We start from the raw sequence: 144179 nt of genomic DNA, 5'->3' as shown, positions 1-144179 counted from the left end.
AACGCTACAGCAGAGAAGCAGGCCCTTAAACACATCTAGTCTATACTACCTAGGCCCCCATCACCCTGCACACTGCACACTGACCGTAACCCCCCCCCCCCCATACCCATCCCATCCACCTACCTGTCCAATTCTCTCTTAAATGTTGAAAATGAACCCGTATCCACCATTTTCACTAGCAGCTCATTTCTCCCTCTGAGTGAAAAGTTCCACTTCATGTTCCCCTTAAACATTTCACCTTTCACCCTTAATCTAAGACCTCTGGTTCTAGTCTCAGCCAACCTTGGTGGAAAAACCTGTTTATATTTACCCTGTCTATACCCTTCATGATTTGTATACCTCCATCAATTTTCTCCTCACTTTCTGACACTCTAAAGGATAAAGTCCTAACCTATTCAACCTTTCCCTGTAACTCCAGTCCTCAAGTTCCAGCAACATCTTTGTAAATGACTAGAACTGCACACAATACTCCCTGTGGTAAGTGATAGGCAGGTGGAAAAGAGGTAAAAGCCATGAATACCAATTTCTCCTCCAGTAAAAAAAAATCCCACCCCTCCCCTCTTTTTCTATTCCCCACTCTGTCCTTTTACCTTTTCTCATCTGCCTATCACTTCTCCCAGTTCCCCTCCTCCTTCCCATTCTCTTATGGTGCACACTCTCTCCTATCAGATTCCTTCTTCTCCAGCTCTTTATCTTTCCCACTCACCTGGCTTCACCCATCATGTTCTAGCTAGCCTCCTTCCCCTCCCCCCACCTTTTTATTCCGTTGTCTTTCCCCTTCCTTCTCAATTCTGACGAAGGGTCTCAGCCAGAAATGTTTACTGCTTATTCATTTCTACAGATGCTGCCTGAGTTCCTCCAGCATCTTGTGTATGTTACTTTGGACTCCCAGCATCTGCAGACTTTCTCATGTTTATGATTTACTGTGTTCGAGTGATCTGGATAGAAGGGTAGATACGATACTGGGAAGAATTCCACTAATTTCTCTTTGAAATGGTGCCCTGGAGTATGTTAAATTCAGCAGACCGAAGGGAAGAATCACTGCAATGCTTCATGTTTAAGAAAGCGCTCAGGTGAGGATACGAACCATTCTCTTTTTGAGGATGAAGAAATGCCTTAGCTAGCACGGGTGCATTCAAGCTGAGCTGTTTGGTCATTGGGAGGAGGGACCAGGCAAAGAGCAGGTCCTTTGTCCAGAAATGGAGCAGCAAATCACAGACCTTACCCACCTCCCAAGGTGAAGAAATACAAGATTCACAATGCTGACCACTTCCGGAATTAAAATGAAATTAACTTTTTTTTTACCTTTTTGCTTGCAGCTGTTCAAGAGGATGATCTAATAAGTAGTTTGACAGATTGCAAAATACTCAAACAGAACCAGAAGAACTACGATCAGGTACAGCCACACGATAGTTATTCAATTTGCTCTTCTTTGTGCCCGGTCAGCAGTTACTGCAGGAAATGATCCAAATCCCTGTTTCCCTGTAGGATTTGGGGAAAATGCTGTCCCATGAATTTCAAATTATGGTATTGATTTTTCTCCATCACAAACCATACATTGGTCATGTGACTATCCTGCACCCACATCCAAGGAGAATGCTGGTAGTTTCCCCAATGAGCCTCACTGGAGCTAATCTCATGAAGGACCGTTGTTCTCAATCCCAGGCTGACGATTCGTTGCTACAGGAATTAAATGATTGTGACTAATACTGTTAGAGTGAAAATCAATTTCTCCAAATCTTTCACCTTGTCCCATCAGCAAATCTTCCTTGAGTGAACAGCGCAGTTTGTGAGGGACCAACTGAGTTTGAGTGTCTCATCAGGCTCTAATATAAACCAAGGGTGTTAACTGATGGGAATCTAACACGACTGATGTACATTGGAGTCCAGTTAATTGAGACCCAACAGGACCAGCACATTTTGGCCCGATTACACAGCTGTCCCAAATAGTCAAAGTTTCATGGAAATAGTTACAAAGGGATAAAAAAGACAAATTACTGAATAACTGAGTAACAAATTATGTATTAAAATGAAATACACAATAATTTAGAACACTATCAATACTACAACAATAACTATAAAATGGTGTGTTAGTTCACTATAGTTATCACTGGAAGAATTAAGCTGCCACGTTCTTTTGATTAACCAGAAGTGAAAAATTCGGCACAAACACTTAGTTCAGATAATGGACTGCCTTCAAGCAATGCTTTCGACAATTGCATCCTCTATATCTTCATTTTCATCATATCTTTTAAGATTATTGTTGATACCTTCAAATTCTTCATAGTTCCCAACTTGTTGAAATTATTTGATTTTCACTCCTGGCTGTTTCTGGCACATCCAAGCCTGAATGTTGAAACTGAAGTGAGCAAAACAGTTCTGAATTGTTTCTCATCAACTATCAGTGACAAAAATCACTGCATTTTGAACACAAACACAACTGTTCATTCTAAACTTGGTATAGTGTCTGACAGCCACACAAGTGCATGCATTTGACACTAGTTAGAGAGTGTTTAAGAGGCATTGTGTCCCAAGTAAACAAGGGGAATCCTGGCTATTTTCTCTTATAGCTTTTGTTCTTTAATAGTTGTCCCAGATAAGCAGCTGTCCTGGTTAACCAATGGCCTATCAACCAAAATCCACTGTACCACCGTCCCTCTGAACATCAACCTCGGGTATTTCACCTTGAGGTACCAAAGCCGCTGAGAAGGAAAGCACTACTATTGCTTGAAGCATCAGCTCCAGTGAAGAGTACTAGACCTTTGGATCTACGCAGTGTTTCTCCATTGGCAGAGCAGGACATTCCTACAGCAACAGTTAATAAGCAAACGTATCAGCTATTTGCTTAAATAATCCATTTTTCCTCCTTCAGTGCAGCAGATTTAAAAACATTTCCTTTTTTCCTCACATCAGATTGTAATTCTGCAAGAGCCATTAAATCCTCCACTGTTGTCCTGAACCTAAGTACAAAAAAGAAATATAAACTAAATAATAATAATAAATATTGAGAACCTGACTTGTGGAGTCCTCAAAAGTGAGCCCATAGGTTGAGGATCAGCTCTTTGTTGGGGTGAGTGAAGTTATCCACTCTTGTTCAGGAGCCTGATGCTTGAGGGCAATAACTATTCCTGCACCTGATGGTGTGGGATCTAAGGCTCCTGTACCACCTTCCTTCCCGATGTTAGTAGCGAGAAGAGAGCGTGGCCTGAATGGTGGAGGTCCTTGATGATGGACGCTGCTTTCTTGTGACAGCACTCATAGTAGATGCGCTCAGTGATGGGGAGGGCTTTACCTGTGACGGACTGGACTGTATCAACTACTTTTTGTAGGCTTTTCTTTTCAAGGTTATTAGTTTTGCTATACCAGGCTGTAATGCAACCAATCAATATACTCTCCACTGTTCATCTGTAGAAGTTTGTTAAAGTTTTAAGTGACATGCTGAATCTCAACAAAAGCACGCATCGAATGGGATGGACTGTTTGGTACGGTTCATGGTGTTATGACTGGCATTAAACTATTAAAATAACATCTTGTAATCTTTACCTCCATCCAGATTCTAGAAAGGCTGATACAAAGATGCAGTCAACTACAGCCACCGGATACTGAACAGGAGATACGAGACATTAAGTACGTGGCAGAGCAGCAATAAAAGTGAGAGGGGCACAGTGGGAAAGGGGTAGGAAAACGTTCAAGTTCCGATTTATCCACAATCCTAATGACTGCACTGATACTGGTCAGTACAGAAAAACCAGGTTTAGAAGGAAGAATAACTGCTAGGATCCTGATGAAGGGTCTGAGCCCAAAACCTCTCCAGAGATGCAGCCTGAGCTGCTGAGCTCCTCCAGCATTTTGAGTGCTACTCTGGATTTCCAGCGTCTGCACAATCTCCAGTGTTTGTGTTGTGTTGCTCAGATCCTTCCCCCCTATTGACCATTTCTAGACTGTGAGGGAAGAGTTGAACTTGGCAGAGAAATTAAATGCCCAACTCACCGTCATGTATTTAGTGAGGACCAGTAACAGTCAGCACATTCAGGAGAAGGAGCAGAGAGAAACGGAACCACCAAAGGGTGGGGTGGGCAATATTGAGCAGGAGAGGCATGGAGCGTCCTCACACGGGTCAGTAACCAATGGTCCCCATTTGTGTTTCTACATAGACAAGCTATAGTTGAGATGCAGGAACAGATTCGGAATCCGTGTTCCTGCAGCAGCAGAAGCGAAACCATTGACAAGAGAGGTCAGTCTGAACAACAATGAATTTATTACCTCGTATTGAACATTTCAGAATGATTCCTCTCATTTGAAAGGGGAGCAGGAGCCAGCACACATTAGCAATGTATTTATGGTCTGGTTTTGAATGTGTGCCCACTAATCCTTTTCTCTATCCTGAGAGCATTCCCTGCTATGTAGGCATTGTGAGGCTTAATATTTTATTTACATTATTATTCCATTTTGGTAGAAGATAAAGACCACTCTAAAACACCAAAAGGCTGGTGTTTCCGATGACGAAAGTGGCCAGTAATTGTGTCAGTACACCTGCAGTCACATAGTACTGCATTAGTCTACTGCTGGCCATTGAGGGAACTGGAAGAAATTACATTGCTGTCTCCCCTCTCTATTACCTTTAGGAACTGTAACTAACTCCCTGCTCATTGCAATTTACAGAATGAGTGACAGATTCCCTCTAACGGCTCAGTAGGTGAAGACACTGTCCCATGTGGTAGTGCTGAATGTCAGACCAGCAGGCCAATTATAACAAAGATCATCAGAGCTGTCAGGGCAATGATCATTTAACTGAAAGAGGCTCACATGTGAGGTACTATCACAGTGTCATATTGCACCATGATGTTAATGACATTTGGTTCCAGTCAGCTAATCAGCCCCTTGCCAAGCACAACAATTAAACCAAGATGGAGGTTACTAATAAAGCATTGTTTCTCTTTAACAGGTAGCAATACTGTGTTAAAACAACTGATGGAGGAAAACTGCAGTGCTTCAGATTCAGATGTGAGTTGAACTTTCAGCATCATGAATTCACTAGTGTCTTCTCTCATACAGTCTCCCCTTTTATCAGCTTCATTGCTGACAAAACAGATGCTCAGTGCCCACTTTATTTGGTAATTCAGATGCCTAAAAAAGTGGCCACTGAATGTGTTTGTGGTCTTCTGCTTCTGTCGCCTGTCCACTTCAAGGTTTGACCTGTTGTGCATTCAGAGATGCTCCCGCACACCTGCTCTTGTAACGTGTCAGCTTGAACCAGTCTCACCATCTGCCCCTGACATCCCTCATTAACAAGGCATTTTTGCCCACACAACTACTGCTCACTGAATGTTTTCTTTTGTTTTTCAACCATTCTCTGGAAATTCTAGAGATTGTTGTGCGTGAAAATCTCAGGAGATGAGCAAATTCTGAGATACTCAAACTACCTCGTCCGGCACCAGCAATCACTTCATGGACAAATTAACAGATCACATTTCTTCCCCGTTCTGATGGTTGGTCTGAATAACAGCTGAACCTCTTGACCATGTCTGCATGCTTTTATGCTTTGTGTTGCTGCCACATAACTGGTTTATTTGATATTTGTGTTAACAATCTAGTGTACAGTTTTGTCAAATAAAGTGGCCACTGAGCGTAGATGATGCTCACCAGGAAACCTAGAGAGATCTTGACATGGGTAGATTCCGAACATGCCAACTTTATTTGCTGTTGCAAAGTATTCCATGATATGAAAAGCAAATCGGAAATGACAAAGTGCTGGAAACATTCAATGAGTCAGGCAGCATCTGTGGAAAGAAATACAGAATTAACATTTGAGGTTGAAAACTATAAGACATAGGTGTAGAATTAGGCCATTTGGTCTATTGCATCTGCTCCACATTTCCATCACAGCTGTATTATCATCCTTCTCAACCCCATTCTCTTGCCTTCACTCTATAACCTTTGACACCCTTATATTACTAATTAAGAATCTCCGCTTTAAATACACCCAATAATTTGGCCTCCATAGCCATCTGTAACAGTGAATTCTACAGATTCACCATCCTCTGGCTAAAGAAATTCCTCCTCATTTCTTTTCTAAAGGGACATCCTTCTATTCTGAGGCCATGCCCTCTGTTCCTAAAACCCTCCATAAGATTTGAGATAAGATGTTAGTTGTAATTAACATCCTTTCTCACATTCCCAGTTCTGATGAAGGGCCTTTGACTGAAACATTAACTCTTTCTCTTTTCACAGATAGTCAGCATGTTCTGTATTTCAGTCAGTAAAATGAACTCATTTTCCTGAGCTGGCCTGCTGCTACACATCTCCTACGCTCCCCAATTCCTCCTTATTCAAAACCTTTAGTTCCAGTCCCTAGGAAAGAGCACAAAAACCAGGAACCTGGCTACATCTTGGGCTGTGTAACCTCATATTACACAGCTTGTGTATTTGGGTTAATAACTCTAATTCAGTTCTTTACCTGGGAATTATTATGTTCCTGCAATTTCATATAGCAGGATAAAATATCATACCCTACCACACCAGGATTTAACAAGTCTATAAATTTTAAACTTTATATTTTAATGACTGAGGATATGAGGTTTCCTGGTGCCCAATCCCAGCCTGTTTAGGAAACAGAAAAGTTTTAGTAAAGGGTAATAACTAAGAGATAATCATCTATCTGCTGTTCTATGGCTGGGGAAATGGGTGACATGCTTGTCTATTGAACAATATATCTGTGGTGCTAAATGTGGCCAATGGAATTGGGAGATTCCTCCTGCAGTGTGAAATTTATCCAGATGAGAAACCAAAGGTAGTTTGTGATCTCCTGCTTTACAGTTTAAATAATGGCCGATTCTAGTTCTTAACCATTTGTGCTCATGTGATTTTTCTACCTTCACATGGAACCACGGCATGAAGCTGTGGATGGACAACAAACTTGTCTTGCATAGCACCTGTACGGGAGATAAGACCTTTCAAATCTTCTCCCAACCCATATGACATCAAGGTGAAGTGTGAGGAAAGAGGAGAGAGATTTGTAGTGTCAGCTGTCTTTTTTCTGATGGGAACAGGAACTGGGTGAAATGCAACATTTAGCATGCCGTGAGTTGGTCAAGTGCCACCTTCATAAAACACTGTGGTAATACAAAAATGTCCATTTTGGGTCAAAAAAGCAAGCTATGTTCTAGTAAAAGGACTAGTTGCATTTAAGAGGTGAATATTGCAAGCAGAATACTTTATGAATACATATCACTCTCTAATTTTCTTTCTCCCCCTCCCTAAAACCAAAAAGATTGAACCATTCCATTGAACAGAAATGAGGAGGGATTTCTTTAGCCAGAGGGTGGTGAATCAGTGGAATTTGTTACCACAGATGGTGGTAGAGGCCAAGTCATGAGTACATTTAAAGTTCAGGTTGATAGATTCTTCATTAGTAAGGGTGTCAAAGGTTATAGGGTTGAGAGAGAAAATAAATCAACCATGTGCAATGGAAATCAGACTCAATAGGCCAAATGGCCTAAATCTAAGTCTATGGTCTTCCATTAATATATTTCAAATAGAGCCAACATTTGAATAATTCAACGTGAAAGAGAAAAGGATAAAACAATTAGTTCCTTTAACAGGGAGGTCAATAAAAATGGGCAATCAATTTAATTGGCAGAAAGATTAGAGGGGAATTCAGTAAAACTTTAAAGCCAGAATATGGTTGAGAGGACGTCAGATCTCGTTGCCTGAAAACCAAAGATGGAAGCAAAATCCTTCATCACACTCATGAAGTATCTGCATGATGTGCCACAGATGTGTGAGAGATAAAGACGAAAAAGTGAGATGAACAGCAGGAGTTCTCATGAAGTATGGCTGCACATATTGAATTGAGTGTCTTCCTTTAGTGATGTAAATTTCAATCGCGACGGTCTGCTTGGCACTGTCATAAGCATATACAGTCAAAATGGATTTAGAATCATTTCTATGCTGTACCATTTTTTATCCATTTGCAGCTTACACCCATCCAACAGGTAATAGAGGAAAACACACTTCCTTTGATACATTGCATTATTTTATCATGTGACTGACTACATGATTTTCCTTTCTATTTAGAGTGATACATGGTAAAAGAGTCCAAGTGTGGGTGTTCGATACCTGCTGCCCTTAATACCATCACCTTGAACCAACTGTCTACAACAGCACAGTCGGATACAAGATAGAAGTATAAGATAAAAGAAGGATGCAAGACTGAAAACATAGTGGATACGGCCCAGTCCATCACGGGTAAAGCCCTCCCTGTCTGAGCCCATCTAGATGGAGCGCTGTCACAGGAAAGCAGCATCCATCATCAAGGACTTCCAGCAAGGTTACAGGGTGGCAAATCTGGAATGGAAGCCAGTTGCTTTCTTCCCTTGCAAAGGTTCCAAAGCTTTCAGCAACCCCACTCGATATCAGCAACACTTGGTGCAGAGCAAGTTTGGTTCCTGGGAGCTTCCTGGTAGTTTATGGATCGGTGCTGTTAAGGCAGCCAGGAAGTCGTTTGAACACTAATCAAGTGATACACAGGCCTTCCTAAAATGGCACAGCTGGAGAAACTTTCAGTAGTACGTTCACAATAGCTTCAAGAACGAACAGTGAGAATACAAAATTTCATTTGAACACCAGTAATAAAATCAATATCACTGGACAATAACAAATTTGATTCCTGAATACTTTTGAGTGTATCTTATAGATTTTGGGCTGCAGATCATGATAATCACCATGACATTTCCCTATCATGCACCATTTTGTTTGTAATCTCCCAGCTGTTATTTCAATTCATAATTCACAATTAAAATGTTGCCCACAATGTAAACAGAGTTTTCTGCCTTGTCCAGGCATACCTGGGCATGCTTAGGCAGAGTGGATGGTGCACAATAGGACAGGTTTTAGAAAGGCTATAAAAGCAACTTGCACACATCGTTCTATGCATTGCGTTTACACATATATTGGTTTGGATCACATTGATGTGCATACTCTACGAGCATAGCATGTTGTGTGTACTCATTATATTGAAGTAATTGTATTTCCAGGAGTATTTGTGATAGCAAAATGTCTCACCAATGCTGCAACAGCCATGATACTTTCTGTTATATTCTCAAATCTCAAAGATGGAGCATGACTCCCCTTATTAAGAAAACCATTGAGCTCCACTTTGGGTTTAAAATTGGCGAGCAAGGCAAAGCCTGGGCTCCTCACACTTGTTGCATTCCCATTTAGGTTTCTTCCCTGCAACACTTTAGAAAAAAATAGTTGTTCAGTGTATTCGCTCAGACAAGACAAATGCTGTTTTGCCGATTCAAGCAGATGGATTGTAATTTCCAACCAATTTTACTGTTTGTAAATAGAGCAAGAAATTATGCCCATGATTTTTCCAAAATCTAGCAGCGTTATACTTAAGTAAAATGTGGAAGGGTGTAACTAGAAGGAGGCACCACACTATGTTCAGCCAACCTTAGATACCTGAACTCAATCACAGTCATAAGAGGGTTAAACAAAATGGTTTAATACAGGCTGAGCTAGCAAACTAGTTGTTCAATATCTGGGCTGGTCTCTACTGAGTTGCTGAGGGCAGTTTCAGGGGGTGGTGTGGTGGTGGGGGGATGGAGGTGGAATGATTGGGTCCACATTACTGTTGCTACTCATGAACAGCTCACAGTTAAACACAGATTGTTTAATCTTACAGCATTCACTGATTACAATTCACACCTTCGAGGGAAAGGATTCCAAAAGGTATAAGGAGTCAGTCTTCAAGGTGGAGGTTTGGAGAGAGGATGGCAAGAAGTGTAAACAATAAATGCTGGGAGGGGCAGTCATGGGAAGAACTTCCAACACAATTTAGACAATAGACAATAGACAGTAGGTGCAGGAGTAGGTCATTCGGCCCTTCTAGCCAGCACCGCCATTCACTGTGATCATGGCTGATCATACACAATCCGTTCCTGCCCTCTCCCCATATCCCTTGACCCCGCTATCTATAAGAGCACTATCTAACTCTCTCTTGAATGCATCCAGACTTGGCCTCCACTGCCTTCTGGGGCAGAGCATTCCACATATCCACCACTCTGGGTGAAAAAGTTTTTCCGCATCTCTGTTCTAAATGGCCTACCCCTGATTCTTAAACTGTGGCCTCTAGTTCTGGACTCACCCATCAGCGGGAACATGCTTCCTGCCTCCAGCGTGTCCAATCCCTTAATAATCTTATAAGTTTCAATCAGATCCCCTCTCATCCTTCTAATTTAGACTAATTTAGGTAGGACCAAAGAAACAATACAAGAATCTCACTGCGTGTTGAGCATATGCACATCTCATGAGCTAACAGTGAAACAAACCCCCATGTCCCTATGTAGGTAATGTAATCATGCATAATAATAGTCACTCATTGACAAGATGGTCAATATCTCTGTCGTTGAGTTTGTTAGCAAGAGAGATGGCCATTTGTTTAAACAGAGTTAATTGAGAACCTTTAATGCTCTCGACAGCTCTGCAATTTGATTAACGTTGTACACTCCCTGAAGTGCAGAAAACCTGTCGGGTGAACCACAGTGATCCTAGCTGTGAACGCTCATGGCTCCACCACACTGAAAGGTGACAACAGAAAGGCTGTGACAATATTGATTCATATTCCACCTTCCCTCCCCTAATCTACAATCTTTTTGTTGTTTCAAATTAAGTTTCTAGGCAAAATGGTTCCACAAAAAGTACCATGCATATTAAAAATACTGTGCAGCTACCTTCACTATCCTTAAAACAATTATTTGTTAACATGATACAAAGGCTCCCTATGCAGAACCTACTCTCTCCTTGGCATTATGGGGGCAGCAAAGTGCAGAAATGTCAGGACCGCCACAGAGGCTGCTGAACACGCTGCCAGATTGCCTTGGATCAAGAGGTGTGACCCGTGCACTAATGCTTGGGGCACAAACCAGGGCCTGATCAGCCCTGGCTGGGTCGCCTGGACGAGAATGTCTGATGTTGAAGTGCCCGAAACAACTGATGGCCCCAGATTGCATCACTGATGATGTGTCCCAGCATCATTAAACACTCTTCGACTAATGACCATTAATAAAGCCTGGCTGTTCATAAGGTGTGGCGGTGGGAAAAGTACTCTGAGTCAAAGCAAGATTCTGAATATCCCAATGCCAGCCAATGTCTCCAGTGCAGGAATCATGAATTGATTTTCATAAAAACACAAAATGCTGGCAGAACTCAGCAGGCCAGACAGCATCTATGGGAGGAGGTAGTGACGACGTTTCAGGCTGAAACCCTTCATCAGGAGTCTTTGGGAGGAGGTAGATTTTGTGTTTTTATTTATTTCCAGCATCTGCAGATTCACTCGTGTTGCCTATGAATTGATTTTCACCTGCTTGCACCCCAGTCCTGGTAAACTGATCCTCAGGACGTTTTCCTAAACACTACAGATATTATAACTCTGGGGGTGCGGGGTTGTGGGTGGAAGGCATGGGTGGTGAGGAGGGAAGGAGCCACGGGGAAATGCACATAGCTATGCTTCAGATCAAAGGTTCAGTCCAGAAATAAAAACTATGTCAAAAATAGGAACTGGAACAGACAGAATAAATAATACAAACTAATTAGATATGTAGGTAGACTGTTCTTATTTGTCAGTTTTATTAATAATTAAGTACAACACCTTGTGAGTCATTAGTGTCTTTTATGAGTTTGTATTTTAAAGCAAGATATTGGTGAATGGTGTTTTAGACACTTGATTGTGCCTGTGTAAGTTATCAGATTGAGTTAAACTGCTGCAGGATCCTGCGATGTTTCTGGGTTTTCTTGGCATTTTCTACACTTATCGTTTCAAATTTTTTGGACTTTTATTATGTATTTTTGATTTTTTTCTGTGTGCTAACCACTTGGTCTTGTAATGCCACAAGGAACCCTTCTGTTTCTGGGAAGAGTTCTGCAACTCTGAGACAGGTGTTCAACACTTCCTTGTCAACATCTAGTCTGTTCAGATCCTGGGGATGTCTTCCATGGAGGGTCATGCTCTTCCATTGATTAACTTCTTCTTCAATTGCGATAATTACTTCAATTTTCTGGGTTGTGCTCTCCTTTAAGTTTAGTGTTGTGTACTTCTTATTAGAATTGCATACGCCTGTGTGGAGTGCTGATTCCTGTATTTTGTTGATGAAAGTATATCCTTAGAAGTTTTATCGGACTGTTGTGTAGATTTTCCATGCCTGTATTCCTTTTCCCCTTTCTATCCTAGGTAGTGCTAATCTAAGTGCATTCAAATGTGCATAATGTTTTCTGAAATTTGTCATTTCAGTTCTTATTTTTCTTTGTAAATTTTCCAGATCAGTTTCAGACCAAGATATTATGCCAAAAGGATGCGTTAATATGGGTATAGCGAAACTTATTTTGTTTTGGTAGGTCGGGTCTTTTTGTTGGGTCAATGCCCATATATTCTGTTAGTGTGGTGATAAATATTAGGATAATTTTGTCTGTAAGCTCAGCTTCATCATCAGCGTTCTACAGAGTCCCTGGAACAGTGTTGTTGCTGTTAATGTCCAGCTGTGAAGCAACTGAAATAATTGTATTTTCATCAGTGCTTTGGTGGGTTGCATCTTCATTATTTTCTTGCGCAGTACTGTCGTGGTCGTCAGACTGGATTCTTTCTAGCTCTTGTGCATCTTCATGTTTTATTTGGTTTAGCATGTCTAAAAGGATTACATTATTTTTTTAATGATCACTCTACATTGATCTGCTATTTGTTGTGCATTTACTTGCATGGAGGACTATTGTGCTATAAACCGCTGATGAAGTTTAACCCGGTGTTGGTATTATTGTTATTTGTGACTGTCTGAGCTATCTTAGTTGTAGGTGCTATGTGTGACCGTATTGCACCTTGGCCCGGGAAGAACATGGTTTCCTTTAGCTGTTACTTGTGTATGGTTGAATGACAATTAAACTTGAACTCGAGTGTCCAACCAAAGTATTCTTGTCAAAAATGGTGTTGATCAATTTACATGTACTGTACTGATTTTAGGAACCAAGTAATCCGGTTATTGAACATTGACTTCTCTAACTTCCGTTAATGCCCCTCCTCCCCTTCTTACCCCATCTCTGACATACTTAGTTGTTTGCCTGTTCTCCATCTCCCTCTGGTGCCCCCCCCCCTCCTTTCTTTCTCCTGAGGCCTCCCGTCCCATGATCCTTTCCCTTCTCCAGCTCTGTATCACTTTCGCCAATCACCTTTCCAGCTCTTAGCTTCATCCCACCCCCTCCGGTCTTCTCCTATCATTTCGCATTTCCCCCTCCCCCCCACTTTCCTTTCGGTTAGTCCTGACGAAGGGTCTCGGCCCAAAACGTCGACAGCGCTTCTCCCTATTGATGCTGCCTGGCCTGCTGTGTTCCACCAGCATTTTGTGTGTGTTGTTGTTTGAATTTCCAGCATCTGCAGATTTCCTCGTGTTTAGTCTGGTTATTGCTTCTTTTGCTTGACTTAAAACATTCCAAATTGTGCGAGCAGTCTACTTTTACATTCCTCTAACAATGTTACTGACAGAGAGTAAAAGGGAAGTCCACACTATGTAACAGGCAAACAGAAAGCGAGTAGTCATCCATCAGTCTAGGCAAGTCTTTGACATTTAAACACAAGAAAGCATAAGCACCGGAGCTGAAATGGTTCCTACAGCCCCCAGAGCTTCTTCCATCATTCAATAAATCTATTCTAATTTCATCTTTGACTCCATTTGCCTTACTTGAACCCAAAAACCTTAACCCCATTGTAGAACCAAAATCTATATCCACATTGACATTCTATACACAGACAGTATCCCCAACTCTGAAAAAGCTCTCAACTCCCAGAAGAAACCGAGATGATACACCCTATTAACAAGAGATATATCCTCACAATATCCGTATGTCAAACAACTACAGAATTGTGTGTTCTCAGAGATGGTCAGAGCCCGGGAACCCGCAGAAAGTAAATAAATTCCCAACGCTAGATATGTGAAAAGCTGAAAATGCTGTAAATACTCTGCCAATCAAATATCATTTGTGGAGAGAAAAATATAACATTTCATGTTGATGGCTTATATCAGAAAACTTAATATCTGATATCTTCTCTATCTACACCATCTCTTCGTCATTGTTGATGAGGCCAACCACTGTGTGTCTTCTGCAAACTTGATGATTTGGTTGGAATTGAACCTAGTCATACAGCCATGCATCAGCAGCATTAACAGAGATGAGCTGAGCATGTGGCCCTGGGGAGTACCGGTGCTCAGCATGATGGAGCTAGAGATGTTTCTATCAACACGGACTAACTGTGGTCCTTCTGTCAAGACATCTAAGATCTAGTTACAGAGAGAGGTGTTGAGCCCCACCAGCTCCTCGGGGATGATTGTGCTGAACGCCGAGGTGATGTCTGAGGCAGCATTTTCCTGTTGGGAACAGGACAGAGTGGAGGGCAGGGGCTATGGCATCATTGATTTGAATGATAAGCCAAATGGAAAGGGTCCAATGTAGCAGGAAGATGGAATTTAATGTGATCCATAACCAGTTGATCAAAACACGTCATTATTGTTACGGTTAGTGCCACTGAACAGTAGTCATTGAGGCAGGTTACTGTCATCCTCTCTGGCGCCAGGATGACGGTGGCTGCCTTGAAACCTGAGTGGACAGTGGACAGTTCCAGAGAGACGTTGTTACAACCTCTGTTAACTGTGCTTTGCAGTCCCTCAGCATGGTGTGACCAGACCCCGCAGCTTTATGTGGGTTATCCCTGGCCATGGTCCTGCTTGATGGGGCAATAATATCAGCGCCGGACTCCAGAGCGAAGGTTCCCGAGTTCGAATCCAAGTCGGGTTGAGCGTCCAGCTAGCAACTCGGCCTCGTAAAAACAAGAATAGCTTGCTACGGAAACACCGTCATGACGGTGCCCTGATAACTCCACTGCTAAGTTAAGGGCTATTCTTCTTATATAACCATATAACAATCACAGTTGTTGTTCTTCTTCTTCCTCTTCCCTGGCCATGGTCTTCCTCACATCAGCTGCAGCCAGAGTACTCCACGGAAGAAGGGGGGCCTTCCTCACCGGCACATCATTCCCTGCATCAAACCGTGCATAAAAGACATTCAGGCTATCAGGAAGAGAGGCTCACTATTCATCCAATATTCAAGATTGTTTAATGCCTTTTCCTATACACACGTATAAAGGAGAATGAAGTAATTGTCACTCTAAATCTAAAGCAGCTCTTAAAAGACAATAAGACAAGGAACATGATAATAATGAAAAAGAAACACAACACATATAAATGCGCAAGATAGCTTCTATACATAGATTGATTGTATGATTGTAAAGTGACTCCAGGAGTGTCTGTACACAAGGTAACTGACAGGAAATTATAAAGTAGCGGTGGTTGGGAGTATGGAGTGATGTGTTAGTGGGTGGAGGTGTTAATCAGCCTTACAGCTTGAGAAAAGTACTGTAACTGCTTTTGAGTCTGGTGGTCCTGGTGTTATGAAATCAGAAGTTGAAGCAGCAGTGGGGAAAATGAAAAAGAGTAAGGCATTAGGACCCTGCTGCATTGCTATAGAAATGATTCATCACTGGGAGACTTTGCGATTGGAAGGTTGACAGGTTTGCTGAATTAACTTCCTGATAGCAGGGAAATGCAGTACCTGAGTATTTATTGCACTGCCGAAAAGCCCAGAGCAATTGAATGTGAGTTACACCGCACAATTAATTCGATAGTCATGTTGTGAAAGTCCTGGTATGAATCATCATGATGAAAGCAAGAAAAAGCATGAAACAAGAGATTGTGCAAGAATAGTGCAGCTTCATTGAAGACAGTGGAATGCAAAATGCAATCTTAATCCTTAGAATGATTTGTGAGCTTGCCATAGAGGTCCAGAAAGACCAATACCAATGTTTCATTGATTATACCAAAGCTTTTGGTAAGGTGAGACATGAAGACCTTACAAAAACTTCAGCACTTGGAAATCGATGGGAAGGATATCAGAATCATCAGAAATTCATATTGGCAACAAAGAGCAGGAATGAGAATGAAAATGAGACAAGTGATTTTGTCCAGATTAAAAGGGAACCATATAGGGTAGTGTGCTCTTGCCTAACCTATTCAAACTTTATAGCAAGAAGTTTCTAAGAGAAATTAACAATTTTCCGGGCACAATAACTGATGGGTACAATTTGAACAACGTACAGTATACAGGCGACACAATGCTGATAATTATTTCTGAAGAGGAGCTCCAAGAAATACTAGATAAAGTCAACAAAGAAAGTGCAAAGACCTTAAGGCTAAAAGATATAGGAACAGAATTAGGCCATTTGGCCCATCGAGTCTGCTCTACTATTTCATCATGGCTGATCCATTTTCTCTATCAGCCCCTCTCCCCATATCCCTTCATGCCTGACTAATCAAGAATATATCAACTTTTCCTTTAAATATACCCAAAGATTTGGCCTCCACAGCTGCCTGTGGCAATGAATTCCACAGATTTACCACTCATTAGCTAAAGAAATTCCTCCTCATCTCCATTCGAAATGGGCATCCCTCTATTCTGAGGCTGTGTCTTCTGGTCTCAGACTCCCAAGACATCCTCTCCACATCCACGTTCTCAAGGCCATTCAACATTCAATCAGTTTCAATGAGATCCCCTGCCCCTCATTCTTCTGAATTCCAGTAAGTACAGACCCAGATCAATTGGTCCTCATATGGTAACCCTTTCATCCCCAGAATCATCTTTGTGAATCCCCTTTGAACCCTTTACAGTGCCAGCACATCCTTTTTTAGACAAGGGGCCCAAAACTGCTCACAATACTCCAGGTGCAGCCTCACCAGTGCCTTACAAAGCCTCAACATTACATTTGTAACCCTCAGGCTCGCTCAGCTCACATTCATCTTGGGGAATCAGCCTTCGGCCCCACCAAACGAGGTAATCACGTTTGTGTGGATGCTGTGTAATGAACCCCCAGTTACAAACCCACAACGCAAAATATCAGACAGTACACCATATGCAATTAAATGGTAGACTTTATGAATCTTAATCTGAAAATAGGGTTAGTAATGAAAATAAACAAAACAAAAAAAGGGCCCAAGTCAAAGTCAAAGTTCCAGTTCGAGCTCACTCAGTAGTCATCCTTTCACCATCAACCTCCTCCAAACATCGCTGACCTTCGGACCCTCAGGTCCCAGTCCACTCCATCCGGCGTTCTACCAGCTTCCTCCAGCCGCGTCTTCCCTCTCCATCTCTCCTCGACAAAAGACCGCAAAAACAACATCTTTCCAGATACACAAGATACACAACAATCCCCAATTGGCTAACTGTCCTGTTACAGAGAAACCGTTACCTCAGCAGTGAACATTACAGAGAAGTCATTACACATTCTAGTCCTCCGGAAATGAATGCTAACACTGACCACTGACTCAAGCCGCGAATTAACCTTTAGGGAGTCCTGCAAGAGGACTCCCAAGTCCCTTTGCATCTCTAATTTTTAAATTTTTCTCTCCATCTAGAAAATTATCTAGACTTTTATTTCATCTACTAAAGTGCATGACCATACACTTCCCAACACCATATTCCTTCTGCCACTTCTCTGCCCATTTTGCTAATCTGTCAAAGTCCTTCTGTAGCCCCTCTGATTCCTCAAAACTACCTGTCCCTCCACCTATCTTCATATCAACCGTAGACTTGGTCACAAAGCCATCAATTCCATCATCCAAATCATACAAAGGTCTGGTCATTGACAATCAACTCCATGAAGACACATAAAAGAAATAAATATAGAAATAGATTTTTGAGCAGTGGCCAATTGGGACATCGGAGGTTTGGAGAGGAGAGGGCTTCAATCAGGTCCACTGTCCAGGATAAAAGAGGCAACAGCAGACTGCAGCAGGGTAATGGAGCTTTGACCAACACCCAGTCTGTGCCTGGGATTGATTAGTAAGAGCAAATTAAAGGAAGCCAGGGGCAAGTGCAGTGGCCGTCGTCAGAGTGGACAAAGTCTGAGTGGACACAGTCAGAGTGGACAAAGTCAGAGTGGACATAGTCAGAGTGCACAAAGTCAGAGTGGACATAGTCAGAGTGGACATAGTCAGAGTGGACAAAGTCTGAGTGGACACAGTCAGAGTGGACATAGTCAGAGTGGCCGTCATCTGAGTGGACATAGTCAGAGTGGACATAGTCAGAGTGGACAAAGTCAGAGTGGACATAGTCAGAGTGGACATAGTCAGAGTGGCCGTCATCTGAGTGGACGTAGTCAGAGTGGACGTAGTCAGAGTGGACATAGTCAGAGTGGACAAAGTCAGAGTGGACAAAGTCAGAGTGGCCGTCGTCTGAGTGGACATAGTCAGAGTGGACATAGTCAGAGTGGACAAAGTCTGAGTGGAGATAGTCAGAGTGGACAAAGTCAGAGTGGACATAGTCAGAGTGGACATAGTCAGAGTGGACAAAGTCAGAGTGGCCGTCGTCTGAGTGGACATAGTCAGAGTGGACATAGTCAGAGTGGACATAGTCAGAGTGGACAAAGTCAGAGTGGACATAGTCAGAGTGGCCGTCATCTGAGTGGACATAGTCAGAGTGGACATAGTCAGAGTGGACGTAGTCAGAGTGGACGTAGTCAGAGTGGACAAAGTCAGAGTGGACAAAGTCAGAGTGGACATAGTCAGAGTGGACATAGTCAGAGTGGTGATAGTCAGAGTGGACAAAGTCAGAGTGGACATAGTCAGAGTGGACATAGTCAGAGTGGAGATAGTCAGAGTGGACATAGTCAGAGTGGACAAAGTCAGAGTGGACATAGTCAGAGTGGACATAGTCAGAGTGGCCGTCGTCTGAGTGGACATAGTCAGAGTGGACATAGTCAGAGTGGACAAAGTCAGAGTGGACAAAGTCAGAGTGGACATAGTCAGAGTGGACAAAGTCAGAGTGGACAAAGTCAGAGTGGACGTAGTCAGAGTGGACATAGTCTGAGTGGACAAAGTCAGAGTGGACAAAGTCAGAGTGGACATAGTCAGAGTGGACGTAGTCAGAGTGGACATAGTCTGAGTGGACGTAGTCAGAGTGGACGTAGTCAGAGTGGACGTAGTCTGAGTGGACAAAGTCAGAGTGGACATAGTCAGAGTGGACGTAGTCAGAGTGGACGTAGTCAGAGTGGACAAAGTCAGAGTGGACAAAGTCAGAGTGGACATAGTCAGAGTGGACATAGTCATAGTGGTGATAGTCAGAGTGGACAAAGTCAGAGTGGACAAAGTCAGAGTGGACATAGTCAGAGTGGACACAGTCAGAGTGGACAAAGTCAGAGTGGACATAGTCAGAGTGGACATAGTCAGAGTGGACATAGTCAGAGTGGACAAAGTCAGAGTGGACAAAGTCTGAGTGGACATAGTCAGAGTGGACACAGTCAGAGTGGACAAAGTCAGAGTGGACATAGTCAGAGTGGACGTAGTCAGAGTGGACATAGTCAGAGTGGACACAGTCAGAGTGGACAAAGTCAGAGTGGACATAGTCAGAGTGGACGTAGTCAGAGTGGACAAAGTCAGAGTGGACATAGTCAGAGTGGACATAGTCTGAGTGGCCGTCGTCTGAGTGGACATAGTCAGAGTGGACATAGTCAGAGTGGACATAGTCAGAGTGGACAAAGTCAGAGTGGAGATAGTCAGAGTGGACATAGTCAGAGTGGAGATAGTCAGAGTGGACATAGTCAGAGTGGACATAGTCAGAGTGGACAAAGTCAGAGTGGACAAAGTCAGAGTGGACATAGTCAGAGTGGACATAGTCAGAGTGGACATAGTCTGAGTGGACAAAGTCAGAGTGGACAAAGTCAGAGTGGACATAGTCAGAGTGGACAAAGTCAGAGTGGAGATAGTCAGAGTGGACATAGTCAGAGTGGACAAAGTCAGAGTGGACAAAGTCAGAGTGGACATAGTCAGAGTGGACAAAGTCAGAGTGGACGTAGTCAGAGTGGTGATAGTCAGAGTGGACAAAGTCAGAGTGGACAAAGTCAGAGTGGACATTGTCAGAGTGGACACAGTCAGAGTGGACAAAGTCAGAGTGGACATAGTCAGAGTGGACATAGTCAGAGTGGACATAGTCAGAGTGGACAAAGTCAGAGTGGACATAGTCAGAGTGGACACAGTCAGAGTGGACAAAGTCAGAGTGGACATAGTCAGAGTGGACGTAGTCAGAGTGGACATAGTCAGAGTGGACACAGTCAGAGTGGACAAAGTCAGAGTGGACATAGTCAGAGTGGACGTAGTCAGAGTGGACAAAGTCAGAGTGGACATAGTCAGAGTGGACATAGTCTGAGTGGCCGTCGTCTGAGTGGACATAGTCAGAGTGGACATAGTCAGAGTGGACATAGTCAGAGTGGACAAAGTCAGAGTGGAGATAGTCAGAGTGGACATAGTCAGAGTGGAGATAGTCAGAGTGGACATAGTCAGAGTGGACATAGTCAGAGTGGACAAAGTCAGAGTGGACAAAGTCAGAGTGGACATAGTCAGAGTGGACAAAGTCAGAGTGGAGATAGTCAGAGTGGACATAGTCTGAGTGGACAAAGTCAGAGTGGAGATAGTCAGAGTGGACATAGTCAGAGTGGACATAGTCTGAGTGGACAAAGTCAGAGTGGAGATAGTCAGAGTGGACATAGTCAGAGTGGCCGTCGTCTGAGTGGACATAGTCAGAGTGGACATAGTCTGAGTGGACAAAGTCAGAGTGGAGATAGTCAGAGTGGACAAAGTCAGAGTGGACAAAGTCAGAGTGGACATAGTCAGAGTGGACATAGTCAGAGTGGACGTAGTCAGAGTGGACATAGTCTGAGTGGACAAAGTCAGAGTGGACAAAGTCAGAGTGGACATAGTCAGAGTGGACATAGTCAGAGTGGACAAAGTCAGAGTGGACAAAGTCAGAGTGGACATAGTCAGAGTGGACATAGTCTGAGTGGACAAAGTCAGAGTGGACATAGTCAGAGTGGACATAGTCAGAGTGGACAAAGTCAGAGTGGACATAGTCAGAGTGGACATAGTCAGAGTGGACATAGTCAGAGTGGACATAGTCAGAGTGGACGTAGTCAGAGTGGACATAGTCTGAGTGGACATAGTCAGAGTGGACAAAGTCAGAGTGGACATAGTCAGAGTGGACGTAGTCAGAGTGGACGTAGTCAGAGTTGACATAGTCAGAGTGGACGTAGTCAGAGTGGACGTAGTCAGAGTGGACAAAGTCAGAGTGGACAAAGTCAGAGTGGACATAGTCAGAGTGGTGATAGTCAGAGTGGACAAAGTCAGAGTGGACATAGTCAGAGTGGACATAGTCAGAGTGGACGTAGTCAGAGTGGACGTAGTCAGAGTGGACAAAGTCAGAGTGGACAAAGTCAGAGTGGACAAAGTCAGAGTGGACGTAGTCAGAGTGGTGATAGTCAGAGTGGACAAAGTCAGAGTGGACATAGTCAGAGTGGACATAGTCAGAGTGGACACAGTCAGAGTGGACAAAGTCAGAGTGGACATAGTCAGAGTGGACATAGTCAGAGTGGACAAAGTCAGAGTGGACATAGTCAGAGTGGAGATAGTCAGAGTGGAGATAGTCAGAGTGGACATAGTCAGAGTGGAGATAGTCAGAGTGGACATAGTCAGAGTGGACATAGTCAGAGTGGAGATAGTCAGAGTGGAGATAGTCAGAGTGGACATAGTCAGAGTGGAGATAGTCAGAGTGGACGTAGTCAGAGTGGACGTAGTCAGAGTTGACATAGTCAGAGTGGACGTAGTCTGAGTGGACAAAGTCAGAGTGGACATAGTCAGAGTGGACGTAGTCAGAGTGGACGTAGTCAGAGTGGACAAAGTCAGAGTGGACAAAGTCAGAGTGGACATAGTCAGAGTGGTGATAGTCAGAGTGGACAAAGTCAGAGTGGACATAGTCAGAGTGGACATAGTCAGAGTGGACACAGTCAGAGTGGACAAAGTCAGAGTGGACATAGTCAGAGTGGACATAGTCAGAGTGGACAAAGTCAGAGTGGACATAGTCAGAGTGGACATAGTCAGAGTGGAGATAGTCAGAGTGGAGATAGTCAGAGTGGACATAGTCAGAGTGGAGATAGTCAGAGTGGACATAGTCAGAGTGGACATAGTCAGAGTGGAGATAGTCAGAGTGGAGATAGTCAGAGTGGACATAGTCAGAGTGGAGATAGTCAGAGTGGACATAGAGTGGACATAGTCAGAGTGGACAAAGTCAGAGTGGACATAGTCAGAGTGGTGGCCTTAAGGCTTTAGCTCTTTGAGGCTTCAGCAGCTTTACTCAGAGAAAATAAAGGAAAGAAAAGTTCAAGATTTTTTCCTTCTCTTCTTTATATCTGCTCAGATAGGACAGTAGGGATGACAGGCAGGATAGTGAAATGCTCCTTTGGCGGGATGTGGGAAGTTAGAGAGATCTCCGGTGTCCCTGACGATTACGACTGCGAGAAGTGCATCCAGCTGCAGTTTCTAACAGTCTGCGTTAAGGAGTTGGAGTTGGAACCGGCTGAACTCCAGATCATTCGGAAGGCTGAAGGGATGACATATAGAGAGGTAGTTACACCCGAGGTGGAGGCCGCAGGAAACTGGGTGACAGTCAGGATGGGGAAAAGGGCTAAGGAGCCAGTAGAGAGTATCCCTGTGACCAGCCCCTTTAACAACAGGTGTACCACTTCAGATACTGTCGGGGGTAGGGGGGAATGACCTAACAGGGGAGAGTCTCTGGCACTGAGTCTGCCTCTGTGATTCGGAAGGAAAGGGGGGAGAAGAGGCAGGCTGTGGTGATAGGGGATTCATTAATTACGGTAACGAACAAGAAGTTCAGTGGGTGAGAATGAGATTCCTGGATGGTATGTTGCCTCCCGAGCGCCAGGGTCCGCGATATCTCGGGACCTACTCTTCAGCATTCTTAAGTGGGAAGGTGAACAGCCAGAAGTCGTGGTCCATGTAGGTACCAATGAGATGGGTAGGAAGAGTGACGAGGTTCTGCATAGGGAGTTCAGGGAGTTAGATGCTAAGATAAAAGGCAGGACCTCCAGGGTTGTGATCTCAGGATTGCTGCCCATGCCACGTGCTAGTGAGGCCAGAATTAGGAAGATTATACAGTTTAATATGTGGCTAAGGAGTCGGTGTAGGAGGGAGGGCGTAAAAGTTTGGATCATCGGGCACTCTTCCAAGGAAAGTGGAACCTGTACAGAAAGGACAGCTTGCACCTGAACTGGAGAGGGACTATCATCCTAGCAGGAAGGTTTGTTAATGCTGCACAGTGGGGTTTAAACTAGACTTGTAGGGGGGTGGGAACCAGAGGGCCAGAAAAGTTAGTGGAGAGGTTGTGGAGGCAGTTGTTGGTAAGTCAGAAATGGAAAGGTTGAGCACGGTGTCACTAGTGTCCTGAACTGCATACATTTCAATGCAAGAAGTCTCGTAGGAAAGGTGGGTATAGTGCTGAGGATGATGTAGCTGGTTTACAGAGGCAAGGTGTAGTGAGGAGAGGCTGTTGTTCAGGAAAAATTGCAGTCCACAGGATGAATTGCAACATAAAAGGTGGACAAAATCAAAAAGGGTGAACACAGGACTGAAGGTGTTGTATTTTTGAATGCGTGCAGTATACGGAATGAGGTTGATGAACTTGCAGCACAGTTGAAGATTGGCAGGTATGATTTTGTGGGCATCACCGAGTCATGGCTGAAAGAAGATTACAGCTGGGAGTTTAATGTCCAAGGATACACATTGTATTGTAAGATCAGGCAGAGAAGGCAGCGTTGCTCTGTTGGTACAAAATGAAATCAAATCATTCGAAAGAGGTGACATAGGGTGGGAAGATGTTGTATCATGGATAGAGCTAAGGAACTGCAAAGGTAAAAAGACCCTGATGGGAGTTGTATACAGACCCCCAAACAGTAATGAGGACGTGGTTTACAAATTACAATGGGAGATTGGAAATGCATGGCAAAAGGGCAATGTTACAATAGTCATGGGGATTTCAATATGCAGGTAGATTGGGAAAATCAGGCTGGTGCTGGATTCCAAGAGGGGGAATTTGTAGAATGCCTACACGCTGGGTTTTTAGAGCAGCTAGTGTTTGAGCCTACTAGAGGATGAGCTTTTCTGGATTGGGTATTGTGCAATGAACCAGAATTGATTAGAGAGCTTAAGGTAATGGACCCTTATGGGAAGGTGATTGCAATATGATCAAATTCACCCTAAAATTTGAGAAAGAGAAGCTAAAGTCAGATGTAACAGTATTACAGAGGCATGAGAGAAGAGTTGGCCAGAATTGACTGGGAAAAAAAACACTAGCAGGGATGATGGCAGAGCAGCAATGGCTGGAATTTCTGGAAGCAATTCGGAAGGCACAGGATATATACATCCCAAAGAGGAAGAAGTATTCTAAAGGAAAGATGACACAACCATGGCTAACAAAAGAAGTCAAAGCCAGCATACAGTGCTTTTGAAAGGCACCAAAAAGCCAAAGAGAGGGCCAATAGAGCAAAGATTAGTGGGTCGTTAGAGGATTGGGAAGCTTTTAAATACCAACAGAAGGCAACTTAAAAAGTTGATCAGAACCTGATAAGAAAGTAAAGACAGAGTATGAAAGTAAGCTAGCCAATAACATTAAAGAGGATACTAAAAGTTTCTTCAGATACACAAAGTGTAAAAGAGAGGCGGGAGTGGATAGACTGCTGGAAAGTGATGCTGGAGAGGTAAAAATGAGGGACAATGAAATGGTGGACAATTTGAATAAGTATTTCGTATCAGTCTTCACTATGGAGGACACTAGCAATATGGTGGAAGTTCCAGGTGTCAGGGGGCATGAGGGTGTGAAGTAACATAACTAGAGAGAAGTTCCTTGCGAAACCGAAAGGTCTGAAGGTAGATAGGTCACCTGGACCAGATGGTGTACACACCCGAGTTCTGAAAGAGGTGGCTGAGGAGATAATGGAGGATCTTTCAAGACCTTTCTGAATGGTTCTGGAAGACTGGAAAATTGCAAATGTCACTCCACTCTTCAAGGAGAGACGGAGGCAGAAGAAAGGAAACTATAGGCCAGTTAGTCTGACCTCAGAGATTGGCAAGATGTTGGAATTGATTATCAAGAATTGGGTCTCAGGGTACTTGGAGGCACATGATAAAATAGGCCATAGTCAGCAAAGTTTCCTCAAGGAAAAGTCTTGCCTGACAAATCTGTTGGAATTCTTTGAAGAAATAACAAGCAGGATAGACAAAGGAGATTTGGTGTATGTTGTATATTTGGATTTTCAGAAGGCCTACACATGAGGCTGCTTAACAAGCTACAAGCCCATAGGTTACAGGAAAGATTCTAGCATGGATAAAGCAGTGACTGATTGGCAGGAGGCAAAGAGTGGGAATAAAGGGAGCCTTTTCTGGCTGGCTGCCAGTGACTAGTGGTGCTCCACAAGGGATCTGTGCTGATATTGATTTTTTTATGTTGAATGACAATGATTCAGATGATGGAATTGATGGCTTTGTTGCAAAGTTCGCAGACAAAATGTAGATAGGTGGTGGGGAAGGTAGTTTTGAGGAAGTAGAGAGGCTACAGAAGGACAGACAGATCAGGAGAATGGGCAAAGAAATGGCAGATGGAAGTGTGTGGTCATGCACTTTTGTAGAAGAAATGAAAGGGTTGACTGCTTTCTAAATGGAGAGAAAATACAAAACACTGAGGTGCAAAGTGAGTTGAAAGTCCTTGGGCAGGATTCCTTAAAGGCTAATTTGCAGGTTGAAACTGTGGTGAGGAAGGCAAATGCAGTGTTGGAATTCATTTCAAGAGGACTAGAATATAAAAGCAAAGATGTAATGTAGAAACAATATAAAGCACTGGTGAGGCCTCACTTGGAGTGTTGTGAGCAGTTTTGGGCCTCTTATCTTAGGTAGGATGTGCTGATACTGGAGAGGGTTCAAAGGAGGTTCATGAAAATGATTCCATGATTGAATGGCTTGTCATAAGAAAAGTGCTTGATAACTCTGAGCCTCTAGTCACTGGAATTCAGAAGAATGAGGGGTGACCTCATTGAATCTATCAAATGGTGAAAGACCTAGATAGAGTGGATGTGGAAATGATGTTTCCAATGGTGGGAGAGTCTAAGACCAGAGGACACAGCCTCAGAATAGAGGGGCGTCCTTGAAGAAGAGAGATGAGGAGGAATTTCTTTAGCCATTGACTGGTGAATCTCCGGAATTCTTTGCCACAGGCTGCCATAGAGGCCAAGTCTTTATGTATATTTAAGGTAGAAGTTGATAGATTCATGATTGGCCAGGGCATTAAGGGATACAGGGAGAAGGCAGGAAATTGGATCAGCCATGATGAAATGGCAGAGCAGACTCGATAGGTCACAGGGTCTAATTCTGCTCCTGTACCTTCTGGTCTTATGCAAACGGAAGGTGGGCATTGAAACATTTAAACCAACATGGAAGTTCAATTACTTAGGGAGCACAATAACTTCTGATGTGAGGGTTAATGTTGAAATTAGTAGGGGAGATTCAAACAAGAGGACATGTTTTGAGAGTTGGGAGCGAAAGTTTAGGGGTAACACGAGGGGGAATTTCTTTACTCAGAGAGTAGTAGCTGTGTGGAATGAGCTTCCAGTAGAAGTGGTAGAGGCAGGTTCAGTATTGTCATTTAAAGTAAAATTGGATAGGTATATGGACAGGAAAGGAATGGAGGGTTATGGGCTGAGTGCGGGCCAGTGGGACTAGATGAGAGTAAGTGTTGGCACGGATCATAAGGGCCGAGATGGCCTGTTTCCGTACTGTAACTGTTGTATAGTTATATGGTTTGTTATATGGTTATAGAAGGTTTGGCATTACTAAATGCACGTTCAAGCATTTGAGCAAGATTCTAGAGAATAACATAATTTCATGGGTATGAAACTTAGAGTGATGTGGTGCTATATTCATTCCACTAATGGTGTGCAATGAAACTGGGTAAGAAGAGATACTTTTAGAGTACAGACCCCAGTACAGTCTTATTAGGCTGAGGACCTGTTTGTGTGCTTGATCTGTCCAATGCACGTAGTTGCAGTTACTAGACCCACTGACTTCCACAGTACCAGAGATAACGTCAACCCTGACTTCTGGTGCTCTCCTTGTAGAGTTTGTACATTCTCCCCATGACTGCATGGGTTTCTTCTGACAACTCAGGTTTCCTCCCACGTCCCAGAACGTATGGGCTGTTAGGTTAAATGGCCACTGTAAGCACTCCCTATTGGGTGGGTGAGTCGGGGAGGTGGAGGAGGAGATGATAAAAATGTGGCAAGAATAGAAAATGGGATTAAAGCAGGATTAGTGGTTAGTGATCCGCAAAGATCCAGTTTGCCAAAGGGCCAGATTCCATGCTGTACCGCTCAATGCCTGAATGTACAAAATCATCTGTCTTCAAAACTGAACCCAAACGGATCCATCTGTAATTGAGTCAAGGAGAGATACAGCAAGAACAACACACACAAGATGCTGGAGGAAATCACCAGGCTAGGCAGCCTCTATGGAAGAGTAAACAGCTGACATTCTCAACCCAAAATGTTGATTGTTTACTCTTTTCCATAGATGCTGCCTGACCTGCTGACTTCCTCCAGCATTTTGTGTGTATTAATCTGGATTTCCAACATCTGTAGACTTCTTTGTGTTTGAGTTAGATAAGTGCACAGATTAGAGATTCTTGGGCCAAATACAGTTTAATGGAACTAACTTGGTGGCCTCTATAATTGGCATGGACATTGGACCTAAGGATCTATTTTCATGCCACATTAAGAACATCACAATCAATGTCAGCCATTTGGAGTTTAGGAAGTTTAAGTCAGGAAAATGTGCACCAGTCCTCATTAAGAGATCAGTGGTGGAAATGGTAAGCATCTTTAAGTTCCTGGATGTCAAGATCTCAGAGCACCTGTCCTGCCCAACATATTGACACAATCACAAAGAAGGGTCTACTTCATTAGGAGCTTGAGGAGATTTGCTACCCATCAAAGACTCTTCCAACTTTCCATAGACGTACAGTGGAGAGCATTCTGGCTGGTTACTGTAATGAGCTCTTTGGGCTTGTGTGAGGAGTCAGACAGCATTGGGCTCTGAGGGTTTTAGAGCACCTGAATTTATTAATTGTTGTTTAATGAGAGTCATTATTTAATTAGGGTTCCTTGTGGTTTTAATTAAGTGTTTCTTTCTTTATAATGCTACCTCCTGGTGGTTTTGTTAAGTTTATTTTGATTGGGTCTGAGATTCCGTGTTATTTGTATCAGCAGACGCCAGGTTAGTGCCAATCACAAGGTCCTAGTTTTGAGAATGTTATGCCTCGTGGTGTCGCTCGGCCAAGTCACCAATATTCTGTTGGGATTCTTGAGAATAAACTTTGGTTGTCGCCTGTACATCAGAGTCTGACTTTCCTCTGCACTTGGGTTCCAACATTGTGACAGGTTGCATCACAATCTTATATGGAGGCTTCAATGTACACAATGACAAGAAACTGCAGAGGGTTGTAGATTCAGCCAGCTTCGTTACAGACACATACGTGATACTGTACAGTAGATTGCGGCTGTCAAAGGGCACAACGAACTCATTCTGAATTTCAATGATGCCTGCCTCAAGCTCTGGTTAAAATAAAAACCAATTTTCAAATCACGTCTTTCAACAAATCATGCAGGGCAGGGAGATTTGGAAAACAGTTGAAGTTTCACAGGGATGGCTGTCACAGCTATTATCTATACATACTGTACTTCAAGTTCAAAGTCAATTTATTACCCTCTAATCCAGGCAGCATCCTGGTAAACCTCTTCTACACCCTCTCCAAAGCCTCAACATCATTCCTATGGGGGGGGGGGGGGGGCAACCAGAACTATACACAATGTTCCAGATGTGACCTAAACAGAGTTTTATAAAGTTGCAACATAACCTCTTGACTTTTAAACTCAATGCCTTGACTAATAAAAGCAAGCATTCCATAAGCATTCTTAACCTGTCCATTGACCTGTGTAGCCACTTTCATGGAGATACAAACTTGAACCTCATGTTCTCTCTTATTGGCAAGCAAGCAAATAAATAAAGCATGATTTAGAGTCCTTGAACATTAGTGCACAGGTCATGGAATCTGTTCAGTGTTGTGGTGAGTGAGATTATCTATGCTGATTCAGGAAGCTGATGCATGAAAAGTAATAACTGTTTCTAAACCTGGCTGCATGGGACCCAAGGCTCCTATACCTCCTTCCCAGTGGTAGCAGAGAGAAGAGAGCATGGGGGTCCTGCATGGCAGATGCTGCTTTCCTGTGACTACCTCTATACCAGTTGCTATTTCCTTTCATTGTTTGTTCCAGTCTCAGAGAAGAATTAAAAGCTTTTCAACCCCGTTTTTAGAATTTTTAAATCAGGAAATGCTGGAAACATTTAGAAAGTCAGATAGCAACTAAGCAGAGAAGCAGTTGCTGCTTCAGGTCACAGATTCAGCGTTAGTTCCATTGAAGAACCTTTGTCCGGAAACATTTAATGGTTCAAAGTTCCAGCATCTGCTGTTTTGATTTTCAATTGCTGCAAATAACAGGCACGACTCAAAATGATGACAGATACAACTGAGGTTACAGAACAGAGCAGCATATTTCAAGATACAACACAAAGTTGCAACACATTGTTGACCATCAAACATGACCTTTTCCAGTTCAGTACTGATGAAAGTTATTCCCTAATGAGCAGTCACAGAATAAATTCACCAAGGTTAGGCCATTAAAGAGTTCACCCTGAAATTTATATGGTATATTACAAAGTTAAAAGAATATGTGCATTGACAGAATGACTAATCTGTTTCACTCAATCAATTTAACGCTAAAAATGTGCACTGTGTGCACATGGGATGCCCGAGGAAGTACCTTCACACTGAAAAGTACAAATATTACCTCAGGTAATATTAATACAACAGTGTGTGGTTTGTGAGTTATGTGTACTGTGTTGTGCACCTTCCTTATTTACTGTCCACTGGTATTCAGGGCAGCAATCAAGGTCAGCACCTCTTCTCGGTTTTCACTACTGTCAGCCATGCAAGTTCTGGATGCAGTCGCACACAGATGTAGGATTCTCCAAGGCTAGTTCCATAACATTTTGTTTTACCAGTCAGAGTAGTTAGCCCCAAGCTGAACCCCTAAACCCAGAGGACCAATGGACCACTCTTAGTCTGCTTCTGTGGCCTGGGTGACCCTACCAAGAACTAAAGCACAAGGCCAATGTAGCTCTCCAGGTCATTAAGGCATGCAAGCCTTGAAACCACAAGGTTGTTATCCGCTTGGAAGGTTGTGCACCTTGGTCTGGAGGAACATTGCTTTGGATAGAAGTATACTACAGCTGAATGACTTAAACTTGAGATCTCTACTAGTTCATGAGTCACAGCCACAAATAGACATAACCAAAAATATTTGTTTCTCTCAACTTCCAGAGCTAAATACGAAACTGGGGGCATTGAAAGAATGATGGTTTAAGTAGTATGCCAATAAAAATGTTCTGGGTAAGTTTTTCTTTAACAAGATATCAGCCCCAGAAGGTGGCTGGTGTTGGATTTATTGCAAGCAGCATTACAGACTGCTGGAGGAACTTAGCAGGCCAGGCAGCAGCTATGGAAGAGAGTAAATAGTTGACATTTCAAGTTGAGACCTTTCACCAGGACTGGAAAGGAAGGGGAAAAGTCAGAGTAAGAAGGGGGGAAGGAGGTAAATATGTACAAGACGGTGGGTAAAAAGTGACACCAGGAGAGAGGGAGGAGTGAAGTAAGAAGAACTGGGAAGCTGATTGGTGAAAAAGATAAAGGGATCTGATGGAAGATAGAAGACTATTGAAGAAAGGGAAGGGGAGGAGCATCAGAGGTGATAGGTGGATAAGGAGATATAGCGAGAGGGAAACAGGAATGGAAAATGGTGAAGGAGCAATTACCAGAGGTTTGAGAAATCGATGTTCATGCCATCAGGTTGAAGGCTACACACTGATTTCTCTAACTTCCAGTATTTGTCCTCCCTCACCCCCTTCACTTGTCCTGTTTCCTTCTCTCACTTCATCTCCTTACCTGCCCATCACCTCCCTCTGGTGCTCCTCCCCCTTCCCATTCTTCCATCATCTCCCATCATTCTCCCCCTTTATCTCTTTCACCAATTTCCCAGATCTTTACTTCATACCTCCCCCTCTCCTGGTTTCATCTACCACCTACCATCTTAGAACATAGAAAACCTACAGCACAATACAGGCTTTCCAGCCCACAAAGCTGTGCCCAACATGTCCTTACCTTAGAACTACCTAGGCTTACCCATAGCCCTCTATTTTTCTAAGCTCCATCTTGTACTTCTTCCTCTCCAACCCCTGCCTTCTCTCCTTCCTTTCCAGTCCTTAAGAAGGATCTCAGCCTGAAACATCAACCGTTTACGCTTTTCCATTGATGTTGCCTGATCTGCTGAGTTCCTTCAGCGTTTTGTGTGTTGCTTTGAATTGCCAATATCTGCAGCCTTTTTCCTTGTTATTCAGTTTAATGGCTGACCTTTGTTGATCTGGGAAGGCAGCAAACACTGTTCTGAACGTCCTTAGCTCACAGGAGATGGCAAAGTATTGCAGGATTCCTATAGGTGTAACATATCACACAGCATGATACAATGAAGAATGGTGTAAATATTTTGGTTAACATTTGCTCAAACCACTGCATAGCTTTAAGTCCTACTGTGCACAAGTGGATAATTTGCCAACATTACAGCAATGACTGCATTGTCTGCTAAAATATGATGTCCTGTGGCTATGAACAGAGATGTGTTTTCTTTCCTTTAGGAAATAATTCAAAGTAAGGAGGAGGCATTCCTGGACAAACTCACTAATAAAAACATTTACAGAGAGCACAAAATATTAGCAGCACATCGCAAAAGGCTTAGTCTTACAAGTATATTTTTACAAAATGATAACAGAGGAAGAGAGAGAAACACACATCAGTGCTGGAGGAACTCAGCATGCCAGGCAGCATCAATGGAGGGGAATAAATAGTTGACATTCCAGGCCAAGATCTTTCATCAGAAGTTTCAGGATGGAGTTCCAGAATATAGGGCCTTGATCAGTAGAGGTCTGACCATCAAGAGGGGAAAAAAATGGAGGAAAAAAAAGTAATTTCTATTGCATTTCCTAAAATGTTCCAAACTAAAGTTTATACAACTAAAGTATATAATTTGTTGAGTATATTAACCACTGTTTAATGTATGGTACACAGGCCCAATCTATGAACATGAAGTTCCCAGTGATCTCAGCACCACTGGGTGTAGAACAAGTAACAGAACAATCTTATAGGGCATTTACATCCACTCCAGGCACAAGACGAGGCTGAAATACTAAAGCCTTCCTCCACCCCTCCCTGTGCTGGAGAGTCAGTCTAAATTTTGAGTTCAGGTTTCTGGAATGGGGCTTAAGCCCAGAGATCTGAGAAGCAGGAATGTGCAAATAGCCAGAACTGGAGTGCAGAGACCCTGGAAGGCTGGAGAGAGGAAGGTGTAACTATAGGGAAGAGCTTGACCATGGAGAAATCCAACCCCAAAACTGGGAGCTCAGACACTGAGACAGGCACCAAAACAGATCAGCAAACACAGAAATCATTATATTGTAGTTTGATTAAGTTCAAAGCCCCACACCACCAGGTTCAAGACCAACTACTTCCTTTCAACCATTCAGTTCTTGAACCAATGGTACAGAGCTATTACTTCAGTATAGCAACCCTATAACTACTTTGCACTGCTATAGACTTAGGTTTATTCTAATTGTGTTCTTACTTGTAAAAACTGTGTCCAATGTATGTGACTGTGTGCTTGTGTTATGGCTACGTTTTTTTTTTAATTGCACCTATGCATGCATGCATTTGTGCATTGATAATAAACCTGACTTTGACAATGGGTTTTAATGACACAAGTTTAATAGTTTTTGTAGAGCACATGTTGTTTCTTAGCCCACAATTTTAAACTCTTCATCCCATCACTGCCACTTCTCACTCAGTTAACTTCAGATCCTGAACAGAAACCACACCCCAGGGAACTATCCAAGGCAAGTGACTCAAAACTTTCCAACGCCTTTCCTTCATCTACCTCCAGCACTGAATTCTGGAGTGTGATGGAATTCTTTCTACCCACTTCAACATGTGCAGCTACAGCATAGTGCCAGAATCCTGACACCATTAGTGCACCCCAACCCAGTGCCCACCTTCAGAAGAAGGTACAGAAAGTACTTACCACAAGACAAGATCAGCAGCTGTACAAGAAAAATCAAGCTTTCCTATGCTGTTACATGGAATTCCCATCTCTTCCTCACTGCTGGGTTAAAAATCTTTGAAAACCCTCCCCACCACACTGTTGAAATACCTGAACTAGATCACACCCATCTCTGCCATTTAAACTTCTCACCAGAGAAAAAGTACAGAAATGAGTCCTCTGGCCCAAAATGCCTGTGCCAAATTAAAAACCCTTCTGCCAGCTCATGGTCCATACCCCTGCCTGTTCATGTTCCTAACCATCTCAAATGCCACTGTTTGATCTGCCTCCATTCCAGGCATCTACCACTTTGTGGAAAAATTCCCCCTCCTCACCTCAAAGCTAAGCCTTTGAGTATTCAATGTTTCTAAACTGGGAAGAAGATTCTGAGTATGAAGCCCATCTACACCCATCATAATTTTAGAAACCTCTGTCAGATCTCCCCTTAGCCTCTGGGAGTCCAAACAGAAGAATCCAAGTTTGTCCAATCTCTCTCTCGCACATTCCTTCTAATCCAAGCAGCCTCCTACTGAACCCTATCTAAAGCCTCCACATCCTTCTTGTAGTGATGTAAACAAATGTACAGAATACTCCAAGTGTGGCTCAGCCAAGGTTTTACATAGCTGTAACATGTTTAAGGATAACCAGGGATGGGCAACACTATTAGTCTTATTATGACATACAAGAATGTCTTACACCATGTCTTTGTAATTGGCAAGGCCCACAGACAACTTAAAGATACATTCAGAGCCACTGACAATAACACCAAGGCTGTAATGACGTACAGAAGTCAAACCCCTCTGTAGGTACAATTACTAAGTTTGTCAGAAACTACCCACATTCCTAAACTCTGGTGTTCCCAATTCAGGCCACACACTAACTACTGACATTTCACTATCTGCTATAACTTCCATCTTTCAAACAAGATTCATAAAAACCCAACAGGAACATTGACCAACACTTGGGAATATGTGGAAGACCATGAGTAATGCAAATGGTATGTCAGTGCATACAACAAGGACTTTGTGTACTTGAGAGCTTGAAAGTACAACTGAGAAGTGTAGATGCAAAGGTTTTAGGAGAAAACAAAAATTTATTATTTTAACAATGAGCTACATAACAGATCAACTATGTGACTAGATTAACCAATACTTTGTTTACTGTATATTTGGTAACAAATTGTGTTATTTACACTGAAGGTAGCATCAATTTGAACACATGATGCATTGTTTCCAATTATGCAAAGACTGAGATATAGGATTTATTTTTATTTTTTTAAAAAAACACATTAAGCAACTTGCTTAATTGTATGTCCAAGACCCAGTGGCCACCCAGACCACAGTGTGGCATTCACAGTCCACTGCAATATGATTTTGTTCCTTCCCCACTCTCAATCACTCCGCTCCCCTAGGACTTGTCGGAACGGTTACAGTGGCAGCAGCTCCTTCAGCTTCTCGCGTGTTGTGTTCGACAGGGACTCAGGAAGATGCACTTGGAACTCGATCACTAAATCCCCTCGCTGGTCCGGCTGCTTTGGCAGTGGTAACCCTTCCCCTGATATTCTCCGCTGTGATCCTGGCTGGATGACATCCTTGAGGGCCAATGTGCGAGTTTGCTTATCCAGTGTTGGTACAGTCACTGAGCAACCACATAAAGCCTGGGGTCAATTAAAGTGATCAGTGGTTAGCAGATTAAACTATTAACTCATTCCCCACAGATACAGGCCCATGATAAGCAATTCTTACCATTTCAGATCTGTGCCATCCACTGGCTTACTGCCACAAAATTTACCTTATTTAATTACACACATCAAAAGTATTGTCTTTGAATCTACATTAATATACATTGCCTTTACTTGGATAATGCACTCTGAAGCACTTTGAGGGGAAAAGAAAACAAACCAGATAAAAGAACATTCGAGCAGAAGATCGGTCACAGACGTAGGTTTTAAAGAAACATGAGGAAAGGGCAGGAGATAGAGATTTATAGGTTTCTAAGGGAAAAACCCTATATGCTATCCATCATTAAAACAGAGTATCAACAATTAAGAGGCAAAGCATTGGGAAATCCAAAAGGTTGGGGACGAAAGACGTGAGATAAGAGAGTTTGGGGGGGGGGGGGTGAAGAGAAAGGGCACAAGGAAGATCTTTCAAAATATTTATAAGAATTATCAGCAGTACAGTCAGTAGCCAGGTGGCTTATTATGCCTGAAAATTACCCTGTTATTCTCCCATCTCCTCCAGCCATTTTCCAAAGCCATGCAAATTTTCCCTTTAATCCAATCGCCATTTCAACAAAATTCCTACCCTTTCAGAGGTGTGAGGTGATGTTGCATGGTCAGGCCTACTGGGGCATCAGAATATACAAAAGATAAAGGAAAAATAGAGAACTGGCATTTACAATGGCCAGCCCTTAAACAGAACAAATTCTCTAGGTGGAGAATTCAAGAGTTCTGCAGGCTGCAAGATGACCGTATGAAAAACTGAGGCAACACACACAAAATGCTGGAGGAACTCAGCAGGCCAGGCAACATCTACGGAAAAAAAGAACAGAACAGGACAGGGTCTTGGCCCGAAACCTCGACTGTACTCCTTTCCATAGATGCTGCCTGGCCTGCTGAGTTCCTCCAGCATTTTGTGTGTGTTGCTTGCATTTCCAGCATCTGCAGATTTTCTCTTGTTTGTGAGAAATAAGGTGCTGTGCCACGGGCTTACGTCAGACACTGTGGTCACAGTGCAGAAGGCCAGTGGGAGTAGGATGGGTAATTAAAATGGAAGGCAACTGGAAGCTCAGTCACTCCTGCAGACGGAGTACTGGAGCTCCATAGAGAAAATAACCAGTCGTTCAGTAACTGAGTGGAACAAATATTGGCCAGAATTTTCTTGTTCAATATGAATGTTGTGTGAATGAGTGAATGATGGCTCACCATCACCTCACACAAAAACCAATCTCTCTGGCTATCCAGCATTCCCTCAGTATCGCAAGGGTGCAATTTTGTGCTCACATCTCTGGAGTGGGGGTTGAGGTGACACTCGACAGGACTGAGAGAAGATAAGTTACCTCCTGGAGGCTGATTTTTGCTGTGTAGATGATATCAGATCCACTCCGCTTGAAGACGGGATGTGGCTTGTCCTTTAGAACAAAGATTATGTCTGCAGGAATATTGTTGGCCGTTTCATCACCTTGTTTGGGGAAAGTGATTTTTGTCCCTTCCTTCCAGCCCTTCTTGACATCGATTGTCAGAATGGTGTCTTCCTGCCTCAGCGTCTGCCGATCAGGATTCAGACGCTTCCGTCGGATCTTCATCTTTTTGGTGCAGCCGGTGAAAATCTCTTCCAGAGAAACTTTCAGCTCATGAGTGACTGGGGGATCCTGCTTCTTGGCAGATGTCCGCGCTCGATGGAAACCAGGCAAGCCGCCCATGCCACCCATTCCCCCCATGCCACCCATGCCACCCATGCCAAACCCACCGAAGGGGTTCAGTGGATCATCGTCAATGTCCATGTCCTCTTCGCCATTTCTCTGGCCAAAAAACATGTCGAAGGGATTTCGCCCACCAAAAAACTCTGCAAAGACTGCATGAGGGTCTCCGTGGAAGGTATACTGGAAGTTGCTGCCATTGGGACCAGCAGATCCACCACCCTTTAATCCTAAAACAAATAAATGCAACAGGATTAGTTTCTGAAAACAAATAATATTTGCAAACTATTAAATTGATTTATTGATCCAATGACTTTGAAAATACCAGTGAGATTGAACACAACTCAAATGAACAATGGGGTGGGAAATGTCTCAGACTAGAATCACTTTCAGCACTCACTTTCCACAGAAGCAGAAATGTTTGTAAAGCTTCACATTGCAATACACTCCAAGGTGGTTAATAACACTTGTTCCAGTCTCAAGGTAGTTGTTTAATAGGTAGATCATTGGAAAGAGGTTTTGGATCAGATTAGGAAATTCCAAACTCCTCTGGTCCTGGGCAGTTGAACAGGAGGTGCAGAGGAAATGAACACAGAAGATGATGCCAGTTTGTAGGTAGGAAGAATTCAGGGCTGGAGGTTTACGAAGATAAGGAGTGAGAGACCACGATGGCATTTGGAGGATAATAATTTAATAAAAGAAAAACTGAAAATGGGAGTCAAATGCTGTCTACTGTGTGCATACATCTACTGATGCTTCTGGACACATCCTCAGTGATGTTCCTGGAATCATCGGGTGTTTCAGGTCTTTCAACATCATACAAGTGCATTCAAGCAAGAATTGGGCAAATTAGGATATGAGAATTAGAGTACAAAGACAACAATTTTGGAAGATAAAAGCAGAAAGGCCACAAGAGAATTATCCAGAAAATAACAAAAAGTGTGCATTGGAGTTTCTGTAGGTTTACCAGGGCAACAAACAGAACAAGTTTTTATTCCAGTCTTAGCTTTTATATACAAATACTGTAGAACATTTTAGGTAAAACTATCAGATTCAAGAACACACCAAGCTTTTGCTTTTTAAGGATCTAATGGTCCAACTCAAAACTGGAGCATTTTTTGATAGGTAAGGACTTTAAGAATAGGGAACCAAGTCAAGCAGATGGAATGAAGATGTAAATTAGCCATGATATATTTCAATGGACACAGATAAAGGGATTAACTGCTCTCCTTGAGTTCTTCTCAAGCTATCTGGATTCCCTAATTTATCATCAGTCAGCAAACTGCATCAAGCAAAGATGTCAAAATACAGATTCTGATTCCCGGCAGTTCTGCAATACACCTGTGCACTGAGAGGCAGAAAATTTTTGTGGAAAAGTTAGTATTGAACTAATAACGTCAAGAATTTTCCTTCAGAAGAGGAAGCAATTTTCCTTTTATTTAACAGCTAAGCAGAACTGGATAAAGTGATTTAAATCAACATCCAGGGTGGATACTCATTAAAAGAGACACCTTATACAAAGCTCATGGCTCCCTACCCCAGCAGCTGAATGGAGAAATATCAAATGCCAGGATGGTAGCAGATTTCAACGCTGCACAATTTGCCGATTTCAGTCAGTGCATGGCATTCATGGTCCGGAACTGGCTACAGCCATTCTGGGATGCAAGTATCATCCCATTACACCAACATCTGCCTTCTGAAACAACACAATTTCTCACAACCTCGAGACCTTCTTTTACTTAGTCTCATGCTCAATCTCCAATGTTGTTTTAAATTTTAGTTGCGTAGTTTTTTCATTATCTTTACTATTCTCTCCTACACTTTCTATACACTTCTGGGCTTTCTGCTCTCTGATAAACTATTTTGTTTGCATTAGTCTTCATCCTACACATCCAGTTGTCCAAGGGCACTAGATTTAGCAGTCCCATCCTTCTGTGAGAATTAGTTTAGCCCACACCCCCTTATTCACCTTAAGTATTTCCTACCACTTAGTGCACATTTTAGTAATATTTTATTCCCCTTTCATCATTCCTGCAAACAGTCTCAGCAGACTCAGCTCCCTTAGGAATGCTATAATAGAACGTGTGCATTACCAGAGCCGACAGTGCTGTCCATATTGTAACTATATGCTGTACAGAAAAACCCTCCCTTTACTATGGTTCTTTTGCCATTCACATTTATTCCACACCTTCTGGTTTTTAACCCCTTCATCAATGAGATATCTTTCATTCGATCTGACCTTCTTGGTTTTAAGTATTTCTATCAAATCCCCTCAACTTCCTCTGTTTAAAGGGAAACCACCAGTCTATCTGCACAACTAAAGCCATAACACCCTAAAACATAGGAGCAGAGATAGGCTATTCAGTCCACTGAGTCTGCTTCATCATTGGCTGACTAATTACCTCTCTCAAGTCCATCTGCCCACCTTCTTCCCATAATGTTTAACTCCTTGACTAATAGCGTCCAAGGGAGGGAAGGATGGGGGTGAAATATTGGAGCAGTGAACAAAGGGATAAAAAGAGCAAAGACTGTTTTTCCATTTCCAATACACAAGTGTATATGAGAATGAAATAATTGTTAATCTGGATCAGATGCAGCACAACAAAAAGAAAAACACAATAAAACTAATAATAAAATATAATAAGTATTAACACAGAAGACAGCTTACATACATAGGCTGATTGTATGTCCACAAAGTGATGCCCGGTTGTACATAAGATTGTGACGCGGGGTTGATGTGAAATAATAAAGTAGTAGTGGTGGTGTTAATCAGCCTTAATACTTGGGGAAAGTAACTATTTTTGAGTCTGGTGCTCCCGGCATAGCCCTCTCCTTGATGGGAGTGGGTCAAACAGAGTATGGGATCCTTCATGACGCTGCTGGCCCTTTTCCAGCACCTTTCTGCATGCATGGCCTTGATGGTGGGTAGGCTGGTGCCAGTGATGCATTGAGCAGTTTTGACTACCTGTTGTAGAGCCTTGCTGTCCGTCACAGCAGTTCCCATGCCATGCAGTAAGGTAGCTTGTTAGGATGCCCTCTTCTGAGCATCTGTAGAATGCTGCGAGTATGGACGGGCAAAGTCCAGCTCTCTTCAGCCTCCTCAGAGAGTAGAGGAGCTGTGGAGCTTTCTTGACTGTGTAGGACGTGTCCTGGGACTGCGAGAGGTTGTGGGAGACATGTACTCTCTGGAATTTGAAACTGCTTGCCGCAGATGTAAAGCAGGGTGTGAGTGATGAGAGTTCTCCTGAAGTCCATAACCATTTCCTTTGTCTTGTTGGAAAAGGTCATTTGCCTAACAGAAGGCTTTGAGCCCTCCTTCAACCTCCTTTCTACTGGTCATCTCATTGTTGTTGGCAATAAGTCCCACCACTGTTGTGTATTCGGTGAACTTGACGATGTAATGGCCGGGTGTTTGGCCGTGCGGTCACGTGTGATCAGGATGTACAGCAGTGGGCTGAGCACACAGCCCTGGTGGGTCGGCACCTGCGTGGAGGATGATGGGGAGGGAGGAGCGGTTGTGCATCCTGACCATCTGAAGTCTGTTTGTTTGGAACTCCAACACCCAGTTGCACAGTGGTGTTTGTTTACCAAGGTCTGTGGGACAATAGTGTTGAATGCTGAACTGAAATCCAGAAACAGTATTCTGACATCAGCGTCCTTGTTTTTTTTTTGGTGTGTCAGGGCCAGGTGCATGACAGATGCTATGGGATCGATCACAGTGTGGTTCTGTTGGTATTCATATTGGTCAGGGCCCAGTTTGACAGGAATGGGGTTTTGGATACGTGCCATTATCAGCCATTTCATAATGATTGGCGTTTCTGCCACTGGGCAGTAGTCATTTAGTTCTGAAGGTGAAGAGTTCTTTAATACAGGGATGATGGTGACTGATAGTCCAGCACATGGGGACAGTAGCCTGGAGAGTGAAGTGTTGTAGACGTTCCTGAATACATCAGTGACCTGGTGGATACACTCCGAGTACTTGGCCTGGCTGTAGGTAGGGAGTGCACCTCTGTGTTCGGCTAGGGATTCTGGTTGGGGTACGAGATGACCGCTCGAGTTACCAACGCCGTCTACACACTTACCGGTGACAGACAGTGATGGTTCTAAGGGGTGTGGGATCAAACTTCGTGGTGTGGGATATCTGAAGTTGGAAAACTGAACACGTGTACCACTGGATTACATGTTACCCAAGTGGAATGCAAAACATTGTTCTTCCGACTTACAACAGCCAAGGCAGAGGATAAACAGGTGAGTGTAGCAGAGGAAATAAGAGTTAAAATGACATGTGAGCAGAAGCTGTTGTAGAGAGAGCACAAGTGCTGTGTAGAACAGTTGCCTTGTCTACACTACATCACAGACGTGACCCATCAGCCTCCATCCCACCCACCTCGTGCTGCTCTGTAATGCCAATCACTCCTCCTCTCTCAAAATCCAGATTAAATCTCCTTTTTTTCCTTACCTTCTTCTCCAAACTGGTCATAAATCTCCCGTTTCTTGGGGTCACTCAGTACATCGTAAGCTTCAGCAATTTCCTTGAACTGATCCTCTGCATCTGGTGATTTGTTTTTGTCAGGGTGGTACTTTAAGGCCATCTTCCTGTATGCCTTTTTGATTTCATCATCTGCCGCTCCCTTCTGAATGCCGAGGACTTTATAATAATCCTTCCCCATGTTATGCCTACAAGGATTGAAGAGATCAGACTGAAATAGTTTAGCATTCAATCATCAGTGTCAGGAAAATTCACCCTGCTTATTGACAGCTGCTGCTCTCTGCTTCCATATAAATGAGACAATGAACTCAGCACGAAAGAACTCTTTCAGCCTTTAGACTGTCCCCAGATAACCAACTGGCTCCACTTCTGCAAGTCAAAAAGTATACAAATCTCTCATTTAATTAATCATGCCTCCACTGTAATGAACATCATAAAGCAAGAGACTGGTAAAAACAATTACAAAAATTGGAGAATGGAATCAACATGTTTGTATATACACTCAGTGGCCAATATATTAGGTACACCTGTAATCCCGCTCATTCAAGAAATTATCTAATCAGCCAATCCTATGGCTGCAACTCAATACATAAAACATGATCAAAAGGTTCAGGTGGTTGTTTGGAGCAAACATCAGAATGGGGAAGAAATGTGATCTAAGTGACTTTGACTGTAGAATGATTGTTGGTGCCAGACGAGGTGGTTTGAGTATCTCAGAAATTGCTGATGATCTGGAATTTTCATGTACAACAGTCTCTAGAGTTTACAGAGAATGGTGCAAAGAACAAAACAAAATCCAGTGAGCGGCAGTTCTGTGGACAAAAATGCCTTGATAATGAGAGAGGTCAGAAAAGAATGGCTAGACTGGTTCAAGTTACTGGTGACAGTAACTCAAATAAAAATGTTACAACCGTGGTGTGCATAAGTGCATCTCTGAATGCACGGCACATCAAACCTTGAAGTGGATGAGCTACAGCAGAAGAAACCTACAAACATATACACTGACTACAAAAAGAATTCACCCCTCCCCCTCTGGAAGATTTTATGTCTATTATCTTACAACATTGAATCTCAGTGGAGGATATAACTTGGCTTTTTTGACACTGATCAAAGAGAAAGCCTTTTCACGTCAAAGTGAAAGCAGATCTCTACAAAGTGATTTACATTAATTACAAATATAAAACACAATAAATGACTGCATAAGTATTCACCTCCTTTAATATGACACACCAAATAATCACTGGTGCAGCCAATTGGTTTTAGAAGTCACATAATTAGTTAAATAGATCTGTGTGCAATCAAAGTGTTTCAATTGGTTGCAGCAAAAATACACCTGGATCTGGAAGGTTCAATTGCTGGTGAGTCAGTATCCTGGTAGAAACTACACCACGAAGACAAACGAACACTCCAAGCAACTCCATGAAAAGGTTATTGAAAAGCACAAGTCAAGAGATGGATACAAGAACATTTCCAAGTTAGTGAATATCCTCTGGAGTACAATTAAGTCAATCAAGAAATGGAAAAAATATGGCACAGCTGTAAATCTGCCAGGAGCAGACCATCCTCAAAACCTTAGTGACCGTACAAGAAAGGAACCAGAGAGGGAGGCTACCAAGAGATCTATGACAACTCTGGGGGGAGTTACAAGCTTCTGTGGCTAAGATGGGAGTGGGGCAAAGAGAAAGCCACTGTTAAAAAAAAAAACTCGTGTGATATTGCAGCTAGAGTTTGCCAGAAGGCATGTGGGAGACTCCAAAGTCAGCTGGAAGGTTCTATGGTCTGATGAAACCAAACTTGTCCTTTTTGCTCAACAGACTAAATACTATGTTTGGTGTAAGCTAAACACTGTACATCATCAAAAACACACCATCCCTACCGGGAAGCATGGTGGTGTCTACTTCATGCTGTGGGGATGCTTCACTGCAGCAGGCCCTGGAAGGCTTGTGAAGGGAGAGGGTAAAATGAATGCAACAAAATACAGGGAAATCCTGGAGGAAAACCTGATGCAGTCTGGCAGAGAACTGCAACTTGGGAGAAGATTTGTTTTCTAACAAAACAACGACCCCAAGCTTAAAGCCAAAGCTACACAGGAATGGCTTAAAAAACAAAGTTAATGTCCTGGAGGGGCCAAGTCAGAGTCCAGACCTCAATCCAATTGAGAATTTGTGACTGTACTTGAAAAGGGCTGTTCTTTCACGATCCCTGTGCAATCTGACAGAGCTTGAGCAGTTTTGTTAAGAAGAATGGGGAAAAATTGCAGTGTCCAGATGTGCCAAGCTGATAGAGACCTATCCACACTGACTCAAGGCCGTAATTGCTGCCAAAGGTGAATCCACGAAATACTGACTTGAAAAGCATTAATACTTATGCAATTATTGTGTAGATCTGTTTTCATTTTGACAAGAAATGAGTCTTTTTCTGTTGATCAATGTCAAAAAAAGCCAAATTGAATCCACTGTAATTCAATGTTGTAAAACAATAAAACATGAAAACTTTCAAGGTGGGAGGAGGTCAAATTCTTGTCATAGGCACTCTATCAGACCTTTAATATTATGGGAACACTTCTGTACACAGAGGTGTCCATTAGTTAAGTCTTCAAAATCTGGGGAAGAAGGTTATGACAGAAATTAGGAGCCACAAAATATCCTTGGCAAGTAAAATTAAAGGAGAATTCCAAAGCAATCAACAACTGAAGCAAGAGGGCACACAGGGAAAGAACAAATTCTCTTGGAAATCAAGTTCTGGGATAGGATATAAAAAGACATTTGCTGATCAGGGTTATTCAGCATGGCTATGGATGGGGTGGGGTGAAATCTTTTCTTAGTAAGGGAAGGATCGGACCAGAAGATAGGTATCAAGCAAAATACCGGAAGGCAAAATCAAAATAACAGATATAATGGGTCAGATAGATTGAAGTGTGTATATTTTAATGCTAAGAGTATTATGGGTTAGGGTGATGAACCTGGAGCATGGGTCAGTACATGGAACTTCAACATTACTGTAACTTGGTTGAGAGAGGCACAGAAATGGGTGAGTAACATACTAGGTTTTCGAAGTTTTTGAAAAGTCAGAGGAGGAGGTAAAAGAGGGGGTGGAGATGCACTACTGATCAGGGCCAATATCACAGCTGAACTCAGGAGATGTCATAGAGGGGTTAGACGCTGAGTCCATTTGGGTGGAATTCAGGAACAGGAAGGGAGCAATCACACTGATAGGATTGTACTACAGACCCCCTAATAGCCACCGGGACATTCAGGACCCTATCTAATCAGATTAAGGAAATGTGTGAAAATAACAGAGTTGTCTTGGGGCATTTCAACTTCTGTAATATAAACTGGGACCTTCTTGGTGTAAGGTGTTCAGATGGGACTGAATTTGTTAAGTGTACCAGGCAGGTTTCTTAAATTAATATGTGGACGGTCCTCACTGGACCTGGTGTTGGGTTATGAGCTTGGCCAGGTGTCTGACCTTTCAGTTAGAGAACAGTGACCACAACTCCTTGCAGGAGTTTTAAATTGTAGTAGTGCAAATTACGAGGGCGTTAGGCAGGTACTAAGTGTTAATTGGGAACACCTCTTCTCGGGCAAGTCCACATCTGACATGAAGGATGTGTAAAGATTAATTGCACAGAATAGAGGAAAGGTACTCTGTTAGAGGATGGATGGGGATGGAAAGATAATAGAACCTTGGATGTTCAGAGGTGAAGAATTTAGTCAAGAAGAAAAAGGAGATGTAAAGCTTCGGAAGTCAGGATCAAACAGAGCACATGAGGAGTATAAAGAAGCTGGAAAAGAACTAAAGAGGGAATTAGTAAAGACAGGAGAGGCCATGAAAAGACCTTGGCAAGTAAGAGTAAAGTGAGTTCCAAGGTGTTCCATACATAAAGAGCAAGAGGATATCTAAGGAGAGGCAATGGATATTGTCTGCATGGATTTTAGCAAGACGTTTGACAAAAATCCATCAAGGAAGGCTAATCCACATGACGAAGATGCATGGGATCTGTGGACACAAAGTACACTGCAGATGCTGGGGTCAAAGCAACACGTACAACAAGGTGGAGCAACTCAGCAGGTCGGGCAGCATCCGTGGAAACGAGCAGTCAACGTTTCCGGCCGAGACCCATCGTCAGGACTGCCTGATGAAGGGTCTCGGCCTGAAATGTTGACTGCTCGTTTCCACGGATGCTGCCCGACCTCATGGGATCTGTGGAGTTGGCTGTTCAGATTCAGAACTGGCACAGAAGACAGAGGGTAGTGGTTGAAGTGATTTATTCGAGGTCAAGGTCTGTATCAGAATCAGATTTATTATCACCAGCATGTGTCGTGAAATTTGTTAACAGCAGCAGTTCAATGCAATACATAATATGGAAGAGGAAAATATACATAAATAATAATAAATCAATTACAGTATGCATATATTGAATAGATTAAAAATCATGAAAAAACAAAATATATTTAAAAAGTGAGGTAGTGTTCATGGGTTCAATGAACATTTAGGAATTGGATGGCAGAGGGGAAGAAGCTATTCCTGAATCGCTGAGTGTGTGCCTTCAGGCTTCTGTACCTCCTACCCGATGGTAACAGTGAGAAAAGGGCATGCCCTGGATGCTGGGGTCCTTAATAATAGACACTGCCTTTCTGAGACACCCCTCTTTGTAGTAGTCCTGGGTACTTTGTAGGCTATTGCCCAAGATGGAGCCAACTAAATTTATAACCCTCTGCAGCTTCTTTCAGTCTTGTGCAGTAGCCCCTCCATAACAGACAGTGATGCAGCCTGTCAGAATGCTCTCCATGGTACATCTATAGAAGTTATTAAGTGTATTTGTTTACATGCCAAATCTCTTCAAGCTCCTAAAGAAGTATAGTCGCTGTCTTGCCTTCTTTATAACTGCATCGATATGTTGGGACCAGATTAGATCCTCAAAGATCTTGACACCCAGGAACTTGAAACTGCTCACTCTCTCCACTTCTGATCCCTTTATGAGGATTGGTATGTGTTCCTTCGTCTTACCCGTCCCGAAGTCCAGAATCAGCTCTTTCGTCTTACTGACGTTGAGTGCCAGGTTGTTGCTGTGACACCACTCCACTAGTTGGCATATCTTGCTCCTGTATGCCCTCTCGTCACCACCTGAGATTCTACCAACAATGGTTGTGTCATCAGCAAATTTATAGATGGTATTTGCCAAGCCTAACCACACAGTCATGGGTATAGAGAGAGTAGAGCAGAGGGCTAAGCACATACCCAAGGTACACCAGTGTTGATTGTCAGCGAGCAGATGTTATCACCAATCCGCACAGACTGTGGTCTTCCAGTTAGGAAGTTGAGAATCGAATTGCAGAGGGAGTTACAGAGGCCCAGGTTCTGTAACTTCTCAATCAGGATTGTGGAACTGATGGTGTTAAATGCTGAGCTATAGTCGATGAACAGCATCTGTAATTAGCAGAGTTCTGCAAGGATCTGTGCTGGGACCTCTGCTGTTTGTAATGCATATAATAAATGACCTGGATAAAAATGCAGGTGGGTGGGTTCGTAAATTTGTGGGTGATATCAGGATTGGTGCCAGCCAGTGGTGTAGTGGCACCAGCACCCGACCTCGAGGCAAATGGTAGATGGAGTTTTACTCAGATAAATGTAAGGTTTTGCAACCTGGTAGGGCAAAGACAAGGCATACACTGTGTAGGGAAGATCCTTAACAGTGTTCTGAGCAGAGATCTTGGGATCCAAGTTCATGGTTCCTTGAAAGTGGCTACACAGGTTGATAAGATAGTTAAGGTTTATGGAATACTTGCTTTCATTAGTCAAGACATTGGGTTCAAAGGTCAGAGGTTATGTTGTAACAATTTAAAACTCTGATTAAGCCACACCTGCAGTACTGCGTACAGTTCAGGTTACCCCAGTACAGGAAGAATGTTAAGGCTTTGGAGACAATGCAGAAGAGGTTTACCAGGATGCTGCCTGGTTTAGAGGGCATGTGCTATCATGAGAGGCTGGATAATCTTGGATTGTTTTCTCTGGAGCATCAAAGGCCGTGGGGAGATCTGATGGAGGTTTACAAGATTGAGAGCCATAGATAGAGTGGACAGAATGTATCTATTTCCCAGGGTTGAAATGTCTAATACCCAGAGGGCATGATTTGAAGGTGAGAAGGGGTAGGTTGGAGGAGGATGTGAGGGGCAAGTTTTTTTTTTTAAAAAAGAGAGTGGTCAATGCCTAGTATGGTGGTAGAGGAAAATACATCACAGGTTTATAAGAGGTGTTTGGATAGTCACATGGATACAAGTAAGATGGAGAGATATGGACATGGTGTAGGTAGGAGGGATTAGTGTTTGGGTGTTTTGATTTGCTTTTTAAGCTGGTTCAGTATAACACTGAGCTGAATGGCCTGTTCCTGTGCTATTGTCTTCGATGTTCTAAATTGTTTTTGTTTTAGGGCAGCAACAAAGAAGATTGTTGAAGGCAGGACCCCTCCCCCCCCCCCCCCCCCCCCCCCGGTACTTAAATTGGCAAGGCATAAATGAAATGTAGACATAATGAGGGTAAATTCCAATAGTACTGAACATATAAAAAAGGACATTTCTGTGCTGTACCACAAAGACCAGATTCACTTCTGGTCACCTCATTACAGGAAGGATGTGGATACCATAGAGAGAGTGCAGAGAAAATTTACAAGGACATTGCCTAGATTGAGGAGCAAGCCTTCTGAGAATAGGTTGAGTGCACTTGGCCTTTTCTCCTTGGAGCAACGGAGGATGAGAGGTGACCAGATAGACGTGAATAAGATAAGAGGCACTGACTGTGTGGATAACCAGAGGCTTTTTCACCAGGGCTGATATAGCATAGTTTTAATGGTGCTTGGAATGTGGTACAAGGGGAATGTCAGAGGCAAGTTTTTCCACAAAGAGTGGTAGGTGCATGGAATGCACTGCCAGCGAAGGTGGTACAGCCAGATACAATAGGGTCTTTTAAGAGACTCTTAGATAGGTACATGGAGCTTAGAAAAATACAGGGCTATGCAGTAGGGAAATTCTAGGCAGCTTCTAGAGTAGGTTACGTGGTCGGCACAACATTGTGAGCCAAAGGGCCTGTAATGTGCTGTAGATTTCTATGTTTTAATTCATACTGGTTGAATAAGAGAGCATCCCAGCTATTTTCACTCATGCTCTTTCTCTGCATAGTTATTTCAATTATCCTACGCCATAATGAACACCACATTTGAATGTCTTCATGACAGCCAATGGGAATACATTACAGTTTCTAACCACTTACTCTCTAAAAATGTTCCTTCATGGCACTTTCAGCCATTACCTTCAACTATATCCTTTGATTCTTGGCCCTTATATCCAGGGGAATGTGGGATACGTAAGAATATTTCTTGGAAATCAAAAAAATGCTGCAGATGCTGGAATTCTGAAATAAAAACAAAGTGCTGGATACAGCAAGCATGTCAGGCGGCATCTGTGGAAAGAGAAACAGAATTAACGTTTCAGGTTGAAGATCCTTTGTCAGACTAGGAAAGAAGGGAAGGGATGGGTAGGACATTGGGAATATCTGTTGCTGGGGTGGCATTGGTATAATAGTGGCAGTCACAGAGTAATAACAAAGACAAACTAGGGTCAATGTCAGAGGATGAAGGAGTTGGAGACAAGGGATTTTTGTGCTCGAGTGCATAGTATTCAAAATAAAACCCCAAGTCAATATAAGGGTAACTTTGGCACTCCAGATAATGATGGTAGGTTTATTTCTTCATGTGCTATTAAGCAAGTCAGGCAACTGTCACTCAAGGGTGGTAAACCTTCCTCAGATTCAGAAGACTTGAGGGTCAAGGTGTTACTTGAGAACTGATCACACACTCTGGGATGACACTGAACACAGGAAAATAAGAGCACACACAACCTTTCAAATCAGCCTCACCAATAATACAATCCTGACAGATTTGTCCTGGGCTTCAGCTTCTTTTCTGCACCACTTCCCCATCGCCTTCAAATCCTCATCCTCATCTACCTCCACTTTGACTACTTTACTAATCTAGCTCCCACAAGATTTAGATTAGAGTGAGAGAGGGAGGAAGGGTCTTGGCCCAAAACATCAGTTGTTTATTCATTCCCATAGATGCTGCCTGGACCGACTTCTAGAGACAGAGACAGGAGATTCTGCAGATGCTGGAAATCTTGTACTCAATTCTACTCCCAAGCATGAGCATAACTGCAAACTAATTTCAACCTTAAAAGAATGAACCACCTTGAACATGACAGGCAATGTTTGAGCAACTGAACAATTTTCCATGAGCTGTAGGAGAACGATTGGAATAGGTTATGGTCTAATCACAACTGGCAGATGCTTTGACTCATATTGTTGCCCAGTAATTTGAAAGCAAATGTTAAAATCTATTAATCAACTGTGCTCCAATGGAGGAATTATTTGCTTTGGTTATTTAATGTTTATGATCATATTCTCTGGCGTACTTAAACTTTTGAAAGCAGTTGAATACTCAAACACTGGATTAGGTGGAGTTTTCCTTCCTGTTCAATGTTTGGATTGACAGTACATTAGGATTATGGGAACACAGTAGAGATTTTAGAATTTTTTTTGATACCCAAGGACAACTGAGCACAAGTTGAAACTTTTCTAATTCCACGTGACTTCTTTGGATCAAAGTTTAGTTTTTCCTTGCACCAAATGAATGGTTTATCTTCTAATACTGCCTTTGAGTTCTTAGTTCATGGGATAATGAGACCTGCAGTGGTTGACAATTTGTTATCTAATCCTATGTTGTGCAAGGAAACAATAGGCCGGTGGTCATTCCAGACACAGATTTAAATCATGTGATTAAATAAATCCAACATTAAAATTATTGTATGGTAGGGGCTATTAAATGTCAATAATGTCACAACAATGAATTCCTTAGCACAGGAAGTCTGCCCTCCAGCCTCTAAAACTCAAGCCCACATTTAGGTAGCCAATTCTTAACTGCCCTGGAAAATGACTAAATTCAAGGACAGCAACTATCTGTCTAGTCAGCGATAGCTACGTCCTTATGTATAAAGAGGAGTGCACCCTAGAGCACTTGTATTGATGTTTTAAGTAATAAAAGTTCCATTGGCCCAAGTTTCCGTTTTTAAAAACATACTCAAATGGTGAACAGAGGATACAAGAAGAAATTAGAATATCCACATTATTAAAACCAAAAAATAAAAGTATGACTGCATGTCAATTAGTTCTTGATTTCAGTTTCTGTTATAAACCAGCAAATTGACGACTGCAGTTCTTTCTTCCTTTGGCCCATTGACAGATTGGCAACTAATGCAACCTAAGTGTGCCAAAAATCTTTAGAAACAATGTCCAATATTCTACTGCAAAGTGAATAAGACAATGTAAAAGGGCTTTCTCAAATTCCAGAAGCCAGACTATTACACATCATCCTATCCAGCATCATTAGCTTTTGTACTGCATTTAACATACTGGTTCAGCAGCAATAACCACATCATATACCACAGGAAACAAAGTAACTGCATTTCAACACATTCTGTGAGAAAAAAAATAATGCATCTGAAAAAGAGATGATTGAATGTCCTAAATTTAACAAAGTTCTGAATCTAATAAACAGCTTACACTATTTTCATAAAGTAGATTTACTCCTTCTGGTTGTTTTTATTTAATATTTCAAATTAATTAGTTCTCTAACTTGTGCGAAATGCTTACCTCTCAATTTTGTATATTCCACCACTAACAACCTTATCATCAGCTGCTGAATCCCCTAAACTCTGGCATTCTTTCCAAAAATAAACTTTGCTCACTCTCAATATGCAGGCTAAAGTCTTTCAGTCAAAAACAGCAACAGCTAGAAATACTCAGATACTCAGGCAGCATCTGGAGAGAGAAAGCTGATTAATGTTTCAGACCAATGTGTCATTAAATTTTCATTTTGGACCAAGTGTCAGTCACATTCTTGTATCTTCCTCCATGACTCAGTATAATAATTCATTTGAAAGTGATCCAGCACACAACTTAGGATGTCCTACTTCACTCAAATTGTTTAAACTCCATTAGAATCCTGTACTAATTCTAGTTATTGTTGAATATAAAGGAGAAAATTATCACTCTCACCTCAATACAGAATTGGTGTTGGGGACTGAGATCTGACATGGGCAACAGGAACAAAGTCAGGTGTGAAGCTACAAAACGCCAAAGAGATGGACTTTTTGGCATCAGATTTTCTGGATCATGGGATGTAATTTTTAAAAATTCCTTTTTTAAGAGATGCCACATGTATTATAATATATTTACCCAGTGAACCAGTCAAGTTGAACAGAAGTGCAGGAACCACGGCCCCAATGAGACAGCTGCTGAATGAGCAGGATTTACAATTGGTTAGACAGCAGATTTAAGCTTTATTGTGGTGTTCAGCCCTCACAACTAGTTCCACAATTTACCGTCTCATTTTCTAAATTAAAATATATTGAAGACTTTTGAACTAGTGTACAAAGCATTGTGATGCATGTCAAATCAAAAGAAAAATTCCAAAACCAGTCAACAATTTACTAAAAAGTAAAAACCAAAATTGTAAAGCTGAATATACTCTATTACCTTAACAACCTACCCAATCTGTTGTAGAAAATTGGAGGATCACCTGAGCAAATATCACCCTACCCCCTCCCCACAAGGTCCAACAGTGTGGTTGACTTTCAACTGACCAAACTAAATTTAAAACAAAATAGCATTCACGACAAGTCAGGGAAATGGTAATAGAGAAGCACAAATCTGGGGAAGGGTACAAGACCATCTCAAAGGCACTGAACATACCTTGGAGCTCAGTGTAGCCCATCGTGAAAAAAATATGAAACCACAGCCACACTGCCTAGGTCAGGCCACCCCTCTAAACTTAATTGCTGGAGAAAAATGGCAATCGTAAGAGAGACCACTGTGACACCAACAGTCCCTCTGAGTGAGCTGCAGAACTCACTGGCTGCAATTGGAGATACTGTGAAGATGTGGAAGGTCTCATGGTCAGTTGAGACTAAAGTGGAACGTTTTGGCCTCAACACTGAGCAGTATAAGAGGTGTAAACCTAAATAGTGCACATCAACCAGATAATGCCATCCCTACTGTGAAGTACAGTGGAGGTAGCATCATGCTAGGAAGATGCCTTTCAGCAACAGCGACTGGAAATCGGATCAGGATTGATGGGAAGGCAAATGTCGCTACATACAGAAGGATCCTGGATAAAAGCATGCTGGCCTCTGCTAGAAAGCTCAAACTGGAGAGGAAGTTCATCTTTCAGCCAAACAGCAATCCAAAGCACCCTGCAGAGCAACCAAGGAGTGTCTTCAAATGAAGAAAATTGGCATTGAGTGGCCTAGAGACCTGATCTTAACCTGATTGAACATCTCTGCCAAGACCTCAAGTTTGCTGTCCGCCACTGCTCCCCAACTAACCTGACCCAGCTCAAGCAATTATGCAGGGAGGAATGAGCAAACCTTCCTCCATCAGGTTGTGCAAAGCTAACTGAATTATCCCAAGACTGCTGGCTGTAATAGCTGCGAGAGGTGGTTCAACCGAGTACTGAGCAAAAGGGGGATGCACACTTTTGAAATGCTGACATTTCAGTTTCTGAATTTTTAGTTTTTCATACTTTGTAAATTTCCCTCTTTTGTGGACTCTCTGGAAAAAAGCATGAGTTTCACAGATAAAATTCTCAGTTCAATTCATCAAAAAGCCAGGTTGTAATACTCAGTTGTGTGAATAAATGGCTGGGGGCTGAATACGTTTACAAGGCACGGTTTTTAAGAACGCCTGATGTGTAAAGCGCTGTTGGGGCAACTTTTGTCTCCGTCTCCTCGCACCACCACCCCCCCCCCCACCCCAAACACCCTCTCCTATCCTAATACTTCAGCTTCCCAACCAGGAAAACCAAAGCATTTACTTATCGGTGAGCAAAATAAAAACTGAATCTTAATTTTAAAAACAGAAGCAACAAATTCTGGAAAAGGATAGTCACATGTCTGACTTGAAACAATCTGGCTCAAGTTGAAACTTAGTTTAATTTCTCTTCCCAAAGATGCAACCTGGCTGATGTTTTTGATCAAGTTTTCCATCATCTTTTATTTTCACTACAACCTGAGCATCTTCTGTATGTTTATGTTATCCGATACAGCTCATCAATTGTCAGCTTGGTTCTGCCACTCCAGCACTGGCTCACGTTCCTATCTGCACCAGGCCTGACTTGCTCACGGTTACTACAGGCTGAGCACATCTATCCAAAATGCTTGAGGCTGGAAGGGTTTCAAATTTTGGAATATTTGCATCTAAACAATCCTTGGGGAATGGGCCCAAGTCTAATCATGAAACGACTTAACAGTACTGTGCAAAAATCCTGGGTATATGTACATATCAAAAATTACATATAAAAAATAAAAATGACAGCGGGCCTAAAACGTTTGCACAGTTCTGTCAACAGGAGTTTGTAAATCTAGCAGGAGGAAGGGATGTTGGGAATGGCGAAGGTGGAGCGCTGTGGGACAGGTGACAGAGGAGTGCAATACAGGTGTAGACACACCCAGCCCTTTGACACCAGGCAAGGTCATCTGATTCCAAACAATTAATTTATTGATCATTACAGAATGTCTCTCCGGTGCTTCCCGCTCCCTCCCCCTTTTCCAAACCATGATCCCCCTCCCACTATCCCCTTCCCAGTCTCAGCACACAACAGAGACCCATATCTGAATCAGGTTTATGACTCACATAGGTCATAAAATTTGTTCTTTTGTGACAGCAGTACAGAGCAGTACATAAAAATACTAGAGTAATGTGCAAAAGTCTTAGGCAACCTAGTCCATGCCATGCATGTATATTCATATAGCTAATTCAGTGTGCTGTGATCAGTGTCACTTTATCACCAAAAATCTTTAGAAGTTTAATAACATGCCATCTTTTAAAATTTAATATTCAGCAGTCTGGTTACAGAAAATCTTAAATTTCTGCAATCAGACTGCAGAATATTCACAACTACCTTCAATTTTCAAAGTTTGTTGCAATAGATCTCTGCTTGTTTCATGATCAGCATATGATTATACTTTTCTATTCTAAAATCCGCACTGAATCACGGGGTTGGAAATTCAATCAACTAGCAACAAACACTTCTCCACTGTCTCCAACTCCCAATCTGTCAAATACGAAATGATTCTACAATAAAGCATTAGTTTGGGTATAAAGGTCTTCCAGTTAATGTCAGTGCAAAGGTCTGATGAAATGGCAGTGGAATATTCCCACCCTTTCATTCAGCGGGGCATCAATACAAACTCCAGCATATCCAGTGCAGAATTAACAAATCAGAGGCCGTTCTACCTGAGATTACGAATGAGAGATAGATTGGTAAAGTTTGACTGCTAAACCCAAGAGGCCAACACATTGGGTGACTATTTGCAAGAGTTGGGAATACAGACTCAGGAGAAGAGTTAGGATACACTTCTGCAGTGAGGGGGTAGGAGGAATGTAGAAGAACTTCTGCAAATAGCCACTGACACTAGGCCAATTATTAATTTTAAATCGGAGATTGACATGTTATAAAGGGATTACGGGCCAAAATAACATTGATCGTGGAGTTAGATTATGGGTCAGTAACAGACACTCCGGAAACCCGACAACGTTAACCAGTCACTACCCCGCCCTCGTTCGTGTGTGTGTCCCACCACAGCCCAGCAGCCCCAAACCTCCAATGAAACGTGCAAGCTCTCAGCCAAACTCCAAAGTAGCGAGTCCTCCCAGCAAAACACACGAAATGCTGGAGGCACTCAGCATCTGTGGAAATGAACAGTCGACTTTTCGGGTTGAGACCCTTCATCGGGACTTTTCAACATCGATGTCCTGATGAAGAGTGAACGGCGACGGTTCACTCTTTCCCATGGGTCCTGCCCGACCTCCAGCATTTCGTGTGTTTTGCCTTGGATTTCCAGCATCTGCAGATACTCTCGTGCTTGTGAACTCCTCTCAGAAGTTGGCTGTCATGCATTCCTCAGGTCATCCCCTCCCTTTTAAAAATAGCACGTCTTCTCTTTACTCTCAATGTACATTTTGCTTCGGGAGAAGTTTAACACGTAATGGCCTAGCCTGCCCCGCCCTTGCCTACGCCTGTCACAAAAGAGCAGCAGCTTCAATCACTAGACACTTGCATAGAGGCCACGTTAACCAGGTAGAGATAAAGAAAATCACTTAATATATACTAAAATACATATAGACACACGTATAGAAACAAGCAAGCAGTCTAGCTTTCCCTCCGTCACCGGACACAATGTATCGTAACTGACAGCAAAGGATAGGAAGTATCCACCCGGTAAGTTGTATCTAATTTCTGCGATACATTGCATCCACCACTTCATTCTTCGACCAGGAGTTAATGAACGAGCTACATCTTATTACCTGCCTCTCCTTCTCCTTCTTTCCTCCTTTCGCTCTCAATGAGACTTCCAGCAAACTGCTGGAACTTTCAGGAACATTCTATCCCTCGTCACTTCCCCCGGCACCTCCTCCAACCCCGCCCACCACCTCCCCCTCCCGCCCCGCGAGGAGGCGGGGCCTGAGTGTGACGTCGCGTCGCCTAGCGACGGCCGGGGCTCGGAGTACCGCCCGGCTCTTTGCACCGGTGTTGCTTTCTGCGACCTGCCCGCCGCCCCTCCGCATCATCCCAGGCCTCATCCCTTTGGCGTCCGGGGTGACTCGCTTCCATTGCGGTCTTGTGGAGTAATGAAGCCCGTGCAGGACTTTCATACTGAAGGGGTAGGCGGTGGGTGACGGGCCAGCCGGCCGATGATGTGTTGATCAGACTGGCCGCTCGTAGCTATCGATCGTTCTCTTTAAACTCCGAGAATGCGGTGCAGTTCGGTGCCGGACTGCGGAGTTTTCTGTCCTATTGCAAAGATCTGCAGATGGGAGTCTGGAGAAATACACGAGATGCTGGAGGAAGGCGGCAGGTCGGGGAGCATCGGATAGGTAATCGAGACCTTTCATCTGCACCACGAATTTCAGAAGAGTGCGAGGACCGGGGAGTGGGGAGAGACCGGGGACCGAGGGGAGAGCCTTGGGGGGTGAGGAGTCTCGGGGAGCCCTTAGAACTGAGGGGACTAGTGAGTTTCAATGTAGTGACCGTGGGCTAAATGCAGGAAAGTGGGACGAACTTCTGTTCTTCCCAACTGCCATCAAGTTCCTGAATGGATCTGAAAAGACCTTGTTCTACCGCTGTTTTATCCCAACTTTCACTAATGTTAACACGAGGAAATCTGCAGATGCTGGAAATTCAAGCAACACACACAAAACGCTGGCGGAAAGCAGCAGGCCAGGCAGCATCTATAGGGAGAAGCACTGTAGACGTTTCGGCCGAGACCCTTCGTCAGGACTAACTGAAAGGAAAGATAGTAAGAGATTTGAAAGTAGGAGGGGGAGGGGAAATGTGAAATGATAGGAGAAAACCAGTGGGGGTCTCGGCCCGAAACGGGATGGGGACATACAAGATGGTGAACTAGAAGCCCAGCTATCAGGATTTCTGATAGTGGATGATCAGAACTTTACTGTGCCTAGACGGTGTATCTAAGGTTGTGTACGGAATGCAACCCTGAGATATCTCCTCTCCACGTAACCATAAACACAGTAAACCATAGAAGTTGTTGAAAGAAAGTCATCAATTCCTCACCCCCCCCACCCATGAAAAGAAAAATAAACAGATACTGGCAAACCTGAAACCCCCCCCCCCACCTAACCCCCTCCCTCACTCAAAAACTAACAGATCACCCACATGGACAACATCAAACCTCAAACCCCCCCCCCCCCCACCGCCCACTAATCGGCAACAAGAAAGAACGGATAAGAACAGGAAAAGAACACAGAACTGAAAGAGGCCAAAATGAGCTACAGTCAAATCCATGAATGTCAGAATTTCGAAAACATCTCCAAGAGCACTGGGACACAGTGGACCCTCTGAGGGAAGGGTACACAGAAGCCCCGTGGAAACAACAGAGGAACACAGACCACCCATGAGCAAAGCATCTCACAGAGAAGGGAGCTCAGCAGCCGCATCAGCTCACCCTGTTGCAGACTCTCAATCCTGCTGTAATCAGAATCTTCAACAGACCCCTCTTGCGCTAAAAGATAAACACTCGATCTCCAAATCTAGCTGCTACAGACCCTTGCATTTTAATTATCTACCGGCGCTACACTTTCTTTCTAACTGCAAGATTGTATTCTGTATTCTGTTTTCCTTTCTACTATGCTGATGTACTGATATAGGGTATACAGACTAAAGCATCTGATTATCAGAATCAGGTTTATCATTGGCATTTATTGTGAACTTTGTTAGCAACAGCAGTTCAATGCAATACATAATATAGAAGAAGAATAAATAAATAGCAGTATACCTGTATTGACTAGATTAAAAATCATGCAAAAGCAGAAATAATATGTTTTAAAAGTGATGTAGTGTTCACGGGTTCAATGTCCATTTGGGAATCAGATGGCAGAGGGGAAGAAGCTGTTCCTGAATCGCTGAGTGTGTGCCTTCAGGCTTCTGTACCTCCTTCCTGATGGTAACAGTGAGAAAAGGGCACGTCCTGGGTGCTGGATGGCGTTAATAATGGATGCTGCCTTTCTGAGACACCGCTCCTTGATGTCCTTTGTAGGCTAGCACCCAAGATGGAGCTGACTAGATTTACAACCCTTTGCAGCTTCTTTCAGTCCTGTACAATAGCTCCCTCCATACCAGACAGTGACGCAGCCTGTCAGAATGCTCTCCATGGTACATCTATAGAAGTTTTTGAGTGTTTTTCTTGACATACCAAACCTCTTCAAACTCCTAATGAAGTATAGTTGCTGTCTTGCCTTCTTTATAACTGCATCGATATGTTGTGACCAGGTTAGATCCTCAAAGATCTTGACACCCAGCAACTTGAAGCTGCTCACTCTCTCCACTTCTGATCCCTCTGTGAGGATTGGTATGTGTTCCTTCATCTTACCCTTCCTGAAGTCCAGAATCAGCTCTTTTGTCTTACTGACATCGAATGCCAGGTTGTTGCTGCGACACCACTCCACTAGTTGGCTTATCTCACTCCTGTACGCCCTCTTGTCACCACCTGAGATTCTACCAACAATGGTTGTATTGTCAGCAAATTTATAGATGGTATTTAAGCTATGCCTAGCCACATAGTCATGGGTATAAAGAGAGTAGAGCAGTGGGCTAAGCACACACCCCTGAGGTGCACCAGTGTTGATTGTCAGCGAGGAGGAGATGTTATCAGCAATCTACACAGACTGTGGTCTTCTGGTTAGGAAGTCGAGGATCCAATTGCAGAGGGAGGTACAGAGGACCAGGTTCTGCAACTCCTCAATCAGGATTGTGCGAATGATGGTGTTAAATGCTGAGCTATCGTTGATGAACAGCATCCTGACGTAGGTGTTTGTGTTGTCTAGGTGGTTTAAAGCCATGTAAAGAGCCATTGGCAAATAGCAATAGGCAAATTGGAGTCGGTCCAGGTCCTTGCTGAGGTACGATTTCAGTCTAGTCATGACCAACCTTTCAAAGCATTTCATTACTGTAAGTGTGAGTGCTACTGGCAGTTCACGTTATTCTTCTTAGGCACTGGTATAATTATTGCCTTTTTGAAGCACGTGGGAACTTCAGCCCATAGCAGTGAGAGGTTGAAAATATCCTTGAATACTCCTGCCATTCGGTTGGCACAGGTTTTCAGAGTCTTTCCAGCTACTCCATCGGGACCTTGCGAGGGTTCACCCTCTTTAAAGACAGCCTAACATCAGCCTATGAGACAGAGATCACAGGGTCATCGGGTGCAGCAGGGATCTTCACAGCTGTAGTTATATTCTCCCTTTCAAAGCGGGCAGAGAAGGCGTTGAGTTCATCTGGTAGTGAAGCATCGCTACCATTCATGCTATTGGGTTTCGCTTTGTAGGAAGTAATGTCCTCCAGACCATGTCAGAGTTGTCATACATCCAATGTCTCCTCCTACCTCATTTGAAATTTTCTCTTCACCCTTGAAACAGCTCTCAGCAAGTCAGACCTGTGTTACCGGACTTGAATGCCACAGATCTCGCCTTCAGCAGATGACATTGTCATTCAACCGTACATGAACACTCATGAATACAGCCAAATGAATCAGCGTAACCCTGGGGCCAAGGTACATGTGGCAATAAAAAACCAGTACCAAACCCATTCTCTTTGTTGTACCCATTGCATCCCGCAGCTCTCTGCTATCTCACCTGACGCGTTCACTCATCTGCCAGATGTCAAGAGAGAGGTATTGGGGCTGGAGCACTCCACCGGGGGTAGTGTGGTGCGATGTCCAGGCTGGAGTATCTGCTGCCCCCAGTTTTCAGTCAGCAGAAGACAAGCTCTATTGTGGTCGACTGTAGATCGCTGGCTCGAGTTTGGACTTTTCTGTTACGTGACTGTGTGATACCATATGTGCTCGCTATCTTGTACATGCTGTGTGACTGTTGACACTGTGTTTTGCACCTTGGCCCTGGAGTAACGCTGTCTCATTTGGCTGTATTCATGAACAGTATAGTTGAATGACAATTAAACTGGAATTGAACTGAACTGAATCTGATGAAGAATCTACATGCTAAAATGTCAACTGTTCCTTTTTCCACAGATGCTGCCTTCACCTGCTGATTGTGTATCCAGAATTTTCTGCTTTTATTTCAGATATCCAGCGCCTGTGTGTGTGTTTTTTTTTAAATGTTCATGGGTGGCTTGTGAAATGCTGTGTTGCTCGGTTGTTTCTGCAGGACTTCTGTGTACTCCCAGTACATGGATTTCAAGATTTTCACTGTCTTTCAGAATGCCCCTCTCTACAGAAATTCCCATTGAAGATACTGCATTTCTCCAAGGAGTCCTTCAGCACATCCTTGAGCCCTACAAAACCCAAGGTTGTATAAGACATTGGTCAGACTGCACGTGAAGTACTGTGAGCAGTTTTGGACCCCTTATCTAAGAAAAGATTAGCTAGCATTGAAGAAGGTCAAGAAGGGAGTTCATGAGAGTGATTCCAAGAATGAAAGGGTTATCATATGAGGACTGTTTCATGGCTCTGGGCCTGTACTCACTTGAGCTTGAAAAATGAGGGGGGATCTCACTGAAATCTATCAAATATTGAAAGGCCTCAACAGAGTGGATGTGGAGAAGATGTTTCCTATAGTGAAAGAGTCTAGGACTAGAGGCATAGTCTCAGAATACAAAGATGTCTCTTTAGATACAAAACTGAGTCATGTCATCTGCAGAAATTCTTTCATGACTCAACAATAGTTGGGTGTATAAAGGGAGGACAGGAGGATGAATACAGGGCCCTGGTGGAGGACTTTGTCAAATGTTGAAAGCTGGATCATCTGCAGCTCGACATCAGTAAGACAAAGGAGATGGTGATGGACTTTAGGAAGACTAAGCCTGCACTGCTCCCTGTTACTATTGATGGTAAGGACATGGATGTGGTGAGGACCTACAAGTACCTGGGGTGCACCTGGATGACAGACTTGAGTGGAGCACCAACACAGAGTCTATACAAGAAGGGTCAGAGTCTCCTCTACTTCTTGAGGAGACTGAGGCCCTTTGGAGTATGCAGGCCTCTCCTTCACATGTTCTACCAGTTTGTTGTTACCTGTACAATATTCTCTATGCGGTGGTGTGCTGGGGCAATGGCATCAACATGGGTGATGCCAACAGGCTCAATAAACTGATTAGGAACATACTTCCGGTAAGATGGCGATTGTTTAGCTGCTCCGAACTTTTGTTCCGTTACTGTCGCTACCTTTGCACTAAATGTCTCAATTTTTTAAACCTTAGTTAGGAATTATTTTGGTATCTCTTACTTGCCTGTGAATATATCTAACTTACAATGTCTAGCAAGAGTTCTAAATCCAGGAGAAAAGAAACTATGACCGCGTCGGACGAGACGCTGGTTGCACTGGGAAAGCTCCGAGACGAAATCTTAAAGGAATTTAAAACCGCTTTCAAACAGTTAGAAGACAAACTGGATCGGATCAACGATAAAGTGGACCAACATGCTGAACACATATCTCGCATCGATTCGACTTCTGAAGATTTAGAAAGTCGTGTTCGATACTTGGAGACTCTCTGTTCCAGCTTAGAGGAAAAATCTAATAAACTTCTTTCCAAAATGCTGGATCTCGAAAATCGTAGCAGATGCTGTAACATCAGAATTCTGGGATTACCAGAGGCGACTGAAAAGGGACCAACCGCGAAGTTTTTCACCGAGTTTCTCTGTGAGTTATTCGGGAAAGATTTGCTTCCGAAGCCGCCCGAGCTCGAACGGGCCCACAGGGTTTACGTTCCCCCCGGAATTCTGGGTTCCCGTCCGCGACCAGTAGTCTTGTGTTTCCATCAATACCAGGTAAAACACAGTCTGATTGTGGAGGCACGTCGCAGAGGCTCTTTTTCTTTCCAGGATACAACCATTCGCTTTGTGGAAGATTTTGCACCCCAGACCTTAAGGATGCGCGCTGAGTTTAAAGGCGCAATGAAAGTGCTTTTTGATCGTGGTTTCAAACCTTCCTTTCGTAACCCTGCTGATCTACGAATCAAACTTAATACCGGGGAATTCAAGTGGTTCAAATCAGCAAAGGAAGCTGAAGCGTTTGTGGCAAGTCTTCCGGCTATCCAGTCATCTTCGGAATCTGATCGGACCTCCTAAAATGGTGGATAAGTACTCCTCGTAGTAAAATTACTTTCTCTGGACTCGGAATTCACTTGAATCACTCAGACATTATTCATTGAAACTTTAAGGGCTGTTGACAATCTCTCCCGGGATTTGGTGTGTGTGTAACCTATCTTTATTCTTGTATAACTTTACCTACAGAGTTCTACAACTAATTCTAACTTGTTTTGGAGGTTTGAAGTCTTTAGTGAAGGCCTCCCTGTTTGTTGGTTCACAGTTCAACTGCTGATTTATTTTTCCTTTGCTTTAAATATTTATCTATTTTATCTTTTTCTTTTCTTCACCCCTTTTTTCTAATCTCTGAATTTTTCTCTCCCTTCTCTGTAAATGGTTGATAAATACTCATCTTGAATTTATAATTTTCCCCTTCCCCTTCTTTTTACTTTTTCCTTCTTACCTTTTTTTTCCCCTTTCCCTTACTTTATTCTTCTATAATTTTTCGCGGGTAGGTTAGTTTTGGTTTTCTTCCGATTTTCTCTGCATTAAGTTGTATATTTCTGCAGAAGGTGTTCTAATCTGTAGTTATGTTTTCTAGTGCATAAACTAGTTATTATTTGCTATAGTATTTATACGGAACTGTTGTTAATGACACAGATCTGGAAGTTGTATTTGGGTTAATTTTTTTGGTAGAGCTAGCTACTTGTTTTGGTAGCCGTCTAGTTTTGGGTTGTGTGGGTGGGCTGGATTTTCCAGTTCCAACATCTCTTTATTGCTTAGGACATGTTTATATTTTGACCTTACGAATCTATGTTTACATCTCTGCTCCCAGACTGCTATTGTACCGCTTGATTTTTTATATGCCTGCTGCCTTTTATGCATTAGTAATTGATAATGGCTAGTGCACTTAAATTCGTGAGCTGGAATGTAAAGGGACTGAACCACCCTGTTAAAAGGAGGAAGGTATTCGCACATATTAAACAACTCAAAGCTGACATTGCTTTCCTCCAAGAAACTCATATTCGTTGTTTTGATAACTCCCGGCTTCTGTCAAAGTGGGCGGGTCAGCATTTTCATTCATCCTTTGCCGCTAAAGCTAGGGGAGTTTCCATTCTTATTAACTCAAATATTCCTTTTGAACTCCATAATAAAATATCTGATACAAATGGCCATTTTATTATTGTTTCTGGTAAACTATATAACACTAAAGTTGCACTAGCAAACCTGTATGCCCCCAACTTTGATGATGTTAACTTTTTTGAACAGTTTTTTTCCTCACTACCAGACTTAAACTCATACTCTCTTATATTGGGTGGTGACTTCAACTGTTGGTTGGATCCTAAACTGGACCGATCGTCCTCTGTTACCAGATCACCTACTAAATCTGCCTTAGCTATTCAATCGTTTCTCTCTAATTTTGGTATCTCTGATATATGGTGTTTCCTCCATCCTACGGAGAGAGATTATTCTTTTTTCTCACATGTTCACCATACCTTCACTAGAATTGACTATTTCTTACTCGATAACCAACTTATCCCATTTGCCCACTCTTGTGACTATCAGAGTATACTGATCTCTGACCATGCCCCAATTACCCTCTCTCTGAACTTTCCTGGTCTCCCTCAGAGGAACAAACACTGGCGGTTCGATTCAACTTTACTATCGGATGATGATTTCGTAAAATTTATTAAGGACCAGATAACCTTTTATTTTAACACTAATACATCACCTGAAGTGCCATCCCAGATTGTCTGGGATGCCATGAAAGCATATCTGAGGGGTCAAATAATCTCTTACACAGCAAATCTCAATAGAAGATCTTGTGCAGATCGAGCAGACCTCATTAACCAGATTAAAGATTTGGATCAAATATATGCCCAAACTAAGAACCCTGAATTATACAAGAAACGCGTTGAGCTCCAAACTAAATTTAACCTTCTGTCCACTCAACCTGTCGAACGCCAACTTCTCGAAAGCAAGAGCCGCTTTTACATTCACGGGGATAAGTCTGGTAAATTCCTAGCCAATCAGCTGAGGCGTTCCAAAGCCAAACAACATATTACAAAGATCTGGAAGGAGAACGGAGACTTTACATCGGATCATTTAGAAATTAATGATGCATTTAAAAAATTTTATTCTCGGCTTTATTCCTCTGAATCCCTGAATGACAATATCTCTGTGGATCAATTTTTACAGAATCTGAATATCCCCTCACTTTCATCTGATTTCAAAGCCAAACTCAATGTGCCTATATCACCAGAAGAAATATCTTTTGCAATTTCTGCACTGTCCTCAGGGAAATCTCCTGGACCTGATGGGTTCCCTGCGGAATTTTATAAATCATTCTCCTCACTTCTTTCTCCTCAGTTACTTTCAGTATTATCTGACTCGTTTAATTACGGCAAATTGCCACCCTCTTTCAATGAGGCATCTGTTATTCTTCTTTTAAAAAAGGGCAAAGACCCAACAGAGTGTTCCTCGTACAGGCCGATCTCTCTGCTCAATGTTGATGTAAAGATCTTAGCTAAAGTGTTGGCTCATAGATTAGAAACCGTTATTCCCTCCATTATCTCTGATGACCAAACAGGCTTTATTAAAAACCGTCTCCCTTTTTTTAACATTCGGCGTCTATTTAATATTTTATACTCAGTTCCAACTGGGACTCCTGAATGTGTTATCTCCCTTGATGCGGAGAAAGCATTTGACCGTATAGAGTGGAACTACCTTTTTGCAGTCTTAGAAAAATTTGACCTTGGCCAAAGTTTCATCTCTTGGATCCAATTGCTGTACCTGTGTCCTACTGCTTCTGTTCTAACTAATTTTCAGAAATCCCAAGTATTTAATCTCAAACGTGGCACCCGTCAGGGATGCCCCTTAAGTCCCTTTCTCTTTGATTTGGCTATAGAACCTCTGGCGATAGCATTTCGGAATTGTCCTGAATTGACCGGGATTTGGAGAGGGGGTGTTGAGCATAAGGTTTCTCTCTATGCTGATGACTTATTACTCTTTCTCTCAAATCCGTCTATATCCTTACCTCTAATGTTTTCACTTCTTGACCAGTTTAGCCAGATCTCTGGCTATAAACTCAACTTACATAAGAGTGAACTTTTCCCAATTAATAAAGAAGCACAAGAACTAATATTTCGTGATCTCCCTTTTAAAGTAGTCCATAATCAATTTACTTATCTTGGAATTACAGTCACAAGGAAGTTTAAAGATCTCTTTCGTGAAAACTTTGTCAATCTTTCATATGCTATAAAACAGAGTCTGGTACAATGGTCACCTCTATCTATGTCTTTGGTAGGTCGTATCAATGTTGTTAAAATGTATGTTCTCCCCAAATTTTTATACTTATTTCAATCTATCCCAATTTTTATTCCTAAATCTTTTTTTGATTCCTTAGACTCTATTATTTTGTCATATCTGTGGCAGAATAAGCGCTCTAGAATTAATAAAATCCACCTCCAAAAATCTAAAAAAGTGGGTGGCATGGCTTTACCTAACTTTCGCTTATATTACTGGGCAGCTAATATAGGTTGTGCTGCCTTCTGGTCTTTCTTCCACGGTCAACCCGAGTGCCCTAACTGGGTGGCAATGGAGTTGAGCTCCACTAAAGAATTATCTATATCTGCACTTCTTGGCTCTGCACTCCCTAGCAGCCTGCCCAGATCAATAGCTAATCCTCTGGTCAGACACACTTTGCGTATATGGGCTCAGTTCAGGAAATGCTATGGTTTCCAGGAGTTTTCTGTTTCTAGCCCTGTCGCACATAATCACCTTTTTTTACCTACTACGTACGATTCAGCATTCCATGTTTGGTACAGGAAGGGCATTAGACATTTTGAAGATCTCTTCATTAATAATCGCTTCATTTCTTTTCAGCAGCTCTCCATTAAGTTCAACCTGCCTAACGCTCACTTTTTCAGATATCTCCAAATCCGACACTTTACTGCTCCTTTAATTCCTAACTTTCCTGAAATTCCTGCGAAAAATGCTATGGACCTATTTCTTTCCATTAATCCACTAGGTAAAGGTTTAATTTCAATTATCCGAGATAAACTAGCAGCCTTACGACAGGCCCCTGTGGATAAAATTAAAATGGCCTGGGAGCAGGATTTAAATATCGCCTTATCCGAGGAGAGCTGGGACTCAGTTCTCAAATCGGTCAACTCAACCTCCCTTTGTGCTCGCCATTGCCTCTTACAGTTTAAGATTGTTCATAGAGCCCATATGTCTAAATCTAAACTATCTCGATTCTACCCTGGCATTAGTCCGCTCTGTGATAAATGCAAGAGGGGCGTGGCCTCTCTCATCCACATGTACTGGTTCTGTCCTAGCTTGGAGAAATTCTGGAAAGATGTCTTCACTACATTATCGGGTATTTTGAATCAGCACCTCGAACCTAACCCCTTAATTGCTCTGTTCGGTTTTTGGGGCGAGACAGATTTATGTCTGGGTCCAACCAAATGCCAAATACTATCCTTTGCCTCTCTCCTGGCGAGACGCTTGATCCTCCTCAGATGGAGAGATGTTGCCCCGCCCACACATGCGCAATGGCTTAACGACATTATGGCCTGCTTGGACCTCGAAAAAATTCATTATTCAGTTCTTAATTCGGGTCTAAAGTTCCATAAGGTCTAGGGACCTTTTATCGAGTACTTTCATAACCTTCCTCTTGACTAGGGTTTTTTTTTCCTTTTTTTTTTCTTCTTTTTGGTCCCTTGCTTTCAGCTCCCTTTTTTTTCTGGTAGTAGGCATTATTATCCTCTGTTACTAAGTGTATTCACAGTCTGGGAGTTTGACTGTCCGGACTTATACTCTCTATACTGTGTGGTGGTTGGTCTGGAGTTGTTGTTGTTTTTTTCTTGTGTTGTGGGGATTGGGGAGGACACTAAGCTCACTTGTCTTTAATTTAGGTGCTTTTTTGTTAAATTCTCTTTGTTTGTAGCATATTGTTATTGTATGCGTAATCTTGCACTGTATTAATGCTCCCCACTGGGATTTGGGGTTTTTAATTTTGTAAAATGTTTTGAAAAACTAATTAAAAAATTTTTTAAATAAATAAATAAATAAACTGATTAGAAAGGCTGGAGTCAAACTGGACAGGCTGGAGGCTGTGGTGAAACAAGGGACCCTACGAAAAATCCTGGTAATTCTGGACACTCTCTGCATGCCACCTTGGCTGAACAAAGGAGCACTTTTAGTCATTGAAACGAGACATTGAAACTCTTGTGGTTTAATATTGAATTTAACAATTGCATGTATTCACTCTCTTCCCAACCCCTCTCTCCCTCCCTTTTTCTTTTCTCTCCCCTTCCACACATACCCTCTCTCCCCTCTCTCTCCCCACACATAGCTCAAGTATGTACCTCTGTTTATTTTTTCCCATTTTCCAGTGTTTAGCATATGTTTACCTTGACAACTGCATAACATGCCCTTTATCTTGTTTTCCTATTTCTGTTGAAATATCTTTGATCCAAAACATCCACACCCTTTCTCCTCCCACTGTTGCTATACTTGACCTGCAGAATTTCAAGCTTTTTCTGTTTTTGTTACGTATTTCCAGCATCTGCAGTTTTTGCTCCAATTACTGATTTCTGCTTCACGGCATCTCTGAGCATGAAGCACTCTGTTGGAGCATGATCCTGCTTCAAAGGGGCAACAATTACACAGTGCCCAAGAAGAGTAGGGTGAGCTGTCATAACGACTATCGTCCAGCAGCACTCTCATCTACTGTGATGAAGTGCTTTGAAGGTTGGTCATGGCGAGAATGAACTCTAGTTCAGCAAGGACCTGGGCCCACTGAATTTGTCTGTCACCACAATTTGGTCTACAATGGATGCAATTTCATTTGCTCTTCATGCAGCCTTGGATCATCTGGACAATACAAATTACCTTTTCAGGATGCAGTTTATTGACCACATCATCACTCCTACAGTTCTGATCTAAAAGCTCCAAATCCTGGGCCTCTGTACCTCCTTCTGCAATTGGATCTCCAACTTCCTAACTGGAACATGTCCACCTCGCTGACAATCAACACTGGCACACCTCAGGGATGTGTGCTTCGCCCACTGCTCTACTCTCTCTATACCCATGACTGTGTGGCTGGGCACAACTATAAATTTGCTGATGAAGCAACTATTGTTGGCAGAATTTCAAATGGTGACGAGAGGGTGTACAGAAGCAAGATGTGTCAGCTAGTGGAGTGGTGTTGCAGCAAAAACTTTGCACTCAATGTCAGTAAGACCAAATAACTGATCGTGGACTTCAGAAAGAGTAAAGAAAAGGGAATACAAACCAGTCCTCACAGGGGGATCAGAGGTAGAGAGAGTGAGCAATTTCAAGTTCCTGGGTGTCAATATGACTGAGGATCTATCAATGCAGCAATGAAGAAGGCATGACAGTGGCTATACTTCATTAGGAGTTTGAGGAGGTTTTGTATGTCACCAAAGACATTTGCAAATTTCTACAGATGTACAGTGGAGAGCGTTCTAATTGGTTGCATCACCATCTGGTGTGGGGGATGGTGGGTGATGGTACTGTACAGGGGCAAATAAGCTACAGAAAGCTGTAAACTGTCAATTCCATCATGGGCTCCAGCCTCCCCAGCATCCAGGACTTGCCCTGCACTCATTGCCACCATCAGGAAGGAGGTACAGAAGCCTGAAGGCGCACATTCTGCGATTCAGGAACAGCCTCTTCCCCTCTGCCATCCAATTTCTGAATGGACATTGAACCCATGAACACTACCTCACTACATCTTCCAATTTTTATTTTGCATTACTCCTTTAATTTAACTAACATCTATCTCATCTATATACAGTATATCTTACTGTAATTCACATTTTTATTATCATGTATTGCATTGTACTGCTGCCACAAAGACAACAAATTTAACAACATTTGTTGGTGCTATTAAACCTGATTCTGAATAAAATTTAAAATTTTGATTGACGAAGGTGTTACTAGAGGGGATAATAAATATCAATCTCCAAACAGTGTATACATTTTAGGAAGTGTTTAAAAGTGAGATTCAATACAAGTATGAGATTTTAATTTGCAATTTGTACTGTGTCTTAAATTCATTCCCTTCACAAACACACCTGCATTCCACTCCTTTCCTATCCCCAAAAAAAATCACAGGCCGACACATCACCCATTGGAACCCACAAGGCTCCCACAACCAGCAGTGCAAAATGACTAGGTAAGATCATTTCTGTGATGGTAATCAAGCGATTAGAATTGTCCGGACAAAGTTTAAAGTTCAAAGTAAGTTTTGGGAGTAGGCCCTTTGAGATGCACCTCGCAGCAATCTCCTGATTTAATCTCAGCCCAGTCACAGGACAATTTACAATGACTCATTAACTTACCAACCGGTACATCATTAGACTGCGGGAGGAAACCAGAGTACCCAGAGGAAACATATGCGATCATGGGGGGAACGTACAAACTCCTTATAAGCAGTGGTGGGAATTGAACCTGGCTGCTGGTACTGTGAAGTGTTGTGCCACAGTGACAATGGGCCTTGTCCCAGATTAGAGATGAAATTAGATTAGATTAGCGTTATTTGTCAAATGTACGTTGAAACATAAGGTGAAATGTGATGTTTGCATCAACGACCAACATAGTCCAAGGATTGTGCCAGTGCCTGCAAGCGTCGCTATATTTCCAGCACCAACATAGCATGGCCACAACTCACTAACCTAACCATATGGCTTTGGAATGTGGGAGGAAACCAGAGCACCTGGAGGAAACACACACATGTTCACAGGGAGAATGTGCAAACTCCTTTCAAACAGCGGCAGGAATTTAGCCCTGTTTGGTGGTTGCATTAATAATTTAATTAATTAGTGTTTTTGATTGATAAGCATTGCAATAACTGTTTCACTACTGTGCCATCACTCATTGTACCATCTGATTATATTCATTTGAACACCATGGTCCAATTAGCCACCTCCTGGCAATGGACATTTCAGGGCTTGAACTTTTCTTGAGATGAGAAGCAGATCTGTTGGCAATTTAAAATGTAGAAATAGGACATTCTCCAAAGAAGAATGATTCAGTCCTGATCACCCTGCTTCAGGAACGATACCATTAAGCTGGAAAGATTGCAGAGGAAATGTAAAAGAATGTTGCTGGGATTCAAGAAACTAGATATGGAGAGAGGTTGAGCAGGTTGGGACTTTCCCATTGGAGTGAAAGAGAAAGGAGTGAATTTATAGAGGAGTATAATGAGGAACATAGAGTGAATGCGCACAGTCTTTTCCCCCAGATTGGGGAATCAAGAACTAGAGCACATTTGTTGGAGTGAGGAGACTTAATAGAATAATGAGGGGCACCCAGAGGGTGGGCTGATTATGGAATGAGCTGCCAGAGGAAGTGGTTGAGGCAGGTACAATGAAAAAGCATCTCATAGGGTACTTGGACAGATACATGGTTTAGAGCAGGGTTCCCAACCTAGGGTCCATGGGCCCCTCAGTTAATAATAAGGCCCCTTGGCATAAAAAAAGTTGGGAACCCCTGGCTTTGCAGGACATGGGCTCACCACGGGCAAATGGAACTAGATTTGATGGATCATTTGGGCTGAATGGCCAGTTTCCATCCTGTACAGCCTTATGATTCTACTCTGCAAGTAGTTCAACATTTGAAATATAAGAGGTTCTCTGGCTACTACTGATACTCAAGATTGCTGCAAAATCATTACTAGGGATTGATGTGAAATCAGAAATTCAGTTGCATGGGCAGGTAAGGGCATAGCACTACAAGAGCTTAAGAAACTTGTAACTCAAGAAATGCTGCAAAATGTTGTTCAAAGCTCTTGGAGGTTTTTTTTTCATTGTGCATGTTCTTCATGGAGATTGCTCACAGGATCCTGCTGCCAATCATCTTTCAGCCAAGCCTGTTGGACAACTATTCATGTAATATGTTGCTATAAGCAGGACTTTGATTCCATAACAACAGAGAGGCAATCTCAAAGATGATGCATTGGTTGCAAATGTTCTATGCATTGTCCTGAGGGCATAATCCCCATTAAATTAAATTAAATAATCCCCATTAAATTCCTCCTCTTGTTGTTTTATGTGCCGTCTGGAGAGACCTCTCATTTTGAAGCCAATTTTTTTTTCTTCAGCGGTTTGATTGGGGCATGACTGCGCAAACACGTGGCGTCAGCCAGGTGGAACAGTGAGAAGAGTTTAAAAGGAGATAGTTATTTCTACAGCGGTTTGATCGGGGCACGAATGTGCAAGCGCGTGGATATCTGCCAGTGAGAAGAGTTTAAAGGAGGCAGCTTTATAGAGCGGGCGACAGAGTATAGAGAGACAGAGTCGGAGGGCTTTGGCTCAACGGGGCTTAGGCGATAATGGGTCGAGGCAAGGTAGGTTATCTGTGTAGAATACAGACAGGAAGCATGTGTGTGAGGCCAGTGTTCTGTGCTCGGTGTCAGATGTGGGAAGTCCTGGAGACTCCCAGCCTCACTGATGGCCAGATCTGCACCAGGTGTATCGATCTGCAGCTCCTTAGGGACCACATTAGGGAACTGGAGATGCAGCCCGATGACCTTCGCCTGGTCAGGGAGAGTGAGGAGGTGATAGACAGGAGCTATAGGCAGGTAGTCACAGCAGGACCTCGCGAGACAGCAAAGTGGGTAACAGTCAGGAGAGGGAAGGGCAAATAACAGGTACTAGAGAGTACCCCAATGGCTGTCCTCCTTAACAATAAGTATTCCTGCTTGAGTACTGTGGTGAACTACATATACCTGTCTGGACATGCCCCTCTGCTGACTGCTCCTGTGGCTCCTCCCACAGACCCCTGTATAAAGGTGGTTGGAGGCACTGCTCCCCCCCTCAGTCTCCAGGATGTTGTGTGGTGGTTTCTTGCAGCTAATAAAAGCCTATCTTTTGCCTCCCATCTCCGAGAGTTATTGATGGTGCATCAAGTACTGTTGGGGGAGGATAACTTACCAGGAGGAAGCAACAGTGGCCACGCCTCTGGCACACAGTCTGGCCCTGTGGCTCAGAAGGGTAGGGAAAGGAAGAGGATGGCAGCAGTGACAGGGGACTCTATAGTTGGGGGTCAGACAGGTAATTCTGTGGATGCCGGAAAGAAACACGGATGGTAGCTTACCTCCCAAGTGCCAGGGTCTGGGATGTTTCTGAACACGTCCATGTGGTGAACTACGTATACCTGTCTGGACACCCCCCCCCCCCCCCCCCCCGCTGACTGCTCCTGTGGCTCCTCCCATGGACCCCTGTATAAAGGCGATTGGAGACAGCCCCGGCCTCAGTCTCCAGGATGTAGTGTGGTGGTCATTTGCTGCTTGTTCTTTCTTCCAGCCAATAAAAGCCTATATCTCGCCTCATGTCTCCGAGAGTTATTGATGGTGCATCAGTCCACAATATCCTGAAGTGAGAAGGAGAACAGCCAGAGGCTGTGGACACATTGGTACCAATGACATAGGTAAGAAAAGGGAGGAGGTCCTGAAAACAGACTACAGGGAATTAGGAAGGAAGCTGAGAAGCAGGACCTCAAAGGTAGTAATCTCGGGATTACTGCCTGTGCCATGTGACAGTGAGTATAGGAATAGAATGAGGTGGAGGATAAATGCGTGGCTGAGGGATTGGAGTGGGGGGAGGGATTCAGATTTCTGGATCATTGGGATCTCTTTTGGGGCAGGTGTGAGCTGTACAAAAAGGACGGGTTGCACTTGAATCCCGGGGGACCAATATCCTGGCGGGGAGGTTTGTTAAGGCTATTGGGGAGAGTTTAAACTAGAATTGCTGGGGGGGTGGAAACCAAACTGAAGAGACTGGGGAAGAAACGGTTGGCTCGCAAATTGAGATGGCTTGGAGACAGTGCGAGAGGGAGGATAGGCAGGCGACAAAGAGACGCGTTCAGACCAATGGTTTGAGATGTATCTATTTTAATCCAAGAAGCATCATGAACAAAGCGGATGAGCTTAGAGCGTGGATCAGTACTTGGAGCCATGATCTCATGGTCATTACAGAGACTCGGATTTCTCAGGGGCAAGAATGGTTACTTCGAGTACCAGGCTTTAGTTGTTTCAGAAAGGACAGGGAGGGAGGCAAAAGAGGTGGGGGAGAGGAACTGTTGATCAGAGATAGTGTCATGGCTGCAGAAAAGGAGGAAGTCATGGAGGGGTTGTCTACTGAGTCTCTGCAGGTGGAAGTTAGGAACAGGAAGGAGTCAATAACTCTACTGGGTGTTTTTTATAGACCACCCAATAGTAACAGGGACATTGAGGAGTAAATAGGGAGATGGATTCTAGAAAGGAGTAATAATAACAGGGTTATCATGGTGGGAGATTTTAATTTCCCAAATATTGATTGGCATCTCCCTAGAGCAAGGGGTTTAGATGGGTGGAGTTTGTTAGGTGTGTTCAGGAAGGTTTCCTGACACAATATGTAGATAAGCCTACAGGAGGAGAGGCTGTACTTGATTTGGTATTGGGAAATGAACCTGGTCAGGTGTCATATTTCTCAGTGGGAGAGCATTTTGGAGATAGTGATCACAATTCTATCTCCTTTACCATGGCTTTGGAGAGGGATAGGAACAGACAAGTTAGGAAAGCGTTTAATTGGATTAAAGGGAAATATGTGGCTATCAGGCAGGAACTTGGAAGCATAAACTGGAATCAGATGTTCTCAGGGAAATGTATGGCAGAAATGTGGCAAGTGTTCAGGGGACATTTGTGTTGAGTTCTGCATAGGTACCTTCCAATGAGACAGGGAAAGGATGGTAGGGTACAAGAACCGTGGTGTACAAAGGCTGTTGTAAATATAGTCAAGAAGAAAAGAAGAGCTTATGAAAGGTTCAGAAAACTAGGTAGTGATAGAGATCTATTAGATTATAAGGCTAGCAGGAAGGAGTTTGAGAGTGAAATTAGGAGAGCCAGAAGGGGCCATGAGAAGGCCTTGGCAGACAGGATTAAGGAAAACCCCAGGACATTCTGCAAGTATGTGAAAAGCAACAGAGAATAGGACTAATCAAGTGTGATAGTGGAAAAGTGTGTATGGAACTGGAGGAGATAGCAGAGGTACTTAATGAATACTTTGCTTCAGTATTCACTATGGAAAAGGATCTTCACAATTGTAGAGATGACTTACAGCAGACTGAAAAGCTTGAGTATGCAGATATTAAGAAAGAGGATGTGCTGGAGCTTTTGGAAAGCATCAAGTTGGATAAATCACCAGTTCCAGACAAGACGTACCCCAGGCTACCATGGGAGGCGAGGGAGGAGATTGCTGAGCCTCTGGCGATGATCTTTGCATCATCAATGGGGACGGGAGAGGTTTCGGAGGATTGGACGGTTGCAGATGTTGTTCTCTTATTCAAGAAAGGGAGTAGAGATAGCCCAGGAAAGTATAGACCAGTGAGTCTTACTTCAGTGGTTGCTAAGTTGATGGAGATGATCCTGACATGCAGGATTTATGAACATTTGGAGAGGCATAATATGATTAGGAATAGAGTACAGGAAGGACGTGTAAACCATAGAAGAGGTGCAGAGGAGATTTACAAGGATGTTGCCTGGGTTGGGGAGCATGCCTTATGAGAATAGGTTGAGTGACCTCAGCCTCTTCTCCTTGGAGCGATGGATGATGAGAGGTGACTTGATAGAGGTGTATAAGATGATGAGAGGCATTGATCGTGTGGATAGTCAGGGCTGAAATGGCTAGCACGAGAGTTTTAAGGTGCTTGGAAGTAGGTACAAAGGAGATGTCAGGGGTAAGTTTTTTACGCAGAGAGTGGTGAGTGCGTGGAATGGACTGCTGGCGACAGTGGTGGAGGCGGATACGATAGGGTCTTTTAAGATGCTCCTGGATAGGTAGATGAAGCTTAGAAAAATAGAGGGCTATGGGTAACCCTAGGTAATTTCTAAGGTAGGGACATGTTCAGCACAGCTTTGTGGGCCGAAGGGCCTGTATTGTGCTGTAGGTTTTCTACGTTTCTATGACACATGACTGCAGACTGCTGACTGAAACAAAACTAGCCATTGTGAATGCCAACCACATGTAAAAATTTCAAATAATTTTTATAAAATAAATCAAAATAAACATTTGCAAGAACCAGTTCAATGTCCCATGTGGTTTTGTTTTTTCATTGTTACCAGATTTCTCAGAATCCCATGAATTTTATTGGTAGAGTAGCGGTTAGCACAATACTATTACAGTTTGGTGTTCAATTCTGGCGTCTTTTGTAAGGAGTTTGTACGTTCTCCCTGTGACTGTGTGGGTTTCCTCCGGGTGCTCCGGTCTCCCCTCACATTCGAAAACTGGTTAATTGGTCATTGTTAATTGTCCTGTGATTAGACCAAGGTTAAATAGTTAAGCTGATGGGCAGTGAGGCTCATTGAGCCAGAAGAGTTTGTTCCACATTGTATCTCTAAATAAAAAATTGAATTATCAAGTTAAGTCACTTTTTATTGTCATTTCGACCATAAACTGCTGGTACAGTACACAGTAAAAAATGAAACAACGTTCCTCCAGGAACATGGTGCTACATGAAACAACACAAAACTACACTAGACTACAGACCTACACAGGACTACATAAAGTGCACAAATAATTTATTTTAGAGATAAAGCAACATTACAGGCTCTTCTGGACCAATGAGCCCATGCTGCCCAATTATACACATGTGACTAATTAACCTACTAACCTGAACATATTTGGGATGTTGGAAGAAACTGGAGCACCCAGAACCCATGCAGGCACAGGGAGAACGTACAAACTCCAAGTATTAAATCCAGGTCGCTGACTCTGTGATAGTGTTATGCTATCTGCCATGTTACCCTGCCACCCCCAAAACTTTTCAACTCGCTTCAATGGCCTGAAGTCCAAAGCACAACCCATTACATCATGGAGCTACCTAAACTACCGAAGTATTGGAAAATCAAAGAACAATTCACAGTTTAAAATGTATCAACATTAAATTGATTTCATTCGCTGTACAGTCGACTTGCCTTCAGACGTAACACCACTGGTTGATGCATTGCTGTCGGTAAGCTGTACACAGAGTTCAAGCACAGAACTGGTTGATACTGTGATGTAAACTTTATTCAGACCTACTTCTTTGCCCTCATTTTATAGGAATCTTTAAACTTCTTTCAGAGTGCTCTACATTGTCTAAGGTTCCTCAAGGCTGCTTGATCCAACATTCTTTTAATGGTTAGCTGAATATTATTGGAACAGTGAAAGGAATCAAAGTCAAAGTCAGCAGGGTTTCTGTAAAGAGAAATCTCGCCTAACAAATCTTGTTAGAGTTCTTCAGGAAGTAACAAGCAGGGTGGACAAAGAAAAGGCAGTGGATGTCATTTACTTGGATTTTCAGAAGGCGTTTGATAAGGTGCCACACATGAGGCTGCTTAACAAGATAAAGTCTTATGGCATTACAGGAAAGGCATTACATGGATAGGGGAATGGCTGACAGGCAGGAGGCAGCAAGTGGGAATAAAGGGGGTCATTTCTCGTTGGCTGTCAGTGACTAGTGGTGTTCCTCAGGGGTCAGTATTGTCGCGCTGCTTTTCACATTGTTTGTCAGTGCTTTGGATAATGGAATTGATGGCTTTGTGTCAAAGTTTGTGGATGATACAAAGATAGGTGGAGGGGTAGATAGTGCTGAGGAAGCAATGCAATTTCAGCAGGACGTAGAAGGACATAAATTGGAAGAATGGATAAGAAAGTTGCAGATGGAATACATTCTTGGGAAATGTATGATAATATATTTGGTAAAAGGAACAATAGTGCAGACTGTTATCTAAATGGGGAGAACGTTCAGACATCAGAGGTGCGAAGGGATTTAGGAGTTAACTCAGAAGGTTAATTTATAGGTTGATTCTGTGGTAAAGAAGGCAAAAGCAGTTACTGCTGGTCCCAGGACAGATCCTCTGATAAGATAATGCCCTGGAATTTGAACTGACCTCTCCACCTCTGCCAGTTCCAGTCGCTTGTCTCTCCAGTGCTGAGTCAAGAACAGCTCATAAACTGGATGGGTTAGTGATTTATATCCTGACACCCAAAGCTGTTCTATTAACTCCAGGGTACAAGGCAGGAGGAGCCTCTCAGGTTGTCTGGTTGAATTCAGTTACAAATATCTCTTTGCAAATGATAGAAAGAACACGTTTAAGATGTTGGTTGAAGTACCAGCAAGCAGACAGCTTTGTTTTGGGTGAAAAGCACAATTTTTTTTAGCTAATATCAATATTTGAGACCACAATCTAGCCTTTAATCTCAGGTTCAATTTAATCCATCCTTAATTAGCATCTAATTTAAATTCCAACCTCAGCTCCTAGCCAACGTAACAATTTCTCTCCTTAGCCCCTTTCCCCTGGTTGATAAAAGAACCCCCAGTCCCAACCCCAACTATTCTAAACTCGGACGCGGCTCTTCGGCCGGAGGCTGCAGCCCGCGCGTGCACCGTCCCCCGGGCAACGCGCGCGTTTTCCGAATTACAACCCACCGACGCGCGTCCCCGCCAGGCTGCGCGGGGATGCGCCCCTATTGACATTTGAACGGAGTTCTGAACAGCGGCAGCAGGTAAGAGACTAATGCTGGTTTCCCCGATGTTAAGAAAGTTAGGGAGAGGCTTGCATGTAGTTTTCCTGGTTAGAACTCGCAGCAGTCATTAAAAAATTAAATCCATCAGAAGTTCATTGCTATTAATTTTTTTTTATTAGTTTTTCTATACATTTTACAAATTAAAAACCCCAAATCCCAATGAGGAACATTAATACAGTGCAAAATTAAGCATACAATGACAATATGCTACAAAGGAAGAGATTTTGACAAAAAAGCACCTAAATTGAAGACAAGTAAACTTAGTATCCTCCCCAAGCCCCACAACACAAAAAAAAAACTCCAGACCAACCACAACACAATATAGGGAGTATAAATCAGGACAATCAAACTCCCAGACTGTGGATACACTTAGCAACAGAGGATAATAATGCCTACTACCAGAAAAAAAAAGGGAGCTGAAAGCAAGGGACCGAGAAGAAAAAAAAAACCCTAGTCAAGAGGAAGGTTATGAAAGTACTCGATAAAAGGTCCCCAGACCTTATGGAACTTTAGATCCGAATTAAGATCTGAATAATGAATTTTTTCGAGGTCCAAGCAGGCCATAATGTCGTTCAGCCATTGAGCATGAGTGGGCGGGGCAACATCTCTCCATCTGAGGAGGATCAAGCGTCTAGCCAGGAGAGAGGCAAAGGATAATATTCGGCATTTGGTCGGACCCAGACATAAATCTGTCTCGCCCCAGAAACCGAACAAAGCAATTAAGGGGTTTGGTTCTAGGTGCTGATTCAGAATACACGATAACGTAGTGAAGACATCTTTCCAAAATTTCTCCAAGCTAGGACAGAACCAGTACATATGGATGAGAGAGGCCACGCCCCTCTTGCATTTATCACAGAGCGGACTAATGTTAGGGTAGAATCGAGATAGTTTAGATTTAGACATATGGGCTCTATGAACAATCTTAAACTGTAAAAGGCAATGGCGAGCACAAAGAGAGGTTGAGTTAACCGATTTGAGAATCGAGTCCCAGCTCTCATCGGATAAGGAGGTATTTAAATCCTGCTCCCAGGCCATTTTAATTTTATCCACAGGGGCCTGTCGTAAGGCTGCTAATTTATCTCGAATAATTGATATTAAACCTTTACCTAGTGGATTAATGGAAAGAAATAAGTCCATAGCATTTTTCGCAGGCATTTCAGGAAAGTTAGGAATTAAAGAAGCAATGAAGTGTCTAATTTGGAGATATCTAAAAAAATGAGCATTGGGCAGATTGAACTTAACAGAGAGCTGCTGAAAAGAAGTGAAGCGATTATCAATGAAAAGATCTTCAAAATGTCTAATGCCCTTTCTTTAGTGGAGCTCAACTCCATTGCCACCCAATTAGGGCACTCGGGTTGGCCATGGAAGAAAGACCAAAAGGTAGCACAACATATATTAGCTGCCCAGTAATATAAACGAAAGTTAGGTAAAGCCATGCCACCCTCTTTTTTAGATTTTTGGAGATGGATTTTATTAATTCTAGAGCGCTTATTCTTCCACAGATATGACAAAATAATAGTCAAAGGAATCAAAAAAAGATTTAGGAATAAAAGTTGGGATAGATTGAAATAAGTATAAAAATTTGGGGAGAACATACATTTTAACAACATTAATACGACCTACCAAAGACATAGATAGAGGTGACCATTGTACCAAACTCTGTTTTATAGTATATGAAAGATTGGCAAAGTTTTCATGAAAGAGATCTTTAAACTTCCTTGTGACTGTAATTCCAAGATAAGTAAATTGATTATGGACTACTTTAAAAGGGAGATCATGAAATGTTAGTTCTTGTGCTTCTTTATTAATTTGGAAAAGTTCACTCTTATGTAAATTAAGTTTATAGCCAGAGATCTGGCTAAACTGGTCAACAAGTGAAAACATTAGAGGTAAGGATGTAGACAGATTTGAGAGAAAGAGTAATAAGTCATCAGCATAAAGAGAAACTTTATGCTCAACACCCCCTCTCCAAATCCCGGTCAATTCAGGACAATTTCGAAATGCTATCGCCAAAGGTTCTATAGCCAAATCAAAGAGAAAGGGACTTAAGGGGCATCCCTGACGGGTGCCACGTTTGAGATTAAATACCTGGGAATTCTGAAAATTAGTTAAAACAGAAGCAGTAGGACACAGGTACAGCAATTTGATCCAAGAGATGAAACTTTGACCGAGGTCAAATTTTTCTAAGACTGCAAAAAGGTAGTTCCACTCTATACGATCAAATGCTTTCTCCGCATCGAGGGAAATAACACATTCAGGAATCCCAGTTGGAGGTGAGTATAAGATATTAAATAAATGCTGAATGTTAAAAAAAGGGAGACGGTTTTTAATAAAGCCTGTTTGGTCATCAGAGATAATGGAGGGAATAACGGTTTCTAATCTATGAGCCAAAACTTTAGCTAAGATCTTTACATCAACATTGAGCAGAGAGATCGGCCTGTACAAGGAACACTCTGTTGGGTCTTTGCCCTTTTTTAATAGAAGAATAATAGATGCCTCATTGAAAGAGGGTGGCAATTTGCCGTAATTAAACGAGTCAGATAATACTGAAAGTAACTGAGGAGAAAGAAGTGAAGAGAATGATTTATAAAATTCTACAGGGAACCCATCAGGTCCAGGAGATTTCCCTGAGGACAGTACAGAAATTGCAAAAGATATTTCTTCTGATGATATAGGCGCATTAAGTTTGGCTTTAAAATCAGATGAAAGTAAAGGAATATTCAGATTCTTTAAAAATTGATCAACAAAGATATTGTCATTCAAAGATTCAGAGGAATAAAGCCGAGAATAAAAATTTTTTAATGCGTCATTAATTTCTAAATGATCCGATGTAAAGTCTCCGTTCTCCTTCCGGATCTTTGTAATATGTTGTTTGGCTTTGGAACGCCTCAGCTGATTGGCTAGAAATTTACCAGACTTATCCCCATGAATGTAAAAGCGACTCTTGCTTTCGAGAAGTTGGCGTTCGACAGGTTGAGTAGACAGAAGATTAAATTTAGTTTGGAGTTCAACGCGCTTCTTGTATAGTTCAGGGTTCTTAGTTTGAGCATATATTTGATCCAATTCTTTAATCTGGTTAATGAGGTCTAATCGATCTGCACAAGATCTTCTGTTGAGATTTGCTGTGTAAGAGATTATTTGACCCCTCAGATATGCTTTCATGGCATCCCAGACAATCTGGGATGGCACTTCAGGTGATGTATTAGTGTTAAAATAAAAGGTTATCTGATCCTTAATAAATTTTTAAAAATCATCATCCGATAATAAAGTTGAATCGAACCGCCAGTGTTTATTCCTCTGAGGGAGACCAGGAAAGTTCAGAGAGAGAGTAATTGGGGCATGGTCAGAAATCAGTATACTCTGATAGTCACAAGAGTGGGCAAATGGGATAAGTTGGTTATCGAGTAAGAAATAGTCAATTCTAGTGAAGGTATGGTGAACATGTGAGAAAAAAGAATAATCTCTCTCAGTAGGATGAAGGAAACGCCATATATCAGAGATACCAAAATTAGAGAGAAACGATTGGATAGCTAAGGCAGATTTAGTAGGTGATCTGGTAACAGAGGACGATCGATCCAGATTAGGATCTAACCAACAGTTGAAGTCACCACCCAGTATAAGAGAGTATGAGTTTAAGTCTGGTAGTGAGGAAAAAAAACGTTCAAAAAAGTTAACATCATCAAAGTTGGGGGCATACAGGTTTGCTAGTGCAACTTTAGTGTTATATAGTTTACCAGAAACAATAATAAAACGGCCATTTGTATCAGATATTTTATTATGGAGTTCAAAAGGAATATTTGCGTTAATAAGAATGGAGACTCCCCTAGCTTTAGCGGCAAAGGATGAATGAAAATGCTGACCCGCCCACTTTGACAGAAGCCGGGAGTTATCAAAACAACGAATATGAGTTTCTTGAAGGAAAGTAATGTCAGCTTTGAGTTGTTTAATATGTGAGAATACCTTCCTCCTTTTAACAGGGTGATTCAATCCCTTTACATTCCAGCTCACGAATTTAAGTGCACTAGCCATTATCAATTACTAATGCATAAAAGGCAGCAGGCATATAAAAAGTCAAGCAATACAATAGCAGTCTGGGAGCAGAAATGTAAACATAGATTCGTAAAATCAAAACATAAACATGTCCTGAGCAATAAAGAAAAACAATAAATACAGTGAGTGATGTTGGAACTGGAAAATCCACCCCACTCACTCAACCCAAAACTAGACGGCTACCAAAAAAAGCAGCTAGCTCTACCAAAAAAATTAACCCAATATAACTTCCAGATCTGTGTCATTAACAGCAGTTCCGTATAAATACTATAGCAAATAGTAACTAGTTTATGCACTAGAAAACATAACTACAAATTGGAACATCTTCTGCAGAAATATAAAACTTAATACAGAGAAAATCGGAAGAAAACCAAAACTAACCTACCTGTGAAAAATTATAGAAGAATAAAGTAAGAGAAAGGGAAAAAAAAGGGGAGGAAGGGGAAAATTATAAATTCAAGAAGAGTACTTATCAACCATTTACAGAGAGGAGAAAAAAATCAGAGATTTAAAAAAAAGGGTGAAGAAAAAAAAGAAAATAATAAATAAAAAAAAGAAAAAATAAATCAGCAATTAAACTGTGAACCAACAAACAGGGAGGCCTTCAATAAAGACTTCAAACCTCCAAAGCAAGTTAGAGTCAGTTGTAGAACTCTATAGATAGTTATACAAGAATAAAATAGATTACACAAGTACTATTTAAACGTCCATAGGGAAACATTAAGCACAGAATGTCTATTTAAAAAAGACACACCAAATCCAGGGAGAGATTGTCAACAGCCCTTAGAGTTTCAATGAATAATGTCTGAGTGATTAAAGTAAAGTCTGAGTCCAGAAAAAGTAATTTTACTACGAGAAGTACTTATCCACCATTTTAGGAGGTCCGATCGGGTTCCGAAGATGACTGGATAGCCGGAAGACTTGCCACAAATGTTTCAGCCTCCTTCACTGACTTAAACCACTTATATTTTCCAGTATTAAGCTTGATTCGTAAATCGGCAGGAGTGCAAAGACAGGGTTTAAAACCACGATCAAAAAGCACTTTCATTACGCCTTTAAACTCAGCATGCATCTTTAAGGTCTGGGGTGCAAAATCTTCCACAAAGCGAATGATTGTATTTTGGAAAATAAAAGTACCTCTGCGACGTGCCTCCATAATCAGATGGTGTTTTACCTGGTATTGATGAAAGCACAAAATTACCGGTCACGGGCGGGAGCCCAGCATTCTGGGGGGAACGTAGACCCTGTGTGCCCTTTCGAGCTCAGGCGGGTTCGGAAGTAAATCTTTCCCGAATATCTCACAGAGAAACCCGGCGAAAAACTTCACAGTTGATCCCTGTTCGGTGGCCTCTGGCAACCCAAGAATTCGAAGATTACAGCGTCTGCTGTGATTTTCGAGATCCACCATTTTGGAAAGGAGTTTGTTACATTTTTCCTCTAGGCTGGAACAGAGAGTCTCCAAGTATCGAACACGACTTTCTAAATCTTCAGAAGTCGAATCGATGCGAGATAAGTGTTCAGCATGTTTGTCCACTCTATCGTTGATCCGATCCAGTTTGGCTTCCAGCTGTTTGAAAGTGGTTCTAAATTCCTTTAAAATATCGTCTCGGAGTTGTTCGAGCACAGCGCAGGTTTCAGCCGACAGAGCCGGAACTTCCTTTCTCCCGGATTTAGAACTCTTGCTAGACATTGTAAGGTAGATGTGTTCACAGGCAAGTAAAAGAAACCGAGAAAGTTCCTAACTAAGGTTTAAAAAATGGAGACATTTAGTGCAAAGATAGCGACAGTAACGGAACAAAAGTTCGGAGCAGCTAAGCAATCACCATCTTACCGCCATTGCTATTAATTTAAAATCTTTAGAAAATCTCAAGGATGGTTACCTTACTCAGTTATTCCTATTTGTCAAGAAGTTCTTTTTTACCTGTTACTGCATCTTAAATAATCTTATCAGGAAAAAAAGTGCCTTATTTCTTTTCAAAGAAAATTAACACAGGTTCAAGAATATTAAATGAAAACCAAAACTCCTCAGATGTCGATGATTTGAAAAAATAAAAATACTGGAACCAAGAGACCTTTTGCCTCAAAATCATTAACACTAGCTTTATTTCCATGGCTGCTGTCCTGTCTGCTGAGTGTTTCCACAGTCTGCTTTGTTTCTCTTTCTTGGGGAAGAATACAGACAGCAGAAGTACTAAATAAAAATAAGACTAGAAGTGATGAAAATGGACAAGAGCACTGGACAGGGGAATTAGGTTAGTGTTTCATTAGTGGCATTACCTCTGGAGAAAGCTTTGATACACATGTGAAGTTTCTGTATTTATTTCCAATGCATTCTATCTGAACAAGAACAATTTCCGATGCACCTTTAATAAAGCAAATTTCTCCCTAGGCATTATCAAACATTTAAGATTTATTATTGTCATATGCAGATCAAAACATAGTTGTTTTGGTGTCAACAAACAACAAGGTCCAAGAATTGTCCTGGGAGCAGCCTGTAGGTGTCACCATGCTTACAACACCACAGTCGCTTGTCCGTAACTGACTGACTCTAACCGTATGTTTTTGGAGCACCCGGAGGAAACTACAGTTATGGGAGAACGTACAAATTCCTTACAGACAACGCAGTGGAGCATTGACCACAATGATTTGGCACTCTCAATCCGGAGAAAAACCCAGACTCAAGCCGATTATATCCTCCAATGATGACCGTGATTTAACTTACTTGCTCTTCCTGAAAATGCGTCCATCAGCTCTTGCCTTTCCTTAGGTTATTTGAATACTAGATCCATGCCTGTACCAGCAGAATGCCTGCAGTCTGAACAGGGAAACAGCCCGGGTGGCTAAGCTTAGATGTGGATTCCTCAAAGGTCTGCACATTGGAGCCTTCTATATCCCAATACCAAAGCAATTCTGACCCACCACATTATCTTAAATAATATTGCCAACATTAAAGTCAGGAAATCTGTGGAGCAGGGAAGTGGTGATTTCTTGGGGGTGGGAGGGGGGAAAGGTAGGCCAAAGACACTCAATGGCCACTTTATCAGTAACACCTGCACATTAATGCAAATATCTAAACAGCCATTCATGTGGCAGCAACTCAATGCATAAAAGCATGCGGACATGGTCAAGGGGTTCACTTGTTGTTCAGATCAAACATCAGAATGGGGAAGAAATGTGATCTAAGTGACTTTGACTGTAGAATGACTGTTGGTGCCAAATGTGGTGGTTTGAGTACCTCAGAAACCGCTGATCTCTTGGGACATTCATGCACAACAGTCTCTAGAGTTTACAGTGGCAGTCCTGTGGATGAAAATGGCTTGTCAATGAGAGAGGTCAGAGGAGAATGGCCAGACTGATTCAAGCTGACAGGAAGGTGACAGTAACCCAAATAACCACACGTTACAATAGTGGTGTGCAGAAGAGGTTCTCTGCATGCACAACACGTTGAACCTTGAAGTGAATGGGCTACAGCAGCAGAAACCAATGAACATATACTCAGTGGCCAATTTATTAAATACAGTAACTACATAATAAAGAAGACATTGAGCATATCTTTCAATAAATGAGAGCTTGGTAATAAAAATCTCATGCCAAAGCCTTTTGACAAAGGTATTAAAATCTCACTCTCCAGAAAGCTTGTGTAATTGCCCTGGTAGTACTATGTGGCTGGCGACCAAAATTCTGTTTGATAACACAATGTTCTGTAAATATGCACCACATAACTAAAAAACATTCATATCTGAACTTGCAATGCTCAGCTGACTCTGACACCTGGAATTATTTACGAATTCATGCACACTCAGTAATTGCTCTTTCCACCCATTAACTAAAATCTTAATTATTGAACTTTGCTGACAGGTCCAGGATTTATTGTTCATCCTAATTCCCCCCAAGAAGGTGGAAAATCTTCTTCTAAACCATCGCAGTTCTTCTAGTGAAGTTCTGCAAGCTATAGACCATTTTATGAATACATTTATAGTCATTTGATGTGTGCCCTGGTTTGGATTTGAAGGTTAACCTCCTGGTGGAGACAGTCAACATGGCAGTTCCCTGTGTTCCTCTTGGTAGAAGAGGTCAAGGTTTTGCAAGATAGTGTCAAAGAAGCGTTGGGGAGTTTTGGAGCGAGACCATAGTACTCTATTGATACAGTGAATGTTCAGGGTGGGGTTGTGTGAAGTCAACCAGCTGCTTTGTCCTGATCAGTGTGGACTCGAGCATGGACGAAGATGTACTCAAAGTTCAAAGTAAATTTATCATCCATATCTATAGACCTCCTGCAACTCTCTTGGGCACCGGACTGGAATGCCTCTGTCAAGACCCAGTGCAGACTGTGGACTCAGAACCTGGTTTATTATCACTGATACAGGGTGTCACAGTCATTAACCTTAATTCCTTCTGCCAAGGTAGAACAATATCAAGAATTGCGCATTTCCAGATTCAAGTACATTTATTATCAATGCATCTGTAAATTATACAATGTTGAGATTTGTCTGCTCACAGCTAGTCAATTCCAACATACATTCCAATTATTCTAATATTTCATTTGGCATCCAATTACCAATATACAACATGAATGAACAGGGAATGACCTGATTGAGTGTAATACTCCAAGAATACTCTATAATATCTTAGAATAAGGCAGCCTATTTGGCCTGTTATAACTCTTTAAAAAGGCTATCTGCTAATCACATCCCACTGCTCTTCCTACCCCCTACCAAGTGAATGGAGTTTATTTCTGAATGTTATTATTGAGAAAGCTGCTTCCAACAATGTTTCTGGCAGAGCAACATCTCAGTTCATTTCCTTTTGTTGTTAACCATTATTTTTTGACTATGTACTCAAGCACAACTTTCGGCCCAAATCCTCAATGAAAGTGTGAATGGTTTGAAAGTACTATGAGACTTTGGTATAAGGTTTTAGCTTTTTATTGAGGCCATCCTTCCCTTGCTACCCAGTCCTACACTGCTTCATTTAGTTACAAGTATCCGGCATCCTCTTTGACTTTCTACCATCAGGCAGGAGACTCCAATGCATAAAGACAAGAACGGTCAGGATGAGAAACAGTTTCTTCCCTCAGGCCATTAGGCTTCTGAACTCCCTGCCCCATTGCATTCGAAGTGTCAGCAGTTAATTTGTTCTGTACCCTACAATATTTAATTTATGCACTTTACTTTGTTTATTTATGCAATTCATGTATAGAATTTTTTCTTACTTTCCCCAAGTTATTGTGTGTTACATGTGTGTTATGTGTACTACAGTGCTTTACACCCTGGTCCGGAGAAGCATTGTTTCATTTGATAGTATATGTGTATCGTTAAAGGAAAATAAACTTGACTTGACTATATTAGATATTTTTAATGAAACAACATAACCCCTTTCTAGATTTTTTCTTTTGCTTTTTCATTCAGATTGTGGACATCATTGGCTACATTCGTTGTAAATCCTTAACTGCCAAGTAGCAGCAAGGACTATTGATTCCCTTCCCATCATGACAAACCAGAGTTTCAGATTATCATTACTGAGATGACAATTTTTCTTCCCATCTTTCCTCCCCAAATCAAAATTAATTAATTAAATTCTCCAGCTTGTAAGCTGGGGCTTTCTTGGCTTGGTCCTGAAACCTGGCAGCTGCTCCAGTAACGTAACTGCTTTACCAGTAAAAACCTGCACAAAAGGGGCAAGAGTTAACCAAATTGCTCCATATGCAATAAGATCATGGCCAAGGCTTTGACTTAACCATTTCCTCTGTGGTCATAAAATCCCCAATTTTTTTTAACCCCGAGCATCAAGTTCTACCTTGAATGTCTGCAATGACTGAGTGACCACAGCCTCTAGCGTAGAGTTTCACAAGTGCACAAGTAAAGGGAATTTCCCATCTCAGTCCAGCAGCCCTAGACTTTATCCAGAAACAACACTACCTCATTGAGCTAGAGCAAGCATCCTCCCATCTCTTTTGTAATGCCACTTTTCAATGAGATCACTTCTTATTCTAAGTTTGTTTGCACAGGAACTCTAGCCAGAGAAGGAATAATCATTCTACAGAATGGAAGAGAACATTAGCAACGGGCATGAAGTGCTATCATACAAGAGGAAAGACAAGTCTATATGTTCCTTCTCAGTGAAGGTGACCAACATAGAAACAAACTGGGCTGACCCAAACTCCTACCAGGTAATGGGGCAGGGAAAGCCAATGAAGAGGAATAAGGCATTTCTCCCCAGTTTGGACTATCCTAACTTTTCAATCGTGCAGGCATCACAGGACTCAGCGATGCCAGTGCAGAACAATGACACGCTCCAGCTGTTGCACCAGGGAAAGGACAACCTGCAATGTGGGGCAGATGAGAAGATGCCCCAGTACGATGTCACACTGATGGAAGAAAAGCTTCAACCAATAGAACAGCAGCTTCAATATCTGCTGAAGAAAGCAGAGGAATTCCAGACACACTTGGTCTACAGGTACATAACCTCTTATTTTGTTACTTGTTTCAAGTTCTTTACCCCTATACAAACAAGAGTATAAGAAAAAGTGAGAATGAACTGTTTTGCCTTAAAGTTTGGTAATTCCTTCTATCTCCACATCACTTTATTTTAATGTTGGATACACTCCACGAATGATTAGCCATTACCTTCTAACAAGGTAGATAATCCTAGAGATTTACAATCCTTATGTGAATTTCTCAGGCAAAAATGACCAACTTTTCCTGAGACCACAAGACATAGACCCAGAATTAGGCCATTTGGCCCATCAAGTTTGCTCTGCCATTCCATCATGGCCGATTTATTATCCCTCAAACCCATTCTCCTGCCTACTCCCAGTAACCTTTGATGCCTTGGCTAAGCAAGAACCTATCAACCTCCGCTTTAAACATACCCAATGATTTGGCCGCCACAGCCATGTGACAATGAATTCCAAGATTCGCTGCCCATTGGCTAAAGAAATTCTTTCCCATCTCCATTAGAAACAGACAGCCCTCTAGCCCTAGACCCTCCCCCTAAAGGAAACATCTCTCCACATTCACTCTATCTAGGTCTTTCAATGAGATTCCCCCCCCCCCCCAACATTCTTCTAAACTCCAGCATTTACAGGCCATGGCACCCAAGTCCAGCCCCTCCAAGACTGAAGGCCACAAGACCTTAAGATAAAAGAGCAGAATTAGGCGATTTGGCCCATCAAGTCTGCTCCACCATTTCATCATGGCTGATCTAATATTCCTCTCAGCACCAATTTTCTACCTTTCCCACATATCCCTTCATACCCTGACCAATCAAGAATCTATCAACCTCTGCCCTAAATATACATAAAGACACAGCTACCTATGGCAAAGAATTCCACAGATACACCACTCTCTGGCTGAAGAAATTCCTCCTCAAAGGAGGTCACTGTCACCTGGTCTTAGACTCACCCACTATATGAAACATCCTCTCCACATCCACTCTATCAAGCATTTCACTATTCAATTGGTTTCAATTAAGTCACCCCTCATTCTTCTGAAGTCTAGTGAACACTAGAATTCACATAAAACACCCTGCTTATGACAAGCCTTTCAATCCTAGAATAATTGCTTGTGAACCTCTTGAACATTTTCCAGTTTCAGCACATCCTTTCTAAGGGCCCAAAAACTGCTGACAATATTCCAACTGAGGCTCACCAGAGCTTTATAAAGTCTCAACATTACATCCTTGCTTTTATATTCTAGTCCTCTCAAAATGAATGTTAACATCACATTTGTCCTCTTTACCACAGATTCAACCTGCAAACTAACCTTTAGGGAATCCTACACAAGGACTCCCATCCCTTTGCACCTCTGTTTTTGTATTTCCTCTCCATTTAGAAAACAGTCAACCCTTTCATTTCTTCTACCAAAGTGCATGACCATACACTTCCTGACACTGTATTCCATCTGCCACATCTTTGCCCATTTTCCTAATCTAAGTCCTTCTGTAGCCTCTCTACTTCCTCAAAACTACCTGCCCCTCCACCTATCTTCATATTATCTGCAAAATTTGTAACAAAGCCATCAATTCCATTATCCAAATCTTTGATATGTAACGTAAAAAAAAGAGAATCAGTCCCAACAAACTCCCCTGTGGAACACCACTAGTCACCGGTAGCCAACTAGAAAAGGCTCCCTTCATTCCCACTCTTTGCCTCCTGCCAATCAGCCACTGCTTTATCCACACTAGAATCTTCCCTGCAAAACCATGGGCTCATAACTTGTTAAGCAGCCTCATGTGTGGCAACTTGTCAAAGCCCTTCTGAAAATCAAATATACAACATAACTGATTCTCTTTTGTCTATCCTATTTGTCATTTCTTTAAAGAATTCCAACAGATTTGTCAGGCAAGATTTTCCCTTGAGGAAACCATGCTGACTACAGCCTATTTCACCATGTGCCTCCAAGTACCCAGAGACCTCACCTTTAACAATTGACTCCAACATCTTCCCAACCACTGACATCAGACTAACTGGCCTATAATTTCCTTTCTTCTGCCTCTCTCCTTTTTCCATTCATTCACTCAATCCCACAAGAATTTGGGATTCAGAAGAATGAGTGATTTACTTACTTACTGCTCGTTACACTGCTGGCACCTCGGGTAGCAATGAAGATCCTCCATCTCTGTCTGTCCTTTGCTATCTTTTCTATTGTGCTCCAGGGTCCTCACTTCTGCCTCTACAGTATGGCAGCACATTGAATGAGTGATCTCATTGTCATAAATTCAGAAAGATACAGCTCGAGAACAGACCCCTCAGCCCATCAAGTCTGCACCAACCATCCATTTAAACTCATCCCACATCTTCAACTCCACTCACTACAGACAATTTACAGAAATTAACTAACCCATCAACCCACACAATTTGGGATGTAGTTAGGAGAATGGGTGAAGGGAGGGGGGCTTTTTTTTTTGCTCAGCCTTGACCTGGCCTTTACTCAGATGATATGGGAACTTTCACAAGTTACAGAGAATCCAGATTACGTTTGAAGAGCTCCTTGATAGGAGGATCTAGGACGTGGGAAATGCTTAGTAAGCCCATCAAACTTGTTCTTTATTCCTTTTCCTACGAGTTCCCAATTCCTCTTCATTCCTTTAATATCATCTTCAAATATATTCATTGTGACCCCCAGTCCCAAAGGGCAAAAGAGACACAATATCCTGCACAAAGAAATCCACCCAGATCCAACGAATGCGGACAAGACATTTATCTCAGTGTCACATGCACCTGTTTTAGATTTCTTGCCTGAAGAATATCTCAGTCTAACTGAAGGGTCTCAAGCAGAACAACTATCCATTTCCCTCCACAGATGCTATCTGGCCAGCTGAGTTTCTTCAGCAGCATGATTGTTTTTGTTTTTGCAGTCTTATGTCTGAGAATTGTTTGCCAAATTTTAGTGAGCATCAGCTCAGTTTCTTCTGATTTTAGCAACTTCTCTGATCCAAAATTCAACATCTGCACTGACTCAAGTATTGTCTTTGTAATTTGGCAAATTTGCACAGTTCTGTTGCACAGATGCTCTGTACAATTTGACCAAGATTTACTTGCTCTAGTATTCCCACCTTTCAATAATATCCAATATAACATTTGCCTTTCTAACCACTTACTACACCTGCATGTTAACCCTCACTGAAGAGCAAGAGGTCCCATTATAAACCAGTGTCCCAGATTGTTGCTTGTTGTGCCGTGTTGTTCTGCTGAGTACTGTGTGCACGCTATGTTGGTACCAGAACGTGTGGCAACACTTGCAGGCTGCCTCCAACATATCGTTAGGTTGTGCTGGTTGTTAAACACGAAAGGGGCATTTCAATGTCCATGTGACAAATAAATTAATCTGAACCTGCCTAGAGCCCTTGTTTAAACGGTATCAGCCCAGCTGATGAGTTACATTCAGAAAACGTGACCACTGCAGGGGAAAAGGAAAAAAAACAAATGCAACAAATGGAGTAGAGACAGAAGTGCTACTTTGGAGATGTGAAAGGTCCCAAACAATTAGAATGTTTATTCCATTACACGAGCCTATTAATGTCTTTGGTCTGCATCACCATGGTCTTCATTTTGCTTCCATCCCTACAGTAGAGACCGGATCCACAATGAAGAGTTTGCAAGGGCCGTGCCCATCTTTGTGAAAACCTGCCAGCCGTACTTTGCCTACCTGGAGTCCACAGCGAGGAGCATCCATTCCGACAGGAAACCTCTTCCCGAGTATATCCAGAAACGGGTAATGCATCAGGTGTGGGCTGGCAAGGGGCTCTAACAATTGCTCCCGAGCTGAGCCGGCCCACCCTGCCAGACAGAAATGGCACCCAGAATTAAAGGCTGTTCACAATCTGTTTCTTGGCTAATGGTACCTACAAAGAGCCAATGCCTTCAACCAGGAAATATAGTTTCCATGGTGTGGGGTACCGATGTAACCTAACAACGTCCAATTATGTAACATTTTTTAACAAAAAAAATCCTTAAAAGGAGTTAGGATAGGTAGCCAAAAGTTGGATCGAGTGGCAGATTTGAAAGATGGGGAAGTGGAAGTGTTGGGAGAATTTCAGAGCTTGGAGGTTTACCAGTTAAAGGGCACAGGTAGCAAAGTGAATGACCAAAGATAATCAAGAGGTCTAACGTGGGCAGATTCAAGTTTTATAAGTAGGAGGGGAAGAAAACCAAGGAGCTGTGAGACAACAGATGAACCTTAAAGCTTTAGAAATCTAAAACTTTTGAGTATTTAAAACTGATTTTACTTTCAAGATCTTGTACCTGCAGAAGTATTATGTGAGACCCCAACGTTCCTACCGCCACCAAGTGGAAATACTTTAGCACTTAGTATTAAGACTGCTTGAGAATGCTGTAGTTACAAAGGAGAAAAGCTAACGCTGCACACTGACATTCCTCCATTTCCATTTCTGAACGGCAGTGTTAAACTAAACTAAGGGATAACCGAATCGATGTAATTCTCTGCCCAGGAGGGCTGAAGAGGTCATTACCACATATTTGAGACACGGCAATAGGTTTTTAAGTTGAACAGAATGGATTAGCGCAGGAAGGTGACACTAGGGCAAACAATAATCTATTTGTAGACGAGGGGCTAATTGGCATTCTTCCCTCACATTCAGAGAGTGACCATAGGACACTGAGCCCTGTGAAGTTTTATTTCTAAAAGCCACTCAGTTTGACTGTAATAAAGCAGAAAATGTTGGAAGCTCACATTTGCGGGAAGTGAAGCTGGTCAGGTTTCAGGTCCAAGATCCATCAGAACATTCAGATTTCCAGCATATGCAGCATTTAAATACATTTTAACTTGGCCCTGTTAACACTTTTTTCTTCAAAGTAAATCATATACTACCTCAAGGTTCATTTTCTTGCAGACATATGCAGGAAAAAAATACAACACAATTTATGATAAACCATATATAAACAAAGAGTGACAAACAACCACAAAAATTAATACCAAGAACATGGGTTGTAAGGAGTCCCTGAAAGTGAATCTGCAGGTTGTAGAATCGGGTCAGTGAAGTTATCCACATTGGTTCAGGAGCCTGATGGTTGTAGGGTAATAAATATCCCTGAACTTGGAGGAGTGGGACACAACGCTCCTTTTCCTGCTTCCCGGTGGCAGTAGCAGGAAAAGGACGTAGCCTGGATGGTGAGGGCCGTCGATGGTGGATGCTGCTTTCTTGTGGCAGCACTCCACGTCAATGTGCTCAGTGGTGTAGAGGGCTTTGCCTGTGATGGACTGGGCTGTATCCGCACTTTCTGAAGACTTCATTCCTGGGCGTTGGTGCTTCCATACCAGTTAGGAATACTCTTCACTTTGTTATAGAAGTTTGTTATAGAAGTCTTGCAATGCACGTTGTCCATTAGCAATGTCTGCCCATTACTTACTATGGTTTCTTAGCTTTTACAGTTCTCACAGCAGCTGGCCTCCAGTCTAGAGCGGCTGGTGCTAATGTATGCATCCTTTGGGTTCATCTCACTGGAGGAGACTGACCCCTGCAGGTAACAGGAATACTTTACTTTTAAAAAAACCTTGCGGGATACAGACATTAATAAAATAGTGACAAACTCCAAGAACTCTGTGTACCTTTAAGCAGCCGTACGTAACTCACATTCTGAAACTGTGAAACTGCTAGACTAAATAGATAAGGACAGATTTCTGTCCTGTAGGACATTACTGAATCAGATGAGGTTTAATCCTTTCAACACATGCGAAATTTTTACTTCAAATTACTTGAACTTTAATTTCCCAGCTATAGTTTTAGAATGACCTCTTGATCAAGAATTTCAACCCTTGGGATACCACAGTGCAGAGTAAATATATTATCAAAGTACATAAATGTCATCTTGTACAACCCTGAGATTCATTTTCTTGCAGGCATACTCAGTAATTCAAAGAGCCATAATGGAGTCAATGAAAAACCCACAACCAATGTGCAAAAGACAAACTGTGCAAAAACAAATAATAATAAGTGACACATAGAGAACACGAGATGAAAAGTCCTTGAAAGTGAGTCCGTAGGTTGTGAGGACAGTTCAGTAATGGGCAAGTAAAGCTGAATGAAGTTATCCCCACTGGTTCAAGAGCCTGATGGTTAAAGGGTAATAGTTGTTCCAGAACTTGGTGGTGCGAGTCCAGAGGATCCTGCACCTTCTTCCTGATGGCAGAGCAAGAAGAGAGCATGTCCTGGGTAGTGGAGGTCCCTGATGATGGACGCAGCTTTCCAGCAAAAGCATTCTATGCAGACGTATGGGGAGGGCTTTACCCATGATGTACTGGGCCATATCTATTAAATTTTGTACGATTTTCCATTCAAAGGCATTGGTGAATCCGTACCAGGCTATAACACAACCAGTCAATATACTCTCCACCACGCATCTATAGTAGTCAAGGTTTTAGATTTCGTGCCAAAGTTTTGCAAACTCCTAAGGAAGTAGAGGTGCTGCTGTGCTTTCTGTAACAGCGCTGAAGTGCTGGGCCCAGGGCATGTCCTCTGCAATGATAACAGGTTTATAAAGTTGCTGACCCTCTCCACCTCTGATCCTCCAATGAGGACTGGCTCATGGACTTCCTCCTCCTGAAGTCAATAATCAGCCTCTTGGTCTTGCTGACAGTGAGTGAGAAGATGTTGTTGAGGCACCAGAAATCTAGGTATGATTTACGGAGGGCTAGTTCAAGGGCAAAGAGACAATTTCAAACAAGGTTGGAGGTGACATTAGATGCATGGCAACTCTGGCAGGGTCTGCAAGACATTACTTCCTACAAAGCGAAACCGGATAGCATGAATGGCAGTGACGCTTCACTACCAGATGAACTCAACGGCTTCTATGCACACTTTGAAAGGGAGAATATAACTATAGCTGTGAAGATCCCTGCTGCACCTGATGACCCTGTGATCTCTGTCTCATAGGCTGATGTTAGACTGTCTTTAAAGAGAGTGAATCCTCGCAAGGCGGAAGGTCCCGATGGAGTACCTAGTAAGGCTCTGAAAACCTGTGCCAATCAAGAACATTTTCAACCTCTCACTGCTATAGGAAGTTCCCACTTGCTTCAAAAAGGTAACAAGTATACCAGTGCCTAAGAAGAATAATGAGGGCTGCCTTAATGACTATCGCCCGGTAGCACTCACATCTAGTGATGAAATGCCCTGAGAGGTTGGTTATGACTAGACTGAACTCCTGCCTCAGCAAGGACCTGGACCCACTGCAATTCGCCTATCACCACGATTGGTCAACGGCAGATGCAATCTCAATGGCTCTCCATGCAGCTTTAGACCACCTGGACAACACAAACACCTACGTCAGGATGCTGTTCATCAACTATAGCTCAGCATTTAATACCATCATTCCCACAATCCTGATTGAGAAGTTGCAGGACCTGGGCATCTGTGCCTCCCTCTGCAATTGGATCCCCAACTTCCCAACCCGAAGACCACAATCTGTGCAGATTAGTGATAACATCTCCTCCTCGCTGACGATCAACACTGGTGCACCTCAGGGGTGTGTGCTTAGTCCACTGCTCTACTCTCTGTATACACATGACAGCGTGGCTAGGCATAGCTCAAATACCGGCTATAATTTGCTGATGATACACACATTGTTGGTAGAATCTCAGGTGGTGACGAGAGGGCGTACAGGAGATATTCCAACTAGTGGAATGGTGCTGCAGCAACAATCTGGCATTCAATGTCAGTAAGATGAAAGAGCTGATTGTGGACTTCAGGAAGGGTAAGATGAAGGAACACATACCAATTCTCAGGGGGTTCAGAAGCGGAGAGAGTGAGTAGTTTCAAGTTCCTGGGTGTCACGATCTGAGGATCTAACCTGGGCCCAACATATTGATGTAGTCATAAAGAAGGCAAGACAGCAGCTATACTTTATTAGGAGTTTGAAGAGATTTGGCATGTCAACAAATACACTCAAAAACTTCTATATTTATACCATAGAGAGCATTCTGACAGGCTGCATCAATGGCTACTGCATGGGACCGAAAGAAGCAACAAAAGGTTGTAAATTTAGTCAGCTCCATCTTGGGAAGTAGCCTACAAAATACCCAGGACATCTTTAGGAAGCAGTATCTCAAAAAGGCAGCGTCCATTATTAAGGACCCAGGGCATGCCCTTTTCACACTGTTACCATCAGGAAGGAGGTACAAAAGCCTGAAGGCACACACTCAGCGATTCAGGAACAGCTTCCTCCCCTCTGCCATCCGATTCCTAAATTGAATCTTTGGATACTACCTCACTTTTTTTTTAAAAATATACAGTATTTCTGCTTTTGCACATTTTTAATCTATTCAATATACATAATTTATTTACTATTTTTTTCTCTCTGCTAAATTGTATTGCATTGAACTGCTGCTGCCTAGTTAACAAATATCGGGTCACATGCCAGTGATAATAAACCTGATTCTGATTCTCATTGAGAAAGGCAGGAGGCATGGGATCCACAGGTTCAGTAGATTCAGAAATAGTTTGCCCAAGAGGCAGAGGGTGGTAGCAGATGGAGCACATTTTGCCTGGACGGCTGTGGCAGTGGTGTTCTTTGTGGTTTTTATAAATGAATGAGAAAGTGGAAAGGTGGGCTAGTTATCTTTCAGATGATTTGAAGGTTGCTGGTCTTGTAGATAGTGCAGATGATTGTCGTCAATTACAACAGGACCTGGATAGGATGTAGGATGTCACTGAGAAGTGACAGGTGGAGTTTAATCCAGAAAACTGAAGTGATACACTGAGTCAAACTCGAAGGCAGAATACAAAGTTAATGGCAGGATTCTTAGCAGTATGAAGGAACTGCAAGATCTTGGGATCCACATCAATAGATCACCAGAAGTTGCCATACAAGTCGAAAGGGTGGTTTAGAAGGCATATGATATGTTGGTCTTCATTAGTTGAGGGAATGAGTTCAGGAGCCACAAGGTAATGTCACAACTATATAAAACTCCGGTCAGACTACACTTGGAGTATTGAAATGTCATCTGTACTCTTTTCCATGGATGCTGCCTGGCTTGCTGAGTTCATCCAACATTTTGTGTGTTGCTCAGATTTCCAGCATCTGCAGATTTTCTCTTGTTTGGGGAGGATGGAAGGGTTAGCTTGTTTTGGCATATGCTAAGAGGTTCGCACAATATTGTGGGCCAAAATGCCTTTACTGCCCTAGGTTCTAAATTTATGATCAAAACTTATGTTTCCATATGCTACCTTGAGTTTCACCTTTTTTGGAGCCATTTTCAGGAAAGAAATACAACATATTACAAAACTAGACAAAGACTAATGTATAAAAGACAAACTGTACAAGTCAAAACAATAATACTGAGAACAGGAGTTGTAAAGAGTGTTTGAAAGTGAATTTAGATTGGAGAATCAGTTCAGAGTAATGGTGATTAAAGTTATTTATGCTGGCTTATGATTTTGAATGTAATAAGTGCCCCTGAACCTGGTGGTGTATCTCCTGCCCAGTGGGTGTAGTGAGAATAGGGCAGGGCCTGGATAGTGAGGGTCTTTGACGGTGGGTGCTACTTTCTTGTGGCAGCACTCCATGTAATTGTCCTCAATGATGGGACTGGGTCACATCCACTACTTTCTGTAGACTTTTGATCCTGGGGATTGCAACCAGTCATGATACTCTCCACTGAGCATCTATACAAGGTTATCAAAGTAAATTGACATGCCAAATCTATGCAAGCTAGCAAAGTAGAGGTTCACTTATCCAAATCCCTCTTCTAGTAAATCTCCACATGGTGGAGCGAGGCAAATGTTAAAACCTTTGTTTAGATAAACCATGTGGAGTCAAAGAATGAAACATCATTTCCTCTTAGGACATTCTCCCACTTCTACAAACACTCAACTCTTCAGATTTATAATAGAGTTTGCCTTTCCAGCATCTCCTACTTCTACAGAGGGGAGTTTCGTCTTGGGCCGTGCTTTTGCGTCTCCATCTACCGCTACTGTATGCCCGTCCCATATACAGTAACAAAGGAGCCAAGCCAGCTGTTCAAGAAAATCCGGTGGAACGTGGACATCGATGGAGGGACAGCTTTTGGTGATACAACAGAACCATGCACAGAATAGTAAGTATGAGAGGTTGGGGGGGTGGGGAGGGGAGGCAGGGGCTCAAGGACAGCCCATGACAGAGGACACAATTAGTCGCTTTATCCAAGCTTTTGCATTTGGTTCAGTCCAAATGGCTTGCAGAAAATGTAATTCTTCCATGAACTGTGATGGGGGCGGAATGACAACATCCTACAACCACTGTCGTGCCTAGCAGTTTATTTTTATATAGAGACACACGGTAGAAGACCCTTCCAGCCCAACGAGCCCATGTTTAGAATATGGGAGGAAGCTGGAGCACCCAGAAGAAACTTGTGCTGTGATGGGAGAAGATCCAAACTCCTTACGGACGGAGGAAGTAAACACGGGTCACTGCTGCTGTACTAGCACAACAGTAACTGTTAGGCTTGGGCTACAGTGCCACCAGCTGAAACTGGCGGTTCATCACCTCTGTAGCAGGGCTCATCTTTGGCATTTCAGGATATCAGCCAAGATGTCTTGTGCACGTTGGTGGGGTGAGGGTGGCTGTTGAAGCAACAAATGAGGATAAACTCTTTGTGGGAAGGAGGGGGTCAGGGAGATGGTCTTCAGAACAGACAGTTGTGGGAAGCATTCAATACTGTACTTGTTCAATTAACACCATAGTTGGAGACTAATTGGCTCACTATTCCATCCCAGCGTGGCCCATCGGGACCAGAAACTGAGCACAATCTTCTCGTTTTGGACAATTAAAAAATTCTATAGTTTTGTAACCAACTTGGTGTGTACAATCCTACTTCTCAACTCAGTTTGTCTTTGAAAGTTCAATTAATCAAAAGATACTTCCTGTAACTGATTCCTCCCCCCACCCCACATGGTTTCCAGCATTTGAATGTGTCAGACCACAAAGCTGTTTATTAAACTACTAATGCTTTTAGGTCAAACCCCACTCATCCAGTTATTCACCACTTTACTAAGAGGAAAAGGGTCTTATCCACTTCTTATGCCCCACTGATTCTTCAAGATGGCAGAGGGGGAGAAGAAGAACAAATCCAACACTAGCAACTTCAGTTTGCCCAATCCTTCCTCAGTTAAAATTTTAAGTACTGACAACATGCATTTAAAAAGGTCTCAGTTATTCTTTCTTGTGCTACCTCACCTTTCCAGTGACATGGCCTTGGAGACAGTCCACAGTACTCCAAATGCAACTGTGATTAAGTCAGATCTTCCTGTTTATTTTCAATTCCATGGCCAACTGGAAGAATCCCAGGTCCTGCTTTCATCTCTTACCTTCTACCCTTGGAATGAATATCAATGGATGTCCAGTCCCTCACTGCACAACTTCTCATCCACCTTCCTCCCAAAGAGCTATTACCCAAACTCCCTGCTATTAAGTTTCATTTTCTACTTCTCTACCCAGAAAAATTTGCCAAACCACATGACCTCTTCTTACAGCCTTCTTCTAATCACACTGTTAACCTTTGGTATCCTCTGCAAGTTCCTACCCCCCACCCCCCCCCCCCCCCGCCCCCAGCTATAGCTCACAGACCTTTAATACATAGTCACACAAGAAAGTACCCGAGCACCAAGTTTGGAAACCCTCCCAACAATTATCCAGGTGCACATCCATTGACCCTTTTTCCTATTGGGATGATTTGGATCCAATATACTGTCTCAGATACTCTACCCTCCAAGACCCACTACCTTGATTAACATAGGAATATTCTCGTCTCTTCCCCCCACCCCCACACACAATGTTGAGGCTTTAAGCAGTAAAATGTGTTTTGAAAATGCCTGTAATGATTTCCCACTTTGTTGCGTCCCGGTAGAAGCTGGTTGCAGGTATCCAAGCCCAAATGAGCCAGGCCTCATTGAGTACACGGAGGGGTGGGGATGAACACATAGAATACTGGATTGGTACCTCATTCAGATTGGAGTTCTTAAAAAAATATCCCCCTTCTAAAAATGGAAGAAAATCCAAAAAATGGCCCACTTGTAAAAGTGGGGGGCTCTGTAGCAGGGAAGGGTTAGATTAATCTTAGAGTAGGTTACAAGGTACTGGGTTTGATCAAAATGGATTTCCTTCTGATGTACAGTGCCTATAAAAGTATTCATCCCCTGGAAAGTTTTCATGTTTTATTGTTTTACAGTACTGAATCAGTGGATTTAATTTGGCTTTTTTTGACACTGATCAACTGAAAAACTCACGTCAAAGTGAAAACAGATCTCTACAAAATGATCTAAATCAATTACAAATATACAACAAAATAATTAACTGCCTAAGTATTCACCTCCTTCACATCAGTATTTAGCAGATGCATCTTTGGCAGCAATTACAGCCTTCAGTCTGTGTGGATAAGCCTTTACCAATTTGGCACATCTGGACACTGCAATTTATCTACATTCTTTACAAAACTACTCAAGCTCTGTCAGATTGCATGAGGATTGTGAGTGAACAGCCCTTTCCAAGTCCAGCCACAAATTCTCAATTGAATTCCAGGACATTAACTGTTGTTCTTAAGCCATTTCACTGTAGCTTTGTCTTTCTGCTTGGAGTCATTATGTTGCTGGAAAACAAATCTCCCTAGTCCGTTCTCTTGCAGACTGCATCAGATTTCCCTCCAGGATTTCCCTGTATTTTGCTGCATTCATTTACCCTCTACCTTCACAAGCCTTCCAGGGCCTGCTGCAGTGAAGCAGCCCCACGGGATGATACAGCCACCACCATGCTTCACAGTAGGGATGATGTGTTTTTGATGATGTGCAGTGTTTGGCTTACAACAAACATAGCATTTAGTCTGATGGCCAAAAAGCTCAATTTTGGTTTCAGACTATAGAACCTTTCAACTGACTTCAGAATCTCCCACATGCCTTCTGGCAAACTCAAGCCAAGATTCCATGTAATTTGTTTTCAGTGGCTTTCTCTTTGCCATTCTCCCATAAAGCTGTGACTTGTGATGCACCCAGGCAAGTTGTATGTGCAGTCTCTCCCATCTCAGCCACTGAAGCTTCTAACTCCTACAGAGTTGCTATAGGTCCCTTGTGGCCTCCTTCACTAATCCCCTTCTTGCATGGTCACTCAGTTTGAGTTTGGCCTGCTCTAGGCAGGTTTGCAGCTGTGCCATATTCTTTCCATTTAATCGTACTCCAAGGGATATTCAGTGAATTGAAATTTTTCTTGTGCCCATCTCTGACTTGTGCTTTTCAATAATCTTTTAGTGGAGTTGTTTGGAGTGTCTTTTTGTTTTCATGGTGTAGTTTTTAAACCAGGATACTGATTCAATAGCAGTTGGACCTTCCAGATACAGGTATATCTTTACTACAATCAATTGAAACACCTTCACTGCACAAAGGTGATCTCTATTTAACTAATTAAGTGGCTTCCAAACCCAACTGGAAACACCAGTCATAGTAAAGGGACTAAATATTTATACAATTTTTTTTTGTAATTTATTTTTTTATTGAAGTTCATCATCAAACAAACATTTCCATAAGATGTATTTCAGACATTGTACATATATATCATATAATCACATATCACAAATCACCACAAAGTATTTATCTGGGGTATACACTTATAGAAAAGAGCAGAAAGAAAAAACAAGCAAAAGGAAAAAACTATGTACAAGTAGGGAGTGATTTTTTTTTTAACAACATATTCATTGATTTGTGAGAATAAAATCAGGCCTATGAGGCATTATGTAGTTAAACCATTTTTCCCCAGTATGAATCAAATTGGTCCAGCTTATTATTAACAGATGCTGTTAACTTCTCCATTTTGTAAATGTCCATTGTAATTTCCATCCATGCATTTAAAGTTGGGCTCTCTTGTGATAACCATTTCCTAGTAAGAGTCTTTTTACCAGCCACCAACAGTATATTCATTAAATATTTATCTCTTTTCAACCATTCTTGAGGTATATATCCAAAATATATGGTCTTACTCTCTAAGGGTATTTCACATTTAAAGATGTCTTGTAGGGCATTGTGTATCCCCCTCCAATAGTTTTTGATAACACAGCAGTCCCAAAAAATGATAATGATTTGCATTTTGATTTCCACAATTTCTCCAGCAAACAGGGAGGTTACTATCATAATGGGATTTATGAGAGGATGTAATAAAATATCTTATCAAGTTTTCCATCCAAACTCCCTGCATTTCTGTGAACTGGTACACTTCCATTGATATCTCCATATTGTTGTCCATTCTTCCTCAGATATAATTATCCCTCCTTCCTTCTCCCATTTTGTTTTAATGTATGAAGTCGAATGTGTTTTAAGATTTGACAACCCCTTATACATGCTTGAAATGTTTCTACTACCATTATCTGAATAATATGCTTTTCTGAATAGCTCTATCAAGCATGTACTTGCCTTGGTTACATTCTTAAGCGTCTTATTAACATATTGTCGCATCTGTAAATACCGATAAAAATCTTATTTTTCTAATAAGTATTTCTCTTTAAGCATTTCAAAACTGAACAGTGTTCCTTATTTCATTATGTTGCAAAGAACTGTTATTCCTTTAGCTGTCTAGTCCTTAAATCTAACATCCAATTTATTTGGTGTAAAGTCCAAGTCATATGCACACCATTTAAGAATTGCAATATCTCCCTCTAGATTATATTCTTTTATAGTAGTTTTCCATATTTTAAGAGTCAATTTCACCCATGGGTTATCAATAGTATTTATGTACCTTTGCAGGTTGTTATCAGCCAAAATTGCTTGTATGGGGATGGGAAGTACCCGCTCCTCAATGTTTTTCCATTCAGCGTCATATGATGGGTTGCACTAACATATCACAGCTCCAACTGTGCTGCAAAATAATAATCTCTAAGAGAAGATAAGCCCCATCACCCGTTTTCCTTTGCTAATTGCAAAGTTTTGAAACAAACTCTAGGCCTTTTACTCTGCCCAATATACCTTGATAGCATCTTGTTCCATTCATTAAATTGATTTTGATTAATCTCTATTGGCAGGGTTTGAAAGAGATATAATAGTCTGGGCAGTATATTCATTTTAAAAGACTCAATCCTTGAACTGAGACTGAAAAAAGGAATCAGGTTCCATCTTGCCAAATCTTGCTTAATTTTTTTTTAATATAAAGGCTGATAATTACATTCTGATAATTTTGCAAAATCTTTTTGGCATAATGATGCCCAAATATTTGAAAGACTGTGTGCTATGCCTAGGGATATCTACTTTCAATTTCTCTTGGTGGGCTACAGTAATATGAAAGTAATTGGGTTTTATCTATGTTGATCTTGTATCCTGATAATTGACCATACTGTTCAAAGGATTGCATCAATTTAGGTAAAGAGTATGTTGGTTGTCCTAGATAGATCAAAATGTCATCTGCGTAACAAGCCAATTTATGCTCTGTCCCTTTAATAGTAATTACCCTGATATCTTCATTTTGTCTGGTGATAGAGAAGGAGAGCGCTCAGACCAAAGATGCAGGGGAAAAGGAAGAAAAAGATAATAAAGTTGATCACATTGTTAGGGATAAAGAGAGAGGAAGAGGTGGAGAGTTTCTTAAATTCATCTATTTTAATGCTGGGAGCATTGTAAGAAAGGTGGAGGAGCTTAGAGCATGGATTGATACCTGGAAATATGATGTTGTAGCTATTAGTGAAACATGGTTGCAGGAGGGGTGTGATTGGCAACTAAATATTCCTGGATTTCATTGCTTCAAGTGTGAATCGGAGGGGCAAGAGGAGGTTGTGTTGCATTACTTGTCCGAGAAAATATTACAGCGGTGCTTTGGCAGGATAGATTAGAGGGCTCATCTGGGGAGACTATTTGGGTGGAATTGAGGAATGGGAAAGGTGTAGTAACACTTTAGGTGTGTATTATAGACCACCTAATGGGGAGCGAGAATTGGAGGAGCAAATTTGTAAGGAGATAGCAGATATTTGTAGTAAGCACAAGGTTGTGATTGTGGGGGATTTTAATTTTCCCCACACATAGACTGGGAAGCCCATTCTGTAAAGGGGCTGGATGGTTTGGAGTTTGTAAAATGTGTGCAGGATAGTTTTTTGCAGCAATACATAGAGGTACCGACTAGAGAAGGGGCAGTGTTGGATCTCCTGTTAGGGAATAAGATAGGTCAGGTGACAGACGTATTTGTTGGGGAGCACTTCGGGCCCAGTGATCACAATACCATTAGTTTCAATTGTTACGAACCCCATAACTGGGTGACTTACCAGCAAAGATAGAGAGGTCCGTTGAAGTCTGATGATACTATTTTTAACAGTATTTATTAGTAAAAATACACAAAAATACTATCAATGCAAATATACAGATAATATACGTCGTCAATACTAAATCTAAAAGTGCGGGTATAATAATAACCAATAAGAAATAAGCTCTATCGTTGTCTAGGGGATAATGTATTGTCCGAGGGAAATATAAAGTTCACTCAGTTCATGCAGGCTGCAGCCTTTGGGGACCGCTGGGTTGCAATTTGTTGGAGAGAGAGAGAGAGAGATTTTGAGAAACTTGCCGGCTTTCCTTTTATGATTTTGATCCATCAGGAGTCCCGTTGGTGTGGCCGTTCACTTGTGGCCTCTCCTTTAGCTAAACCATTCTTCCGTGATGAGCCCGCCACCCTGGCAAGGGAGGACGCACACGAGCCCTCAACAACGTTCGCTATAAAACGCTGTCACTGGATTTCCAGCGTTTCTCCTGTTGTGTCTAAAGGGCTTGTTCCCCAGACCCTCTTTTATCCTTACTCACAGGGTCTCAGATGTCAATCAGGTTGGGATGATGCAATCCCTCAACCAGCCCACTCTGGTCATCCCCTGAGGGCTTCAATGAATAGTACAGCACTCAACACACAATTCCGTCTCCAAGAGACAATAGCTATTATCAGTGGTTTTGTTTCACTGAGGCCAGGACACATTTCAAACCCTGTGTATTCTGGACGTCTCTCTCTCATTTCCTGGGTCCCAGACCCGAATTAATAGCGATCTTGCGATTCTCAAAAAGGAGGGGGCGACTTTGTACCCTTCGGCCCCTCAGAGTTGCTGCACATTCATAACACAATATAATTATGGAGAAGGATAGGACTTGACCCAGGGTTGAGATTTTTGATTGGAGAAAGGCTAACTTTGAGGATTTAGGAGTGGATTGGGACAATGTTTTATGGGAAGGATGTAATGGAGAAATGGAGGCCATTTAAAGATGAAATTTTGAGGGTACAGAATCTTTATGTTCCTGTTAGGTTGAAAGGAAAGGTTAAAAGTTTGAAAGCGCCATGGTTTTCAAGGGATATTGGAAACTTGGTTTGGAAAAAGAGGGAGATCTACAATAAATATAACTTACATGGAGTAAATGAGGTGCTCGAGGAATATAAAGAATGTAAAAAGAATCTTAAGAAAGAAATTAGAAAAGCTAAAAGATACAAGATTGCTTTGGCAAGTAAGATGAAAATAAATCCAAAGGGTTTCTACAGTTATATTAATAGCAAAAGAATAGGGAGGGATAAAATTGGTCCCTTAGAGAATCAGAGTGGACAGCTACGTGTGGAGCCGAAAGAGATGGGGGAGATTTTCAACAATTTCTTTTCTTCGGTATTCACTAAGTAGAAGGATATTGGATTGTGTAAGGTAAGGGAAACAAGTAGGGAAGTTACGGAAACTATGATGATTAAAGAGGAGGAAGTACTGGCACTTTTAAGGAATATAAAAGTGGATAAATATCCAGGTCCTGACAGGATATTTCCTAGGACCTTGAGGGAAGTTAGTGTAGAAATAGCAGGGGCTCTGACAGAAATATTTCAAATGTCATTAAAAACAGGGATGGTGCCGGAGGATTGGCATATTGCTCATGTGGTTCTATTGTTTAAAAAGGGTTCTAAGAGTAAACCTAGCAATTATAGCCCTGTCAGTTTGACATCAGTGGTGGGTAAATTAATGGAAAGTATTCTTAGAAATGGTATATATAATTATCTGGATAGACAGGGTCTGATTAGGAATAGTCAGCATGGATTTGTGCGTGGAAGGTCGTTTGACAAATCTTATTGAATTTTTTGAAGCGGTTACACGGAAAGTTGAGGAGGGTAAGGCAGTGGATGTTGTCTATATGGACTTCAGTAAGGCCTTTGACAAGGTTCCGCACAGAAGGTTAGTTAGGAAGGTTCAATCGTTGGGTATTAATATTGAAGTAGTAAAATGGATTCAACAGTGGCTAGATGGGAGATTCCAGAGAGTAGTGGTGGATAACTGTTTGTCAGGTTGGAGGCTGGTGACTAGTGGTGTGCCTCAGGAATCTGTATTGGGTCCAATGTTGTTTGTCATATACATTAATGATCTGGATGATGGGGTGGTAAATTGGATTAGTAAGTATGCAGATGATACTAAGGTAGGTGGCATTGTGGATAATGAAGTAGGTTTTCAAAGCTTGCAGATTTAGGCCAGTTAGAAGAATGGGCTGAACGATGGCAGATGGAGTTTAATGCTGATATATGTGAGGGGCTACATTTTGGTAAGAACAATCCAAATAGGACATACATGGTAAATGGTAGGGCATTGAAGAATGCAGTGGAACAGAGTGATCTAGGAATAATGGTGCATAGTTCCCTGAAGGTGGAATCTCATGTGGATAGGGTGGTGAAGAAAGCTTTTGGTATGCTGGCCTTTATAAATCAGAGCATTGAGTATAGGAGTTGGGATGTAATGTTAAAATTGTACAAGGCATTGCTGAGGCCGAATTTGGAGTATTGTGTACAGTTCTGGTCACCAAATTATAGAAAAGATATCAAAATAGAGAGAGTACAGAGAAGATTTACCAAAATGTTAACTGGGTTTCAGCACCTAAGTTACAGGGAAAGGTTGAACAAGTTAGGTCTTTATTCTTTGGAGCGTAGAAGGTTGAGGGGGGACTTGATAGAGGTATTTAAAATAATGAGGGGGATAGATCAAGTTGACGTGGATAGGTTTTTTCCATTGAGAGTAGGGGAGATTCAAACAAGAAGACATGACTTGAGTGTTAGGGGGTAAAAGTTTAAGGGTAGCACGAGGGGGAATTTCTTTACTCAAGAGTGGTAGCTGTGTGGAATGAGCTTCCAGTAGGAGTGGTAGAGGCAGGTTCGGTATTGTCATTTAAAGTAAAATTGGATAGGTATATGGACAGGAAAGGAATGGAGGGTTATGGGCTGAGTGCGGGCCACTGGGACTAGGTGAGTGTAAGCGTCAGCACGGACTAGAAGGGACGAGATGGCCTGTTTCCGGCTGTAATTGTTATATGGTTATATTGAGCTAATGGTTCCAGATATAATGTGAAGAGTAGCAGTGACCATGTACAACCCTGTCTCGTGCCCCTTTCTAGGGCAAGACTATTTGATAAATATCCATTGATTTATAATCCTAGCAGTAGGGTTGTCATATAGTGTCTGTATAGTTTTAATAATTGTCTTGGAAACCAAATCTATGTAAAACTCTAAAGAAAATTCCAATTAACCAAATCAAATGCCTTTTCAGTGTCCACGCTTATCACTATTGCTTCGATTTTATTCTTTTGTATATGATCCATAATGTGAAGTGTCCTTCGTATATTGTCTTGTGTTTGGCATTGTTGTATAAAACCTGTCTGATCATTACGTATCAGTATGGGTAGAAACTCCTCTAATCATTTGGCCATGGAGGTAAATAACCTATAATCTACATTAAGAACGGATATTGGTCTAAATGACCCACATTCCATTTTATCCTTGCCTTCTTTTGGTATAGTGAGATTATCGCTTCCTTCCAACTGGGTGGCATTTGTGCCTTTTTTAGAGCCCAGTTCAGTATGGGGATTAAAACAGGAATTAACTCATTTTTAAATTCTTTGTACCACTCTGCTGTATACCCATCTGATCCTGGTGACTTACTTAATTTAAGTCTACTAATTGCAGCTTTTAAATTCAACTTCAGTTACGGCAGCAGTCATCGTTCTATTTTGTTCTTCGCTTAAACTGGGTAACTCTTGAGAATTCAAGGTGGTGTCAATTTGGGTTATGCTGCCCCCTGGAACAGAGTTTTGTAAAACACTTACAAAGCTTCTTGAATTTCACTTTTTTTTTAAAATCATTTTCATTCGAGTCCCTAATTTTATGAATTGCATTTTCTGTTATCTGTTTTCCCCCCAGTTTCCACGCCAGTATTTTCATAGATTTTGATCCACTTTCATAATGTCTGTTTCAGAAACATTAAATTTTTCCTGATTTCTTGCATAGCCAAACTATTAATTTCATTCCTAATCCTTTTAATTTCCCCTAATGTATCCTGTGCCAAATTCAATTTGTCTTTTTTTCTCTAGTTCCTTCAGCCTATTTTGTAATTCCTGTTTTATTCCTTATTTTTTTTTCTTATATGAAGATATCACTATAATTTTCCCTCTTAAGAGAGCCTTCAGTGTATCCGGTAAAATGGGAGGTGAAACCTCTCCATTATCATTAAATTCTAAGTAGAGACCAATTTCTTTTTTAATTTGTTCCTTAAAGTACGGATCACTGCGTAGACTTGAATTTAGTTTCCAAATAGTATTCTTTGGTTGTAGGTCAAAATCAACAGATAAATATATAGGTGCATGGTCACTTACATCTATTGTCCCAATTCCACAGGTGTTTATTTTGTCTTTGTCTTTTCCAAATACACAATCAATTATTTTGTTTTACATTTATAATTCAGATCACTTTGTAGCGATCTGTTTTCACTTTGACACAAGTTCTTTCCGTTCAGTGTTTAAAAAGCCAAATTAAATCCACTGTGATTCAATGTTGTAAAACAATAAAACATGAAAACTTCTGGGGCAGGGGGGTGAGATGAATACTTTATAGGGACTGTGGTACTCTCCTCAGACATACATCTATTAGGAAATGGAAAGTCCAGGGCTCACAGGAGAGTACACAAATTGGTGGACAATATGCTCACTTGCCAAGATTCACATGTCCCCACCTTTTCATCTCAACAGCAATCTATTCCTACCACACTGCCTTGTACACAGGTATGGGGAAAGTGGATATGCTGTCCCTGCATTGCCAAGTTCAATATTCTCACCACTATTCAAAGCAATTCCCCAACTGAATTCTCCATTAGGCCTATAAATGGTTCCTTTACCAAGGGCCTCCTTTTCTGGACCTCCCCATGAATGGATTCATATTACAAAAGGTGCAGTTGTAATTGAGGTTTAGATCTGTGTGTTTTCTGATCCTTAGGTTTCTTCTAGGAGTCAAAAGTGACTCAAAATTCAAAAGTGAGTCAAAAATTCCAAGATTTCAGTTTATTTTGGAATGCAAACAAAGACTAAGCAAACTAAAGAGCTGAGAAATAATGTTAAGGGGTACAAGGACCAAGAAACCTCAGAAAAATCCTTCACTTCTGTAGACAAGAAAATTCCTTGGATAGGAATTCATTAATTTAAAAAAAAATTACTCACATGGGCAGCGTATTAATACCAAGGTTAGGAAAAGTGAGAAAGGAAAATCTTGCTCAATAAATAAATGAAGTATAACAAAAAGCATTATGTAATTGGATTCTCCATCTAGTTTTAGGAGATGTGTGAAGATCTGATCACATTTTATGTAGAAAAAACAATTCTACACGGTTCACAAACTTACTAGCACCCAAGATCCAGTCCACCATTAACGTCCTGCTATCTGCTGCAGCTATTTCCTGTGCTACAAGGAGACAAGTCAAGTGATGAACAACCACCATGGGTCCAGAGGTGCAAATACTGGAAAAAGCAGGAGATTGTGGTCCATAGGCCGTTGGATTCAGGTGGAACCACCCCCAGGAGAACCAGACCTCCTTCGCTGGTAACTATAGTTAGAGTGTTAATACAGATGGAAAGCAGTAATTGAAAAAACTCTGGAGAAGTAGTTATCCAAATGATAAAGCTGAAGACTAACAGCTGGTGATGTTTAATCCAAAATTTAAGCTAACATCCCTGATAAACTCAGTGATTCACTAATACCTTGAGCAAAAGAAAATCCAGCTTCCAACTTGGTCTGACAGAAATGACTGTACAAGCTGGAGCTAAATTGAACCACCACAACCAAGCCCTCAGTCAAAGATGTCACCTCAACCACCAATGCACTTATTGCAAGAGTGTAGAACTATAAAGACCAAAGAAAGGCTGAGATCTCTGGCAAGATTTTATTTGGAAGAATTGAGTTATTGGCTCAGTACCTCAAAGCAAGTACATCCTCTTTAGCAGGTAGTGTAAGATTTGCTTCACCAGTTGGCTCACAGGAGTTGATCATGATCAGAATGCAAGGAGGTTGGTGAATGTTATAGCCTCTCAAAGAATGAACTTAGACTTGGGGAGCAGAAAGATTTTTTTTAAAAACTAGTGTTGGCAAACAGCTATGGAGTACAAACCTGAAATAGATATGGAATAGTTCACAGGGGAAAGGAGGCAGGCAAAGCGTAGGGAAAATAGTACAATCAGTGCACCACTCAGTCCTAATTTGTTGCTGTCCCTGCATCCATACAATTCTTCTGTCAACACCACACTTCAAAGCCACAAGCTCCAATAATGCAAATGTGGCTGATGCTTTATTTGTTCATTTGGAAGAGATTGCTCTGGCTGTGCCAAACCCCACAACAGAGTTTTGACAAACAAAAACTTTGGTGCTGTGTCTATTCAAAATGACATGTTCAAGGAACCAGGGACTAGAGCCAAGGCAAAATGCAATGCATGGTAAGAAAAAGGAGGCGCTAGAAATGGACAAAGCATTCTTAAGCTTTTATACTTTAAATAGGACTGAATTCAAATCAAATGTAAAAAGAGACTTGGGAGTACTTGTGCAGAATTCCCTAAAAGGAGAACTTGCAGGTGGAGTTGGTAGTAAGTAAAGAGACAACGTTAGTATTCATTTAAAGAGCAGCATAATACAAAAACGATGTAATGCTGAGGCTTTGGAAAGGGACCAGAGATGGTTTATGAGAATTCCAGCAATTTAAGGGTTAACATGGGAGCATTTAATGAGCCTGTACCCACCGGAATTATGGGGGGGGTGGGAGAGGAGGAGAAAGGAGATCTGGTTGAAACCTAACGAATATTGAAAGGCCTAGACAGAGCGAATGTGGAGAGGATGTTTGGGATAGTGGAATGCCTGGGATCAGAAGGCAGTCTGCGGCATAGAAGGATGTCCATTCAGAACAGTGGACGAGGAATTTCTTCAGCCAGATTGTGGTAAAAGTGGAATCTATTGTTACAGATAGTATGGACATCAAGGGTGTATTTAAAGCAGAGCTTGATAGGTTGCCAATTAGTAAGGGCATCAAATGTTATCGGGGATGGCAGAAGGGGGTTGAGGGGGAGAATAAAATCAGCTATGATCAACGCGCAGAACAGACTCAGTGCACTGAGTGGCCCAATTCTGTCTGTGCATGGATCGTCTCCAAATAAAAGTTGTGCAATGAAACCTGGCTTGTGACCAGCAATGAAGATGTTACATTTTCCCCCATCTGTTACATCTTAAAATTACTTCCACCCACATTACTTTCAACTCAAGTGGCAGCACAAAAACCTGTGAAAACTACATAATCTCCTCTATGAATTATACAGAAGACAATTAGAGCTGTTTAACAATCATCTCCATTAAGTACTACAGAAATGTCAATTGAATTTCAAAGGTTTGTAAAAGAAGAAACTTAAGCCAGATTGAGGTTTTAGAGCAGGTGGGAAAAGGCTTGGTCAGAAGGATGCTTCAAACAAAGCACAAGCAGCAGCGAGACTGCCAGAAGGATTGAGTGGGAGGACAGGCAAGTAGTCAGAATCATGGCCATTAATCCTAGTTTGTGTCTTAGGGGATCAGAGATAGAATAGTCAGGAACAAAATGGTAATTATTTGACAATAAGCATCTTAGCCAATGAAGGCTAGTAAGTTCAGCAGTGTGAGGAATAGATCTGAAAACAAGGAGAGAGGTTTCACAACAACAAAAATCTGAACCAGGTAAAACTAGTGCTAACACGGGTACTGGAATGACAGTGCGGCAGTATACTCTCACGGGTACTGGAATGACAGTGCGGCAGTATACTCTCACGGGTACTGGAATGACAGTGCGGCAGCGTACTCTCACGGGTACTGGAATGACAGTGCGGCAGCGTACTCTCACGGGTACTGGAATGACAGTGCGGCAGTGTACTCACAGGTACTGGAATGACAGTGCGGCAGTGTACTCTCACGGGTACCGGAATGACAGTGCGGCAGCGTACTCTCACGGGTACCGGAATGACAGTGCGGCAGTGTACTCACGGGTACCGGAATGACAGTGCGGCAGTATACTCTCACGGGTACCGGAATGACAGTGCGGCAGCGTGCTCTCACGGGTACCGGAATGACAGTGCGGCAGTATACTCTCACGGGTACCGGAATGACAGTGCGGCAGTATACTCTCACGGGTACTGGAATGACAGTGCGGCAGCGTGCTCTCACGGGTACTGGAATGACAGTGCGGCAGTGTGCTCTCACGGGTACTGGAATGACAGTGCGGCAGTGTACTCACGGGTACTGGAATGACAGTGCGGCAGTGTACTCACGGGTACTGGAATGACAGTGCGGCAGTATGCTCTCACGGGTACTGGAATGACAGTGCGGCAGTATGCTCTCACGGGTACTGGAATGACAGTGCGGCAGTGTACTCACGGGTACTGGAATGACAGTGCGGCAGTATACTCTCACGGGTACTGGAATGACAGTGCGGCAGTGTACTCTCACGGGTACTGGAATGACAGTGCGGCAGTGTACTCTCACGGGTACTGGAATGACAGTGCGGCAGTGTACTCACGGGTACTGGAATGACAGTGCGGCAGTGTACTCTCACGGGTACTGGAATGACAGTGCGCCAGTGTACTCTCACGGGTACTGGAATGACAGTGCGGCAGTGTACTCACGGGTACCGGAATGACAGTGCGGCAGTGTACTCACGGGTACCGGAATGACAGTGCGGCAGTGTACTCACGGGTACCGGAATGACAGTGCGGCAGTATACTCTCACGGGTACTGGAATGACAGTGCGGCAGTATACTCTCACGGGTACCGGAATGACAGTGCGGCAGTATACTCTCACGGGTACTGGAATGACAGTGCGGCAGTATACTCTCACGGGTACCGGAATGACAGTGCGGCAGTATACTCTCACGGGTACCGGAATGACAGTGCGGCAGTATACTCTCACGGGTACTGGAATGACAGTGCGGCAGTGTACTCACGGGTACTGGAATGACAGTGCGGCAGTATACTCTCACGGGTACTGGAATGACAGTGCGGCAGTGTACTCACGGGTACCGGAATGACAGTGCGGCAGTGTACTCACGGGTACCGGAATGACAGTGCGGCAGTGTACTCACGGGTACTGGAATGACAGTGCGGCAGTATACTCTCACGGGTACCGGAATGACAGTGTACTCTCACGGGTACCGGAATGACAGTGCGGCAGTATACTCTCACGGGTACCGGAATGACAGTGCGGCAGTATACTCTCACGGGTACCGGAATGACAGTGCGGCAGTATACTCTCACGGGTACCGGAATGACAGTGCGGCAGTATACTCTCACGGGTACTGGAATGACAGTGCGGCAGTGTACTCACGGGTACCGGAATGACAGTGCGGCAGTGTACTCACGGGTACCGGAATGACAGTGCGGCAGTGTACTCACGGGTACCGGAATGACAGTGCGGCAGTATACTCTCACGGGTACCGGAATGACAGTGCGGCAGTATACTCTCACGGGTACTGGAATGACAGTGCGGCAGTGTACTCACGGGTACTGGAATGACAGTGCGGCAGTGTACTCACGGGTACTGGAATGACAGTGCGGCAGTGTACTCACGGGTACTGGAATGACAGTGCGGCAGTGTACTCACGGGTACTGGAATGACAGTGCGGCAGTATACTCTCACGGGTACTGGAATGACAGTGCGGCAGTATACTCTCACGGGTACTGGAATGACAGTGCGGCAGTGTACTCTCACGGGTACTGGAATGACAGTGCGGCAGTGTACTCACGGGTACTGGAATGACAGTGCGGCAGTGTACTCACGGGTACTGGAATGACAGTGCGGCAGTGTACTCACGGGTACTGGAATGACAGTGCGGCAGTATACTCTCACGGGTACCGGAATGACAGTGCGGCAGTGTACTCACGGGTACTGGAATGACAGTGCGGCAGTATACTCTCACGGGTACTGGAATGACAGTGCGGCAGTATACTCTCACGGGTACCGGAATGACAGTGCGGCAGTGTACTCTCACGGGTACCGGAATGACAGTGCGGCAGTGTACTCACGGGTACCGGAATGACAGTGCGGCAGTGTACTCACGGGTACTGGAATGACAGTGCGGCAGTGTACTCACGGGTACTGGAATGACAGTGCGGCAGTATACTCTCACGGGTACTGGAATGACAGTGCGGCAGTATACTCTCACGGGTACCGGAATGACAGTGCGGCAGTATACTCTCACGGGTACCGGAATGACAGTGCGGCAGTGTACTCTCACGGGTACCGGAATGACAGTGCGGCAGTATACTCTCACGGGTACTGGAATGACAGTGCGGCAGTGCTCTCACGGGTACTGGAATGACAGTGCGGCAGTATACTCTCACGGGTACTGGAATGACAGTGCGGCAGTATACTCTCACGGGTACCGGAATGACAGTGCGGCAGTATACTCACGGGTACCGGAATGACAGTGCGGCAGCGTACTCTCACGGGTACCGGAATGACAGTGCGGCAGCGTACTCTCACGGGTACCGGAATGACAGTGCGGCAGTATACTCTCACGGGTACTGGAATGACAGTGCGGCAGTATACTCACGGGTACCGGAATGACAGTGCGACAGTGTACTCTCACGGGTACCGGAATGACAGTGCGGCAGTATACTCACGGGTACCGGAATGACAGTGCGGCAGTATACTCACGGGTACCGGAATGACAGTGCGGCAGTATACTCACGGGTACTGGAATGACAGTGCGGCAGTATACTCACGGGTACCGGAATGACAGTGCGGCAGTGTACTCACGGGTACCGGAATGACAGTGCGGCAGTGTACTCACGGGTACTGGAATGACAGTGCGGCAGTGTTCTCACGGGTACTGGAATGACAGTGCGGCAGTGTTCTCACGGGTACTGGAATGACAGTGCGGCAGTATACTCTCGGGTACCGGAATGACAGTGCGGCAGTATACTCACGGGTACCGGAATGACAGTGCGGCAGTGTTCTCACGGGTACCGGAATGACAGTGCGGCAGTGTACTCACGGGTACCGGAATGACAGTGCGGCAGTATACTCACGGGTACCGGAATGACAGTGCGGCAGTGTACTCACGGGTACTGGAATGACAGTGCGGCAGTGTACTCACGGGTACTGGAATGACAGTGCGGCAGTGTACTCACGGGTACTGGAATGACAGTGCGGCAGTGTACTCACGGGTACCGGAATGACAGTGCGGCAGTATACTCTCACGGGTACCGGAATGACAGTGCGGCAGTGTACTCTCACGGGTACCGGAATGACAGTGCGGCAGTGTACTCACGGGTACTGGAATGACAGTGCGGCAGTGTTCTCACGGGTACCGGAATGACAGTGCGGCAGTGTACTCACGGGTACCGGAATGACAGTGCGGCAGTATGCTCTCACGGGTACTGGAATGACAGTGCGGCAGTGTACTCACGGGTACTGGAATGACAGTGCGGCAGTGTACTCACGGGTACTGGAATGACAGTGCGGCAGTGTACTCACGGGTACCGGAATGACAGTGCGGCAGTATACTCTCACGGGTACCGGAATGACAGTGCGGCAGTATACTCTCACGGGTACCGGAATGACAGTGCGGCAGTGTACTCTCACGGGTACCGGAATGACAGTGCGACAGTGTACTCTCACGGGTACCGGAATGACAGTGCGGCAGTGTACTCTCACGGGTACCGGAATGACAGTGCGGCAGTATACTCTCACGGGTACCGGAATGACAGTGCGGCAGTATACTCTCACGGGTACCGGAATGACAGTGCGGCAGTGTACTCACGGGTACCGGAATGACAGTGCGGCAGTATACTCACGGGTACCGGAATGACAGTGCGGCAGTGCTCTCACGGGTACCGGAATGACAGTGCGGCAGTATACTCACGGGTACCGGAATGACAGTGCGGCAGTATACTCTCACGGGTACCGGAATGACAGTGCGGCAGTGTACTCACGGGTACCGGAATGACAGTGCGGCAGTGTACTCACGGGTACCGGAATGACAGTGCGGCAGTATACTCTCACGGGTACCGGAATGACAGTGCGGCAGTGTACTCTCACGGGTACCGGAATGACAGTGCGGCAGTATACTCACGGGTACTGGAATGACAGTGCGGCAGTATACTCTCACGGGTACTGGAATGACAGTGCGGCAGTATACTCTCACGGGTACTGGAATGACAGTGCAGCAGTATACTCTCACGGGTACTGGAATGACAGTGCGGCAGTATACTCTCACGGGTACTGGAATGACAGTGCGGCAGTATACTCTCACGGGTACTGGAATGACAGTGCAGCAGTGTACTCACGGGTACCGGAATGACAGTGCAGCAGTGTACTCTCACGGGGTTCCCTTTCATTCAAAAATTCATTTGCTGCTTGCATTAGAGTCAAAAAGGTGGCAGCCAAAAACATCCAAATCCATTTGCTCCTAACACTGTCTAAATGGAAGACAGTCAAGCAGAAATATCCACGAGACACACAAATTACTGGAGGGACTAAGCAGACCAGGGAGGTGATGGGCAGGCAAGGAAATGAGGTTAGGGGAAAACTGGAATGGGAATGGTGAAGGGGGCAGGGGCAACTACCAGAAGTTCAAGAAATCAATCAGGTTGGAGGCTACCCTGATGTATTACAAGGCGTGGCTCCTCCAACACGAGCGTGGCCACATAGCCTCAGTAGAGGCGATGGACTGACATCAGAATGGGCATGGGATGTAGAATTGAAATGGGTGGCCACCCCCCCTTCACCATTCTCATTTTCCTCTCACCTCATCTCTTGCCTGCCCATCACCTCCCTCTGGTGCTCTCCCCCTTCCCCTTCTTCCATGGTCTTCTGCCCTCTTCTCCAGCCCTTTATCTTTTTCACCTATTAGATTCCTAGCTCTTACTTCACCCCTTCCCTGTCCCAGTTTCATCGATCTACAACTTATTATTTCTTCCTTCTCCCCCCCCCCCACACCTTCTTGCTCCAACCTCCCATCATTTTCCCCCTAGTCCTGATGAAAGGTCTCGTCTTGAAATGTCAACTTTTTACTCATTTCCATAGATGCTGCCTGGCATGCTGAGTTCCTGCAGCATTTTGTGTTGCTTGGATCTCAATATTTTCTCATTTCTCATCAGAAGTCCCCATGGGTCTGGTTTGTAATAGACAGCACAGTATTTAGGGGAAAGTTCAAGTCCCGTGCCAGAGAGCAGGGCTGACGACACTCCACCATACTGAGTTCAATGTCAGGCAAGTTCTTAGACAAAACCTCAAACCAGGACAAGTTTCTACTGGTCAGTTTGGAAATGCATGGGGGTACCTCACTTTGTGGGGAAAAGTGGTGGTGTCCCTAGTTAGAAGATCAAGGCAGTTTCATACAAGGTTTCTTGCATCGTTGCATTGATAATGAACAGCTTTGAGAAATATACTGATAAAAGACTGGAAATGTTGTAGAAAAAAATGCCTTTAAAGTGACCTCTCTCTCTGGCTTTAGGTTTCTGTACAAACAACCACGCGGTGATTACGAACTCCTGGTTACCATTGGTTTTGAGGAACCAACCCAGATTGCTGCAACAGACCTCCTTGTGGACATTCTGATGAGTCAAAAGGCTCCTACTCTCTCTGGGAACTGCCTACCAAATGCCAAACCAATCCCTTACCTGCAGGTCCAGAGTCACCAGGAATCCTCCATACCGTGCCAGGTGGTTTCAAGTGGGCTCAATGCAGAGACCTTTCCAAGCTGATTTAGGTTTTTTTGCTGCATCGGCCATACCCAATTCTCCACAGAATGGGTGTTCGGAAATCCTAATGTGGAGTACTGAAGAACTGTACCCATGTATGCTCATTAGGTATTAAATTGTTTTGATCAAAGTGCAAGAGTGATTTAAAGTGCAAAATATCTACAGGCAGTGTGGATGAAAATGTATGAAGTCCATTATGGCTCAATGTTTGAGGGTAGCATTTATGGACTGAGTCACTGGGTATATTTAAGACTGGAGCTGATAGATTCTGATTAGCCAGAGCATGAAGGGATACGGGGAGAAGGCAGGAGACTAGGGCTGAGACAGAGAACTGGATCAGCCATGATGAAATGGTGGAGCAGACTCGATGGGCCAAATGGCCTCATCCTGCTGCTATATCTTACAGTTAATGAACAAATTTAGTGCTTTCTGAAACTAATATGGATTTAGTTTTTTTTAAAAATAAAACTTCTTTAGGTAGTTCATATGAGATCATGGTAGAATGTGGATTGACATCAATGGAGGAGGATTTACAATGGTTATTGTCTAGAGCAGTGGTCCCCAACCACCAGGCCGTGGCCACTGGTCTAGAGGGAAGCAAATAACAAGGCCTGCTGCAGTTAACTGCATCCCACGGGACATTTGTGCACTTCTGACATGTACCTCCAAACAAGACAAATCCATTCTTAGTAAATCGGACAGTGGTTTGGCCTTGAATTCTAATAGAATTAAAATCAGGTTTATTATCACTGATGTAAGTCATCAATTGTGTTGTTCTGTGGCAGCAGTACAATACACAAAAAACCTGAAGAAATAAAATTAGTACCTAAAAACCATGGTGAGGTAGTGTTCATGGGCCATTCAGAAATCTTATGGCAGAGGGGCAGAAGTTGTTCCTAAAATGTTTGTGGGCCTTCAAACCCGTACACCTCCTCCCTGAATGAGAAGAGAGCATGTCCTGGATTGTCAGTGTTCTTGATTGGTGGTGTCTTTGAAGTGTAGTGGGGAAGCTAATGCCCATGATGAAACTGACTAAATTACAACCATGTGGCTTTCCTCCAATCCTCTGCATTGGCACTCCCATACCAGATGGAGCAACCAATTAGAATGCTCTCCATTGTACATCAGTAAAAATTTGCTAGTCTGATTTTATAGCAAATCCTCAAACTCTTAATAGCTGTTGGCATGCCTTCTTAATTGCAATGCTGGGCCCAAGATAGATCTTCAAAAGACACTGACACCCAAGAACTTGAACAGCCCACCTTTTCTGGTCATTGCAGAGATTTGATAAGCTGTAACCGTACACAAGTGAAGCACTTAAACCAACATACCTGCCTGCCCTTGCGCTGTCTTCAAGTCTGAAAGAAATTTCTTTAAGTTCTTTTTCTTAAAACTTAACTTAGGCGGGGGTGAAAGCAGATGTACCAAACCTAATGTCCATGCAACTTGGTCCAAACAACAAGTGCACCATATGCAAAAAGTAGTTCAATTACTTCCCAAAAATGATTAAATTTAATATCCCTTTAGGCAGCACATTACCCATGCAAACACATTCTACAGATGCTGGAAATCCATAGTTACAGAAAAATGGAGAACCTCAGGTCAGGCAGTAAAACAGTCTATGTTTTGGGCCAAAACCCTTCAATACTGTTGAAGAGTCTTAGCCCAAAACATCAACTGTTTATTCATTTCCATAGATGTGGCTTGACCTACTGAGTTCCTCCAGCATTGTGTACATTACAATGAATAGATAATATCTGTTTTGGGCCGAGACCCTTCATCAGGACTGGGTACAAGATCAACTCGTCCTGTTCTTGCAAAAAGGGCAAATGCAATTTGAGTAGCCACAGCAATACAAGAGGAACTTTTGAACTTCGAATTTGTCCCATTGTTTCAATGTCTCCAGATCTACAGTGGCCCAATCAGGCATAGCATTAGTAGACAGGCTACAGTTCAGATGCTAACAGTTCCAGTTATCTCGTAGTAAATCCCACATCCACATTATAGCTTTGGTCATTACTACCTCCACTTCTGTTTAATGCTTAAGAAAATGGTTGCATTACTAGTACACACCATATCAAAGAAAAACATACTCATCAAATTGGCTTTGGGGATAAAGCGTCTTGGATATTTTGGCTTCTTGTCTCCAGTTGGAGCCTCCAAAGTCATAGACCATGGACCTGTGGTCTAGCACTGCTTCTACTCATGGGTTCAGTTTTGGGCTAGTGGATTATTTGATGCTCCATCTGTGTACAACATGCTGGATCATGCTGCCATATTCTGAAGTTTTAGTTAAAGGTCAGCCAAGACAATTAGTTCAGTCTCGAAATCACTGCTACTCAAGTAACAACCTGTAATTTCAGCATGAAAGTTATCCGAAGCTTAAGCCAAACAATATTCCCTAATTAATGTTTATGTTCCACATGCGATAATTCATGACAATTAAAAGGTTATGAGACAATATTTAAACAGTTGGAAGTTGGCAATACATCTTACCCAAAAGAACAACTACAATTGGAATTAAATCAGTTTTTAAACTTTAATGTAAACAAAAGCAAGGTTCCAGATAGAGAGAGAATCTGAACTCCCTCCCCTCCACCCCAAAAGGGGAATGTACAGCAATATCCAAAGCTCTGCAAATATGTCTGGATGCATTTCAGAAATAAACATTAAAAACATGCTGGCAATACACAATTAAACCCGTTTGAGTCAATACATTAGAAGTCCACTTCATGCAGCATAGATGACAGCAAGTTAGTGCATCTTCAGCTATGTGGTAGTACACAGTGGTCCAGTGTTAAGCTCCACCTTTTCCTCTGGTTGGGCAAGAAATGGACACCATCCCTTCAGACTAACAAGTTAGATGTTATATTTACTTGTCTCACCAGGACCAGCACCACATTTGCAAAACAAGTTTTACAAGCTGTTTGTAGAAAGCCAAATACAAAAAAAAAAGAAAAAATATTCAGCCAAGTGTAACATTGCAGGAAGGTGGCTGTCACCGGCAAGATCAATATTGTCCATTTAATTAGCTTCAAAAACCACAGCAGAGTTGGTGGATAGAAAGTGCCAGAGCAAATTTACAACCACAAGGACAATGGCAATTTGAGCAGTCTTGATAAATATTTGCATGCATTGCTGCATTTTTAAGAGTTTCGTTCTTCCCTGCACATTTAACTCAATACAAAAGAAAAAGGTCACTTATGTATTCACCTTTTGAAGAACACTGGCAAAATTTTGCCCAATTGACCTCATTAGGTGAACACCTACTGAACCAACCATTGAGGCAGGTACAATATCATGGCTTCAAAACATTCTAATCCAAGAAATGGAGCACCACTGAGTTTCTGCAACCAAATTATATACACAACTCCACTCAAGCTTCAAAAACCTGCTTCTGGTTTGTGCCCATATAGAACCATTGATACAGAAAGCTGCATTAATACACAAAAAAAAACAAACAAACAAAAGCACAACCAAAAGCCAAGTCAACTTAAATTCCAAATTAAAAAATAGTGCAGTCAAAATTCTTGGAACAGACTTGGACCATTCACAGGCTAGTTGCATATCTTTTTTTGTAAACTGTGTTCATAAATCCCATCCAAAATTTCAGACCGCAAACAGGGTCACCTGAGCAAAGACAATTACTTTTACTGAGCATTGATTGTAGACAAAAGACCAGTTTAGTAACAAAATGTAGAATATTCAAATTTCTTATAACTAAATGAATGTCTAATTTAAGATTTCAGTTAAAGAATTGTTGTGGCAGCCTAAACATTACAAGCTAATCCAATTCTGAACATGTAGACTACATTCAGGTTCAATCCCATTAAAATAATTAAGTCTCTTAAAGCCAGACCTCAAAGTTACAATATTGGAGAATGTCTCGAGCTTATAGCAGTGATATCAACAGCATGATCATAACAAAGCAGATCTTTAGGTCTAAGTATTGTCTGCCTCATATTTCCAATATCAAACTAGACTATCAGATTTAACCAACATTTCAAGCAGAGTATACAAGATGAGCAATGCTTGGGCTAATGGTGAGTCTCCAATTCTACCACTGTCCATTCCCCCTGTGAAGACGAGAGGTCTTCAGGAGAAAAGCTAGTTACAGATGTGATACTGGCTGTGGAGTCATCCAATGGTGATATAAGATCAGTCCATTTGCTCAGCTCTGCTTTGTCAACCATTACTTTACTTTGCAGCTTGACCCCATCACCAGAGAGCAGAAGTGTGTGGTTAATCAACTGCTGGACAACTCCCACTGGCTCAATCTGCAAGGATAATACTCTGTCGTTAGAATCTTCAAGGAGTTCGAAGCATGGGAGATCCTGTTTCTGAAGTTCTTCACTGTCACAGTCATCTTCAAGTCTAGTCTCCTCAGACTCAGCACTTTCTACTTCATAGATTGTGGAAAGGATGGGTGGGAGCAGTGGTGTTATCCAAGGCACACAGTGTGTCTGCAGTGTTTTATCGCCCTCATTCATGCCTGCAACAGGTGACAGCACTTGAAGACTTTAGTTGTAGTTTGCATGCAAGAAGAGTTTTGCTACTTTTATAAAGCTTTCATGCTGCACAATAAAAGTGAACAGTATTGAGATGTTTCTTATAAACTATACATTTCTTGAATGAAAGATTCTACAGATGCTGGAAATCTTGAGCAACACGGAATACTTGAGGAACTCAACAGGTTAGGTAACATCGATGCACAGGAACAGTCAACATTTCAGGCAGAGACCCTTCATCAGAAGTAGAAAGAGTAAGGTGGGGGGGGGGGAGAAGGAATGAGAAAGTACAGGTGGCAGGCAAAAGAGGGAAAGTAGTAAGAAATGGAGAGGATAGGTAGAAGGAAGCAAAGGGCTAAAGGAGGAATCCAAGGACAGTTGACCATGGAAAGAGTGGAACGAGGAGCTGATGAGCATGTGATGAGAAGAGAAGGGGAGGGGAGAGAAGAGGCAAATCAGAATGGGTAATTATAAAAGCAGGAAGAAATTACTAGAAATTAAAGAAATCAAAGCTCATGCCATCAGGATGGAGGAAAATGAAGTGTTGCTTCACCAGTCAGAGTTTGGCCTCACAATGGCAGAAGAGTCAGATACATTTCTTGCACACAGGTCTATTGACTGAGACATGCTAGAGCTGAACTACAATTTCAATAACAAGTTGGTCCACAAAACAAGTTCCATAGTCTTCAGGCACAAGACACTTGTCAGACCAAAGCTTCAAATCAAGCTATTAATTCACATAACATTTTATTTTAGTGCAGAAGTTGCTAAAAGGCAGACAACATTGAGAAGGGAAGCTACAGCTGCAAGCAGAACAATATTGCCCAGGCTTGATAGCAAGAGCTTTGATAGGCTGAAATTTAATATTCATCCAATTGTCCTGGGGTCACCAGTTTCCAATCTAGAGCAATATTTTCACATTCAATGGACAGCTACAAACAAGAACAAAATTTGCAAGAAATTTCAGGTTCTTGATCAATACAGCTGCACAAAGTGACAAGAGATGTTTTGACAGAGCCCAGATGAAATACTAAACATACAAGAGCAGCACACTCAATATAATTGTAATTGCAGACATACAAGATTTATTGGTGACTACTTCAACTACAGTTCACAATCAAGTGCACTTGAATGCTACTAATCACTAGCAGCTCTTCAGCATAGTGGGGCTGCACATTTGCAATCAGGGAACAACCTGCTGAGCTGCCACGTTTTGAAGGAATCAGGTGCCACTGCACAACAACCATTCCCAGTATCAATAAACCCCAGCTGCCAACTTCCAAAAGCAACATGCTCACCCAAGGGAAACTTAAAGGGTAGAAGACATTTAACCTTGGAGGAAAGTGTACATTTTACACCGGATTTCACAATATTTACTGTGTTAGAGCCCCCCCCCCCCCACCCCAAACTCCTGGAGATGTTGAATATGGACCTTGCTGTCCCATGGAATGGTCACAAATAGAGAAGCAAGTGGGGGGGGGGGGGGGGGGGTTGTTTGGTCAACCAGGAAGAGAAAGGAACACAGGGAAAACTACCAGTCCAATCAGACAGGAAGATACCTCTATGAAGGAAACACTCACATGCTAAAACTAGTTAATATTTTAATTGTAGAAGTGTTTGGAGTTAGTGCTAAAGATTTTACTCGTCTTAGACTATAGACTATTTTAGTGTCAAATGCACATTTCCGTAGCAAATTTTATGCCTCAATGTTTAAAAACTAACCTAGCCTCAAATCCCAAATGCAAATTACCTCCACTAATCAACGAGCCCATTTAAACACAAGCTTTTCATTGCCATGGCAACATTCCTACACTTCTTCACTCAGTGTGGAAAGAGCTGACAGCACAAGTGGGGCATGCAAGCTCGATTTCAATGTTTAAGGGAAGTTTGGATAGGTACAGTGATGGTATGGGTATAGCCAGCCATTGTAGTGGCAGTCACACTGGACTTCAAGGCAAATGGTCCTGGTTCAAATCCAAACAGCTTCTCACACACCTTTTCTACTAGTGCAGGGTTGAGCATCTAGCTAGCAACATAACTTCGTAAGAAACACAAATGCCAAAGAAACAGCAAGGTTGCCTCGCAATGCGCCACAGGGCCTGGAAAGGAACAATGGTAGGGGTTATGGGGGCCTATGATTCCAGCGCAGGTCAGTGGGAGTAGGCAGTTTAAAAGGTTTGGCATAGACTAGATGGGCCAACAAGCCTGTTTCTGTGCTGTAGCTTTCTATGACCGACATTCACAAGACTATGACGACATAGAAATAGAATTAGGCATATGGCCCATTGTGTCTAGTCCGCCATTCCATCATGTCAGCTTTATTATCCCTCAACCCCATTCCAAGCTTTGACAAACTCACTAAGAATCAGCCTCCACTTCAAATATACCCAAGATTAGACTGCTACAGGCATCTGTGGCAATGAATTCCACACATTCACCATCCTCTGGCTAAAGAAATTCTTCCTCATCTCTGCTCTAAAGTGACATCCTATTCTGAGAATGTGCCCTTTGGTCCTCAACCTCCCCATTATAGGAAATATCCTCTTTACCAGGGCCTTTTACTATTTGATAAGTTTAAGGAGATTCGCCCCTCCCCCCAATTCTTCTAAACTGAGTACAGGCCTATGGTAACCCTTTCATTCCCAGAATTATTCTTGAGAACATCTTCTGAACCTTCTCCAATATCAACACATCCTTTCTTAGGCAAGGGGCCCCAATGCGCACAATACTGTGGTCTGGCCAATGCCTTGGAAATCCTCACCATTACAACCTAGTCCTCTCAAAACGAACCCAATATTCCAAAGGGCAGCTGGGCTGAATCAGGATTGATCTTTCACTTTGTATAGTAGAAAGCATCAATAAATGGGAAAAAGCCCTGTGGACTGCAGTGTTGTGTGGCTGCATTTCGAATGTAACTTTTCTTCGAGTTGAAAGTGCACTGTTTGCTAAGTAACTCAAAGTTAAAAGACAAGCAGGAATCACATCTTCAGAAAGCAAAGAAAATAGATTCCCCAGTTGCCATTACTCAATTTAATAAGCAAACCATTTCAAGATACATGGAGGGTTGACTTGGGGCGGGTTCAAGAAACCAGATTACATTAAAATTTAATTTTTTTGGATGGCCAACATCCTCCTTGCCCCCTGCAATCTGCCCAAAGCCTGTAGGAAATGGTCAGTTCCATCATATTACACAGAACACTTTATTAATGTTTAAACAAACAAAACAAATGGTTTACACAAGTTCTGGTACTCTGCAAGCTTGTTACTCAGATTCCAGCAGTGATAAGCAAGAACATCCATCAAAATCATGTTAAAATTAAGTTCAGACACACAAGTCAGTGTTGAGTACTTTGCTTGCATTTAGTTCGGCTTTCAGGCATAAATATTCACTATTAGAATCTATTGCACAGACTCCTCTCGCGGCCTGGGGAAGAGTTCAAAATAAAACTTTAATCAAGCTCTATACATTACCTGTCAATATGCTATCATTCTTTTCAAACAGAGGGTAGCATTGCTGCTGCATGCAATCTCCATCTGAATCATCGGGAGCATCGTTCAGCTCTTGTAATTTAGCCAAATCCCCAAGATCGTCTATAGGATGGTCAGCCACAAGTACCTCCACGTGACTGGAAGGCTCCCCCTCACCCAATTTAACCACATCCTCTAGGCAGTCTATAGGGTGGTCAGCCACAAGAACCTCCATTTGACCAGGTAGAGTCTCACCCAACTCGCTAGAATGGTCTTCTACCACCTCATGCACACTTTCTAGGGTTAAAGTCACCTCAGGACAGATATCTGTTGGGCACGCAGTTTCAAAAGAATGGCTAATCTGAAGCGAAGGGGTCTCTTCAGGTCCGTGGGACTGGCTGTCAGTCACAGTGGAAGGGGAGGTCAGCTGGTTGTCAGAGAAACACGGTTGCAATTCCGTTTTTGAGAGCAGACAGTTTTGAAGAAAAAGGGGGTCAGAGCAGTTAAGTGGTTCAAGTCCTGGAGAACAAGGTGTGTCGGTGGTTGCAAGCTCCTCTATTTCATCCACAGCATGTAGAGCAGAGAGTTTGAAATGAGGGGCACCAAATGGCAGGGAGTGAGCTTCAGTTATGGGTTCATTTGCAGCTTTGTCTTCGAACACTGGGTTATCAATCCCTTCCAATCCTTGGGTATTAGTTTTCCCAGCCACACTTTCACTCTCAGAATGATCTTCATCTGAGGACACAAGGGGCTCAGTTGAAGAACCTTCAAGTAGATAGTCTGCTGGAAGAGTCTCTGGCTCATAATCCCCCTTTTCCAAGTGAATTCCCAAATCCTGCTCCACAAGATCCAGTTGGCAGAGCTCATCTCGCTGGGGAAGGCAATTATCTGCAGATTCCAATCTCTCAGACTTGGACTCTACTCCTGAACTGCTATTAAAATCCTTCAGTTCCTCCGGAGTGCTGGTGATGCTGCTGCTCTTGCCAGCCAGGTCAGGACCACTCAGTGTACTAGACTTGGAGACACCCTTGTCTTCAATCTGATCTTCAGGTGAAGTCCCAACTTTCCCTCCAGAAGGCAAGTTTTCACTTTCAACCGGATGTTCCACCTGTGAAGGCTCCCTGCTACTTTCCATTAACAGGTTACAAGGTTTTAAAGCAATATCTTGGTTATGATTTGCGAGTGGTTCTGGATAAAGTTCATCAGGAAGAGATTCCTCTGTATCAGCCTCTTCAGAATATTCATACACGCTCAGCTTCACTTTTTTTGAATTTGATACATTACTGTTGTATTCTGGAGAGCTCTGGTCTTCAAAAGAGCTTCCCAAATCAGACTCCTTTGGATCCTCTTGATCCAGCATTGGTGCAAGGAATACGTTGTCCTTAATTGAAGGTATGTTTTCAGATGGAGGATTCAAAGCACCAAGATCCACAATAGACGGAATCCCTTCAAAACATGGCAGAATAGAATCCCTTTCACAAATCTCTTCACTAGGCAGCACACACTCTTCCAAATCACCGTTTGTGGATTTGGGAGAGCTCTTGTCTTCAAAAGAGCTTCCCAAATCAGGCTCCTTTGGATCCTCTCGATCCAGTGTTGATGCAAGGACTATGTTGTCCTTAATTGAAGGTATGTTTTCAGATGGAGGATTCAAAGCACCAAGATCCACAATAGATGGAATCCCTTCAAAACATGGCAGAATAGAATCCCTTTCAAAAATCTCTTCACTAGGCAGCACACACTCTTCCAATTCACCATTGTTTATATTCATCCCTCCATCAGTCACATTTTCAATATTAATTAGTTGAACTTCAATATTGTTTAAATTAACTGCTTTGATCACCTCAGCAACACCATGTTCACTTCCACCAAAAGCTTCAATACTTTCTATTTTATCTTTATCATTTAAATATAACTCTGTTTCAAACTTTTGGTCAAAATTTATCTCCACTGTTTTTAATTGGCCAGGTGATTTGGGTCTCAACTGCACCACTTGCTCCATTTCTTTGGGTGGCCCCATGCGTGCACTTGCTTCGAGCTCATCATTTGCCACCTTTTTTTCAACAGGGGAAGGTTCGTTAGCCTGGCTGAGACAAGGGGTCTCCTTCACCTCTTGAGAGGAGGGTACGTATGTAATGGCCAGGCTACTCTGTGGATCCTGAGCCACAATGGATGGTACAGGCAAGCTGGGAGCAGCCTCTTTGGTCTTCCTTTCTGCTTCACACTCAAGCCGACTCTCAGAGGACCTTTGCTTCCTAACGTTATTCTCAGAGAGGGATTTCCTGGGGCTCAATGACCTTCGGTTTGAGAAGGGTCGCTTCTCAACTGCTTTGGGTGTTTTAGTTGATTGTAGAGCAGTGCCCACTGAGCCCTTGGAGACAGAGGCACCAGGCTGTATCCCATGCCCCAATTTAGTTGGCATTTTGACCTTTAGCCTTGCATCTGAATGTTTTGCTTCAGTCGCAGGAGCTTCTGTAGGCTTTGCCAACTTGGCTTTAGTGGACATGGCAACACTGGGGGTCTTGCTCACTTCCAGACTGGGCATCTTCTTTGGCTGGGAAGAGATTTGGGTCAACTCTGAAGGGGGGTGGGGAGGAAAGGAGGAACAAAAAAGTAAAACAAAATTATTAACACTAAAAAAAAAACAGGAATTAGCAACTTAGCCAAGTGATTACCTTCACACCAATGTACAGAGGTAGCATGATTGCCTTTGGCTTAGTCCCAAACACAACCACAAAAATAGGGTGGCTGTTTGGGGTCAAATCCTGGTTATAGGAAAGATGTGGAGACTTAGAGTGCAGAGATTTACCAGGGTATTGCCTGAATTAGAGATGAGAGAAGATTGAATGAACAGGGCTTTTTTTTTGGGGGGGGGGGGGGGGAGGAAAAAAGGATGTTGAGAGGTGACTTGAAAGGTGAAAGGGCATAGGATTGAGTGAATAGCAAGTGACTCTTCCTCCCCACTGGTGGAAATGGCCTACACCAGGGAGCATGATCTTAAAGTGATCAGGGGGAAGTATAGGGAGAGAGACGTCAGAGGTAAGCCTCACCATCCCACAGTGAAGAGGAGGCACTGAACACCCTGCCAGGGGTGACAACAGAGGCAGATATATCAGGGACTTTTAAAACTCATAAGCACATGGATGATTGGAGAGAAAAGAAATGGAGGATAACGTGGGAAGGGTTAGATTGATCTTACAGTAGGTTTAATGGTTGGCACACATCAAGGCCGGAGAGCTTGTAGTGGGTCTACTGAGCAGCAAGACACTCAACTTTCAGGCCCTTGAAGCTTGTGTACTTAAAATAACTTTCCCATCACTTACAGAAGTGCTTACGTCTTGGATCTCATGCACATCAGAAACTAGAGTGGCCTGGGCTACAAACGTGCCGATTTTACGTGGCCCTTCTATTTCCAATAAACGTGCACATCTTCTAAGATGTCAACAGATTGTATGTAGCTCTTGCACACTGGTCCAGACTGGAGTGGAGAGAATGATGCATCTTCAGTGTCAATACTAAAGTTTGGATTTCAGCTATGCTATATACAGAGTGTGTATCCTGGATTAAGGCAATCCAAAAGCATTATTCACACCTCAAAATAAAATATTTGTCACTAAGACATCCGTTAAAGGCTGAGGCAATAGAAGAATTGTTGATATAGCACTTAAACTTGGTCCCTTTGCACAAAAAGGGTTCAGACAACATTTGTACAAACTGGTTCAGAGCAGGCAATGTGAAGACTAGATCAATACCTGATTAAAGGTACCAATTAACAAGACGTGAAATAAATCGCACTGCAGAGTTACTTATTTCATCTAGTAACCATCTTTTTAATAAATATTCCAGTAAGGGCAAATATAGGATATTAAAGTCCAAATACAGGCCACCTTTGGAGAGATTTGGGTTCCCACCTTTCCTGGAGGCAGGGGGCAGTTTCTCCGGTTTGGCTCCTGCAGGCTGCACACCAGGTTTGGTAGTTCGAGCAGAAGCTGAGCATTCACTGGGCTGTTTAGGCGTTGGCTGTTTTCTTGTTGTGGTGGCACTTGGTCGGCTCAATGCAGCCATTCTGTTGGGTCTTTGAAATGAAAAGAAAGGGATTTCAGTTAGAGAAGCCATACATTCATACAGCTGTAAACACCATAACACAAGAGCAGAATTAGGCCATTCAGTCCACCATTCCTACATGGATTTATCCTTCTCAACCACATTCTCCTGCCTTCTGCCCATAACCTTTGACATCTGAAGAACCAATAACCTTCGCTTTAAATATACCCAAATGCTGCCTCCAGAGCCATCTGTGGTAATATATTCTGTAGATTCACTACCCTTGGCTAAATAAATTCCTCATCCATTTCTAGGGACATGTTCTTACTATGAGGTTGTTCCTTTTATTCCTAGACTCAGTGTGGGAAACATCCTCTCAACATCTGACAAAAGTATCTAAATCAACACGTTACCAAAAGTGAAGTATTGGTGTTGTGGAAAGACTGGCCTAACTAAGGAAGGGAAATATTGGTGCTACACTCCAACCATGATTCATGGCTTGACCATAACCTAGAGGAGTTTAATTAGACTATTCAGTCATAGCAATTTCCACACCCCTTCTATTCACCTGCCCTCTCCCCAAAATCCCTTTAAAAAAAAAAAATCAAGAATCTATCTCTAGCCCTCAACGAGAGAGTGTGCCTGTAGTATGCCTAAGTATGGGTTTATGGACTAGTTTTTGTTGGACTGCAGTTCATGGGCCTCTGCTGTTGCTTGCATGGTAGGTGGAGGGCACTGATGCTTCTTTTTGGAACAAGTGGGGGAGGGTTGATGAGTTTGGGGGGGGGTGCTTTGGGTTTTAATGTTCACCTGTCATTTTTGGGGGGCTTGCAGACATCCACGAAACCAAGAGCAAGAAGTCTGTATGCATTCTGATATTAATGGAACCACAAACTTCAAATAGGATTGGCGGTGCTGGAAGACTTGTTCAAATTCCATAACCGCTGAAATTCATCTTCAGCTTACATTTGATTCACAATAGCATGCAAGCTGCGATTCCAACTCAGCGGCAGCGAATTCCAGTCTCCCGCCACAAATGTCAAACCCAGAAACTGTGGAACTTGTGCCCCAGAACCACTGCCACCCCAGCTTCATCAAAAGGCCGTATGCATCCTCGTAGCGTTGTAAAAACTTACACAATCATTGACCTGTCAAGCATGCTTTACACTGCTCTTCCACTAACCCATCCTTTAATAAATGGTTTTCTAAGACCTTGGGGGGGGGGGGGGGGGTGGAATGGACCACTTCCCACACTGAGCCATAAATGCAGATATTGATGAAACACTTAAAACACCAGTTCCAGCCAGTTGAGGGAGTTTTAGTATCACATGCCACTCCTGAAGGGTCTCAATCCAAATCTTTGACTGTTCATTCATTTCTGTAGATTCTGCCTGACCTGTGAGTTCCTCCAGCATTGTGTGTTGCATTGGATTTCCGGCATCTACAGACTTGAGTTGAAAATGGTGCTCAAAGCTGGCACAAAATTCATGGCTTACTGGACAGCAGTGGTCTCCACTCACCCGCATGCTTCTGATGCGTACACTACCCGTGGCAAGCAGCTGGAGAAAGCATTACCAGTCTCTACTCACAATACTCTACTAGAGGATCATGTGACCTATTACCCACACCCAGCCTCATAACCTCAGCATCATCAGCTGGGCAGGCCATATCAGACAGACATCCACCAAGATTCCCAAAACATACAAGTTTTGTCAGAGGAACAGCGTACTGTTTGAAGGAAAAGCAGGTGCTCCCAAACTTCAAAAATCTAGAAGTATTGTACACAGGCTCTTCAGCCCAACTTGGGCATGCTAAAGATACTCACTTAAGCTAGTCACACAATCCCTCCAAATATTTCCAATGTACCAATCCAAATGAATCCTGGAGATGTACCATAACCTAACAAATCCAGGTATTCTCTAGCCCATGACCACTCAGCAGAGTAGGAACCTGCAGAAAGCTGAAAATGGAATACATGCACCCAGAGCACGGGGAAGCCTACTGCAGAGGGTCGCCCTACCCACCCCACCTCTCCCATTCAGGCAGTTGACACCACAGTTGTTCCACATTCTCAGCCAACTTACACAATCAGAGCAGAAATCAGTCATCCTCTCTAGAAAGACTGCACGAGAACCATCAAGATTTTCAGATGTGGCCAATACAAAATAACTAAGACTTCATCTATTAAAATAGACATTGCCACTACATCTAGAACTGTAAAAACTGCCACCAACAACTTCCTCCCAGTTCAGAGACGCTGCTGACCCTCAAAACAATAATTGTCCTTTGGTAAATAAGGCAACTGAGAGTTAAAGAATTCAGTCCAATGAAGGGCAGCCTGGGCAATCTGTTCAAAACTCAGCCATGTTGCTGGTCACTTTCAGTCTACTCATTTTATGCTTCTAAACTTGGGAAGTTCAAAGTCTTTACTAATTGGACTTAATTGGCAATAAAAAGTTGGAGTTGGGCCTAGAAAGAGTGGTAGATGCACTTCTATAGATGTGTAGTAGAAACTGGTTGCATCACAGGTTGGTGTGGAAACACAGATGTCTTTGAATGGAAAATACTACAAAAAGTAGTAGACTTGACCCAGTACATCACAGGTAAAGCCCTCCCAGCCATTGGACATATCTACATGAAACACCATGTTAGGAAAGCAGATTCCATTATTAGAGATCCCACCACCCAGGCCATGTTCTTTTCTCGCTGCTGCTGTCAGGATGACACAAGAGCCTCAGGACTCATACCACCAGGTTCAGAACAGTTACAACACCACAGCCATCCGGCTCTTGAATAAAAGGGGATAACTACATACTTGTCGCATCATTGAGACACTTCTCTCAACCAATGAGGGTACTTCAAGGAATCTTCATATTTACATTTATTACTATTTATTTACATTTGCAGTTTGTCTTCTGCACTCTGAAGACTTTCATTAATCCTGTTATAGTTACTATTCCATAGACTTGCTGAATATACCCGCAGAGGAAAAAAAAAATCAATCTCATGGTTATACACGATTTCACACATGTACTTTGATAACAAATTTACTTTGAACTTTGGGCATATCCTAACTCATACCAAGTGCCAGTTACCCTCCACATCTCAGTTTGCTTCCGCCTTTGGTTGTCAGTTAAGCACAGATCAACTACAGCCACATTTCTAAATCTTCTTATTCCCCACATAGCAATCATGACCACAAATCCACCACTGCCTCAGATGTGCTTTGTTAATTCATGCCTCAATGATTAATATTGATTGCCCTGGGCCATCAAGGGCTCCAAGTCCAAACTTTCCATTTTGAAATGCTCTTTAAACTTGGCTATCTCACTACCTTAAGACAGTTTAATATCTGACATGTTGTAAAATTTGTTTTGTGGTACCAGTACAACCCAATAAAAGTTACAGTAAATATACAGTATATTAAAAATTAATGCAGAAACAGAGCATTCATTGTCCATGCAGAAACCCAACAGTGGTGGGGAAGGAGCTGTTCCTAAAATGGCGATTGTGTAGCTACAGGCTCCTGTACCTTCTCCCTAATGGTAGTAATGAGAAGAGAGCACATCCTGGGTGATGGCGATAACAGTCACCTACATAGTTAATGGTAACAGCATCTGTAGACTGTATGGGGTGAAGTTTTCCCAGATAGAAGGCACCAAATACACAAATTTGCCAAGCAAAGCAATTGAATCTGATTTGCACCTGGAAAGTTGGTTTAGTATTGTATAAATGTTATTGTCAAAGAATTGTAACAGTCCTTTATGTCAGACAAACTCTTAGCCCGTCTCAACACTCCCACCTTGTTCCATCCATCACTGCCCCCCCCTCACCTCTTACACCAGCCCCTCTTCCAGTCCTGAACCAAAATTAACTCCTTTGCCTCCACAGATGCTGCCTGACCCACTGAGACACACAAGTTTTGCTCCTAGCCAAACAGACCAGCTCCACGGAACAGAGTTCCCTGATGTTCTGCCTCGGCCCAGCAGATGGTGCCATTTCCCTTCACTCAACTATCAACATAACTGTGAACAGATTAGGGAACACGGGGAAAGCCATGGCCAGGGGAAATAGTTGCATTTTGCATTATTCTATCCCAACAAAATGCCAAAATCTCTCTTCCAAGCACCACCGGATCAAGATGGCCATCGATCCAGACCTCAGGTCAATTTGTAATGGAACAGGAGCGTGAGACTACTACTGTAGTAGCTGCAAGATAGGTTGCAATTTGTGACGCTGTACAAGGAGTTTGTACATTCTCCCACATTCAGAGATTGTATAGCTAGAACTAATGAGTTGTGGGCATCAAGCAGATTTGATGAAACACATTCACTGTTTTGATGCACATGTAACAAAGCTATCATTTAAGACTTTCGTACAGATTAGAAGTGTTAGGATTGGCATGGCATCTCCAGGAAGATCAACTCTAATACTTCCAAATAAATAAATAAATAGCCACTTCTGCTCTGGATTCACCTTTGCGTTCTGTGCTGGAGGCTACAAATTTAGCCCAGTGAGAAACTAGCCCACTGTTCAGACTTGTCAAAAGCCACCTAGTCTTTTATTGACACAGCAGCAAAATCTCAACATTGCCAGCAGCTAGATGCCCAACAGGTATTATATAGTGGCCTATATTAATAAGGGAGAATGTCCAGTTTGTCTATAAAGCTTTCCAAATTGGATTAATTCTCCCACTCCAAGCCCTTTAAATATTCACTTTTGAAAATGTTTGCACTCAGCAGCAGTCAAAAAGGCCACAACATTCCAACTCAGACATCTTCACACGCCGCACAAAGGGGGTCTGAATTGTCATTTGAAAAATGTTCTGTTTAGTGAAGACTCAACATCCCTACCTTAAGTCAATTTTCATAACATCTCCAATGCAAGATAGTGAAGAAAACTCATTACCATTTGGGAGAGTCCACAGGATAGAGACATTTACAAATATTTAATAAAGATCAGCTTTGTCACGTGTACCTCAAAACAGTGAATCAGGGAAGATTGTACTGGGGAGTCGGGAAGTGTCACGATGCTTCCAGAACATAACCTGCCCACAACTTACTAACCTCGACTGCATGTCATTGGATTGAGGGGAAAGCACAGCACCCAGAGGAAACATACCCAGTCACCGCGGTGCAGAACACAGGAACTCCTTCCGGGCAGTGGCAGGAATTGATGTCCGATTAAACAGCTGACACTAATAGAATTTACACTACCAAGCAGCAGCTAAAGAGAAACACAGCAAATCAAAAGTCTCAGTACTTTCTTTCCAAACTTAATACAAACTGATGTCCAGTGAAATTGTCTCCCCACTTACTGATTCACTCTCATTTTCGACTGGATGTTAAACCAGAGGTTTATCAAATTCATCACCCTGCACCTACCCAAGAAGCAGGTAGTGTTGACAGCATAGGTAAAGGCAAAACACAAGATGTCACAGTGCAGCTCATTCTGAGGGTACAGCTAGTTATTGGTTAAGTCCTCTCACCTGACCTCCACCTGAACAAACAATAGAGTCTGTAGTTGGGCAATACCTACTACATCCAATAATTGAGATGCCCGAGATAACAAATTTAACTGAGGCAACTATAAATGTGGTATTTCCCCAACCTAGATCCCAAAGCACTCATACTCCCACACAAGAATGTACCATAAATCACTTAAAAACACACACAAAATTCTTGTGGAACTCAGGTCTATCCCACCACTGCCTCCAAGGAGCTTGTGCTGTTTTCCATGACCACATGGCTTTCCTCCAGGTGCCCCAGTTTCCTTCCAAGTACCAGTTAGTAGATTAAGTGGTCATTGTAAATTGTCACGTGATTAGGTTCAGGTTAAATTGCCGGGGGAGGGGGTGGGTGCAATGGACTATTCTGCGCTCTACCTCAGCAAAATAAAAAATTAAGAGGAAAAGAGTTGCACTTTGGGCCAAGACCCTTCAGCAGAACAAAATGACAACTCCATTTCTCTCCATAGATGCTGCCTGACCTGCTGAGATCCTCCAGCACTCTGAATTTCCAGTATCTGCAGAATTCTGATAGCAAGCCAGTTTGGAGGGATTACTTTCCCAGTGTGCCACCCACTGGGACTAAGCAACTCCTTGCTACTCAGGTCCTGGAGGCCAAACACTCACCCGTTTGTTCAAGTGTGCAGCCTGAGCAGCATGGAGGCAAGGTTAGTCACAACAGCAAATCCAAAAAACAAAACAAAATAAAAATCTTACTGGCAAGGAGTTCTGCCTTCAAGATGGGGGTTTTTCAGTCAACTGAGCAACTAAAAAGGCACTGGATGCTGGGAACCAGCCAGTCCAGGAAAGACAAATAGTACAAAAAAGCTGGTTGAGTTACAGCTAGCAAGAAAGATGGGACAATTCCAAATGACTGCCTGCTCAGATTTAAAAACTAGGCCCATTCTGGATATTACAATAAACACTGTCCGTTAGTGGGTTTTTTTTAAATTTGATTCAAGTCATTAACCTGGATGAAAATTGGGCATTAAAACCACCCAGCAGTTAGAGCCATTGCCTCATCTCCAGTGACCCAGGTTCAATCCCAGTCTTTGCATGTGGAGTTTGCACATTCTCCCTGTAACCCTGTGAATGGGAATCCCATATCCAGTTTGAGGGAATTAGTTTGGGCAACACAGTAGTGTAGCAGTTAGCACAATACCATTAGAGAAACAGAAGTGAAAGTTTAATTCCTGCTGTTGTCGGTAAGGAGTTTGTACATTCTCACTCGTGACCTTGTGGGTTTCCCCCGGGTGCTCTGGTTTCCTCCCATGTTAAAGGGTCAATAGGTTAACTGGTCACATGGGTATATTGGGGGCAGTGGTGGCTCAAGGGTCTATAGCACTGCATCTCTAAAGCAAGTGCTGCTCAGAACAAGCCTTCCAATAGTTGCACAAGTCAGATTGGATGGGGCATTGTACTGTTTCAACACGTACAAACAAGCTGGAGGAACTCAGCAGGTCGGGCAGCATCCGTTGAAACAAGCAGTTAATGTTTCAGGCCGAGACCCTTCGTCAGGGCTGAATTGAACAGCATTGTACCGTTTCCCTCCTCTACCTTCTTATTCTGGTTTCTTCCCTCTCCACCCACACCCCCCCCCCCCCATCCCCAGCCATTCCTTCTCAGTCTGGACTCAATGTCCACCATTTCCATAGAAACTGCCTGGCGTACCGAGTTATTTCAACATTTACTGTGTGTTGCACCAGATTTTCAGCATCTGCTGACTGGTCGCAACTAGCTTAACGTGCTGGACCCTTTACCTGCCCGCTGTGCTGTGTAGGAGCTTCACTGGTTTTTCCACTGGCTGTTTATCTGTAGTAACACCAGCTGGTTTCTTCAAAGCTGTAGGAGACACAATAAAGTTAACCAGCAAGTCACCATTTTCAAACAATAACTACAGTGCCTGAAGTATTCACCCCCACTTTGGAAGTTTTCATGTTTTGTTTTACAACTTTTAGTCAGTGAATTTAATCTGGCTTTTCTGACACTGATTAACAGAAAAAGAACCTTGTGTCAAAGTGAAAACAGATCCCTACAAAACGATCCAAAGTAAATATAAAACACAAAATAATTGATTGCATAAGTATTCACCTCCATTCAAGTCAGTATTTAGTAGAGACAACTTTGGCAGCAATTACAGCCTCGCGTCTGTGTGGATAGATCAGCTCTGCACATCTTGACATCACAGACTTTCCCCATTCTTCTTTACAAAACTGCTCAAGCTCTGTCAGATTGAATGGGGATCAGCCTTTTTCCAAGTCCAGCCACACACTGGCTACTCCAGGGCATTAACTTTGGTGTTTTTAAGCCATTCCTGTGTAGCTTTGGCTTTGTACTTGGGGTCATTGTCTTGCTGGAAAAGAAATCTTCTCCAGAGTCAGTTCTCAGACTGCATCAGGTTTTCCTCTAGGATTTAATGTAGAAAACCTACCCAGCACAATAACAGGTCCTTTGGCCCATAAAGTGGTGCCGAACATGTCCCTACCTAGGAAATTACTAGGCTTACCTATAGCCCTCTATTTTACCAAGCTCCATGTACCTATCTAAAAGTCTCTTAAAAGACCCTATCGTATCCGCCTCCACCGCCGTTGCCGGCAGCCCATTCCACGCACTCACCACTCTCTGAGTAAAAAACTTACCCCTGACATCTCCTCGGTACCTACTCTTCAGCACCTGAAACCTGTGTCCTCTTGTGGCAACCACTTCAGCCCTGGGAAAAAGCCTCTGACTATCCACATGATCAATGCCTCTCATCTTCCTGTACTTTGCTGCATTCATTTTACCCTCTACCTTCACAAGCCTTCCAGGGCCTGCAAGTGAAGCATCCCCACAGCGTGATGAAACCACCACCATGCTTCACAGTAAAAAAACAAAGCAGTGGATACCTGGACTGCTGTGTCTAGGTATGATGGTGGAGGCAAATACTTGGTTCCACCCTCCCCCCCCCCGAGACATCTTGATAGGCATGTGGATGCAAGGAAGATTGAGGGATATGGGTAGGAGGGATTAGTGTCTGAGTGTTTTTGATTTGCTTTTCAAACTGGTTTGGCACATTATGAGCTGAATGGCCTGGTCTCCATGCTGTACTGTTCCACATTCGATTGTCGCCAGAACTGAAGGAGAATTGCCCCTGCTCCAGTGCCAAGGCTGCATGGATCGTATAAAGTGCATAGAGAAGGAAATCAGTGTATTGATAATGTTTACGTACTGAGATAGTGCTGAATAGGCCCTTCCAGTCACTCCTCCCAGCAATCCCGATTTAATCTGACCCTAATCACAGGGCAATTTACAATACCCAATTAACCTACCAACTGGTAGGTCTTTGAACCGTGGGAGCAAACCAGAGTACCCGAAGGGAAGTTAAACTCCTCATGTGCTTCTTACGTGCAGAATTGCGCTTCAGGTGGCAGGAATTGAATCCCAATCACCGGTATTGTAAAGTTTTGTGCTAGTCACTATGCTAATGTGCCATCCCATTAAATGAGGGAGATCAAACATTACTTATGCATAACCTAACATTTGAAGATTTATTGTCCCAAAACTAAAAAAGGTGTGACATCCAAATATGGAAGAAACCTGGATTTACTCAGAGCTCCTGGTCCAAGGGGCAAATCACTGCCTGCGAGTAATTAAAATTTCTCTTTGTTTGAAGAAATATCAACTTAATGTTATTTGCATCAACAGTTTCAAAGCCTATAGTGACAAAGAATTGCAAATACTTTCAACATGGACAAACTGTGGCAAGTTGCAGGTGGCTGCAAGCTACCCAACTCCAATGCAACACATGGGGGGAAATTATAGACAATGTGCAAGTGATTTCTTTTCAGAGAAACTTTAAGCATAACAAGCAGTTTTTTTTTAAAAAACAGGGAAACTCAATATACAAAATTTGTGCAACTTTTGCTTCTCTTTAAGGAAGCCAGTATTGACACCATCTCCAGAGCAAATGGGGAAATTGTTTGAGACTTCCATTAAAAGATGGAGTGACCAGCAATGAAATTGCTGGTTTTAGTTAGCAATAGGTCAAGTTCAGCTCTCCTAACTCCACTTGGTTCTGTTTTATGCATTACTGGGCTCAGAACGTCAATGTCAAATCCATGGCAATCTCAGGCTTTAGCCAATCAAATATTCCTCCTTCAGAGAGATCCTTATAGATTTGATCAATAAAAATCAAAAGCCTGGGTTCTTATAGAAGAGACTACTCACCTTTACCCAAATGCTACTACTATTGTCAGCATAGCGGCACTGGCAGAACCACTGCCTTACAACACCACAGATCAATGGTTCAGTCATGACCCTTGGGTTGCATCTCTGGATCTTGCATTTTCCTAGAACCACAAGTTTGATTTCCTCCCAGTTCCTAAAGACATTCTGGTTGGCAGGTTAATTGGCCACAGTAGACTACCCCGTGTCTAGACTGGTAAAATCTGGGCGGGCGGGGTGACAATAAAATATGAGAGCACAATGGTCAGCATGGACTCAGTGGAAACTGTACCGTGCAAATTTTTATGCTTCATGTCTACACTTACTAAGAAGCCCAAATTACTGATGCTTCCTGTACGGCTGGTTGGGGGGGGGGGGGCGGGGGGGTGGAGAGGGGAGGTGAAAAGTGTCATACATTCAAAACACAGGGTTGGATAAGGAGAGAACAAATATGGGAAGCAGTCATTGTGCAGGTGGCACACTATCCTGGTCCAACACAAAGGAATATTGACTCAAAGTTTAAGTAGAGGGGAATCCATGGGAATTTCACACAATAAACTGTTTGGCAGCATTAACAAAGTGACTGGATTAGAAAATAGAGATATTAAGACCAACCATAGTCCAGTGGGTGGAAACACAAACTTCCAGAGAGAAGGTCAGATTCAAGGCACATGCAAGGGCAGGGTACAAATCTACACCAGTTAACTGCAGCCCTGGAAGAATAGCAGCCACTGGCCTAGACTAGACAGATTGGCATTTCTCCTTTCAGTAGTTTCTGGATTGCAGCCAGCATGTTAACTGTGCTTCAGAACAAGAGGTCCACGAGAATGAGAAATACAAATTAAACAATGCAATGTAGAGGTTGAAGCTGCTTCATCATTGCCCCACTGGAGAGATTATACAACTTGGATAATTGTTGAAACTTCTTGACAAATGACAAGATTTCGTCACGATACTTGACAAATTGTTTTACAGGCTGGGCATCATTCCCAGCTTCAATTCTATTGGCTGCAGCTGTCAGCCTAGTGGCATCATGGTGTGGAGCCTCATGTCAGCCTCTCTGCACACATGCTGGGTGATCAGCTGCTCACAAAACAGCAATCAGTACCCCGGTTCTGTGAAGAGCTAAAGCATGGCAAATGCTAGTGCCAGTACTTCCTTAAATTTAACCAACTGTCACCTCCTTCCCTTCCCCCCCCCCAAGACCGTGCACCCCTCCATTTCCAATCTCAATTTTAACTTTTCTTCACTAGTGCACAATGCCTTCAGTTGTTAGATCCTCAAACTCAAGGGACACGTCAACGTTAAAGATCAGCTTTGTCACATGCACATCAACAATGAAATGTCATTTGTGTCAATGACTATGGGCAGATTATTTTGGGAGCAGCCCACAAGTGTCATCATGTTTCTCACACCAAAATAGCAACTTGTATCCTTGCTGTAGGTTAATGGTTATATGTCAACCAAATCTTCACACTGAAACATCATAGAGCAGCAGAGACAACTGTATGTGATCTTCGTGAACAAGGTCTTTGATGGCATTCACAGGGAGAGCCTCTAGCAAAGTCTCAGATCATATAGCATCCCTTTCAAAATCGTCAGGCTTATGAGTTTCTATGTTAATTTCACCTGCACAGTTGGGGACTGCAATTTGAGCTTTGAAATCAAGACAGGAGTCAGGCAAAGCTGTGTGATGTCAGCAATATTGTTCACCGGTGATTGTCCTGGGTTATGAGGCAGATAAGCAGAGGGGCTTCAGGTGGTCTCCATTCTCCAGTTTAAAAGACCTTGACCTAGTAGATGACTTTGCATCACTATCACACACATATCAGCACACGCGAGAGAAAATTCAAGCACTTGTGTACCTTTGGGTGGACAGGTTGGAGTCAGGCAGCCAGAGAAAGACCGAGACCATGACCGTCAAACTAGTGTTGTCTCCACCCATCACAGCATATGGCATTGACTTACTCAGCACCAACCAGCAGATTCACCTACCTGGGCAGCATCATTCGGAAAGATGGTGGGACCAAGGACGACATCCAGTGCAGATTCCAAGCTAGAAAAATCTTCAGATCAATGATCAACATGTGGAGATCAACCTGGTCCAGTGTCCACACTGAGGTGAAGCTGTACCAGAGCCATGTTCTGCCCACACACTTGTACGACTCAATGTTGGCACATGACAGAACAACCTTAACAAGTTGTCATCATTCCACATCATAGAACATAGAATAGTACAGCACATTACAGGCCCTTCGGCCCACAATGTTGTGCCGACCCTCAAACCCTGCCTCCCATATAACCCCCCACCTTAAATTCCTCCATATACCTGTCTAACAGTCTCTTAAACTTCACTAGTTTATCATGAACCTCTATTTTCTGGCCAAGAAAGATCTCCAACCACACCCTACTCTTTCAGTGTCATCAAGAGGACATGGCAACAATCATGTTGGAGATGGATTAGACATGTGATGAGAACAGAGGCCAACTCCATCAAGACAGCACTTCACTGGGCCCCAAGAAGGGTACAGGAGACAAAAGACAACTTGACACTGTACCATAGAGGCAGAAATGAGGACCCTGAACATCACATGGGGCACAATAGAGAAATGACCAAAGACAATAGATAGAGAACCCTCAATGCTATCCCAAGTGCCAGTGGAGTAGTGGGAAGTATAGGTTAATGGCAAAGACAATTGTAATGGATATGGAAGGAGAACATATTCTAGTACAAGGATATTTGAACAACACAAAGCTACAAGCCCTGAACCACCCAGAAACATCTTAAATAAGCAGAGCAATACAAAACCCAAACAATGAGAAAAATCTGCAGATGCTGGAAATCCGAGCAACACACAAATGCTGGAGGAACTCAGCAGACCATGCAGCATATGAAAAAAGCACAGCTAACGTTTTGGGCCAAAACACTCAAGGAAACAAAGTGAGGAGTAGATTTGAAAGGTGGGGGAGAGGGGAGAGAAAAACCACAAGGTGATAGGTGAAACTTGGAGGGGGAGGTATGAAGCAAAGAGCTAGAAAGCTGATTAGTGAAAGAGACAGAAAGGCCATGCAGGAAAGAAAGGCAAGGGGGAAGGGAAAAAAGCACCAGTGGGAGGCAATGGACAAGCAAGGAGAAAACATGAGGGGGAAAAAGGGGATGGGAGATGAGGGGGGTGGGAGGCATTACTGGAAGTTTGAGAAATTAATGTTCATGCCATCAGGTTGAAGGCTACCCAAAATGTATACAAGGTGTTGTTCCTCCAACCCAAGTGTGGCCTCATCACAACAGTGGAGGCCATCATATTGCAGGAGGCTATGGATGGACATTTCAGAATGGGAAAGTGGACTCAAAATGGAGAGCCCAGCTTTTCAGGCGGATGGAGCACAGATGTTTGGTGAAGCAGTCTCTCGATCTATGTTGGCAGAAAACCCATTTCCCCAGCCCCAAGGAAGCTTTAATCCCCATTCTCATCACTATGCTGAAGCATCTCTGAAATTTGCTGCAGTTGGTGGGAGATGTTTAAACGTCCACTCTGAATGGAGTTAATTTAACAGCTCTTGCACGATATGCCAAGTAAAGACAAGGGTTAATTGTACTAAAGTGTCTGTTACATTGGGTGAAGTCAGTGAGGGGCTGGAGTGGGCACACAAACTATGCTACCACCCAAGGTCCCTCTCCAAATACATTGGAACAAATCAGGGCAGCGCAGTAGCATTGTGGTTGCTTTAGTGCCAGTGATCACCGATTGGGGTTCAATTTCCACCTCTGTAAGACCGTAAGACACAGCAGCACAATGAGGCCATTCTGCCCATCTAGTCTGCTCTGCCATTCCATCACAGCTAATCCCACTCAACACCATACACCTGCTTTCTTGCCATATCCCTTGATGTCCTGATTGATCAGGAAACCATCAGTTTCCACTTTAAATATACCCACGGACTTGGCCTCCACCACAGTCTGAGGCGGAGCATTCCACAGATTCACTACTCTCTGGCTTACTCCTGATCTATAGGTTTACCCTCAATTTTAAGGAGTTTGTACACTCTCCCTGTGACATTGCAAGCTCCCCCACACAAGATAGTTAGGCTTAGTGAGCTGTGGGCATGTTACATCAGCAGGCGCCAGCTCTATCCTTCGATGCAAAGCAACGTATTTAACTGCATGAAAGATAAAGCAAATCTTCAGTGAGGGTGACTAACTGAGGAGAATTGAAAGGATAAGAGTACATCTCATTGGAAAGAAACCTCAGCACGGTAGCTGTTTTACAGCTATGCTCCACTTAGCCGAGGCATCCTCCAGTCAAATATTGAAAGGCGCCGAACATGATAGGTAGAGAATAAGACCAGATGGTCCTGTATAACAGAGTGAGGAGGAATACCTTTCACCAGAGGGTGGTGAATCTGTAGAATTCATTGCCACAAACAGCTGTGGAGGCCAAGTCATTGAGTATATTTAAAGCAGAGGTTGATAGGTTCTTCATTAATAAGGATGTCAAAGATTACAGGGGGAGGACAGCAGAATGGGTTGAGATGGATAATT

At 42.8% G+C, this 144179-nt stretch overlaps 3 protein-coding genes across 5 annotated transcripts; 1 reads left to right on the top strand and 2 right to left on the bottom strand.

The window, feature by feature from the left end:
• Positions 1 to 34311: 34311 nt before the first annotated feature.
• Positions 34312 to 55673, bottom strand: LOC140740285 (dnaJ homolog subfamily B member 1-like). 2 transcript variants are annotated; one of them, XM_073069420.1, is made up of 4 exons: positions 55560 to 55673; positions 41118 to 41335; positions 36299 to 36888; positions 34312 to 34895 (listed from the first exon to the last, which is right to left on the bottom strand). In XM_073069420.1, the coding sequence occupies exons 2-4, from the start codon at positions 41326 to 41328 to the stop codon at positions 34665 to 34667; spliced, it is 1032 nt and encodes a 343-aa protein (XP_072925521.1). In that variant the 5' UTR covers positions 41329 to 41335; positions 55560 to 55673; the 3' UTR covers positions 34312 to 34664. The 2 variants fall into 2 exon arrangements, with proteins under 2 accessions (XP_072925521.1, XP_072925522.1); XM_073069421.1 differs by lacking the exon at positions 55560 to 55673 and having other exon boundaries at positions 41118 to 41357.
• A 92-nt stretch (positions 55674 to 55765) lies between these two features.
• Positions 55766 to 118117, top strand: c16h19orf67 (chromosome 16 C19orf67 homolog). Of its 2 annotated transcripts, XM_073069418.1 has the most exons (8): positions 55766 to 56110; positions 87443 to 87604; positions 87686 to 87891; positions 91505 to 91649; positions 93318 to 93418; positions 97797 to 97985; positions 109595 to 109744; positions 117664 to 118117. In XM_073069418.1, exons 2-8 carry the CDS (start codon positions 87479 to 87481, stop codon positions 117911 to 117913), a joined length of 1167 nt encoding a protein of 388 aa, XP_072925519.1. In that variant the 5' UTR covers positions 55766 to 56110; positions 87443 to 87478; the 3' UTR covers positions 117914 to 118117. The 2 variants fall into 2 exon arrangements, with proteins under 2 accessions (XP_072925519.1, XP_072925518.1); XM_073069417.1 differs by having other exon boundaries at positions 87443 to 87891.
• A 2318-nt stretch (positions 118118 to 120435) lies between these two features.
• On the bottom strand, positions 120436 to 138805 carry LOC140740283 (uncharacterized). The gene is made up of 4 exons (XM_073069416.1): positions 137197 to 138805; positions 129798 to 129961; positions 125890 to 128463; positions 120436 to 122402 (listed from the first exon to the last, which is right to left on the bottom strand). Exons 2-4 carry the CDS (start codon positions 129949 to 129951, stop codon positions 121948 to 121950), a joined length of 3183 nt encoding a protein of 1060 aa, XP_072925517.1. The 5' UTR covers positions 129952 to 129961; positions 137197 to 138805; the 3' UTR covers positions 120436 to 121947.
• Positions 138806 to 144179: the final 5374 nt, after the last annotated feature.

The sequence above is a fragment of the Hemitrygon akajei genome, chromosome 16 (assembly GCF_048418815.1).
Source record: "Hemitrygon akajei chromosome 16, sHemAka1.3, whole genome shotgun sequence".
NCBI classification, from domain to species: Eukaryota; Metazoa; Chordata; class Chondrichthyes; order Myliobatiformes; family Dasyatidae; genus Hemitrygon; species Hemitrygon akajei.
This window is presented reverse-complemented; position numbering and strand designations above follow the sequence as displayed.

Bases quoted from the DNA above. Each gene is read 5' to 3' on its own strand.
- LOC140740285 (XM_073069420.1), bottom strand. From the start codon at position 41,328: ATGGGGAAGGATTATTATAAAGTCCTCGGCATTCAGAAGGGAGCGGCA. The intron at 36,889-41,117 runs GTAAGGAAAAAA...TATTTGTTTTAG, and splicing joins TGACCAGTTTGGAGAAGAAG to GATTAAAGGGTGGTGGATCT. The intron at 34,896-36,298 runs GTAACTTATCTT...AATTGACCCCAG, and splicing joins CAAAAATCAGCCTCCAGGAG to GCTTTATGTGGTTGCTCAGT.
- c16h19orf67 (XM_073069417.1), top strand. From the start codon at position 87,479: ATGGAAGAGAACATTAGCAACGGGCATGAAGTGCTATCATACAAGAGG. The intron at 91,650-93,317 runs GTAATGCATCAG...ATGGTTTCTTAG, and splicing joins CCGAGTATATCCAGAAACGG to CTTTTACAGTTCTCACAGCA. The intron at 109,745-117,663 runs GTAACTATAGTT...CTCTGGCTTTAG, and splicing joins GAACCAGACCTCCTTCGCTG to GTTTCTGTACAAACAACCAC.
- LOC140740283 (XM_073069416.1), bottom strand. From the start codon at position 129,951: ATGGCTGCATTGAGCCGACCAAGTGCCACCACAACAAGAAAACAGCCA. The intron at 128,464-129,797 runs GTGGGAACCCAA...ACCCCCCTTCAG, and splicing joins GCCCCCTGCCTCCAGGAAAG to AGTTGACCCAAATCTCTTCC. The intron at 122,403-125,889 runs GTAATGTATAGA...CACCTGTTGCAG, and splicing joins GAATGATAGCATATTGACAG to GCATGAATGAGGGCGATAAA.